The sequence below is a fragment of the Dreissena polymorpha genome, chromosome 16 (assembly GCF_020536995.1).
Source record: "Dreissena polymorpha isolate Duluth1 chromosome 16, UMN_Dpol_1.0, whole genome shotgun sequence".
NCBI lineage: Eukaryota > Metazoa > Mollusca > Bivalvia > Myida > Dreissenidae > Dreissena > Dreissena polymorpha.
The window spans coordinates 44,835,682-44,943,880 of NC_068370.1; the positions used below are offsets into that span (position 1 = coordinate 44,835,682).

General features: G+C 34.3%; 5 protein-coding genes and 3 long non-coding RNA genes across 8 annotated transcripts; 6 read left to right on the plus strand and 2 right to left on the minus strand.

Moving 5' to 3' along the window:
• Positions 1-25,910: 25,910 nt before the first annotated feature.
• On the plus strand, positions 25,911-39,951 carry LOC127861799 (iduronate 2-sulfatase-like). The gene is made up of 4 exons (XM_052400477.1): positions 25,911-26,141; positions 26,326-26,619; positions 27,544-27,826; positions 39,794-39,951. Exons 1-4 carry the CDS (start codon positions 25,911-25,913, stop codon positions 39,949-39,951), a joined length of 966 nt encoding a protein of 321 aa, XP_052256437.1.
• A 10,001-nt stretch (positions 39,952-49,952) lies between these two features.
• On the plus strand, positions 49,953-51,255 carry LOC127861800 (uncharacterized). Its single transcript, XM_052400479.1, has 3 exons — positions 49,953-50,453; positions 50,595-50,775; positions 51,137-51,255. Exons 1-3 carry the CDS (start codon positions 49,953-49,955, stop codon positions 51,253-51,255), a joined length of 801 nt encoding a protein of 266 aa, XP_052256439.1.
• A 1,567-nt stretch (positions 51,256-52,822) lies between these two features.
• LOC127861801 (uncharacterized) lies at positions 52,823-53,579 on the minus strand. The gene is made up of 2 exons (XM_052400480.1): positions 53,457-53,579; positions 52,823-53,164 (listed from the first exon to the last, which is right to left on the minus strand). The coding sequence occupies exons 1-2, from the start codon at positions 53,577-53,579 to the stop codon at positions 52,823-52,825; spliced, it is 465 nt and encodes a 154-aa protein (XP_052256440.1).
• Positions 53,580-66,575: 12,996 nt separating this feature from the next.
• Positions 66,576-67,358, plus strand: LOC127861802 (iduronate 2-sulfatase-like). Its single transcript, XM_052400481.1, has one exon. The coding sequence runs from the start codon at positions 66,576-66,578 to the stop codon at positions 67,356-67,358; it is 783 nt and encodes a 260-aa protein (XP_052256441.1).
• A 6,990-nt stretch (positions 67,359-74,348) lies between these two features.
• LOC127861803 (iduronate 2-sulfatase-like) lies at positions 74,349-77,696 on the plus strand. Its single transcript, XM_052400482.1, has 3 exons — positions 74,349-74,652; positions 76,954-77,103; positions 77,500-77,696. Exons 1-3 carry the CDS (start codon positions 74,349-74,351, stop codon positions 77,694-77,696), a joined length of 651 nt encoding a protein of 216 aa, XP_052256442.1.
• Positions 77,697-77,925: 229 nt separating this feature from the next.
• On the plus strand, positions 77,926-86,257 carry LOC127862503 (uncharacterized). Its single transcript, XR_008040658.1, has 5 exons — positions 77,926-83,874; positions 84,363-84,419; positions 85,110-85,139; positions 85,313-85,382; positions 85,642-86,257. It is a non-coding gene; the product is annotated as an uncharacterized LOC127862503 (long non-coding RNA).
• A 170-nt stretch (positions 86,258-86,427) lies between these two features.
• LOC127862504 (uncharacterized) lies at positions 86,428-88,091 on the minus strand. Its single transcript, XR_008040659.1, has 4 exons — positions 87,835-88,091; positions 87,371-87,448; positions 86,850-87,040; positions 86,428-86,561 (listed from the first exon to the last, which is right to left on the minus strand). It is a non-coding gene; the product is annotated as an uncharacterized LOC127862504 (long non-coding RNA).
• Positions 88,092-88,779: 688 nt separating this feature from the next.
• LOC127862505 (uncharacterized) lies at positions 88,780-91,829 on the plus strand. The gene is made up of 2 exons (XR_008040660.1): positions 88,780-89,925; positions 90,036-91,829. It is a non-coding gene; the product is annotated as an uncharacterized LOC127862505 (long non-coding RNA).
• The last annotated feature ends 16,370 nt before the right edge of the window (positions 91,830-108,199 follow it).

Here is a 108,199-nt window from a genome sequence, read left to right on the forward strand (position 1 = left end):
GGTGTAATGGCGTAAAAAATAACTCATCGTGTCGACTAAAACTATGATAGAAGTCATTTTCACAAGAGCATGACACCAACAATTATGTTGATTTGTCGACTGAGGATAAGACTTCAAGAACCCGCATGTTGGCATAACAGCCTTAATCTCTGAAGCTATATTATCCTTTAACCGTCCTGTAAATTTAACTATGTCTGTGTTGTTTACTGTATGACGACATATATCTTGATGACTTGCAAGTAACGTAATGTTGAATGTCGATATAACTGAAGGAGGGATTGCTTGTTGTGTTATGTTCTGTGTCCCGATGACAACTTTTATATAATATGAAGACGAGTCGATATAAATTAAGTGGGCAAAGGGTGTTGTTTAAAAATGTTTGAATACTATCTGCGTGAATCACTGGATGTCGACATGATTTATAAAAACATGGATATAACATATGAATATGTCGATATATATATGACGATATATATCGTCAACAGTATATTGGTAAGATCACCTAAATTATGTCGACCAAATATTTTTTTGGAAAAAGCCGGAAACATTTACGTCGAGACTTTAACTTAATATTGTTATGGCGAGTAAAATTAAGAATGAAATTACCTACAACACTATGATGACATACCATTTAATTTCACAGTAAGTCTATATAAACTAATCCGGCATGAACATGTTATTGGGGTGTACCATATACGCTTCCATACTTTATGGCTTTTGGGTATTTGTTAAATTGAAATGCATAACTTCTAAATACGAATAATGCATGACATCTGAAACGGAAATAATGTTAAAATAATAAGTTAAACAGTTTGTTTCCGATATACATAATAATAACGGTATTTTTATTAAAGCATTATTAAGATGCCATTAAAGGTTTAGATTACAGCACACCAAGAGCATTACACTAACATGACACCATAAAGTCATTATTGTGATCGTCATAGTCAAACGACCGTGAATCGCACCCCCTGTACGTCTATAATCCAAACTGAGTAGGATAATTCAAACTGAAGACAAAAAATGGCGACAGAAATAAAGACTCCAGTCATTTATTTCTAGGAACACGTTTATTTAAGGTTAGTTGTGACATAATAAAAGTGTCTTTTTGTTAAAATGTTATTTGCCGGATACAATGCGCTAATAAACCCATGACAATTAAAAACAATTACGTCAAAATAAAATGAATATGTTTGAAAATCTGGAAATTGTCGAAAGTTTAAGTCCAAAAACAATTATAATCGAATGTTTTTAATGTTTTAATGCTTGGACTTATGTATTAATCTTTCATATATGTATGTAACAAATTTGATTGGCGTAAATGCTCGAAAACGCAATATATTTGTATTTGTTTTAGACAAGAATATACAAATTGGATAATGATCTAACTAATGTACGGATAATTACAAACTAACATTAAGAAGTCGATAGATAATGACCAAACTGCAAGATGTCTTTATGTAAAGATCTATGTAAAATGAACACTCTTGTAAAATATTTCGAGATTTATTTAATTGCTGACAACAAAAGCAAAATGATTTTGTTTTCTTTTAAGGTGAAACAGTAGATAATAGAAAACTGCAGCTGTTATTATTGTACAGAGTCCTTTTAATGCCTGAAAAAATACCAATCCATAACACAACTAACCATTACGTAGAAAAAATAAAAATTAGAGAACTTACCTTAGATGAAACATCTGGCAAATTAGGTTATCGGACAAAAATATATGCTTATATTACTCCACAAAACATAGATGAACAACATCAGCAACTCACTATTAAAATTGCGTAATCAAAGTGATGGAAAAAGTTAATGAAAGTGCCTGCCCATCGCCAGATGAGTGCCCGTGTGAAAAATTGGAATCGCATAAGAACAGGCCAAAATACCTTTGCGTGTATTGTAGTAACGATAAACAAACATTTGGTGAGATAATGAAACACTGCATAGAGCACCATGGTGACAAGCCCTTGAAATACAGGGAGTTTGCATTTGATCACGTACTAAACAAATACGGTTAGATCTATATATCAAAAAAACATGCAGGTATTATCCCATCAGAAATACAGCTAGCAGGGAAAGATAAACATGTTCATGAAAATGTACAAGACACTAAGTTGTGTTCTTCAAGAACATAACATTCTAAAATACCGTTAAAAGCCGTATATCGTCAGTGAGCATGTGCATAGCGGGGTAGCATTCAATCGTAAATATTTGACTACTACTTCACTTTTACCGCGCAGGCGAAAAGGGTCACGGGGAATTTTTTTTTATTATTATTAAAATACATAATTTACAGAATATTTTAAATATCTATGTCTGTGTATTGAGAAAATCATTTAATGTGTTCTTTTCAATGTGTAAATATAAATCGGAAAGTAAAATGCTATACTAGCCGTCGATATGCCCCTTAAATATGTGTGTACCATTCGATGCAATCTTACTGATATAATGTATAATGAATAAGATCAGTAATGCATCAAATAATATTCGAAACCTCTAATATGGTGACATATACATGAATCAGCGGGGCAAGTGCCACTTTAACCTGCAGCTTCGACTCGAATCCCTTTAAATCAAGTGATTAAATAATAAGAATGGACATTTTAAAATGGCTATGCTTTTCATGCTATCCAAATTGGAACACGTGTTATGGCATCTCTGTGTACGTGGAATGCAAATTTCGCATGCTCATTTAACTTTTAATCACAATTGTATATATATGCAAATTTCGTTGAAATTGATTTTACTAATAACAAAAAAAATGAATTTTGATGTTCGTGGAAAGTATTTTTTATATTCCATTATACACATCGTGTGAGTTTTAGGTTATAAATAGTTGTTTTCAAAGAATAATATCCATCCTGTCTTTGGAAAACATGTTCAATACATCGCAGTTTGTGCATTATCCATTTTGAGTTTGGCTATTATCCACAGAAATTGTCATATCAGTTTGGATTTATCCATAAACTTTTATACCCGTCCTGCAAACACATGATTTATACACAGAAACACACTTGGTGTTAAAAGTAAAATTTTAAAAGACATTCATGATATTATTGGCATATCTGTGTTACAGTTTCGTTCGCTCTTTTGTCAATTAACGTGTAAATAATTCAACACATAGGTCGCATTTCATGAAAATTAGCATTTTCCGCAGACAAATTTATCGTTTTTACTAGAAAACTATTTAATCATTGCAAAACTCAAAACGCATGTGCGTTTCAGACATTCATTATAACATGTGAAGAACAATTACGTTCTTATAGTTACTGAATTAGCAGAAATGATAAAATAATCACCTACCTTTCAGTTTCAGTTTCAGTTTCGGCCGACATTTTTTTCTTCAGTTTGAATTATGCAACTCAATTTGGAATATCGACGTACAGGGGGTGGATTAACAGATTATTTTATTTAAAGGGGCCTTTTCACAGATTTTGGCATGTTTTGAAGATTGTCATTAAATGCTTAATATTGATAAATGTAAACATTGGATCCAAAAAGCTCCAGTAAAACAATCGAGAATAAAATTTAAAAAAAGTAAAAAAGTAGCCCTCAGCAGGGCTCGAACCAGTGACCCCCGGAGTCCTGGAGTAGAAACCAATTAGACCACTCGGCCATCCTGCCATGTATGCATGAAATACGCATTTTATACTTTATATAAGCAATCTTCGTAGTTTCACAAAATTAAACGACAACAACAGAACTCTCCGAATCATTCAATCGTTTCGCGTTGCAACGCTTTATAATTTTCAGGTTTTTAAATCGTCAAAAGATGCATATAATGGCTATATTAGACCATGGTAAATGTTCAGTATTACTGTTTCCTCACAAATATCATAACTAAACCGAAAATTTGCGAATTGAAACAACTTTTTTCAAATTCGTCAATTTACCTAAACGTGAAAAGGCCCCTTTAACATAAAACATGCATAAGTACTTTAAATAAATCTATTTGTAAGCAAGAATCTTGGTTAAGTTTAAAATATGGTATGAAATGATAACGAGTGTGAATATGTTATGAATATGGCCTATTAACAGTTATACTTTTTATTGACAAACTTAATTATTTGTAACACAAAAATGAAAGATACGAATCCAGAAATACAATTTCAGAAATATTGCAAATAATGACTAGATAACTGTTGGTTAAGCACCGATACAGGCTTTACAAAGAGTCGTAAAAGACATTTCATATTAAGCGCAATACACAATGATTTCAACCAGCAATAGCAACGCAGGATTACATAATTTCAATAAAATCCTAACATAACAGTTCATTCTGTATAAACATGCGTTAATGATTAAAAACCCGAAAGAGTTTTGCTTTAATGTTAAAATCAATTTATTGACGTTGTGTCAATTAAAACTATCCATTTCTTCGTACGAGTAGTAGTTCGGTCATTAGTTCTTCAGTACAGTTTTAGTATTCAAAACTTAATATATCATGTAGTTAGTATCTGCTTATAGTATATACATGTATCTAGGAAAACGTCAAATATGGAACAAACGAAGATGATTTATTCGTTGCAAACACGCAATCGTGTGCTATTTTTCTTTTGTAGTTTTGTTTCTCTATCAAATATTGTTAAACAATTTAAATATTATCAAAGACAGCATAAACCTTTTTGATTTAGTTGAAGAAAACACACGACAGTCTCAACTTTTTTTGCGAAAGTTGGCTGCTTATAATACGTACAATATATAACACAAGTTTAAAAACAGATTAGATGAATGGCGTTGAAAGTTAAACACATACAATCAACACGGTATTGAACTTCGGGTATGGAATATATGCACACGTAATAAATACATTTCACTATACCGCTTTCGAGTACTGTTTAAGTTGCACCTTTGATAAAAGAATTGAGTACGAGGCTAAAAGTGTGAAGCAAACTACCAATAGGATCAATATAATTTTCAATTTATAAAATCTGCAATGAAATAATAAATCGTCAGTTTTCTTTGTCGTTCTTTGTGATGCAAAAATAGTGTCTCGATTGCATATTATTTCGAGTCTTTTATATAATGCAAATATGTGCATTTTTAGCGATTTAAACATAGCTAACTTTGATAACTATACTATATCTTTTGGTTTGTATTGAAAACTATACTAGGATATCATTTACTTTTTTTGCTAATAGTTTTCATACACTGTTAAGTAAATGTATTGGAACTTTAACATACCGTATTTCATTTATATAAACAAAAGTATGAAATACAATACGATAAAGTTAATTAGTTTAGATTTCGTTGCAGATTTTAAGTGATTTGGGATACTCATCAATCCGGAAAATTCGACAATGACATATGTGACCATATTTGTTGCATATTGAATTCAAGTTTCATCAGAATTTAAAAATTGAAGGAATTGAATATATCGTGACGAAATTCCATACCATATGTGACAACAAACAGAATCCCGAATTCATCAATGAGCTGCGTGTTATGAAATAAACTTGTATTACATAAACAAAAATAATGTCTTCTTAAGTCATTATTATATTGATTTTCGGAGTGTGTTGTTCAAATAAAAAGGAAGCGGAACAAAAGATTGAATGTTTCTCCGCAGCTTGTTACGTCTGAGAATCTTCAATTACTCATCATTGTTTCTTTTACTCTTTTAATGAATGCAGAATGGTATCACAATACCTTAAACGTCTGTTTCTTAACGCAGACGAATTGTCCTTGGAGTAATTTAAACATATGCATTAAAAGTTTGCCGTTGTGTAATGAATATGGTGTCCGCCTAGTGATCGGGAGGTCATGGGTTCGATCCCCACCGTGGGAGCGTTCTTTAGATCTCCCCCAAAGACACCAAGTACTGGTTCTAGGCCCAGGAAACGGACTCGAAAGCGTTAATATAAGCCTAAGACTTCCGATGCAATCGAGATAAAATAAATAGAGGATATTTGTTGGATCCGGTGGATTATCGAATTTGATTCACGAGTGATCATAGAAAATAATATTTTAACGAGTGGCGCAGCCATGAGTGAAAATATATATTTTCTATGATCACGAGTGAATTAAAATCGATAATCCACCGAATCCAACAAATTTTCTTTTTATTTTATGCATTTTTCAAAGTGTATATACTTTGTTAAAGAGTTAACTAAAGAATTTTGCTGGGATAATTTCGTCAAAAAAATGACGTCATTTCACAGTAAACAATAAAAATTATCGATAATTCTCACTGATAATTTTCACTGTTTGAAACAATGTAATTATCAGTTTTAATTCACTTATATTTCTCTATAAACCAACGGAAAGCATTAAATAAATAGGTTTAAACTAAATATATGCACATATAATAATGCTAGAATATTTTTAATGTCTTGGTCTTGTTAACCTTTAAAATCCATTCAAATCCGACGGTCTTAGATCCCAGATTTGAGCTGAAATCAATTGTAATGTAAACGGGATTGAAATAACACTGATAGACAAGTACGTGTGTATTTTGCAAAAAGTAAAGGGTGTGCATCAAGTATTATTGTAAAAATTGCTACCTTCTCATTTTAGCTAATTTCCCTGTGTGTGCAAAATACAAATGTCAAATACAAAGAAGCGTAATTCATGAGCAAACGTATAAAGACTGCAAGATCATATAATCACAAGCCGATTCCAGCGCACGGTCCATCTCATACAACAATTGTACATAATAATTTAAACGGATCAAAGCGTATGACACACTTTAATTGTGACAGTACAGTGCGTGTTTACAATTTATATCATCTACTCATTTTCATTGCATAGGAAAATCGTGAATATGACGGTTGTTAATGAATCTGGTACTATTTACACGTAAAATATCATAAATGTCTGAAGAGAGTTGAAATGCTGATGTAAACATGTGTTTCGATTGAATATATATAAACAATGATAATGATTCCTTTAATGTTAAGGTCCTTCACAATTCTTTAAAGCATCAAGTTATTTTCCAATATCGCGGTTCTAAATAAAATCGTACTTTATCCGACAGTATTTCTTTGTATGTTATATAAAAGGTTTAGTCTAGTAAAGTACTGCTGAACGAAGCTAGGGAGTATATATAATCCTTGTCCCAGACGATAAAATTTATTGACAGAGACTTGCTCGAAAAAGTACGTAGTTTGGAAAATGTCATAGTAACATTCCTGTAATAACTTCAAGAAATGTCAAGGCAAATCCTTTGACATGCAATCGTAAATCGTACTAATATATTCATTTAACTCAACGTCTATGTGGCCGTGTGCATTTCATTTTTTGTATCAGACCATGTGTAAAAACTATAATACACATCAAAATATATCTTCAAACACAACTGTATACGCTATGTAATAAATACATGTTTTTCTCACTTTTGGATGATCAAAGAAACAAACGCTTACTGGTTTGTTCGATTTCGATGAATGAATATCAATAATGGACCATTTATCGTCTCAGTAAGGATTATATAAAAATGCATTGCACTTCATTTTACTTTTTGTGTAATATGGACCAACGCGATATCGCATTGATGCGTCTAATAGATCCTTCTTCAAAACATAATTTAGATTATAACCAAACACATACAACTTTAAAATGGCGGGTTTAACACTTCAACATTGTCACAGAATTACCTCATCGCAAAATACTAGTGATTTATATTATGTTGAGTACTTCCGACGTTTCTATGAAAACACCATTAAGCTAGACCACTCTACATTTTTGAATAATAATAGTAAAAGTTAGTTACATAAGAAAAATGCGTGTGGTATGATTACCGTAAAATATATTGTATGGTCGTAAATCTTGATATATACTTCATTATTATCAACACCATAAGTAAGACCTGATCAGTACTCAGTATAACACAAGTTATAATAACAAAGAAAATATTTGCTTATCCAATGGAGAAAAATATGTGGGCAATAAAGTCGATGATGACTTTAATCACTTTAACATTGGACACGATTTGTCGCATCTAGTTAAATAATGCAGGGCGTGTTTAGAGATTCCATTCATCAACTGGACTAAATCATTTCCATACTTGTCGCATGTTCCTCATGTTCCGAGTTATTGGAATAGGATGACGTTTGACAAACGCGTAAGCATTACCCTCTGGGAGAGCATTCACAAATTGGCTATAATGCCCATATCGTTTTACAAACCATTTAAGTAATAATAGCTAATAATAGCTATAATATGTATATAAAGTTGTACACATTGAATTTCTATTTCACTAGCTTACTGATTACTTCATTGAAGTATATGATTAAGTTATATGAAACGAATCCCCAGTATGCGTCTCAAATTTCCATGGGCCCCGCATTGTAATTGGTCTGTAATACTTACATGTTTTTATTTCATATAATTGATAAATCAAATGACACGGAGATATCATTTGAGTGATATATTGATCATTGAAATGTCAACATGCCATTCGTTTTAAAATATGGCCTTATATCTATATATTCGTCTTCAGCAAATTACTGTATTGGTAAATTAATAGTCGCTAATGATTAATAATGATGCCATCTTGAAACAGGAGCAAACTAGTAGGCGATAAAAGACACAACATCGCATGTTAAAATGATGGAAAAAGTACACGTCTAACATATTATTAACATGGAAACGGAAATGATCAGCAATTATTAAAAGGCTGTATAGGCGGAAAATGTTACGTAATAAGCATGTTAATTACGTTAATTAAAAGTCGCAACGTATTGTTAAAAAACAACCTTCTCTGCTCTGTAACTTAATGTTTGCTATTGAAAACACCAACAAATATCACGTTTGTTTGTCGGTAAATTCATGCAACAGGGTATTTCTTTAAAACAAGAAATGAACAATGTTAAGGATCTGCAGTGATCAACGTTTATATGTTGTTCCACTGGTTCCACTTGTGTAATGGCATAAGGGCGTTTTTTACAACGATAAACATAACTTCAATATAAGGAATTTATATGAATAACACATGGATTCTGAAACAAAAATTAGTTTGATCCTTTAAAACATACATTTGTAAAACAGTGTTTCCGATATACTTCGTCATTTTAGGATGTGGTTATTAACAACATTATTAAGATAATTTAAAGATTTAAAGATAAGCAGACAAAGCGCATTGACAGTACAACGTCGTAATCGTAAAAGACAAATAACAGTGAACATCTTTAGAAAGTAGTCAGCATTTTTTGTTCGTACAATTTCACGTCGTTTCGTTAAAAATAATGTGATTAAAACGTTCTGATTCGAATTTTCAGATAATTCGATACGTAAATACTCGCGCATGCTATTTGACTTAGGTTTTATTAGTGAGCAAGATTCAAGAATTCAACTGATAAAATATTGTATGAAATGATTAAGAAAGACAGATCATACAATATACAATTTAGATGACTTACTCACGGCTACTTTTAATTTTCATTATTATTATTAGTAGTAGTATACATTATGTGTTGCTATATCGTGTGAAGATAGCAACACGATCACCAATAGAGAAGCTTGAAATACAGCCACGGGATTATTGCTTATAATTTTTGGAAAAGTAAAGATAAATACATGAACAAAATCGCAGAATTTATTTCATATAAAGCGCTATTCACAATATTGTTTACAGACATGTACACAACAACGTTTGCATACTGTTTTAAAAATAATTTCATAAACTACAGATCGTTGAAACATATCATGCGTCGATGAAATGAAATCCGTATTTCTTTCCGTAAAACAACACATTTAGCTGGGTATTAAAAAAGTCCCCAATGTCCTCCTGTGGAATGTAAGTTTAAGTCTGGTTTAAGTCCTTCAGAACACTTGTATTTGTTAAAAGTCAATAAACCTTAACGTGTGATTATGTCTTCATTATCTTCCTTTAATGCAAATTCAGGCAAACGTCGGATATGGACAAAACAACATCGAAGATTGATTCTTAAACAACACGCGACCCTGTGTTGTTATTCTGCTATAATTCGTTCTATTTTGGAGCCAGCTTGGCTAGAAGAAAGTGTTATTTTAAACACACATAATACATGTCTCTCTTAAAGTGCATTAAATATAATATGCTGCGTATTATAGAAACAATAAACAACACAAACATTATAACAACTTAAATTAATGTCGTTTATAGTGCAAAAGATTAAATCCACCATGGCACTAAAATCGGCTCTAAAAATTTATTGAAATATACCCTTTTAACATTCCCTTTTAAAGAACTGTTTAAGCTGCCTTCCCTGATAAAACGATAAAAATGACAGTCGGATTGTTTGATTAAATAATAGTACAATACGTTTCAGGAGAAATAAGGAGCATATTATGAATTAGGATTTGCACCTTGTGAAGTCTGAAAATCCTCAAGTGTTCTTTTTTAAATTTGAAATTGGAACCAACTCTCCAGAGCTATATGAAATGTGGCAAAGAAAGAATAGAAAATAAAAATGTCAGTTCTGAAGTTCTATTAAAGTTCTGAAACATTAAAAGTTTTACTTAACGGAGAATAATTGCATTGCAGCATTTAAATCATGTACATTAATAATGATTCGAGCATATCGTTTATGTCTTAATAACGTCTTGAAACCATTCAAATCCACTTTTCGCTGGGGCCTGCTTTCAAATGAAACTTATTTGCGACTGCTGACAATTAAGTATGCATTTCATTAAGGGTTAGCATGCACTAATTAGGTTTGATAGAATATATGATGTAAAACACACATAAGCGAAGCTTCGTTCGAAATATAGCCAAGTTAAGATAGTGGATCGCGTTCGTCTAAGATAGTGGATCGCATTCGTCTCTTAATAATAGAAAATATCTAAACGGCAGATCAACTAATCATAGGCACCATGCCAGCGCTCAGTTTATCTGACACAATCATAGGCACCATGCCAGCGCTCAGTTTATCTGACACAAATTATAGGCACCATGCCAGCGCTCAGTTTATCTGACACAAAAAATGTCATATATTGGTTTTTACAGAGAGACGCTTCTGGAAATTTTAATTGTGATGACAAAGCTAGAATGTTTTACATAAGTAAGTATAATCATAATGTTTACATTGAAACGTTGATGCAAACATAAGTTACAATTACTTTTTATAAAATTAGTGTACCATTTAATATAAAGGAAATTCACCCATGATCATTACGACAAAACGATATCAATTACTACATATTATTAACGTTCGTTGGAGATCAAAATTACAAGTCGGTTGTGTATTTCAAGAATCACGTTTCATATTTAAGTATTCTTTATTCGATATACTTTATATGTGTTTTATATAGAATAGAAGATTAAATAGTCACTGTGGTAAACACGAATTAACGTATCTCAAAAGTAAACCTCATTCATGTACCAGACTATTTCTTTAATATACAGGAATTTAAACAACTATTTACGTATTTTTGAATATGTCATTGTGACATTTCGGTACATAACATGTTATGTAAATGCAAATATGTTGATATTTATCGGGATTGTCTTACTGATATATACATCTAACCCACTGTCTTAATGGTCGTTTGCTTTTCTTTTTCAGAACATGTTTTTAAATAATTTGATAAAAAGTAAAAATATATTTACGAACACATCTAAAATATTATTAATAGTTTTTAATCAATAATGCAATAACAATGAACAACAAAGTTAAAACATGCACCATCCCTGAGTTTATTTACAAATATAATGACTACGAGATACCATTTCATCACGAATGCTTCTGAATGCGGACGGTATTTTTAATACGTAAACACATATTTAAGCTTTATTGTGAACGAAAAGAGCAACACATGCATTATTATTTTTCCGAGATTGATTGATGAATATCACTTATTGAACATGTCTTTTTCTCAATCAATATTATTAATTTGATTGTTTGCACATGATGCATATCAATGTCGACAGAGACAATGTCTTTGAAAAGTTTCAACTTGATAAACGATGAATATTTTTCTTTTCCTCGAAAAAGCAATCAAATTTTCTTTATTTGACCTATTTATTAAACTATTATCTTAGTGACCAACGCGCTATCCCGTTAATGCGTTTAATGGATCTGTTTTTGATCAATAAATGAATATTAAACAAACAAATTATAACTTGTGCTTTTCAAGTTGCATTTGCTTTTGCATCTGGTAATATTTTACAGGAATTTATTCAAAACAATTATATGACCATGTAATGCGTTCATTCATTGACACATGGCAAAACATTAAAGACTTGAAATTCACTAGACAAATACTTGCTCGTTTAATCGAATGCTTTTTGGGTGCAGGATCACGTGACTTTGTGGGATTTCTTATTTAACTTTAAAGGATGTAAACACATGTGTATATGGTGCTTTAGTTCAAATAAAATTTTTAAACATTTATTTCGTAAGAATTTCAATAACTGCATACACGGCTTGTATGCTGCTTATGAAAGCCCGCAACGTGAAATTTTGGCACCGGTTTCAGGCATGTTCAATGATTATTCTTTAATCTTAAGATATCGACACAAACTACATGAAAAGCTGTCTTTTATGCACTTAAAAAAATTTCCAAAGGTATTTTTATTACCTTGAGATATTTGAAAAAGTTTCCTTGATTGATCCTGCTGCCCGGTAAAAGTAATTTGAAACAAAACTCTCATGAATAGAAGCTTTATTCAATTAAAATGTTTTCCAATAATTGCATTTCAAAGCATGTCCAAGCGAAAAATATTCAACATAAGTCATGTTCCTGATTGATTTATTTTAATTGGATTTATAATGTTTTACCTGATTACATGCATTCCAGCTAAAATTAAAATCAGCGCTAAGAAAGCTCAATTTAAGCTCCATCAATGTAAAATCAGGATTAAATAAACATCAAACAGATTACATGTATAAAGCAAAGCAAGTTCCAGCAATGAATTTGGTTAATAAAACCCTATTTACATAATATGTTTCGAGTTTGATTTCATCATCTTAACACAATAAGGGACTACTTGTATCTTATACATGGTGTTACTTTTGAAATTTTACGAATATTGGGGCAACTCTTTTTATTTACCAGCATAATACTTGCAATGCGTGTTTCAAGCGTCCCGATGCCTAATACAGTTTAATTATATTTATTATTTAACGTACAAATTACAATGTAGTTAGGCGACAGTAACACAGAATTAATTGCGCTTTCAGATAAAACCTATTAACTCTTCAAATTCACGTCACCGAAAAAGTGCTTCATATTTCTTATCCCATTGGAATATGACTACAATTTTGTTTTTTAAGACACATTCAATTAAGACATTACATCTTTGAGATTTAAGTCTTACCATTTGTGCGTGAAGTTTCATTTTATTAATCTTGTATCGATATACTGTATTTGAACCAGAACAGTTGTAATAACACTCAAGTGGAAAAACCAAAAGTATAAAGACCCTGTTGTCACTTGAAATGTATTTCTCCAGAAATATACATGAGATTTTTAGGCAATACATTTGTTGTGTGCTTTTGCTTTTCTCTTTGATCGAAGTGCCAACCGTATATCGAAGTATTCGGATGACCGTTGTGTGAAAAGAATACCATAAAGACACTCGCACATAGTTTTGTAATAATGTTAAGAAAATAGTACCGATTTCAATTGTATTCATTCAGTACTGTGGGTAAGCCTAAAATAAACATTGTGATTTAGTGTAAGATATAAAATACAAGTAATACGGTATGGTGAAGCAGGCAATTCTTCAGTTGTTTCAATGAAAGACAAGCGGTTTGTAACAGAAATTCATCTTAGGCTTATGTCAATAGAGTTTCATATGGTTCATTATTTATTCGTTTCCAGTTTATTCAGGCATAAACCTTAGTGATAAACTCCACAAAGTGCAAAGACATACCATGATTATAGCATGATGATAAAAAGTTTCGGTCTTATAACTTCTGTATCCCTTAAAATCCTTAAGCATTCATTGCATTTATATAAATGAAATTATCAATGCAAAACGGATCGGTTTTGCATTTTAGACAATACATATATAAAAATGTTGTATCACTATTTATTGTGTACGATTCCTTTTTAATCCTAGAATAAAGCTGTTCCAAACTGTGTAAAATACATACACGGAGGTCTTACATAGCTATTAGATTTTCTATGTATGTACATAATATTTTTCCTCTACTCGTAACTTAAGGCGCATCGCCATGAACAAAACACACAGTTTCTTCATTGTAACGCTTTATAATTATTCGGACTATTCGTACACATGAATCACGTTAATAAATATGGAATGAGATTTACTATACACCTTTATGAATTTCAGAAATATACCTAGGACAAATACTGTTTGTAACATCTATACTCATTTTTAAAGCGATTCTATATAATTCAAATACAATATAGTCGATCTTTGCACGGATTATACAAAATATTTATTTCAAACAAATAAGCGTCAAAACTATTCGTACATTATATGTTAACACCTCATCATGTTAATACGAACAAAGGTTTTTTGGTGCACATAACAATATTGTAATGGTTATCCCCCGCGGCCCATCGGTATGTTTTATTTAAAACCCTATAACCGAAACAACTGTAAAGGACAAACATCGGAATCAATTTCTCGTAGATTGATCTTGAACTTTTCCCAGTCTGCAAAATGAGGAATGTTCGATGTATGTAGTTTTTTTTTCACGCCTTTTTTATTCGATTTTACAAAAATCAAACATTGGCTTCAATATTATGTAATGAATTTGTTTTAAACCCAGTATTCGTTTACATGTCATATGTAATCGATTATGAATACTTGTTTTAAATGTTTCAGTGAATTATCAAAAATATAACTAGTATTCGACAATATGTCATGAAATAAAACATGTTAACCAGAGTTTTTCAAACGGGTGCGATATTTAACTTTAGATAATACAAATTGAGAATTTAAATTCTAGGTGTATAGACAATACAAGTTTTCCGCGAGGCGACTTACACGGTAAAGTTCGACGTCTTATACTACCTTACATCAATATAAAGAAGCATTACTTTCATCTATAACGTCTTCCTGAATTTTTTTTTCTAATTTGATAATTATAGAAGTCGGTGAAACGTCAATTATATTTCCGTATAATTTTGACGGAAGATTAAAAAAGGAAATAGCTTTTGGTATGTATTCCTACCAAAATCCACTCTGTCTGTCATATTTGATATATTATAATGGCAAGTTTTAATAAAAAAAAGCCGAGTGTTGCTCAAATGAAAAGGAGAGGGATCTAAATGCGAAAACAAGTCATGTGGTGATTGAAAAAAAACAAAGTGTGTGTCAAAGCACTCTGCACTTGCATCTTGTAACATTTGTTCCTACATGCTGTTTGTTCATCGATTCACAAATGGCGAGTGTGTGTAGACTTGATCCTTATTATAAGGAAAACTGCTTTGAAAAAGCTACGTACGTTTCGCAGCATCTTTCACAATAAGAAACATCGATGTTAAATCCAACGTTGTATGTACAGATGGTCTCTATAGTTAATTCACACGGATAATGAGTGCTAAGTCGTTTGTTCGACTAATGGGCTCACAATTTAAATAAATGTAAATGTTATTAACGATGGCGTCAACAACCGTAGAGCTAAACACCTTTATAACAAAATATAATATACAACTAGGGCTTATATTCGATTCGAACGGCTTTCCAAATGAGCAGCGCTCTTAGAAAACTGTGTTTAATACCTGTGGAGTGTTGTCCAAATTTATCCCGTGCAGTCAGTACTTTTATGAATTTTTTCCGCTTATAGGAAGTCTCTTCTAAACGGCAGTCGTTTAAAAAATACATACATGATCATCGTGATATACATTACCTGCTTCTGTAAGCTGAGACGCATACAGTAAACAATTAAATACAATAGACACAACCTCATTTCCACTTATTGAACTGAAAGTAAAATATCATTTTGAGAAAATGTACAAATGTGTTACATCGTGGGTCAAAAAATTATATGTTATTATCCTTACAGAAACTATGTGTGTTCCGTGATTCAGTTCTTTTGATAAGATGCGAAATTCCTTTAATATAGCTGCAATTGATATTAATTCGACTTATGTTAATAGCATTAATATAAAGACATTCTACCTTTTAAATTGAATTACCCGCAGATGTTGCTGATTGTTGACAGTTTCAGCGTCTGTGTTGATGTACTAATTTATAGTCCAACCATCGATTGCAAACGGCCAAGATAGTCATGAAATTTAAATTACACATTGTTTAGTTGCATACTGCCATCTTTATTTCACTATTTCGACCTAAACGCACGATTGGCGGAGATTACACTGTCTATAATTGTATGCTCAGTTGAATTATCCGAAGGGATATTAAAAAATTATAACTCTCTGATTATACTTCTTTAATTGACGTATGGTTTAAACTTTTGAAAAAAAGTAGATTCTATAGATTGGACGTTTATTTGCAATTGTATAATTATCAATAAATAGTATTTTTAATAACACTTATCAATAACGTTCTATACATATTTGCCGTACGCTAAAACAATATGTAAGATACACGTCAAGGAAGATGTCCTTTTTCAGTTGTATTTTTTATTCGATGGTGCATGTACAAAATAGCGTTGCGCTTTTATTTTCAATTTGATTTTTGCTTGTGCTTTAACGATGCAGGGCGTTTTATTTTAAAGTGATGTTTATTCAACAAGTTATATGAAATTGCATTTAATGTTGCACCATAAAGATTTCAACATTTGACCTATTCATATATATTGTAATCGTAACCGCAGACACCATTAACCATTAAATACAACATACTTGTAGTAAATATATCCGTTTCTCTATTGTTATGATGTTAATAAACCTTATACTCTTTGTATTAATATCTACATATAATGTGACAACCCGCAGTTGGCTACGTTATGTAATCAGCATATATCAAATACAAAGATATTTTGACTAGAATTTTCCAATGCCGTCATTGTGTTCATGTTATTTTGCAACTATTTTACTGTTTTTGTCCACATCTTGTGTCGTTCTCCACAATTTAACTCAACTCAACTCAGTTTATTAAGTAAATGACATTGGCTCAAAATACACAGTATTTGAACCAAAAGATAGCACATGTTTGTTGTTGCGAACATATCATCTTACTTAATATAAAATATATCAAATTTTTACATGTGTTCATGATACATTTAAAATATATCAACTAATTAAATTTGTGTTCAAAAGATGATACACATACAAACATAATTTTAAAAGTGTGTAATTATCTGTTCTGCTCCTCAGATTATAAAAGTCATGTACACTATTTCCACCCATATACCAGTAATATAGAAATTCTCCACGGACAACGTCATATTAACTACATTGAAAAAAAAAGAATGCGTTTCATAATCAATAATAGATATATTATTCTAGTAACAACAAAATTACAAATTTTAAAATTGTATGCAACATGCAACTGCCTACCAACTTCAATATTTAATTTGTGATTGGAGTAGAATGGATACCTTTAGTTCCATTGCTAATGTCATTGTGCCAATTTTGGCGACGCAATCAATAATACGCTGACGAAAATTCCACACAACTAAATTTAAATTGTCAACATCCTGAGAGATCCATACGATTCAGAAACCATTTCTAACATTTTAACATTCGTTGCCCGGCGATTACGCCCGGCGTTAGCTATTGATATTTACATATTATAGCATTGTTTAGGAAATCTGTTATTAGACAGTATTAACAGTTTACACGAATATTTAATGCAATCTATAAAATATGTCACATATAAGGGTAGTCGGCCACATTCACCAAGGGCGATACATGTATTAGTATTTTTCCTGACATGCTTATGCATTTTGGACAGTTTAAATGGCATTTACATATTCATGTCTCACAACTGTGAGCCGTATAACAATATTTGCCTTACCATGCTGTCAAGAAGTAAACGATTTTCTTCAGTAGGGAAGTTCCAACTGTTCTCGTATAACTTTAGATTGAAAATATTGCTTTTGACGCGTGTAAGCTCAGATTATCTTTTGCCGCGTTCCACGATTTTGTGGGAGTGAACAATAATCCCATATATCTATAAACGGAGGTGGTATTTATTTTCGTACAAAGATATGTCCAGCGCTCGATATTTCTTAAGGCCCGCCATTTCTTAAAACAAGTATTTCAGTTGTATCTAAATTAATCTCCATTCCCGTGTAAATGCAAAATTGATCATCAACGTTTTACTGAGCCTTGGTCTGAATAACTGGGCTAAATGCATGTGCGTAAAGTGTCATCCCAGATTAGCATTTGCAGTCTACACAGGCTAATTAGGGAAGACACTTTTCGCTTAAACATGATTTTCGGTAAGGTGGGACTTACTTTAAACTAATAATACCATAAAAGCGGAAAGTCTACTAAATGTCTAATAAACTTATTGTTGTTATTGTTACACATACGTCAGTGATTAGGATGGGTCCTAGTGTACTCGTTGTTCTTGCGGCTTTGTGCTGAAGTCGAACTAAAATCATCGTCTCCATGGAAATCTTTTGGGATAACGTGGTCGTCATGCGGTACTGGTGCCGGTTCTATAAAGCGAGAAATCTATCAGATAGACACACTTTTATTTGTAAATAATTGTTAATAATGGTATACAACGTATATCCATATCTCCCAAATTATGTCCATAAGAAATTTTGTCTAGAAGTCTCGTTTGTACGAAGGTGAAAAATCACTTTAACCTGGGATAAAACTACCAAGTGTGGCTGGTTTTCGCATTGTCTTGTGTGTATGTGTGTGTTTTCCATCAAGAACGCCGCATGCATGCGATAGATTCCATCGGCGTAATCTGCAACTTGCATCGATCCTCCTGCCGAAGTAGGAAACATTATTATCCCCTTACAGATTTCCTTAACAACAAGAGGCAAATTATTTGCTGGTTGTCAAGGTTCCCATTAGCAGAAAGTGATCAATTTCGTAAACATGTATACATTAATATTCGGCTGCAAGTAAAGACACTTAAGTGTACTCTTGAACAATGGTTTTTGCACTAAATACAATTATATCAATCGAACGAGCTTTGAAGAACGTGGGGAGGGAAAGGGAAACGCCTTGGTAACCAAGAACGTAGTGGCACTTTTCTATGATCGCCGCAGAAAGCTAGGCGTCCACACACACAAATTGGAATCGTTTTTCACGGCTTTACTAAAATGCGTTGGTGATGGTTACATATGTATTTTTTCTTGATGATTATATATTTTAAAAAGGTCAGATCAGCTGGTGCAAACGTTTATAACAGTATATATTTTTGTTTACATGTTGTAATAAATACCCCAAGTTAAATGAACTCAAATGTTATGCATACATGATTATGATGGCATTCGTCTTTGGTTTACCTAACTGACCATATCCAAAAATAACATAATGTCTATTAGTGGTGTTAGGCAACGTACCTTAAGATGTGTGCGTATGGTTTCAAATAAATGAAGAAATGCTAACCTAATGTGATATTACTTTACTGAAGCTCTAGTTGTCCGCTAAATGTCTGAAAGCCAACTTTTAGTTTTTTTAAGATGCTTATCAAGGCTTCTAGATCATTCGTATTAACGAATTGGTTATGACCTTGCCTCATAGGATATACCGCGGCACTGCACGCATAGCAGGAATAGAGCTTATGGAAATTTAGTTCATTTTCCATAAAACACATTGGATTTACAAATATTTGGTGTCGATCAACTGGGCATTCATGTCATTTGAAGCGTGACCTATGTAATCACTTACACATGAAGTCCGTCGTTCTACCTGGCATGCTTTATCGGAACAATAATTGCCGTAAGTTATTTGCACAACCTCGTTGGGAGATGCATTAATAGCAGAGTAAGTCATACTTCCGAGTGTCGCGCTAAGGACCAAAAATTTAAAACAAAATAATAAGGAATCTAGGGTTATTAGGTTATATGTTTTTTTCCAACATAACACCTCTTATTTAAAATCGTATAATGTAGTGCGATTTAACGAAGATTTACTCGTCTATAAATGCACTGCAACATAAAATGAAGAATTGTGTGGAAACGTGATGATCTTAATCAATTGCGATATGATATACTTTTTCTAAGCTTACCAAAGATTTTGTCTTGTGTGGAGATGATATTTTTCTAACGAATTGCAAAACTGAAGTTGCAAGGCGCGGTGATTTGTTTACACAGTGGCATATAAAAGATTGCCGAGGTCTTTGACATTTCGATAAGAACAACTTCGTTTGACGGCAAACAATGAGAATAGTGTACTTCTTATAAATCCGATTATATGCTGGGGCATACGAAAGACCGGAGTTTCAAACAGGCACGATTCCGAAAATGCACGCTCCAAATTTGGTAAATCTGGCAAGAAAAAGCCGCCTATGTTAACAATTCGTCGACCGCGTTTTTATCTGTGCTAAACATTTGAGGAATGTTGGTAACAATTTCATCAGCTTCCACGGTATCTCAAACAATAATCGGCATGGGTAAAGTGTTCCATTCATAAATAAGGGAAGTATAGAATTGTTAACGACTATTAAGAGAAACAACAGAGTTTTGGATTAAAACCAAAACAAACTGTAATATAAAATTAGCTGAAGAGACCAAATCTTTCTGATACGTATTCATTTTTCATTACTACAACATATTTAAAATACACCTTCCGTTTATGCTTTAAAAGTCTTTTAAGACACTGCCGGAATGTTAAGTCCGAATTTCAATTTCAAAGGTATATTAAAATTTAAGCTTGCCTTCACTAAGCAATCATTAAAAGTAGGTATGCACGATTATTATATGTGTTACATTGTAATATATTGATAAAAATATGTTACAATAACACAAAATAGGCAAGAAAAATTATACATTGAAGATGAATTTCATAAAATGCTGCAAAGACAAATTAACGCCCCTAGCCGATTGTGACGAAGATATTTCGTACATTATGTTCATACAATAACAGAAGCATTCGTCTTTTTATTAGGATCGGAGTAAGTGTTCGTGTGTCGTATGAATAGATATCGGTGCAGGAAATTATAATGATCCGTAAAACTAAATTTAGATTCACATCGTACATGCATGATATACATGCCTGCGAATTCGAATGTACAGTCATTTTCTATTTCAGAATTTAATATCTTCATAAATTGTTGACAAAATCGTGCAGTCCCGCTTTAAATTAGTATTTTACTTCTAATACAATTTCGTTTTCAAGCATAACTGCTTTTTGTGCATGTACAAATACTGTCAGGTGTTATGCAATTTGTAATTTGCCAACATAAGCATACTGTTCATGAAAGCTTAGGTCTTTAAAGGCACACACCTTGAAATGAAATACATGTTAATCAAAACAAGTCATATAGATGCATTTTGAATATGTGCAAAATTAACATTAAATCTATAGCCTTGTTAGCAAGTAATTTATTATTTTTTAAATTTTAAAACCGAAAGTAGGATTTCTATACGTATATGTCAATTTCAACAAACGCGACTATTTTTAAGTTTTTAAGCGCAAAAAAGACGGATATCTACCTGGTAACCACCAGATATATTCTAATTGGCAAGGATAAAATTAAATTTATAGCCTAGTTATCATGTAATTTATTATTTTTGTCAAACGGTGCCGCTTTTAAAACAGAAAGTAGGATTTTTAGACGTATACGTCCATTTTGACAGACGCGATTATGTTTAAGTTTAAAAGCCTTGTAACCACCAGATATTCAAATTGTCATATGTAAATTATGTTTCTTATTTATACTTAAATTTACTATGCCATGTATTTCATTTCAAGGTGTGTGGCTTTAAGGTAAGTATTGAATAATACCAACTGGGGGGGGGGGGGGGCAGGATCATTTTGATGAATCAAATCTGACCTGCACAATCACGTAGTTAGTAATAGCAGAATCGTTTGTGTATTGATTTCGCTAATCTCATCAAAAGATGTTACGGAATGTCAAATCCACTATTTTCAATATTCATCCTATTATTCCTAATCTTATGTCACATACTTTGTGATATTCAGAATACGTCTATTTGCCAGTGTTATGTAAGCATTAAGCATTTAACGATGTTAGCAAAGTTCGCCGCATTAAACACATTTATGTCTGGATTTAGCCACGAAAATGTCCGTTCACGTGGTTATCAACTTGAAACTATGTTTCGACATAGATGGGTGGCGGCTAAGAGCATATAACTAATGCTCCACTTGATTTATGCTTACAGTACATGCGATCAAGCAAACGTTCTAGCACACCGTATCATGTAATTCCTTATGGCACATCTGTACTCCACAAAGTATACGAGCCGTGCTCTGTGAAAAGGGTGTTGAATGCATTTGCGTAAAGTTTAGTCCTGACACTTTCCGCTTTTATGGTATTTTATGATTAAAAGAAGTCTCTTCTTAGCGGAAATCCAGTTTAGGCGAAAAATGTCGTCCCTTATTATTCTGTGCGGACTGCACAGGCTAATCTGGGACGACATTTTACGCACATGCATAAACCCCCCTTTTCACAAACCACGGCCCATAATTATTCAAGTTAACAAAATACATAAAAGACAGAGTTTGTTTAAAAACATACATCAAAACCGTAGAATACTACCGCCATAACAAAGCCGTTCCAGCCATGTATTTCTGAATTTAACACGTTTAACGTGTTCAACGTACCTTGTTATTCAACACGTAATACGTACTATATACATGCACATTATAATAGGCGAACTCTTGTTTTAAATGATTCATGTATTTTGACGAAATTTTATCGCCATGTAATTTACTAATAAGCTATTATGAAAATAATGTCAATTTAAAAAATCAATATTCAATACACAATATCGAAAATAAAGTGATCTGACAATAGTTTGTTTGCGTTTGTACCTTTGAAGTTGTTGCTAGTATTCCTTTACCTAATGTTCTTATGATTGCGTTGTTAATCGTTAAATTCGTAAATGTTGCTAAATATTAATCTTATTGTTAACCCATTTATGTCTAGTGTCTAGAAAGAAAGGCATTGGCAAACAGCATAGACCAAGATGAGACGACGCATGATGCGGCGTCTCATCAGGGTCTGCGTTTTTTGCTTAAAGGAATTTCTTTAAGAAATATTATCTATATAGAAATAAATATACTAGACTACCCTAATTATGGAAATAAATTGATCCCATCTAGAAGGATGGGAGAGTCCACTAGGCATTAATGGGTTACATACAACTCAGCTGGTATTTAAGCACTGTACATTAAAATAAAATATGGCATTGTTTTTTCTGTTACTTAATGTTCACAGTAAATAATAGTGACAATCTGTTTTGTTGAACCAAGCTTGCCAATCATTATATTGTTGAAATATTTTGGTTCATATAATCGTATCCTAATGCAGCGTTCATGTATGCTTAACCCATTTATTCCTAGTGGACTCTCCCATCCTTTTAAATTGGATCCATTTATTTCCAAAATTAGGGATGTCTTGTATATTTATTTCTATATTTAGAATATTTTTTACAAACATTCCTATAAGCAAACAGCGTAGACGCAGATGAGACGCCGCATCATGCTGCGTCTCATCTGAGTCTACGCTGTTTGCCAAGGCCTGTTTTTATAGACGCTAGACATAATGCGTTAACGTACATACTCGTTAGTACTATTATTTTCAAACTAAACTTGCAATCGTAAATGGTGGCGCCGTAACTCGAATTCGGGCGGTTATTAGTTATTTCCGCAGAAATTTTGAGAGTCTATAGTAATTTATTTTTAGATTCATACTTCCACCATCTGTTCGGTCAGCCCATACATCATTACTGTATTCGCCAAAAAAATGTGAATATACGACCTTAATTCACTTTCTTCAATATGACACGCCAGCTTCATGAGATAAAAAGATGATACGAGAAAAAAAATATTCCCGACGTCTTTACTGCTGATGTAAACTAGGAATCGAAATGGAATAGGAATCTGCATAAGCAATACTGAGCAACTATTGTTTATTTTATTTCATCTTCTGAAAGCGACGATATGTGGATAATTTCAGTTGGACAAAAACGAAGCCGTTTGATATAGCGAACCTATACTATATTGGCATTAATAACCAGTGTATACATTTAGATGCGCAAATTGCATGAATAAAAAAAATTACTTAGTTTACGAAGCGCATTACAATTCTTATAAGCTACATGGTGTTGATTGATTTCTTTAAAAAATCAAACATTGTTTTATTTATATGTCGACTATATTTAGGGAACCACTTCATTATAAGTTCCTATGTATGGTTCCATTTAATGTTAATCAGAATTTGCGCGGTCTACAACAATTCGTTCCTTGTAACTATTTACTACTTTACTTTACTTCATACTATATTCAACAAAATAAAATATACATATTTACGGTTTACAAAACATCTTGGATGAAGTTGTAATTTAGAAATGATCCAATTTTATTTCCAAAGTTGTGTGCTTCTAGTTTACAACGTTTAGCACTTGTACAGATTGGAAATGCGAGGTGAAGATACGCATAGTGTTTCCTTGTTTGAATAATATCCATTAATCGTAAAGTGGCCTCATTAGGAATAAGGTGAACACGTCAAAAAGCTAATGCTATTACTGAGTACGTGACATTAGCAGCATCACGTGTGTGGCAAAACAGTATGAAGAAAACAACATTTGCCATGTAGGCCACTGGATTTGAAAAATTATTTGAAGAAAAATCCCGTGTTGTTGCATTGTTTGCTGTGGTACAACGATTTGGTTAGTTGTTTACATACGCCATCTGAATGAGGTCACTGGTGGTTTCAACAGAAAATATCACCGTTTTAGGAGGATCCATATAACGCTGTGTCAACTGTTATTGTGGGCAAGTGAACACATAACATCGAGCACAACACAAAACGTTATATTGCTTAAGCTAATGAACTAAAAAGGTTTCAAAAATATCCCAATTATGACTTTGTTGTGACAATAGCCTTTGGTACTATCTCATCATATAAGGAACCTCTGGAAAGGAATGTGCTCCCATTTGTATATCACTAATTTTTTAACTTTATTACGACCGTTCATATATATATATATATATATATGCTGTGAATGGTCTTTTTGTTTTTTTAATGCGTTAATGAAATGGAATAGGACATTCACAGTAAACGTCATAAACGCATTTAAGTATTCGTTTTTCCGATACATATGTATGTGACTTTTACATTTGTCATTTGTCGTAATTATTATTTTCTTATTTGTACCAAAAATGCATCAAAAAGCGGATGTCATAAGACACGTCGATGTGATGAGGCGAAATGGCAGCTTGGATACAAATTATATTATGTTGAGATGCTTTGGGAAAATTAAAATTAAATTGGAAGGAGGCCTATCATTGGCGTATGTTGAGGTGAACGAACTGCATATATCTTTCATCTACAACTCACTATTCACTTCTTCGCAACTTATTGGTTTCTGTTTACGCGTATAAACAGACATTAACGATAAATATCCCAAACAATGTTACAACAACTATTTTTTAATTTAGGCAAATGAGCCAACTTTCAAATTTAAACATTTTATCGCTTTATGTTTAGAAACGATCGAAGTCGAACTTGTCATATAACAATGTGTTTTGCAATATTTTGTGAAGCAATATAATCCTTTCTTACTTTGTTTTTTATTCGCCACTGGAGTGTACAATACCGTTTGAATAAGGTTTATCATGTATCATTAACCTTTACATTTATGAGTATATTACCGTTTGATGGATGAATACATTTAATTATTTGTACAGTTGTTGATTTATGAGATTGCACATATATTTCCCAGAATGTACTGAGAGGTGTCAGCTGCACGATGCGGCTTTGTGTCAGCATAGAGACACAATATAGATGACGGAGCAGTTATAGAGTACTGTTTTTATTGGGAAACATAATACCTTGTTTGACGGAAAACAGCAAGAATAATGTTCTACTGTTCATATCCGATGATTTACGAACGCAGCTGGGAGCATATGAAGGTCCGGACTCACCTGGAGGAACTGTTCATAAGATGTACACACCAAATCTTGATGCCCTGGCGACGCAGAGTCTTCTTCTAAAGCGCGCATATATCCAGATTACATCATGTTTACCTAGTAGATCGCCCATGTTGACAAGTCGTCGACCCCATAACACACGCCTTTTTAACAATGGCCCAAATGTCCGGAAAGTTGGTGGAAATTGTACAACTCTTCCGCAGTATTTCAAACAACATGGTTATACCACTGTTGGACTTGGAAAAGTCTTCCTCACTAGAGAAACATGAAACGTGGTCGGAACCTTTCTTTCGCGGAACTAAAACATTTGAGGATAAGAAACACAGTTGGAATGCAATCACAGATCAACTCGTTAAGAAGCAACGACATTTAATTGACCAACAACTCGCTGACTGCACGGTCAAAACATTGAGGACTTTGGCACCACAGGCTGTGGCTGGTACTCAGTCGTTTTTCATTGCCACAGGCTTCTACAAGCCCCATTTTCCTTTTGTGTTCCCGGAGTCCTTTCTGGGGCATTGCCGTGATGTTGAACTACCATCCAATTCATATGCGCCGCGAGAAATGCCTACAATCGTCTGGAGTCCATATATGGAACTGAACTCGTACGCAGATATCAGAAAACTTCGTGTGAGTAGTGCCATGAACGCGCCCTTTCTTGATGAAGTGGCTATAGATTTAAGGCGGGCTTACTACGCTACTGTGTCGTACACCGATTCGCTTGTTGGTCAAGTATTTGCGGAATGACTGACCCTTGGACTATACAACAACACAGTCGTCGCATTCTGTGGTGATCACGGATGGCAACTTGGCGAACATGGTCGATGGGGTAAACATGTAATCGGACTTAAATAACATTTTACTGTATTGCCATACCAACATACGCTTCATTGTTAATTGTCATGTCTTTTTTTATCTTTAAATAAATTTATTTGTTATACACGTTCTTCAATGGATAATCAGAGTCAAGCACACACGTAGGTATTACCCGATTTCTTGATTTCTGGAGTTGATCCTGACATATTTATAAATTGCTTCGTGAAAAGTGTGAGGGTTTGTCTGATTTTTAATGTTATAGCTCAAGAGTTTTTGTCTTTTCGTTCGTTTTAATTTGCATTAACAACATTATTTACGTGTTATTAAAGCGAGATTACACGATTTTTTATATGTGTTAAATTGAAATATATTGATAAAATATGTTTCAATAACACAAAATCGGCTAGAAAAATTAAACATTGAAGACGAATTTCACAAAATGCAGCAAAGACAAATTAGCGCCCCGAGCCGATTCTGACGAAGATATTTCGTACATATTTTCCTACAATAACCGAAGCATTCGTCTTTTTAGTTAGTGTTCGTGTGTCGTATAAATAGATATCGTTGCAGGAATTCAAAATGAACCGTACAATGTAATTTAGATTCACATCGTACATGCATGATTTACATGCTGGCAAATTCGACTGTACAAACATTTTCGATTTCAGAATTAAATATCTGGCTTATTTCGCATTTTGCAACACATGTTCTTCTTAACTTGTATTTTAATTTATATTGAAATATATGTTAAATCAGTTTTTTACACATTATATATAAATTAATAAATATTTGACAAAATCGTATAATCTCGCTTTAATAATATTATTTCAGAATCTGTTCGAAGAATCTGTTCACATCCCATTAATAATTAGAGTACCCGGAATTACGGATACTGGCGTTTCTTCCCGTCAAATTACAGAGTTTGTTGACCTGTTTCCGACACTCGTCGAGGCTGCTGGTCTTCCACGACTTCCGGAATGCCCTGAGGACTCAAGGAACGTCACCACGTGTACAGATGGCAAGAGCCTCCTACCACTTATTAGAAATCCAAATATACCTATCAGGGCGGCAACTTTCTCTCAGTTCCGTCGCTGTAGTGACGTCATGGGATACAGTATGCGCACGGACAGATATAGATGCACTGCATGGGTTTAAGTTCCGTGGAACACCGCAGTGGAATAGTCTCCATGGTTCGAAATTATACGATCATGAGGTAGATATCAGAGAGAACATCAACCAGGCCGATGTCCCGGAGTACGCAGTCGTTCGAGTACTCAACTCCGGTCGGCTATGCCAAAGGATTACATGTTTGATGACATTGTTATCTGTATAACCATTTAGTCGTAATAAACTGGTTGAGTTTCTTTTTCTAGATAGTATGTATACTAAGACGACTTACACCAGATTGCAAACTTTCGACATCAGGTTTCGATTTTGTCGTGTACTGATTGCAACGGGTTAGTCTTAATTACCTGGTTTAGTTAAAATTCACTGTCAAACGTCTCAATGCCTGGCTGTATATTAAGACAACTAACACCAGTTAAAACAAGTATATTACTGTTATAACGATTTGAGAATTATAAATTGTCAAGTGTATGAACACGCTCCCTTATGATGCATTTAGGTAAATCGAGTAAGTTCACCGTACCGAGAGCATAGTAAATAATATATTATATCCGCACAGATAGCTTTTGATTATAAGCATTAAATAATTTATCTCTTTAAAAATTAGCAAAAACAACGCAATTGTATCATATGAACTGATGTAATTAAAGCTTGAATTGTATTATTTTCGGTTGACAGAGACTTTAAACATACGGTTTAGTTATTACATGCATATTCAAAAATGACCTTGAAATTGTAAAGTTTTTGGTCAAGATTATTACCATTAAGTAAATAATGTGGCTTCAACAGCGGTAAGATTTTACCTGCTAAGCTAGTGTTTTTATGTCCGTGACTCATATTTAAATATTGTCGACTATAATTGTCTAAGATTATCCTGTTGACAAAGTTGTTGGACGATTCTAATCAGATTTAAACGTTGCATAGGTATTTTCAAAAACTAAGAAATGTTTGAAACAAGCTTTTTATCAGCACGTCGCAATGGAATTACCCTATAACACGTCATAATCGTCCGCACACCAACTTAGTGGCATGCACTTTTGCAAGGGCTTTTTTGCAATGTTTAACTAATTGGTGAAATTGATAGATGTAAACAATCCTTTCACAGTTGACAGAACGCTGTTGTTATAATAATAACGAGTCTGCATAATTGGTTAGAGATACCTAATAAAGAATCAACACCAACATCCTACTAGATTCTTGTTGACATTTCGTAATTTCTTGATTAAACTTGGGAAAACCGGAAGTCCTGATACATTATACATGCTATTCAGTTTGATCATAAGCCTTCATGGGTTAGTTAAACTTCCGTGTAAGTAATTAGCAAGTTGAAGGTACATGTATATAAGTTATCAATTAAAAAACAACTCCTTTTGTGCACGTTATTGATATACTGGTTTCTAGTCTCAAATTGTTTGGATTTACTGCTCGGCAGCCTCTACGCAATTGTAAACCGTTGTTTATGTTTTAGGTAAATAATTTGAATTGCAACACAGAAATTTGTAAAAATGCTGTTGCGTTTTCTTTTCGACATTATGACATATTTTTCCATCCATGTATATTATTCAGTGGAAAGTAGCTCGGAAAGGTTAAACATGACAACACACATTGAAAACTTCATATAAAACACAAAAAACAACACTTTATTTATTAGAGTTATTATTATGTTTTTTTTTGTCGGAGTGAATAGTAACATCAGCTTTCTCCCGAAACTTGTAAACAACAGTCGTTTGCGCCGAAATATCATAGTAATAACTAAAGAATACACGTGTACACAAACATCTATCCTTAATTAAAATTGTAAATATAATATGAATTTAAAGTAGATAATCAATTAAAGTATGTATACATTTATTGCATTTTGATTAAGATAAAAAAAAATATAGTGACCTCGATTCATTTTTTAGTTTGATATACATACTGTATGACTATGTTTTACACATGGTACACATATCCAGAGCTAGACCCTAACATAAAACATGTTTAATTTCTTATCGGAGTTCTCGGACCCTCCTACAAGTGCGATATGTATGGCCGACAAGTTAATTGTTCTTATTTTTACAAATGGTCGTACGTTTTTCTCCTACCTGGTTATAAGTGTTGAAGGGAATTCGTTCTATACAAAATCTGAACAATGGATTTTCTGACCAGTTCCATACTGATAGGCGTAATGGAATTCTATTAGCTAAATGGTATTGATATATCTAGAATATGAGACCTGTTCCTACTGAAGTTACGCTTTGGTAGTTCCGAACAAAGTTATTAGGCTTTACTAGCTAAGGATATAATGGTATGTCATTTACTCATAAGTAACTAATCAAATGATATATTAAACTGTAGCATGGGACCGAGAACAGACACACCACAAACGGTTTAACCTTGAAAGGCTTGATTTCGATTTTGAAAATGTTCCTATTAGGAATATATTGTTTCTCTTATGTTGAGCTATTTGCATTTTACTTGTTGTTTAGGGTCATGTTTCTTTCGTTTACTTTGTTTGCTGCGTCTACAGCTGTGCCTCTGTATATAGCGTATGATGGCCACCTTCTCTGAATAGACCAATTAGGTAAGTCGCAGATTACACCAACTGCAGTATTTGTATCTGTCATTAAACGACATATTTTTGTTATCATACTATCCAGACATGATGTACGAATATATGTATAGGAAACAGATACATATTTAATACTCGCCGAATAATCGTGTCGATTTCAAGAAACACGATAAGTTATCAATCAGAAATGCACTAATTGGAGAAAGTCGTTTCCTCATTTGGCAGTTTATTAAATCATTTCTGAAATAATACTTTATTTGGAATTAATTGTCATCATCCAGTCAGTACTAAAATGGAAGCTCATGTACAGAGCGATTATTTTCTTACATTGGGCTATTATGTGTGATATTAAAATTGCTTTTTATTCACAATACCAATTCAAACCTCTTGAAGCAATCTTGAGATACACACGAAAACTGCCAAGAACTCTTAATCTTGAATGAGTGGAATAAAATAGATTGGCATTTTTATTAAATAGTGACATATCATTTCCGTACTAGGAGCGCTAAATCAAGGTCGGATATTTATGTTTAAATACGAGCTAGGATGGTGCATATGTGTGATGAAACTTTCTCAGAAAGTAACCTAATGTAATGAACTTTTTTCATTCATATTATCATAACATTTCAAAACATATAGAATTGGTGCATGGGTAATTCTTTTAAATGTTTTGTTATAAACCAAATACGTTTGTGGTATCGAAATTGGGTGAAACATGTTTACTTTCGTTAAATATAGGTTTGTATTTGTTTGTAAAGTATTTAACTGTGAAAACTTTTTGGTTGTGCCCAGTTATACGTCTAAGTGTACATTAAATATATTTTGTTGAAATCGGCTGTTGTTAGAAATAAATTTAAGTTTCAAGCGAATGTTTTATGGAAAAGATTTACATTGGAAACAGGAGTTTTCCTAACATTGACATATTTTGTAATTATGCCCTATTATTTCAAGTGAATTTAAGAGTATTAAAAATAGGGACGATATAGTTTAGAATATTTTTCTTAAAAGCCAAACAAGTGAATGTTGTTGTTTTTTTTTTTAATTTCAATCTGACCGGTTTATCATAAAAAACAATATGATTCATAGCAGTACATGTTACTATGACACGTACTATTGGTACATTGAAACAATCAATATTGAATGAAATAATATGCTTTACCTCTTAATTATCATGACTCTGCCTCTGTGTCCCCCACCCCGGTCACTTCCAGACCAATGTCTCGAGGGTACATATTAAAGCCACAAACAAACAATTGAGATGTGCATCTTTATACAAAATTACTTGACTTGTCAAACCCAGATTGTGCACAGCGTTCAGTTATCCACCATCGTGTTTACTGGAAACCCCTCCGAATAACTTAGGTAAACAGTTCGAGATAAAAAGAGGAGACATCAATGTGTCGCTATAAGTTATTCACTCAAGGACACTTTTCCACCTTACAGTTTCGACAGTTTTACTTTTTAAATAATCTTAATCAATGAATACATTGTGTTAACTAAACAAACGTCTGCATTTTCCAGTGTGTGAGTTGCCTGGTTAATTTTGCCTACCGCGTTAAAAATAATTAAAAATATGCCCATAAACATAGGAATACATATCAAGTTATATGTCTTTGATATGTTTTTCTCTGCACTGGTCCAAAATCGTGACGAGCTTAGTCGTTATGCATATTTGTAAAGCAAGAAGCATTACAACCGATTACGTTCCAGTCAATGTTATATAGAGAATAATAGGTTAGTGTTGATTATAGATCAGGTTTATCATGCGAGGCTTAGAAAACAAAAAGCACGAGCCTTGGCGAGTGCTTTTTCGTTTTCGTGCCGAGCATGATAAACCTGATCTATAATCAACACTAACCTATTATTCTATTTATCCCACTTTTTATTCAGTAAACTATTTTTATTTAAACAAAATAAGTTTTCATGAGTGTTTGTCGTACTTTGATAATGACTGTAGTGTAACCAAGGTCAGTGTATTACTCCGCGTTCCAAAAATAACCGCTGATCAAATAATCATTTTTTTTTTTAATCAGAATATCGTTCTGTAACAAAGTGTCGAGCGTTATTTATTACAATTTTAATCATATTGAATTGCAAATCTTTAAGTTTTATGATATCAATATGGCATTAAGTTGTTATATACAAGGAACTACATTTGTTTACAACGTAGCCTAACACCACACACAATTCACTTTCGATATCAAACTATCGAGTCGATCACGAGGTGCACAATATTTCCTTCTTTGTTATAATATGTGGTTATTTCGTGACAAAATAACAAAGATTACTTGGATTTAAGCTAATTTTATACATTAACATTTTGAATGTTGAAAGTGGCACCAAAGAATTGTGAGGCAAAGCTGTTCGAACTAGAGAAAGACACTTGCAAGTGAAGTGACTGGGTGGGGCGAACATCAAGATCAACTTGTTCGACGGTAGGCATCGGTTGTCTAGGCTGCATTTCGGCCATAGTTTCAGTGCGTGAAGGTGAACAAGAGGAATCTGTTGGATTGTTACATTTACTGGACTGAGCAAGAATGAACACTTTTGCTGCTGTTCAACAGATATGTTGGAATAATTGGTTATGGACTGGACATTTTTGTGCCCTGTTATGGCCATGGTTTCAGTGGGTGGAATGTTTGCATTTCGAAGTTTTTGGACCAGGAATTTGCGAACTGAGTGGTTCGTTATTCTCTTGTGCTTGAGAAAGCCGGCGTCTTTTGCCATGGCCTTCAGCATCTGACCTAACTTGTTGACACCCAATTGTTGACGCAAGAATCACCGGGATGCAGTGTCATTTGTGCGTATTGCCAGGTAGAAAAGATGCTTTAAAGAAAAATCAGATGGACGCATATCCAAGTACATCTTGTAAATGAACACAGGATTTCTTGGTCCAGACGATTGTTTTCTACGGTCAAAGGGGAGCAACTCGAACTGACTTCTTCAAAGGGGAGCAACAACAACAGAACCTATTTGCATAGTGTTAAATTTACCTAATACTAGGTTTTAATGACAATAAATGACAAAAAACTCGTTTTTTGCTACTTTCTTTTGTTTTAAGGTCATTAAGATTGACAAACATTTGAGATTGTTTTTATTATTGATGCACTTGGCAAATACAGGCGACGAGGTGCGTGGGAAAAAGTAGTCCCGGTTCGGCAGTTGATGACGTCATTTCGTGCCATTGATTATAGCCTTGCCGTTGATTATAGATGAAATTTAATCAACGGGGCTTTAATCAACCGATTTCGCTGTAAAAGTGGGATAAATATTTTTATCCACAACCAACATAACGCTTGCATGTTGATTTTATAACCTCCTTACAACCCATCAATGAGAAAAACGTATGGTCATAAAACGTCTAAAATGTAAGTTTTATAAAAAGAATTATCAACAGAAATGAATAAAAATAAAACTAGTTTGATATCCGTTAAATGTCGTGAAATATGATTTCAGCTGCGAAAAAAAGTTATTTTTTCACTTTATTACGAACAACTATTTCTGTGTATTACCCCGAAAGCGAAACAAATATCATCTACATTTCAGAACGTTCCCAAGAATGTTTGCTTAGCCAAAGATAATTGAAGAGTTAATGTAGACATATGAAACTACGAACCGGCCCTGTGCTTTAATGCTATAAACGACGCCAGTATTATTTTCATAAACAAAAACTGCAAGTGTTTTTTCAGTCACCATATGACTTGTGTGACTAGTGAAATTTTATTAAAATTTATAACACATGAATTGATGTAATCTCAAGGCAGTGATCTGTTGTCAATTTATTATTTTACAATGATCCAGTTAGACCATTCGGTAGAATGTGTATTGCTTTTATTAATTTCGAAACTCCGTACACAAACGTAACCGATTGTCATATTGCTCGCGAAGTTTGCAAGTCAAGTATATATATGGGAAAATGATGGCATTATTACAAATTTGGCCATTACATTTATCATCAAAAAGGGGTTTTACCAAACGTTTAACAACATTATCGATGATTTTTCCCATGAGATTGCATTAACATATAATAATGGTGACAGACTGCATACATGATAAAAAATATACAGTGGAGAACACAAAAAGCAGTAAATATATTGATTACGTTCATGATATAATGATATTAGAAATATCAATAACACAAATTATAATAAAATAATAATAAAAAAATATTAATAGTATTTTTATTAGCATTATTATCATCAAATTATTATATGAAGCAATAACATATATGTCCAATATGTTTTGCGATTCGTCTGGTGAATCATTGTTTGAAGAGTTTTAAAACGCTGTATTACAGATAAAACTTATTTTCAGAGTGAGGACAATACTTGTCATTAGTGTAAATCGTTTTCTTTTTGATTGTTCACGTCATATCACAAAACAGTTTTACTGTGTGCTTGCATTCTCATATGCTGTTACGGATTTTCATGTAACATTAAATATCAAGGCGGGCAAACGCCCTTTTTGATTGCGGCTACAAAATACAATTTAAAATAATTGTAAAAAATTACGGTGAAATTGCACTCACTTAAATTGATCTTTAGATATGTAACTGTATTGTTTGAAGTCGATGCACATTTATAATTTTGATAGGATTAAGAAGCCGATCAATCTGCAGCTGTGATTGTATAAATAGCAAAAGCCCAGAGCGAGTTTATGACGTGTGCAGATGGCAAAGTTCAAAAGGATAGCGTTGTAAACATTTCTTTCATGTAATTTCAGTATTTACTTGTCCTACAGCTCGGGTAAATCAGATTAATTGCATGCTAGTAACAAAATTCATTTGTGTATATTATAGAAGAGACAATGTAGAGCTATTAAAAATTTCTAAAGTGAATGAAGCATATATAACTTCTGATCTAAAATTAAAAATTAAAACAAAATCGAAATAGTGTGTATGCTTAAACACAACAAATATTGTTAAATCTACTGTCATAAATATGCCAATATTAGAAGTTTGATTATTGAAAAATTTTTTTTTGTTAATTAACAAAATTACATAAATACATGTCAAATCAGTCTTTATTTTGAATGATATCCGGTACAAATGCCCCACATAAGCTATGTTGTACTTAGGTGCTTCTGTACGAGAAAAGTACCGTGAGGCAAACTACACACGTATTGTGATATTTTTTTATCAGGGTTTGGTGTTTATATGTCATTAAAGAGTTTACGAGCATGACATACAATAGCAAAATATACACTCAAATACTGATACTTATCAAATATAATATCATCGTTTATTTTAAAAATCTGTCAAATCTACAAAGGCCGGACAGGTAATATAACGTGCTTCATTATTTGCTCGATAACATTATGTTACTGGAAAGGCAAATATCAACAGGTAATTGGACAGACAAAAATCTAAAGAAATAAATCAAAATATACAGAACTATACCGGATTCTAGGGAAATCTGCCTAAATATGCAAAAACCTACAAAAACAGTTATTTTATCGTATGTGGGATAAAATGTATCATTTAATAAAATAAACAGCAAAGCCTCATTGTTCAATATTTTGTTGTCTTTCAAATGATCGTTATACCGGTATGTGCCAATAGCGGATCCAAGGGGGGGGGGGGGGAACGCGGCGTACGCCCTCCCCCCTAAAATCGCGAAAGTAAAGTCAATTCATTTGATGTTTCATACTTAACTAGATCTAAATCACCTATTTTAACTCATTTTCTTCTGTTTCGTAAACAAGATTTCCCACTACTCACAGACATTCGCTAAATTTTTCATTTTGAGACTCTCTTTATACATATACGTATCTGTATTACGTATAACTTATTCACTTTTTTGGCATTAAAAGAAGGTACTTTGATGAAAGTACATAAGGCGTGACATGCTCGAGATGAGGTTGTCAAAGCCTTCAAAATCACTAAAATCATGGAGCTTCCGGGGATCTTCGCCCCACTGGACCCCCTAGCAAGTATTTGCCATGCACCCAACTGGGGCCCTAGCGGCCGTCTGGACCCCAAGCAAATCTTTCAATATCCCCCCCCCCCAACCAGAAATCCTGGGTCCGCCCGTGTGTGCTGTGTGTAAAGTCTTATTGCAAATTCAAAATGTGATTTTATAATTATTTTGTTCATAAGGACTAATTTAAAAAACAGTATTGAGACTTGTTAACAGATATGCATGTCTTTGTAATATGTTAGGTAATTATTTGTTAAACAAAACTGTAATATTTATAATAGTTTTAATTAGTTACAATAACGCGATAACAAGCAAATGAACAAATATTCCAGACTTGTTTTAAACCTGGGACATCTAGAAGCAAAAGGTAAAACTTTCCGTTTTTGTTGAGGTTCTTAAATTTTCAAATAATTAAACATTGAATTGCATCTTTTCAAAACATGTTTTTTTTTCAAAACAAACTTGTTTCATGACAGCAACAGCCAGATCGTATATTTCAGCCACGAATACTTGAAGTATAATTACACAGTAACATACAAACAAAAACGACATTTAGCTGTACGGCTAAGAATCTTGAATGTAAGAAAAAATATGGTTTGCGTATGGAAAATCATATATCAACCTTTGTAAAATAAAAACAATCGCTTGTTTTGTTGTAATTAATAACTAAGAAAATTCATGTACAATGTATTACCAACGTATTGTATTTTTCTACCACCCGAATTGCTTATAGTGCTTAACATATTATTTTCAAAGGTTCAGGGTAAAAATCCTTTAAAAGGTGTATTTTGTTATGTTCGCCTTGTGCTATTATATGAATTTAAGACTACTCCATATCATGTATATCGATTTATTAAACACATTTTTGACTTGTGTTTCAATACTTTGAAATTATCAGAACAAGTGCATGTATTTAAGTTTATTTTTCAAATGAAGATCTTATCAATATATCATGAACAAAAAGTAGTGCAATTCGGGAGCTCATTTTGCAAAGTACATTATGAATACCGATGGAATGGCCATTTAAAAAACCAGAACATAACATAAAGGCATTAAAGGGATCAAAATCATACCTGGTTATTATTCTTTACAGAATAGTTTAGTTACAAAACTCATTTTTCCAAATTCTTGCAAATGACTAATATAACTACCATGTCTCGATGGTTAGGCATAACATATACATCAACGTATTTATTGCAACTGTACTTCTCAACATGAGAATTATCATAATACATGGTTGGAAAAATATGGCGAATATATGATTTAAAAAAAGGACTTAATTAAATGCAATGCGTTTTCAATGACTAAATTATTCAGCTAAGAAATAACACTCTAGTGTTAATCTGCATACCGACATACGGGCTTCCATTGTGAACATCAATATAGGACAATGTATGACAATGTATGACAAGAGCTGTGAGGTTAGAATCTGCTATAACAAAGCAGGATTAGAAGGGGGTTTGTTCTCATAAAATTTATTGTGTAAATATAATACTGTTAGTTGACTTTAAAATATATCATTCCAATTATATTTTAACAGTTATATGCAACACGCCCTTAACCACTACTTCATATTATCAAATACAAAGCCCAACATATCAGGACTTCCGGTTTGTGCATATATAAAGTTTAAGGCAAAATAAGTAGTATCCCCAATATAAGTTCATACTTTCGATATTAAAATATCACTTCTCTGTCTTTTTACGGTATTTTGTAATCGAGTGAATGATATTTTCCGCATATGACGATCGCTTATAATTTGGGTATCGGGGAAAGTGTCAGATAAAGGGGACGGCCCTTTGACAGGAAACCATTGATCTTAAATTGTCAGCAGAAAACAAAAATCAAATACCCTTTATCGTTGTCACAATATCAAATGTGAAGTCAACTTTATATATTATAGTTGAGGGTTTTAAGATTACAACATCCATGTACTAGAACCAGTGTATTTCCACTCGATCACAGATCCGCGACAAGGCATGTTTCAACTATTTATATGCAATACTTATTTAGCAACGATCGTGAATAATGAGTGGTATCCCTTACACAGGTTTCATACTGTTTTAGCGTATTTAGCAATAGTGAGTGCTCTCACCTCGACGGATATCCAGAAAACATTTTTCACACTTTCAAGACTAATTATAATACCGACATGACGAAAGATAGTCGGCCCGTCAGACAAACGGGGCGTGAATTCAGAGAGGCTGGTATTGAAATACTTGATCGCCGCATTTACTGTCGGGAATTTTTGCTTATAAAAAAGATTGTACATTCTGGCACTTTTCAACGTTGTGTTTCCTGTGATTTCTAGACGTTATCATGTTCGTGATCATGTGTAACGCCCATAAGTGCATAATAGTGTATGATTTGGGAATTCTGAGAAAACTTTTGAAAAAATAAACGAAGACGAAGTGAAAGTTTATGCAAATGAGCATCATCCCTTGTTGAGATCGGATGAGATGCTATTATATTGTGTGAGTGTGTATGCAAAACAGTTTGAGCAATTCATGTTATTAATGTAAATATTTATCACTTCTGTTGTGTTCTTATGAAGATGGTATTCCAGATTATTTTTATACGAGGAACGTTGCCTACATTTAAATAAATCAGGAGCACCGCATAGCGGGTACCAACGCTCGGCTGTGGGTGCATTTTTGAATAAATGAAAGCTTGTCAGAAGAAAAGAGCCTATGATAAAGTTTTATATTAGAGGTCACAGTGACCTTGACCTTTGACCTAGTGACCCAAAAATGGTTGTGGCATGTAGAACTCTTAAAGGTGCAGCTACATATGAAGTTCCAAAATTGTAGGTGGAAGCACTTTGATTTTAGAGACAATATGTTATGGTTTTAGCAAGACGCGGACGGCGGTCGACGAGCTGGCTATGACAATACCTCGGGGTTTTCTCCGAAAACAGCCGAGCTTAAAGTCATGATAGAATCATTAATTTGAAAGTGAATGTAACACTTAAAAACGTTTTATCTTTGTGTTCAAATTAAACAATCACACTTTGTGATTTTGAGTATATTGTTTTCTTAATGTAGCTTGCTTTTAATTTCTGATCTCCTGTTCAATAAGGCGATTCAATCAGAAAACGTATTACAATTTGTGCTGAACAAAGTAATGCTTAACCAAAACCGTATTAAATCAAGATATACGCACTTATAAAAGGAATTCAATCGTTGCGTTCATGCAATAATTGATGCAGCGCTAGGTTGGAATTGTCGGCTATTTTAACCATTCAGGTTTACAATCGCATTTAAGCGAAACAAATTAAATTGCATGCTTGATACAATTTTTAAACATTGGGCTTTTGTGTATTAGGCTTGATATAGTGAGCTGTTTATTCATTAAATATTCAAACCGTTTTTCCTAAAGCGCAGCAACAATAAAAATAAAAAACAAGTACATATACATAAAAATACAAACAACATGTTTTGTGCACATATTCCAGATATTTTCTAATCAAGTGAAAGGCTATTGCCAGGTGATTCATCGTCATCAGCAGTCTGCCCACAGAGATCCCCCGCCAGTGAGTATGTTGTGGGCTGCTGTGAGTGGCTCATACATGGTGCGGAACGTCAACTCTGTCACAGTTTCCATGCAGTTTTTCTTCTGACAGACTGGACGGACATCTTCCTATAGCATGATCTGAATAACAGTCTTGCACCGTGAGTCGTGCGTAGCAACGTGTCCAAAGCAAGGCGACCTCGGTCAAGATGTTCACGTAAGCAATTGCAATATTGATAATCTGGTGATGATAAATTGTTTCTGATGCTGCACAAATTATGGTGGCGATGGTGATGGCGAACATATCAGGATAATGAATTTGATAATTATCAAAATAATCATGTTGATCATATTGAGCTAAGATAATAATGGTAATGACATAGACTATGATAATAATTATAGAACTGCCGAAATGAGTATTTATTAGGCAAACCCAAAGTGCATTTCGTTTCACTTTGTAAATGCAATACTTCGAAGGACTGTGGTCGCTCTTCGGTGTTGAAGACATAAGTTAGGTTTACATCAAAGTGCAGTTTAACAAAGCCCTGCATTTAAACAATTTGTTAAGTTATGAAAACTTCATGAGTTTGTTACATACTTCCAGAATGTATGAAGTTCACACATATTTTTTTTTATTTCTTCATGTTAGGCTTTTTAATTATACTTATTATTTCTTTATTGAAACAAACATCACCATATTATCAACTGAAGCTCTGCACCATCAACGGAAACATTAATACATCGTGCATCATCACAAATAAAAAAGTCAAGTGCATTTTTAATAATCCATATACAATTATTGTATCACTATTTATTGTGTACGATACCTTTTTAATCGTCGAATAAAGTTCTTCTAAACTGTGTAAAATACAGCAACTTTTTACTGTAAATTAACATGAAATAATTTAAGGGACAATTTCAAAGTTTCAATCCACAGGTCAAATCAAATATCAACGTTTTATTAATACCAGCTTTGTAAGTTTGGTGATTTTACAATTCTTGAACAGTGTATGTACATATGCATTTGCTATTTCACTTATCTGTTAAAGTGAGTACACGCCCAAATAACATGAAGGTCTTACATAGCTAGTAATTTCCATGTTTGTACATAATATTGTTCCTCTACTCGTAACATAAGGCGCATCGCCATGAACAAAACACACTTTTTTTCATTGTAACGCTTTATAATTATTCGGCCTATTCGTACACATGAATCCTCTTAATAAATATGGAATGCGATTAACTATACACCTTAATGAATTTCAGAAATAAACCTAAGAAAAATAATGTAAGAAACATCTTCACTCATTTTTGAAGCGTTTGTATATATTTCAAATACAATATAGTCGAGTTTTGCACGGATTATAAAAAATATTTATTTCAAACAAATAAACATCAAATCTATTCGTCAATGATAGGTTAACACCTTATCATGTAAATAGGAACAGAGGTGTTGATATGTTTTTCGTGCACATAACAATTTTTGAATGGTTATCCAACGCGGCCCATCGGTATATTTTAATAACAACCCTATAACTGAAACAACTATTAAGGACGAACATCGGACTCACTTTCTCTTAGATTGATCTTGAACTTTTCCAAGTCTGCAAAATGAGGGATGTTCGATGAATGTTGTTTTTTTTCAAGATATTCAATTCGATTTTACAAGAATCAAACATTGTCTTCAATACTATGAAATGAATTTGTTTTGTATTCGTTTACATGTGTAATCAAATATGAATACTTTTTTCTAAATGTTTTAGTGAATTATTAAAAATATACCCAGTATTCGACAATATGTAATGAAAAAAACAACATGTAAACCGGACGTATTCAGACGGATGAGGTATTTACTTTTAGAATATACTAAATGAGAATGTAAATTTTAGGTGTATATACAATACAGGTTATCCGCGAGGCGCCTTACACGGTAAAGTTCGATGTCTTATGCTTCCTTATATCAATATAATCAAATATTCATTTCAACTAGTATGTCTTCCTGAAAAATAGCTTATCTAATTTGATAATTATAGAAGTCGGTAAAACGTCTGTCGACTCAATTCTATTTCCGTATAATTTTGACGGAAGATTTAAAAAGGAAATTGCTTTTGATATGTATTCCTACCAAAATCCGCTATGTCTGTCATATTTGATACGTATGGCCAGTACTTATCAACGAAGCCAATGATGGCTCAAATGAAAAGGACAGGGTATCTGTAAATGTAACTTTTATTAACGATGGCGTCAACAACCGTAGAGTTAAACACCTTTTATAGTAAAATATAAGATACAACTTGGGCTTGTTTCGCTTATAGGAAGTCTCTTCTAAACGGCAGTAGTTTAAAAAAATACATACATGATTATCGCGATATACATTACCTGCTTCTGTAAGCTGAGACGCATACAGAAAACAATTAAATACAATTGACACAACCCCATTTCCACTAATTGAACTGAAAGTAAAATATTATTTTGAGAAAAAGTACAAATGTGTTACATCGTGGGTTCCAAAAATTGATATTTTATTATCCTTACAGAAACTATGTGTGTTCCGTGGTTAAGATCTTTTGATAAGATGCGAAATTCCTTTAATAATGCTGCAATTCATATTAATGCGACTTATGTTAATCGCATTAATATAAAGGCATTCTACTTTTTAAATTGAATTAACCGTAGAAACGGCCAAGATATTCATGAATGCATTTAAATTTCACATTGTTTAGTTGCATACTGCCATCTTTATTTCACTATTTCGACTTAAATGCACGATTGGCGGAGATTACACTGTCTATAATTGTATGATTTAAACCTTTGAAAAAGTAGGTTCTATAGATTGGACGTTTATTTGCCATTGTGTAATTATCAATAAATATTATTTGTAATAACACTTAGCAATTACGGTCTATACATATTAGCCGTACGCTAAAAACATATGTAAGATACACGTCAAGGAAGATGTCCTTTTTCATTTTTTTTTGATGGTGCATGTACAAAATAGCGTTGCGCTTTTATTTTCAATATGATTTTCGCTTGTGCTTGTACGACGCAGGGCATTTTATTTAAGTAATGTTTATTGAACAAGTTACACGAAATTGCATTTAATGTTGTACCATAATTTTTTCAACATTTGACCTTTTCATATATATTGTAACCGTAATTATTTATTGATGCAGACCTCATTTAACCATTTAATACAACATACTGGTAGAAATAATACCCGTTTCTATATTGTTGTGATGTTAATAAAGCTCATACCCTCTGTAGTAATATCTACATATAATGTGACGACCCGAAGTTGGCTACGAATGTTATGTAATCAACATATATAAATAACAAAGATATGTTTGACTGGAATTTTCCGATGCCGTCATTGTGTTCATGTCATGTTGCAACTATTTTACCATTTTAGTCTACATCTTTTATCGTTCTTCACAATTTAACTCAACTCAACTCAGTTTGTTAAGTAAAGGACATTGGCCCAAAATACACAGTATTTGACCCCAAAAATAACACATGTTTGTTGTTGCGAACACATCATCTTACTTATAAAATATATCTACGTTTGACATTGTGTTCATGATACATTTAAAATATATCAACACATCAAATTTGTGTTCAAAAGATGATACACATACAAACATAATTTCCAAAGTGGGTCATTATATGTTCTGCTCCTCAGATTATAAAAGTCATGTACAGTATTTCCAACCATATACCAGTAATATAGAAATTCTCCACGGACAACGTCATATTTACTACATTGAAAAAAAAAACGAATGCGTTTCACTATCAATAATAGATATATTTTTCTCGTTGAAACAAAATTACAAATTCTCAAATTATATGCAACATGCAACCGCCTATCAACTTCAAAATTTAATTTGTGATTGGAGCATAATGGTTTTCTTTAGATCCATTGCTATTGTCATTGTGCCAATTCTGGCGACGCAATCAATAATACGCTGACGAAAATTGCACACAACTAAATCTAAACTGTCAACATCCTGAGAGATCCAGACGATACCAAAACCATATCTAACATTTTAACATTCGTTGCCCAGGAATTACGCCCGGCGTTATCTATTAATAGTTACATAGTATAGCATTGTTAAGCAAATCTGTTATTAGGCATTATTAATAGTTTACACCAATATAAAAGCCTCCTCACATATAGGCGAAAGTCTCCCGACGTCAACTTGCGTGTACTGGCGAATAAGACTTCAGCCAAATTCGTTCTCATTAGTATATGTACGTTGCACATCGTTGGGGGTGTTTGTATGGATGCGTTTGTGAGCTTTTGCGTCCGTTGCGATTAGTTCTGTTTGTCGAGAAATTTTAAGCATGTTGAAAAACTGTTGGCGAATAAAAGTTTCGTCTATCGTTCGTTAAAATTCGTTTCAATACGTTAGCCGATCGGAAAGTCTTCGCACAGCGTTCGTCAACTGGCGTTAGAGGTCGCAGCTCTCAGCTAATTTGCATATCACGATTACTTGATTTGCATATCAAGCGAAAGAGGACGATCCGAAAACAAATCTTTGCGACAGCTTGCGAACTTTTGCGAACTATAGCGAGGATTTGCGTATTGTAGCGAATTGAATCCGACGCATTTAAGCGATTTATAACGATAAGTTAACGTTCAGAAAACGAACGGTATACGCTCGTATACGAATCAATCCGAAGGTTAACTACGATACGCGAATTTATGCGAATCCATCCGAATTATAGCGCTCCTGATTGTTTTAGTAGTTTGTGCAGACATATGCCTATATTTCATATATATAATGTTTAAGGTATCATTATTTCTTCGTCAAATGGAAGATATACAACGCCTGAAACTGCAGTATGTTGCTGCTATGGCCAATCAAGAAGTAGTCTAGCAACAACTTAACATACACCGATTTCTCAGAGGCCGACTAAGGTGGAGAAGAGGAGCCAGAGCACGTAATATCTGGAGAAGACCATGGCTGCATCCCGGGAGACGGCGCCAATTTGGCATCTATGATCAGCTCATGGTTGAGCTCAGAAGAGAAGATACTGGAACATTTAAGAAATTCCCCCGCATGCCTACTGAAATGAACGATGACATTTTGGGAAGGTATCGTCATCGCCTCGTGAAGCAACACACTCGGTACAGGGAGCCCTTGGATCCAGGGCTAAAGTTAGCTGCCATAATACGTCACCTGGTTTATGGTGTCAAGTACTCAGACATGCAGTATTCCTGGCGGGTCGCTGAGAATTCCCACTATGTAGTTGTCAGAGACGTGTGTCATGCTATATGTGAAGAATATGTTGATGAGGTTATGGCAGCCCCCTCCACACCTGAAGAATTGAGACAACTGGCTGATGGTTTCCTCAAGAATTGGAACTTTCCAAATTGCGTTGCTGCTATTGATGGCAAGCAAATAGCTATCAGAAAGCCTTCCAGCTCTGGTTGCTTATACATGTATTATAATTATAAAGGATTCGTCAGCATTATCTTACTGGCCAGTGTCGACTCGGACTACAAGTTCGTATGGTGTGATCTGGGTGGTGAGTATAAGTCTACATAAATTTAACTGCATTATTTTGTAATTACATAAATTATATGCATTTAGTGCTGTTTTCAATGTACAGTTGTATACTGACAAGTTCTTATCCTTTTGTATTTTCAGGATACGGTTCAAGTGAAGATTTATAATGAATCAGAATTCCTGGAGATGGTGCAGGATGGTTCCATTGGATTTCCAGACCCACAGCCCTTTCCAAATGACACCGTCGACATGCCATATTTCTCGGTTGGAGATGACGCTTTCAGCCTTAGCGAGAACATTCAGAAACTCTATGGACATCCATGTAGAGTCCTGACAAGAGACGAAAAAATCCTGAACTACCGGTTACCCAGGGCTAGGAGAGTATCAGAAAATGCATTTGGGATTTTGGTCAACTGATTTCAGGTATAGTAAAGTTCCGCTATTAAGACCAGGCAAAATAGTGGTCTCAATAGCGAAGTGGTCTTAATATCGGACCATTTTCCTTCATAAATTAACCATTTGGGACTTGAATATTGTCAAAAACCGCATATATTCTTAAATATTCGAAGTGTTCTTAATAGCGGAACTTTACAATACCCTTTTTCAAACCACAATTTCATTTATAAAAGATATGTTCACGTTAACTTTTAACACATAACAATACTGATCATCTGTAATTTCAGATACTTCTCACAAAGATGAACCACAGCCCATCCACAGTAAGGCTGATTGTAAAGAAATGCTGCATTCTCCAAAACTAGATGAGGATCAGATACCCCACCATGCAGAAAGCACTGGTTGACCATGATGATAGAAGAGGCGATCTGGTTCCATGGGAATGGAGAAGAGGTCGCAACTTGGAGGATACCAGGAATGTCAATATCAGGGGCCACAACACAGCAACCAAAAACGGCAAGATTGTGAGAAACACCCTGAAACACTGGGTCAACTCTCCAGCGGGAAGTGTGCCATGGCAAGACAGGATGGTGCCACATTAGAGATTGAAATAAAGTATAACATATTAGTGGAATAAGTTAATAAGAATATTGTTGTTTTTGTATTGGTCTTATAAAGGGCAGTAATAGTAAAAGTAAGACACGAAATTTACGAAAAAAAGTAAGTCTATATTAAAACGCCCGGATGCAGAAACACCGTTTCGGAAATATTCGGCGGTATGCGCAATTATGCGCGAGGTTGCGCTTACGTCCGTATCTTTACGCTCTTAATAGCTCATAATCGCTAATACATGGTTCACACCAACGGCGCTTTGATGGCGCTTTAAAGCGGCGTGCAAAGCGGCACCAAATCGTAACAAAGCTTGATAAATGCGTCAGTTTCGTAATAGATCGTGGAAAAGCTTGGAGTAAAGCGGGACATCCGGCAAGAACGCCAAAAATGTTTAAACTGTTTAAAAATTATGGGCGCTCTGTCACGAATTGAGTCAAGCGCCGAGAGCTTACCAAAGCTTAAAAAACCGTAACAAAACACACAAAGCTTGACACAAATCGTAGGAAAGATTAACAGAGCTTTGTTCAAAGCGGGGACCCCAGTCTTCACGGTCTGTCACCACTCGACTAGCTTTGTTAAGATGTCTCAAGATTTGCTACGATCTGGCATGACGATATGACACGAGGTCAGACGCTTTCATCAAAATCTGACACGCTTTGTTACACTTTGTTACGTTTTTATGAAGGACTCTCCCGATTTCCCACGAATGGAGGCGCTTTGATCAAGGATGGACACGTTCCTCTAGGCTTTATTACACTCGGCAATTTTCCTCGCGCTCTCTCACGCCCTTTCACGATCTCCTACGATACCTACACTCGTCATCCCTTTAAATTAGCCTCTGACCCATTCCTCTGTTCAACTGCAGCAGGAAGTACAACACCAGCGTTTCTTTGCTGCCAGCCAACAACACCCACTGGAGAGACAAAGTAGTCTCTGAGAGGATCTCTCTAATGTCTGGTATCCACAGTGGCGAGGTTCCCCCTCGCATGTGGCTCTGTAAGCTGAGACGCATACAGAAAACAATTAAATACAATTGACACAACCCCATTTCCACTTATTGAACTGAAAGTAAAATATTATTTTGAGAAAAAGTACAAATGTGTTACATCGTGGGTTCCAAAAATTGATATTTTATTATCCTGACAGAAACTATGTGTGTTCCGTGGTTAAGATCTTTTGATAAGATGCGAAATTCCTTTAATAATGCTGCAATTCATATTAATGCGACTTATGTTAATAGCATTAATATAAAGGCATTCTACTTTTTAAATTGAATTAACCGTAGAAACGGCCAAGATATTCATGAATGCATTTAAATTTCACATTGTTTAGTTGCATACTGCCATCTTTATTTCACTATTTCGACTTAAATGCACGATTGGCGGAGATTACACTGTCTATAATTGTATGATTTAAACCTTTGAAAAAGTAGGTTCTATAGATTGGACGTTTATTTGCCATTGTGTAATTATCAATAAATATTATTTGTAATAACACTTAGCAATTACGGTCTATACATATTAGCCGTACGCTAAAAACATATGTAAGATACACGTCAAGGAAGATGTCCTTTTTCATTTTTTTTTTGATGGTGCATGTACAAAATAGCGTTGCGCTTTTATTTTCAATATGATTTTCGCTTGTGCTTGTACGACGCAGGGCATTTTATTTAAGTAATGTTTATTGAACAAGTTACACGAAATTGCATTTAATGTTGTACCATAATTTTTTCAACATTTGACCTTTTCATATATATTGTAACCGTAATTATTTATTGATGCAGACCTCATTTAACCATTTAATACAACATACTGGTAGAAATAATACCCGTTTCTATATTGTTGTGATGTTAATAAAGCTCATACCCTCTGTAGTAATATCTACATATAATGTGACGACCCGAAGTTGGCTACGAATGTTATGTAATCAACATATATAAATTACAAAGATATGTTTGACTGGAATTTTCCGATGCCGTCATTGTGTTCATGTCATGTTGCAACTATTTTACCATTTTAGTCTACATCTTTTATCGTTCTTCACAATTTAACTCAACTCAACTCAGTTTGTTAAGTAAAGGATATTGGCCCAAAATACACAGTATTTGACCCCAAAAATAACACATGTTTGTTGTTGCGAACACATCATCTTACTTATAAAATATATCTACGTTTGACATTGTGTTCATGATACATTTAAAATATATCAACACATCAAATTTGTGTTCAAAAGATGATACACATACAAACATAATTTCCAAAGTGGGTCATTATATGCTCTGCTCCTCAGATTATAAAAGTCATGTACAGTATTTCCAACCATATACCAGTAATATAGAAATTCTCCACGGACAACGTCATATTTACTACATTGAAAAAAAAACGAATGCGTTTCACTATCAATAATAGATATATTTTTCTCGTTGAAACAAAATTACAAATTCTCAAATTATATGCAACATGCAACCGCCTATCAACTTCAAAATTTAATTTGTGATTGGAGCATAATGGTTTTCTTTAGATCCATTGCTATTGTCATTGTGCCAATTCTGGCGACGCAATCAATAATACGCTGACGAAAATTGCACACAACTAAATCTAAACTGTCAACATCCTGAGAGATCCAGACGATCCCAAAACCATATCTAACATTTTAACATTCGTTGCCCAGGAATTACGCCCGGCGTTATCTATTAATAGTTACATAGTATAGCATTGTTAAGCAAATCTGTTATTAGGCATTATTAATAGTTTACACCAATATAAAAGCCTCCTCACATATAGGCGAAAGTCTCCCGACGTCAACTTGCGTGTACTGGCGAATAAGACTTTAGCCAAATTCGTTCTCATTAGTATATGTACGTTGCACATCGTTGGGGGTGTTTGTATGGATGCGTTTGTGAGCTTTTGCGTCCGTTGCGATTAGTTCTGTTTGTCGGGAAATTTTAAGAATGTTGAAAAACTGTTGGCGAATAAAAGTTTCGTCTATCGTTCGTTAAAATTCGTTTCAATACGTTAGCCGATCGGAAAGTCTTCGCACAGCGTTCGTCAACTGGCGTTAGAGGTCGCAGCTCTCAGCTAATTTGCATATCATGATTACTTGATTTGCATATCAAGCGAAAGAGGACGATCCGAAAACAAATCTTTGCGACAGCTTGCGAACTTTTGCGAACTATAGCGAGGATTTGCGTATTGTAGCGAATTGAATCCGACGCATTTAAGCGATTTATAACGATAAGTTAACGTTCAGAAAACGAACGGTATATGCTCGTATACGAATCAATCCGAAGGTTAACTACGATACGCGAATTTATGCGAATCCATCCGAATTATAGCGCTCCTGATTGTTTTAGTAGTTTGTGCAGACATATGCCTATATTTCATATATATAATGTTTAAGGTATCATTATTTCTTCGTCAAATGGAAGATATACAACGCCTGAAACTGCAGTATGTTGCTGCTATGGCCAATCAAGAAGTAGTCTAGCAACAACTTAACATACACCGATTTCTCAGAGGCCGACTAAGGTGGAGAAGAGGAGCCAGAGCACGTAATATCTGGAGAAGACCATGGCTGCATCCCGGGAGACGGCGCCAATTTGGCATCTATGATCAGCTCATGGTTGAGCTCAGAAGAGAAGATACTGGAACATTTAAGAAATTCCCCCGCATGCCTACTGAAATGAACGATGACATTTTGGGAAGGTATCGTCATCGCCTCGTGAAGCAACACACTCGGTACAGGGAGCCCTTGGATCCAGGGCTAAAGTTAGCTGCCATAATACGTCATCTGGTTTCTGGTGTCAAGTACTCAGACATGCAGTATTCCTGGCGGGTCGCTGAGAATTCCCACTATGTAGTTGTCAGAGACGTGTGTCATGCTATATGTGAAGAATATGTTGATGAGGTTATGGCAGCCCCCTCCACACCTGAAGAATTGAGACAACTGGCTGATGGTTTCCTCAAGAATTGGAACTTTCCAAATTGCGTTGCTGCTATTGATGGCAAGCAAATAGCTATCAGAAAGCCTTCCAGCTCTGGTTGCTTATACATGTATTATAATTATAAAGGATTCGTCAGCATTATCTTACTGGCCAGTGTCGACTCGGACTACAAGTTCGTATGGTGTGATCTGGGTGGTGAGTATAAGTCTACATAAATTTAACTGCATTATTTTGTAATTACATAAATTATATGCATTTAGTGCTGTTTTCAATGTACAGTTGTATACTGACAAGTTCTTATCCTTTTGTATTTTCAGGATACGGTTCAAGTGAAGATTTATAATGAATCAGAATTCCTGGAGATGTTGCAGGATGGTTCCATTGGAATTCCAGACCCACAGCCCTTTCCAAATGACACCGTCGACATGCCATATTTCTCGGTTGGAGATGACGCTTTCAGCCTTAGCGAGAACATTCAGAAACTCTATGGACATACATGTAGAGTCCTGACAAGAGACGAAAAAATCCTGAACTACCGGTTACCCAGGGCTAGGAGAGTATCAGAAAATGCATTTGGGATTTTGGTCAACTGATTTCAGGTATAGTAAAGTTCCGCTATTAAGACCAGGCAAAATAGTGGTCTCAATAGCGAAGTGGTCTTAATATCGGACCATTTTCCTTCATAAATTAACCATTTGGGACTTGAATATTGTCAAAAACCGCATATATTCTTAAATATTCGAAGTGTTCTTAATAGCGGAACTTTACAATACCCTTTTTCAAACCACAATTTCATTTATAAAAGATATGTTCACGTTAAATTTTAACACATAACAATACTGATCATCTGTAATTTCAGATACTTCTCACAAAGATGAACCACAGCCCATCCACAGTAAGGCTGATTGTAAAGAAATGCTGCATTCTCCAAAACTAGATGAGGATCAGGTACCCCACCATGCAGAAAGCACTGGTTGACCATGATGATAGAAGAGGCGATCTGGTTCCATGGGAATGGAGAAGAGGTCGCAACTTGGAGGATACCAGGAATGTCAATATCAGGGGCCACACCACAGCAACCAAAAAAGGCAAGATTGTGAGAAACACCCTGAAACACTGGGTCAACTCTCCAGCGGGAAGTGTGCCATGGCAAGACAGGATGGTGCCACATTAGAGATTGAAATAAAGTATAACATATTAGTGGAATAAGTTAATAAGAATATTGTTGTTTTTGTATTGGTCTTATAAAGGGCAGTAATAGTAAAAGTAAGACACGAAATTTACGAAAAAAAGTAAGTCTATATTAAAACGCCCGGATGCAGAAACACCGTTTCGGAAATATTCGGCGGTATGCGCAATTATGCGCGAGGTTGCGCTTACGTCCGTATCTTTACGCTCTTAATAGCTCCTAATCGCTAATACATGGTTCACACGGCGCTTTGATGGCGCTTTAAAGCGGCGTGCAAAGCGGCACCAAATCGTAACATAGCTTGATAAATGCGTCAGTTTCGTAATAGATCGTGGAAAAGCTTGGAGTAAAGCGGGACATCCGGTAAGAACGCCAAAAATGTTTAAACTGTTTAAAAATTATGGGCGCTCTGTCACGAATTGAGTCAAGCGCCGAGAGCTTACCAAAGCTTAAAAAACCGTAACAAAACACACAAAGCTTGACACAAATCGTAGGAAAGATTAACAGAGCTTTGTTCAAAGCGGGGACCTTAGTCTTCACGGTCTGTCACCACTCGACTAGCTTTGTTAAGATGTCTCAAGATTTGCTACGATCTGGCATGACGATATGACACGAGGTCAGACGCTTTCATCAAAATCTGACACGCTTTGTTACACTTTGTTACGTTTTTATGAAGGACTCTCCCGATTTCCCACGAATGAAGGCGCTTTGATCAAGGATGGACACGTTCTGTTAGACTTTATTACACTCGGCAAGTTTCCTCGCGCTCTCTCACGCTCTTTCACGATCTCCTACGATACCTACACTCGTCATCCCTTTAAATTAGCCTCTGACCCATTCCTCTGTTCAACTGCAGCAGGAAGTACAACACCAGCGTTTCTTTGCTGCCAGCCAACAACACCCACTGGAGAGACAAAGTAGTCTCTGAAAGGATCTCTCTAATGTCTGGTATCCACAGTGGCGAGGTTCCCCCTCGCATGTGGCTCTGGAACATCTTCACAGTGAGGTCCATGTCTCCAGGCCACAGGTACAAAGTTGTGCGCTTCATCCTCGTGGTCCATCTCATTGGCTGCCACCACCACCCTATGCCTCAACAGATGGTGCAGCACCACAGCAGTCTCCACCAAATTTCTGACGTTCTCTACCTTCTGTTCCAGTGTTCCCAGCAGGCAACTGAACCTGTTGGCCAGGATGCCAAAAGCATTCCCAACCACTCTTCTACCCCTTGAGATCCTGTAGTTGCAGATTCTCTGCTCATCTGTTATCCCTATTCTACTGTTTGGCTTCATCATGTTGCTCTTCAGGGCAAAAGCATCATCATTCAGGATGAAGTATGGAAAATCTGGCTCAGTTTCTTTAGAGATGGCATGATAGGGGCAGCCCTATGGACCCATCTTCTAGGCATTCAAAGAGCTCAGAGCCTGTAAATATCTGGGAGTCAGTCATGTGTCCTTTACCTCCCAGCTTAATCCAGGTGAACTTGTATTCTGCATCTACAAGGGCCAGCATCGATATGGAGAAGAACCCCTTGTAGTTGCGGTAGAAACTGCCTGTGTTTGCTGGCTTCTTGATGGCAATGTACTTTCCATCCAAGGCACCAACTGCATGGGGGACATTCCACCTCTGTTCAAACTGCTGGGAAAGGTGTCTCCGTGCTTCAGGGGTTATAGGTTCGTTCAAATCGTCATCTTTAAACACCTGTACAATGGCCGTGCACACTTATGGAATCAGCTCTGATATGATGGAGATACGACATCTGAATCCATATGCTAGTGACCTGTAGGTGTCCCCATTAGCCAGATGACTCAAGGTGATTGCCAGCTTGATGCCAGCTGACACGAGATGTCTGTAGTAAGTCTGCTGCTTCTGGATGACTGGTGCCACTTTTTGCAGGATATAATCGAACACCTCAGGGTTTAATCTGGTGAAGTTGCTGAAGGCAGCAGCCAGCAGGATCTGATTTGTGTGTCCAGGAGGCTAGTGTAATGACCATGTTGCTGTCTTCTTTCTTCAGTGAGCCATGGCCTGGTCCAGCAGCTTTTGATAAATGGTCTTCTCCCTCCTGCTGGTAGGTCAAACTCCCCTTGTCTTTGCTGTTCTTCCTCCCTCTCATCCGCCTGAAGGGCTAGGATATAGTTATACAACAGGGAGACAAACGTCATGTCTTCTTCAGATAGATCATGCTCTGGTACATCTGGAACTTTTCGATCTTGTTGTTCTGTCATCGTGTTCTGGAGTCAAAGATGCAATGACTGTGTGGATCTGCTGCATCTTTAGGATCAAGAGCGGCATAAAAATCGGCGATCTCGACATTTTCCAATACGTAACAGAGCGTGAAAATGCACACTAGAGCTTGATGGTCGTATCAGAGCCTGATTTAACGCGTCATAATGGCCTCAACGCGTAATAAAGCTTATCAAAGCGTGATTTCAAGCGTAACAAAGCCTGATCAATGCGGGATCAAAGCGTGAGGAATCGTAACAAGTAGGGAAATATTTCGTCCCCAAATCGGCAACCTTTTCGTATCAGAGCGTATCAGAGCTTATCAGAGCGTAAGACATCGTGATATTTTTTGAAAAGTAAACAAAAATGACAGCGCTTTGCCAGCTGATTTAAAGCGCGGTATTCGCCGTTGGTGTGAACTAACCATAACCGAAAGAACGAATTTTATTTGCGCGACCTAACGCTTTCTAGCGAATTGCAGTAACTGTTCGTCAAACTTCGTACATCATTCGCATCAAATAGTTCCTCTTCGTTAACTTTTGTTATAATGTTACACAATGTAACAAATTTTCCAATAATTTCGGCAAGAAATCGCTAGAATTCATAAATTTACCTTTTTCGCCAGGCTTCGTCATATGGATTCGTCTATGTCGGGCCACATTCACCAAGGGCGATACAGGTATTAGTTTTTTTCCTGAAATGCAAAAGGCGTTTACAAAATGTATTTTGGACTGTTTTAATGGCATTTACATATTCATTTCCCAACATATGTGAGCCGTATAACAATATTGGCTTTATCATGCTATCAAGAAGTAAACGATTTTCTTCAGTAGGGAAGTTTCCAACTGTCCTCGTTTAACTATAAATCGATAATTGCTTTTGACGCTTGTGAGCTCAGTTTATCTTTCGCAGCGTTCCACGATATTGTGGGTGTGAACAATAATCCCACGTATTTATAAGCGGAAATGGTATTTATTTTCGTACAAAGATATGTCCATCGCTCGTTATTTCTTTGAAGCCCGCCATTTCTTAAAACAATTATTTCAGTTGTATCTAAATTAATCTTCATTCGCGTGTAAATGCAAAATTGATCAACAACGTATAACTGTTGTTGAAGTTTAAATGCCGTTTCTGCACAGCTAGCAATATCGCCCGAAAACATGAGGCATACAATGTTAGGTGTTTCATATGAAACGAAAATTCCAGACCCACATATTTCATGTAGCATTACTGATAATTCATCCATAAATAACGCAAATATGGTAGAACTGGTCTTGTCCCCCTGACGGGTACCAATATCAAATGGATATTGGAAAACATTCTGATATATGTATAGTAATTTGACAATTGTTTCTATACTTCGCAGCATAATAAGTGATGGCTGTATGTTGATTTTTAACACAAGAATAGATCAATCTGTACATATTTTAGTACGTTTATGAATTTAGCTTTTAATTCCCGTTCTGTTAAGTGCTTGAAACATTATATCGTGGTTTATTTTATCAAATGACTTTCTTAAGTCTATATATAAGCAATAGAATCTACCCCCTTTTGACAAAATTTTCCAGCCATCGCTCTTTTAAATGCAAAAAAAACATCTCTATAGCTGAATTGCCGTCCCGAAACCCTGCTTGAGATTCATCCAATTTATTGTGATCTTCCGCCCATTTATATAATCGCTTATTTCATATACTGGTAAATATTGTGTACATTATATTAGTTAAAGATTATCCACGGTAATAATATGTGTAGGTCCAGATTTGTGTGTTCAATGTGCGGGAACAAAAACTGTCACGTGACCACAAATGCGAACGACCACGGCTATTTTGCGGACGAAACGTCAATTGAAGGTATGTTTCTTATGTTTTCTCCGTTTTAGCAGAACACATGTAACAACGCATTAGTGCACCGTACTCAGTGCGAATTCTACTTTTCATTGGTGTATTGCTCATATTGTTAGATATAATACTTTTTGAGAATATTCAAAGATAAATATCGAACTCGACTATGCAGACGACCACACATCTTGTTTCTGTGTGCGTTTCTCTTATAAAAGACCACGTTGTCAATGTTTAACTATACGAAACAGACCAACAGAACAGCTTCAAAATCTAAATAGTTTTAAAATGGTTATTAACATTGTCTATAGTATAATTATAAGGGGAAAAATACATGTGCGAACGACCACACTTGGAATACAAATTTATGCAAACGACCACACTTAATTATTAAACACTCGTTTTGTTGAGTACCTTTGTTTACTTTAGTATAATTTAGTATATAGTCATAGAATATTTATGCATATAACAATATATTTTTTATTATAGACCATAAATATACCGTACGGGACGATCGCATATATATCATCTGCTGGAGAAGTCCAAGGATTTACATCAGAGTGTGACCAGAACTGTGCGGCATGCGTATCTAGATCCAGAGCAGTCGTTACTGATATTACGATGGACTTTTGGCTACGAAAACAAACTTCGTTGTGTTTATCCCGCTTGTGCATATGTGCTCAGTTCCGATCGTTATGACAAAACAAATATGAAATGGAAACCACGTGGATTGTTAAACTTCGAAATATGCTAGCAATGTTTTATTTTTGAAAAATATTTTTAAGTTACTAATACCTAAATACGAACCATATACATTTGTTTCAATATATTCTATCATAATATTTGCGCTTACTGATGTTTAAAATAATAAAGCTAAATATCTTAAAGGGACCATATCTTTGATCAGCGAAAAGGGAGTAAGAAGAAAGCCGGGACCGTTAATACTGGCAGAAACTTTCTACAAAAAAGGCTCCCTTGGTGTGAGTTGGAAAAAGCTAGAAGAAATGAATCCAAAATGCTGGTTACTTCTTAAATGGGATTAACAGACGTCATATAACTTTCATTGTGTTTTGTGTACTATATTGGAACAGCAAAATGTGTAAATAATATAAATTATATACCAGCTAATGACATATTCGTTTAAAGGTAAACACTTATACGAACATTGACCAACTGCATTTTTTCTTCTACATATTGCATACGTATCCCATGCACCAATGGCGTTTGTGTATACACAACTTTTACGTGTTATAAGTGTTAATGTACGCATATTAAATTTTAAAATAAGGTGGACATCTTATGAAATATGCAGTTATTTACAATGATGTTGAATGGTGAAACGGGGGAAAATTGAAATGTGTATCCTTTCTATCACAAAACTGTACATTTATTTTATTTACCACAAACATTTTTCTGATCCACAATTTATTATGAAAATAATCAAAGACAAAGATAACAGTGCGGATATTTGCAATAATAAAACTGTAATGTATAATTATTTTTTCCTGAACAGATTACCAAAGAACATAAACATAAAAGCACTGAGTGTAACTAGTCATAAATCATCACAATTAATGACTTCGCCATATGGAACATCAAGTATACATGTATATAAGACAAAAGCAAACCATCAATCAAATATTGTGTTCAAACTTTAAACTAGAAATGTTTATATTATATCTGTACTAATCAGGTTTTTGTATCATGTAACTCATTTCTTCTTCCAATAAGCATAACAAATTGTATAAACTATTTTAATGAATCTACAACATCGTTATCGTTAACGCATATAAAAACATTAACAAACGAAACATGAACTAAATAACAAGGTTTATAGAAATGATTTATCACATACACGAATTTATAACCAATACTATGGCACTATAAAAAAGCAAACAACTCGTAAATGATTATAAAAAATACCCCCGACATGGCACCTTACGAGCAGGTGAAAAACAATGTTGATGTCAAAATTGTGTTCCGACTACACATAGATCACACACAATAATAAGATGTTAGCCGTAGATATTCGAATTAGTCGCCTAGTTTCATGGAGCATTACTCCCAATAAATGGACATATCGACGGTAACCCCTCTAAAAATACATATATAAAATACAATGATTGTAAGGTATAAAACACAAAAAGCAATACTATGTTGATGGAACCGTTTAGAAATATAACAGCTAAAATATTGTTTAACCAACACGTCCTCTGTTTGATTTAAACTCACGCTTATGGAATCCGATTGCATCACATCAAAGTATACAATGAGCATACAAGTAATGGTATCTACACTGCGCTTGGAGGTATTTCATGTACATTATATTAATATAAGCTACATACAATGTCGCCGCAGTCGCAAAAAAAATATCCCATGGACAACTTTGTATAATGATTGAAATATATCATATGCTACTAAGTGGCCATCAACAAGAGATCTACGTTTAAGCAATAATTAAAAATAAATTAAACTGGATAAACTGCCAATTAGTCCCTATAAAATATTGTTGCATCCTTAAAAATAACGTCTTGCACTTCTACAAATTGTTTACCCATTTTCTCGCCGCATGTGCTTCTGCAGGTCAGCATTTGTAGGAAATGGCTTACTGCACTTGATACACACGAATGCTTTCTCTTCGCCATGGACATGACATCAAATATTATAATTATCAGTACCATTTAATAGCGTTTAATTATATACGAACATTCTCAATTTTCTTATTTTAGTCAAAATGTTTTATAATGGGTCAATTAGTATTAATCATATTGAGTAAACTATCATTACTACAAGCTGCTAATTAAGCCCATGTTGATCCAATTACAAACATAAGAAAGAAAAACTTTTTGCATGTGACATGCATGATAAACTAGTTATTAAAAAGAAGAACTTTACAGCATATTTTTGTATTCATTACACTTTCTGACAAACATAATTCAATATATGATTTACAACGTTATTGCACCTGTGCCTGTTCAGATTCGCCTTGCTGAAGTACACTTAATTGCAGCAGGTATATCCCTTACCAGTCCCTCTGTGACTCATCTCATGCTGGCGCAGAGACGACTTGCTTTTTAGAACGTTGCCACAATAGCGGCATATATGTGGTTTTGAGTGATCTGAATATTCATTTCATTGCACGCATACATGTGTCAAGCATATAGTGTGTGGTCGTTCGCCTATAACTCGAGTGTGATCGTTCGCCAATTTCAAAACACATGTCGTCGGTCGTTCTAAACAATATAATAATAATATTGAGACTTATATTTGGTCGTATTTGAAAAAATACGCATACTGACAGTTATAAAACCATCGGTTTCAATCACTGATACACAGGTATTAATAAAAATGTGCTGGTCGTCTGCATCGTCGAGTTCGATATTTGTCTTTGAATGTTCTCAGAAAGTATTATACCTAAAGATATGAGCAATACATCAATGAAAAGTAGAATTCGCACTGAGTACGGTGCGCCAAGACATTGTAACATGTGTTCTGCTCAAACGGAGAAATATAAGAAAACATACCTTTGATTGACGTTTTGTCCGCAAAATGGCCGTGGTCGTTCGCATTTGTGGTCACGTGACAGTTTTTGTTCCCGCACATTGGTGTTCGACATTTTATACTCTAACCCCAAGTTTTAGGAAAATAACCAGAATCAAAAAATTTATTAAGAAGTAATACTAAAAAAGGTGTAATATTGTTTAATGATTTTGTATTCAACTCAGCTGGTATCCATCTATTCCACTGCTTTTATAATTTATTAAATTACGACTTTGAAATTCGACTTCTGACAGTTTAACAGGCTCAATTAACGATATCACACCATCGTTTATGGCATCTGTGTTACTGTTTGTAACAATGCTCGGCGCTTGATTGCTGCATAATAAAGCTACAAAAGTAGTGGTGGCATTCATCATTTTCCTCGATACTAGTAGTTATGTTTTATTGCGGTTTGGCTTTTTTCCACATGAAATTCGGATTTTTTCGATTCTGGAGTAATTCTTCTCAATTTTGTCTTTGTAACTCAAAAAATATTATTGCAATGACTTTTAAATATATTTATATGACCCTTATACTCATTCAGTCCAGATGCTAAATTAAAAGCTCGATATTTTCGTAAATATGTGCATATTTTTAAAGAATATCAATAACATTGTTCATTCTACCAAATTTTATAAGGTCATCTTTGAACCGACAAAACCCATTTGTAGCGCTTTGAATATTTCTGAGATATCATATGCGGTCATACATCTGAAACATAATATCATTCCTTTGTGTCATGTCAACGAAAAAGTGCCAATTTCAGATTAGTACAATAATACTGCGTCGTGTATGTGTCCACTTTTGTATAGGGTGACTCGCCCTTGAGTCGGACGGGTTTACGGTACAATTATATAAATTTTGTATCAAAGCCGAAACTCTGCTTGTGAAGATTTTTGGAATCAGAAACAAACAGAAATAAATCATTGCTTTGCATAAAGATACTGAATATATTTTCCTTAATATCGATGACTTGTTGGTGCATAGTGAACATCAGCTTTTGGTACGCTTCACCTCGGATTATCCTGTAAACAACTGTGCAAAATTATTGTATTATTAAGAATGTTTGTTCAATAAGTACAAAAATGCAAATAAATCAACAAACACGATATTAACATGTATAAACACATGTATTATATCACAAATATGAAAAGACAGTGGTGGCATATCTTACTTGCATTTTCGGGTTGAAGTGTAATTTTGAATTTTGTTGATGAATCATTTTAGTTTTGATAGGGAAAGCCTTGTATTGTGTCGCTCTAAATGTCTACTAAACTTATTGTTGCTATTGTTACACATATGTCAGTGGTTAGGAAGGGTTCTCGTGTATTCATTATTCTTAAGGTTATGTGCTGAAGTCGAACTAAAATCATCGTCTCCATTGAAATCTTTTGGGATAACGTGGTCGTCATGCGATACTGGTGGCGGTTCTACAAAGTCGAGTATTTTATCAGATAGCCACATTTTATTTGTAAATAATTGTAAATCATGGTATCAGACATATAACACATCCCCCTTAATTATGTCCTGATGCCATTTTGTCTTCACGTCTCGATTAGACCATGGTGAAAAATCACTTTAACCTGGGATAAAGCTCCCAAGTGTGGCTGGTTTTCGCCTTGCCCGTTGTGTATGCGTGGGATTTCCATCAAGTACGTTGCATGCATGCGATAGATTCCATCGGCGAAATCTGCAACTTTCACCCATCATCCTGCCAAAGTGGGACACATTATTATCCCCTTACATATTTCCTTAACAATAAGAGGCAAATTATTTGCTGGTTGCCGTGGTTTTTATTAGCAGAAAGTCATCAATTTCGTAAATATTCATACATAAATATTCGGCTGCAAGTAAAGACATTTAAGTGTACTCTTAAACAATGGTATAGGCACTAAATACAATTATATCAATCGAACGAGCTTATAAGAACGGGGGAGGGGAAGGGAAACGCCATGGTAATCAAGAACGTAATCTAAATATTTTTATGATCGCCGCAGAAAGCTGTTGCAATAAATACCACAAGTTTAATGGACTCAAACATTATGCAAAAAGTATTATGATGGCAGTCGTCTTTGTTTTACCTATCTGACCATATCCAAATCAAATGTGTATTAATGTCATTAGGAAACGTACCTTACGATGGGTGCCTATGGTTCAAACTAAATAAAGATATGCTTACCTAATGTGATATTACTTAACTGAAGCTCTAGTTGTCCGCTATATGTATGAACGCCAACTTTTAGTTCTGTTTAGATGCTTATTACGGCTTCTAGTATACATGATCCGTCAGTACTAACGCAATCGTTAATCATTCGAATTAACGACCTAAGTGCACTTATATTGTTTAAATACTGCACATGCAGATTTGGTTATGACCATGCATCAGTAGATATTCTGGCAGACTGCATGCATAACAGGAATAGAGCTTATTGAAATTTAGTTCTTTTTCCCTAAAATAGATTGATCATCATTTAAGGTATCATGTGAGTGTTATGCTTGCACGGTGGATTTGTAAATGTTTGGTGTCGATCAACTGGGCATACATGCGATTGGAAGCGTGGCCTATGTTAGTATAAAACACACCTATCATAAGCAACAACATTTTGTCAATTAGCAATACTACGTATCAAAATAATCACTTACACATGTCGTCCGTCGCTCTACCTGGCATGCTTCATCGGAACAATAATTGCCGTAAGTTATTGGCGCCACCTCTTTGGAAGATGCATTAATAACAGAGTAAGTCATACTTCCGAGCGTGGCGCTAAGGACCAAAATCAAATAGGTTATATGTATTTTCCAACATTACACCTCTTATTCAAAATCGTATAATGTAGCGCGATTCGACGAAGATTTACTCGTCTATTAATACACAGCAACATAAAATGAAGAATTGTGTGGAAACATGATGATCTTAATCAATTGAGATATGATCTACTTTTTTTAAATTAACCAAAGATGTTGTCTTGTGTGGAGATGGTATTTTTTCTACCCCATTAAATCACTTATGTCATTAAAACGCATTGCAAAACTTGAGTTGCAAGGCGCGGTGATTCGTCTAAACAGTGGCATATAATAGATTGCTGAGGTCTTTGACATTTTGATAAGAACAAATTCGTTTGTTCTTGAGAATAATGTACTTTTTATAAATCCGATTATAGGCTGGGGCATACGAAAGAGCGGAGTTTCCAGCAGACACGATTCTGAAAATGCACACACCAAATTTGGTAAATCTAGCAAGACAAAGCCGCCTATGTTAACAAGTCGTCGACCGCGTTTTTATTTGTGCTTAACATTTAAGGAATGTTGGTAACAAATTCATTGTGCTTCCCCGGTATTAAAAACAATCATTGGCATGGGTAAAGTTATCCATTCATAATAAGGGAAATATATATTTTTTGTCACGACTATTAAGAGAAGCAACAGCGTTTTGGATTCAAGCCCAGACATACCGTAATACAAAATTATCTGAAAAGACCAACTTTTTCTGTTACGTTTTCATTTTTTATTACTACAGAATATTTAAAACGTGTATGCTTTAAAAGTCTTATAAGGAACTACCGGAATGTTATGTCCGTATTTTAATTTTAAACGTATATTTTAATTTAAGCTTGCCATCACTAATCAATCATTTAAACTAAGTCATTTACTTCTAATACAATTTCGTTTTGAAGTATAACTGCTTTTTGTGCATGTACAAATACTGTCACGTGTTATGCAATTGTTATTTTGCCAACATAATCATTATTTTAATGAAAGCTTACGTCTTTAAGGTAAGAATTGCATAATATCTACATGGGGAGCAGGATCATGTTGGTGAATCAAATCTGACCTGCATCATCACGTAGTTAGTAATAGCAGAATCGTTTGTGTATTGATTTCGATAATCCCATAAAAAGATATTACGAAATGTCAAATTCACGATTTTTCAATATTCATCCTATTATTCCTAACATTATGGCACATACTTGGTGATATTCAGAATACGTTTATTTGCCAGTTCTATGTAAGCATTAATTATTTAACGATGTTAGCAAAGTTTGCCGCATTAAACACATTTATGTCTGGATTTAGCCGCGGACATGTCCGTTCATATGTTCATCAACTTGAAACTATGTTTCGACACAGCTGGATGGCGGCTAAGAGCATGTAAATTATACGCAACTTGATTTCTGCTTGCATGAGATCAAGCAAACGTTCTGGCACACAAATTCGTTTTGTATCATGAAATCCTTTATGGCGCATAAGTACTACACATAGTTTAAGAGCCGTGCTCTGTGAAATGGAGTTTAGTGCATGTGCGAAAGTGTCGTCGCAGAAAGGCCTGTGCATATTGCACAGGCTAATTAGAGACGATAATTTCTGATGGATGGCATTTCAGTTTAAACGACGTCTCTTCTTTGCGGGGATTCAATTAAGGCGGAAATGCCGTCCCTGATTATTCTGTGCGGACTGCACATGCTAATCTTGGACGACATTTAATGCCATGCATAAATCACCCTTTTCACAAACCACGGCCCATAATTAGTAAAGTTAACAAAATACATAAAAGGCAGAGTTTGTTTAAAAGCATACATCAAAACCGTAGAATACTACCACCATAACAAAGCCGTTCTAGCCATGTATTTCTGAATTTAACACGTTTAAAAAAAAAATTGAAAGTCTATAGTAATTTATTTTTAGATTCATACTTCCATCATCTGTTCGGTCAGACCTTACATCATTACTGCATTTGCCAAAAAAATTGAATATACGACCTTAATTCACTTTCTTCAACGTCGTTTTCAATATGACAAGCCCGCTTCATGAGATAACAAGATGATACGAGAAAAAAACAACACATTAATTCCGACGTCTTTACTGCAGATGTAAAATAGGACTTGAAATGCAATAGGAATCTGCATAAGCAATACTGAGCAACTAAAATTAATTTTTTTCCATCTTCTGAAAGCGACATTATGTGGATAATTTAAGTTGGACAAAAATGAAGCCTTTTAGTATAGCGCACATATACGTATACTACTCAAAATTTGCTAAGGATCACTTTTTATAGTATGTGTAATTTGAAGTTCATCCATAGCTAGATTCAGCCAGAGTCACGCTTCAATGATAAATCAATACATACAAATAAAATCAAAACAAACATTCTAATATAAAAACCTGCAAAATAACAATTTAAATTAAATTAAATTAAATTGAAGATAATGTGAAAATAAAAATTAATCCTTAGCAAATTTTGAGTAGATATATTGGTATAAATGACAAATGTTTACAGTTGGATGCGTAAATTTCATGAATAAATTGCATATGCATAGTATACGAAGAGAATTGCTATTCTTATAAGCTAAATGGTGTTCATTTATTTCTTTACAAAATCAAACATTGTTGTTATTTATATGTTGACTATATTTAGGGAACCAATTAACTACAAGTTCCTATGTATGGTTTCATTCATAAATGGTAACCGGACAATACAACAATTTGAAGCAGGTTGCATTATATAATAAAAAAGAATTCTCGCGGTCGACAACAATTCGTTCCTTGTAACTATTTACTACATTACTTTAATACAAACACTATATTCAACAAACAATAGACAATTAGAAATACCCCTCGTTCCTCGACATATATTACGGTTTACAAAACATCTAGGATGAGGTTGTTATTTAGAAATGATTCAATTTTGTTACCATAGTTTTGGACGTCACGTTTCCAACGTGTAGCACTTGTAGAGTAACCTAATTAGGAATGAGGTGAACAAGTCAAATAGCGAATGCTATACTGAGTACGTGACAATAGCAGCATAACTTATGTGGTAAAATAGTGTGAAGACAAAAAAACAACAATTTGCCATGGATGTCGCTGGATTTGAAAAAATCTTCAAAGACAAATCCTGTGTTTTTGCATTGTTTGCTGTGGTTCAACGATTCGATTATCATTATTTTTTTAACTTAACTGCGACCGTTCAGATATATTATTTGTTTCTGCTGTAAATGGTCTTGTTTTAATGCGTTAATGGAAAGGAATAGGATATTCACAGTTTACATCATAAACGCATTTAAGTATTCGTTGTTTCGATAAATATATATGATCAATTTTACATTTGTCAAGCAATTATTATTTCCATATTTCAAACTAGTACATGTATGCATTAATAAGACACGTCGAGGCAAAATGACAGCTTGGAGACAAATTATATTATGTTGAGATGCTATGAGAAATTAAATTGGGAGGAGGCCTTTCTTCAGCGTCTGTTGAGGTGAACGAACTGCATACATCTTTCATCTACAACTCACTATCTATAAGATCGTAAGATCTTCTTTTAAGATATTTCCGGTGAAAATCACTAGATTATTCAACTTGCTCTAAATTGACCAAAGTCAAATCAGCGTGAAGTGTACATGTCAACAAAACTTTAACGTCTGTAACTCTGACCCGATGAAATCACGTGACAAAGTCTACTTCACCCGTCAATTACTTTCCCACGCGCTTGTCAATACCCTATAGTTTGTTTCAATATTTGAGGTTACTATACATATAAAATGTATTACGCCTCGGTAAAAGTCCAATAACCAGGTCAAATAATCAACTAGACACCCACCCCCCTCTCCAATTCCCAAAATAATTTGTACCTTGGAAAATGTATGTTAGTTATATTACTCAGTAGATCTTACCTAACCATGTAATGTGAAAATTATGTTTATATGACTATATTGTTCTGTATACTCATGTTGCAATTGTTACTTGAGATAAAAAAGTTCTGTTCTGTTCTATAACATTATGTTAGTGATCATATTAGAAGGAATATTCATTCGAATTTTCACTGATCAAAACAGATGTCGTGAGGAAAAAATGTGTTGCATTGGTACGTTTGTACTTAATTGGAAAGGTTCAGATGTTCTCATCCAAGTATTCTAAACATACATGTCTCAAATTTCAAGGGAATACGCTATACAAAATGAACACTCAAAATGTTACATATGTTTCCACTTAATTAAGGGATTAGTGCTAATGTATTTTAACAATTAAACAATGGCTTAATATTCACAATTATTCGCAACTTATTGGTTTCTTTTTATGCGTATAAACAGACATCAACGACAAATTTCCAAAACAATGTTACTAGCCAAATGAATCGACTTTCAAATTTAAACATTTAATCGGTTTGTTATCAGAAACGATCGCAGTCGAGCTCGTCATATAACAATTTGTTTTTTTTGCAATATTTTTGTGAAGCAATATAATCCTGTCTTACTTTGCTTTTTATTCGCCACTGAAGTGTACAATCCCGTTTGAATGAGGTTTTATTAACCTTAACATGTATGAGTATATTACCGTTTGATGGATCAATACATATGAATACTTGCGCATTTGTTGATTTATTAGATTGCACATATCTTTCCCAGAATGTACTGAGAGGTGTCAGCTGCAAGACGCGGCTATTTGTCAGCATGGTGACAAAATATAGAATACGGAGCAGTTTTGGAGTACTGTTATTATTGAGAAACATGATACCTTGTCGTATGAATAACATCAAGAATAATGTTCTACTGTTCATATCCGATGATTTACGAACGCAGCTGGGAGCATATGAAGGGCCGGACTCTCCAGGAGGAACTGTTCAGAAGATGTACACACCAACGACGCAGAGTCTTCTTCTAAAGCGCGGATATATACAGATAACACCATGTTCACCCAGAAGATCGTCCATGTTGACAAGTCGTCGACCACATAACACACGCGTTTATAACAATGCCCCAAATTTCCGGAAAGTTGGTGGATATTTTACGATTCTTCCGCAGTATTTCAAACAACATTGTTATACCACCGTTGGACTGGGAAAAGTGTTCCATCCTTCCTCCTCACCTGAGGAACATGAAACGTGGTCGAAACCTTTCTTTCGCGGAACTAAAACATTTGAGGATAAGAAACACAGTTGGAATGCCATCCCAGATCACCTTGTCAAGAGGCAACGGCCTTTAAATGACCAACAACTCGCTGACCGCACGGTCAAAACATTGAGGACTTTGGAACCACAGGCTGTTTCTGGTACTCAGCCGTTTTACATTGCCACAGGCTTCTACAAGCCCCATCTTTCTTTAGTTTTCTCTGAGTCCTTTCTGGGGCATGACCGTGATGTTGAACTACCATCCAATTCGTATGCACCGCGAGAAATGCCTACAATCGGCTGGAGTCCATATATGGAACTGAACTCGTACGCAGATATCAAAAAACTCCGTGTGAGTAGTGCGATGAACGCGACCTTTGCTGATAAAGTGGCTTTAGTTTAAAGGCGGGCTTACTACGCTACTGTGTCGTACATCGATTCGCTTGTTGGTCAAGTACTTGAGGAATTACTGGACCTTTGACCATACAACAACACAGTCGTCGCATACTGCGGTGATCACGGATAGCAACTTGGCGAACACGGTCGATGGGGTAATCATGTAATCGGACTTTAATAATAAAATTTTACTGTATTGCCCTACCAAAATACGTTTCATTATTAATTGCCATGTCTTTTTTTTCTCTTTTATCTTTGTACATGTTTGTCAATGGATTATCAGAGTCAAGCATAGCCCGTAGGTATTACCCGATTTTTTTTTATTTCTGGAGTTAATGCTTACATATTTGTAAATTGCGTCGTGAAAAGTTTGAGGGTTTGTCTGATTTTAAAGTCTTACTGCAAAAGATTTTCGTCTTCTCGTACTTGTTAATTTGCTTTAATGTTAACACCATTATTTACATGCTATTAATATTATTTCAGAATCTGTTTGAAGAATCTGTACGCATCCAATTAATAATTAGAGTACCCGGAATTATGGATACTGGCGTTTCCTCCAGGCAAATTACAGAGTTTGTGGACCTGTTTCCGACACTCGTCGAAGCTGCTAGTCTTCCACGACTTCCGGAATGCCCTGATGACTCGCAAAACGTCAGCACGTGTACAGATGGCAAGAGCCTCCTACCACTTATAAGAAATCCAAACAGACCTATCAGTGACGTCAGGGATACAGTATGCGCACAGACAGATATTGATACACTGAATTTGTGAAGTTCCGTGGAACACCGCAGTGGAATGGTTTCCATGGTTCGGAATTATACGATCATGAGATAGATCCCAGAGAAAACATCAACCAGGCCGATGTCCCGGAGTACGCAGTAGTTCGACGACAGATGAGTTTTTAACTCCGGTCTGGCTATACGAAAGGAGTATATGTATAATGGCATTGTAATCCTAATAAACATTTAGTTGTTATAAACTGGTTGCGTTTCTTTTTTTAGATAGTCTGAATACTTAGACGCCTTACACTAGTTTGCAAACTTGCTACTACAGGTTTCGATTTTGTCGTTTAATGATTGCAACGGGTTTGTCTTAATAACCTGTTGTAGTCTAAATTAGCTTTCAAACTTCTCAATGCCTCTCTGTACATTAAGACAACTAACAACAGTTTGAAAAAAAAAGTATATTACTGGTATAACGATTTGAGAAGTAAAAATTGTCAAGTGTATAAACACGCCCACGTATATGATGCATTTTGAGTAAATCGAGTAGGTTTACCGTACCGATGGCATAGTTAATAATATATTATCTTCGCACAGACAGCTTTCGATTATAAGCATTATCTATTTTGATCTATTTAAAAAATAATTTTTAGCAAATCTTACGCAATTTTATCATATTAACTGATGTAATTTAAGCATGCATTCCATTAATTTCGGTTGACAGAGACTTTAAACATGCGGTTTAAATATTACATTCAAATTCAAAAATGACCTTGATATTGTAAAGATTCTGATCACTATTGTTTTCAAACAATGTCATTTTATTTTACAATAACATGAAATAACATTGATGATTCGCTGAAGGTCTTGACAGAAGTTGACGCCACTTCGAATTTATTTGATACATTATCTTCACGGAAACGTGAATTCAAACTGCAATTCCTAAATGTTAACTTTCTACATCCAATGTATCATCCCAATTAGCTCAAATGTTATCATCAAAATTTTAATGTTTAAAATTGCATGGCGTAAAAACTCAACGAAAGATTCCCTTATTAAGAATGTTACTGAAGGCCTTGAAAGAAGTTGACGCCACTTTGAATTTATTTGATACATTATCTTCACGGAAACGTTAGTTCAAACTGCAATTCCTAAATGTTTGCTTTTCACATTCAATGTATCATCCCAATTAGCTAAAATTTTATCATCAATATTTCAATGTTTAATATTGCATGACGTAAAACCTTTCTCTCATTAACAATGTTAGTCTACTTGCTGTCATAGTTTTAAATCCGTGCGATTATTTTTTGTGATTTTGTAAATGTGTACAGTTAACATATTTAAACCCATCTGTCAGTAATGTAGATAGCAGTCTTCTGCCTGGGTACGTTAATAAATACAAATGAAGTTATTGTATTGTTTTGTTCTAGCATCACATTGTGTTACTAGAAACGTTGCATACAAAAAGATAATATGAGGATGATATTGTCATGTGAGATTAACTCACTAAACGTTATCTGGTGAAATCCATTTCCGCTCAATTCTCACGTTTAATTTAACATGCACGTGTCCCAAGAGAAATCCTCATTAACGTTGACGCTTTTAATTCAGAAATAACGATCTAAATTTGAAATAGGGTTTACATGTTTAAAGACAATAACAAATTAAAATGACTGCAAATTAAACAAAACAAAACACATGCCACATAGTTATTCATGGAACAATTGAATGGTACGAACGTCAATTTCATTGTACCACGATGCAAATCAAATAACAATAGCGATACACATACGACCACTTGACAACTCGATCAGTTATGCAACCCAAGGCAACATAATTGTCAAGATGTAATGTTTAAAAGTATCAGTGCATAATGGTTTTACACATGTAGTTCGGCTAGTACCTATTACTTCAATATAAGAATCTTAAATGCAATCCGGTCCTAAATAGAACCGTGTCCAAAAGCATTTTTTTCAGAATTTTTTTGTAAGTTGTTTCGTTTTCATTTAAACTGCAACCGTACCCCGCGTGGCATGGCTTATTAGTGACTCAAGAATGTTAAGTGGAAGAAATACTGCTCGTAAAGTGTATGTATGTAATGTGAATTAGTTAATACAAACTTGAATTATATATTTCAAGTGAACATATCTTAAATGATATTATACAAGTAAATCTAATGTATATATTCGCTTACGGTGTGAAAACAAAATTGTTATGTAAGAATTGTACTTTAATGCAATAGGTTATTTTGTTAACAATACTTTAGTGGGTGCGCAATACGTATTTCATGAACTATTGCTTCTAATAAAATGTATTTTAACATGTAAACATTTTGCAATACAACCACGCCATACATTATAAGTTTCCCTACCCTATCATAAATAATATATATGATAATAATAATATATAATAATATACGAGTCTGCGCAATTGGTAAGAGGAACCTAATAAAGAATCAGCACTAACATCTTACTCGTAATTTCTTGATTAAACTTGGGCAAACCGGAAGTCCTGATACATTCTACATGCTTTTCAGTTTGATTCTATGCCTTCATTGGTAAGTTAAACTTCCATATAAGTAATGCGTTTTGCTATGTTTTTGAAGATTCATAAGTAATCAATAAAAACAACTCCTTTCTGTTCACGTTATTGATACACTAATTTCTAGTCTCACATTCTTTGGATTTACTGCTCGGCAGCCTCTACGCAAGTGTATGCCGTTGCTTATATTTTTAGGTAACTAATTTGGATTGCAACACATAAATTTGTAAAAATGCCGTTGCGTTTTCTTTTCAAGATTATTACTTATTTTGCCAACCATGTATATTGATGTAGGAGAAATTAGCTCGGAAATGGTAAAAATTACATTACACATTGAACACTTCAATTAATAATACTTATGTATGTATTTGAGTAATTATTATGTTTTTGTGTTCATCAACTTGAAACTATGTTTTGACACAGATTGATGGCGGCTAAGACCATGTAACTAATACTCCATTTTATTTCTGCTTACAGTACATGCGATCGAGCAAACGTTCTAGCACACCGTATCATGTAATTCCTTATGGCACATCTGTACTGCACAAAGCATACGAGCCGTGCTCTGTGAAAAGGGGGTTTAATGCATTTGTGTAAAGTGTAATCCTGACTCTTTCCGCTTTTATGGTATTTCATGATTAAAAGAAGTCTCTTCTTAGCGGAAACCCGGTTTAGGCGGAATGTAACGTCCCCGATTATTCTAAGCGGACTGCACAGGCATATTTGTGGCGACATTTTACACACATGCATAAACTCCCCTTTTACCAAAGCACGGCCCATAATTATTCAAGTTAACAAAATACATAAAAGACAGAGTTTGTTTAAAATCATACATCAAAACTGTAGAATACTACCACCATAACAAAGCCGTTCCAGCCATGTATTTCTGAATTCAACACGTTTAACGTGTTCAACGTACCTTGTTATTCAACACGTAACACGTATATACATGCACATTATAATAGGCGAATTCTTGTTTTAAATGATATCTTGAGGAACTTTTTAGCGCTATGAAATTAACTAGTAAGCTATAATTAAAATAATGGTAATTAAAACAGCATTATCAAATATGCAATATCGAAAATAAAGTGACATGACAATAGTTTGTTTGCGTTTGGACCCTTGAAGTTGTAACTATTATTCCTTTTCAAAATGTTCTTATAATTGCGTTGGTAATAGTTTAATTCGTATATGTTGCCAAAGATTAATTTTATATTTAAATACAACTCAGCTGGTATATTAGCATTGTATGTCAAAACAAAATTTGGCGATGTTTTTCTGTTACTTAATGTTTTTACACATAACTAAGTAAGTAAGTAAATATTTTATTAAAGTGACATGTGCAAAAATATATAGAAATAACAACAGACAATTACAAAAAGGCATGCAACCGGCCCAAACGGGCCTATTAGTCACATAATACATGATAAAACATTAAGCATGAAAACAGTAAGCGATTCAATGGTCAGTAACATAGTCAGTATATCAAGAATTATCGATATGGTCATATCACAAATTCAGACGTCAATCAAAAAATATATATTCTTTATTGTAATTAGGCAAAATATATGTGCTAAATTGTCATTAAGGTAAGTAAATGAGTATTTTCCTGCTAAATCACATTCCATAATATTTCATGTAGCGCCACTAATAGCGGCATGTAAGTTCTGACTTCAATGAAGTTACATTTGTACATAATTTGATTTAAATCAAAACTGATACTTTAAAGTGTATGTTTTGATCAAAATATTCATCCTTGTACGAAAATTCAAACTACAAGGATGAAACATGAAAACAATCTAATATTTATTGTAATATTTAATAAAAGTGTATTCTTAATCGAGCCGAAAGATCAAGATTTACACTTCAAGAGAATAAACAATATCAAGGGTTAAAAGTATGCGACTGATGAATTCAGAACATAAAACAGTAACAAAACGCCACATGTATACTATACTAATGTGTTATACATATACTTAACATGAATGAAGTGTAACAGCAACATGCATGTAACGTTTAACGTATCTTATCAATGCTTTAATTAAAATGGTATGACATCGACATTGATTATGATATGATTTTATAAATAGTCATCATTCACAACAAAAATGGCTTATATTAACGGATAAACATTATAATTGCTTCATATATGGAATAAATTGCTCTACGTTTCAAATATGAGGCTACTAAATACTTTGCTAATTTTCTGGATTGATATTTTACAAGGTTAACAAATTTATCACAGTCTCTCATGTTCATAAATTCATGACTTATGAGAATTTCACTAAGATAACATAGTCTGTTATCCTGGTATAAGAGACACTTTAATACAAAGTGCATTTCATCTTCAACTGAAGAAGTGTTACATAGTTTACAGAGTCTCTGTTCTGGCGCTTCACCAACATACCGCCCGGTTTCTATGCATTATTAATAAGGGCAATCTGTTGTGTTGAAACAAGCATGCCAAGCAATTTAATGTTGACATTATTTGGTTCAAGTAATTGTATCCCAATGTAGCGTTGATGTAAGCTTAACGTACATACTGGTTATTACTATTCTTTTTCAAACTAAACTTGCAATCGTATTTGGTGGTGCCGTACTCGAATTTTAGCGGTTTTTAGTTATTTCCGCAGAAATTTTGAGAGTTTTCGGTAAGTTATTTTTAGAATTCAAACTTCCACCATTCGTTCGTTAAGACAATACATCATTACCGTATTCTCCAAATATTATGAATAAACGACCTCAATTCATTTTCTTCAACTTCGTCATCCATATGACCAGCCAGTTTCATGAGATAACAAGATGATACGAGATGAAATATTATTTCCGACCTATTATCTTCGGATGTAGAATAGGACTCAAAATGCGAAAGCAATCTGTCAATGCAATAATTAGGATATATTATTTAATTTATTTCATCTTCCGACCGCGACGATATGCGGATAAATTAATTTGGAAAAATGAAGCCGTTTTATATAACGAACATAAACTATATTGGTATTAATGACCAGGGTATACATATAGATGCGTACATTGCATGAATAAAATTTATATACATAGTTTACGAAGCACATAACAAATTGTATAAGCACATGGTGTTCATTGATTTTTTAATCAAACATTGTTTTTATTTATATGTCGACTATATTTAGGGAACTACTTCATTACAAGTTCCTCTGTATGGTTCCATTAATAAATTTTAATCAGACATAAAAACATATTGCAGCAGGTTGCATAATATAATAAAAAAGGATTTGCGCGGTCAACAACAATTCGTTCCTTGTAACTATTTACTACTTTACGTTACTACAAACACCATATTCAACAAAAATCAAATAGACATATTAATGGTTTACCAAAACATCTTGGATGAAGTTGTAATTTAGAAATGATTCACTTTTATTTCCATAGTTGTTGAAGTCAAATCTAGATGCCCTGGCGACGAAGAGTCGTCTTTTAAAGCGCGCATACATCCAGATTACACCATGTTTACCTAGTAGAACGTCCATGTTGACAAGTCGTCGAACACATAACACACGCGTTTATAACAATGGCCCAAATTTCCGGAAAGTTGGTGGATATTTTACAACTTGTCCGCAGTATTTCAACAACATGGTTATACTACCGTTGGCTTCGGAAAAGAGTTCCATCCATCCCTCTCACCGGAGGAACATGAAACGTGGTCGGAACCTTTTTTTCGCGAAACTAAAACATTTAAGGATAAGAAACACAGTATGAATGCCATCCCAGATCACCTTGGTAAGAGGCAACGGCCTTTAATTGACCAACAACTCGCTGACCGCACGGTCAAAACATTGAGGACTTCGGCACCACAGGCTGTTTCTGGTACTCAGCCGTTTTTCATTGCAACAGGCTTTTACAAGCCCCATCTTCCTTTTGAGTTCCCGGAGTCCTTTCTTGGGCATAACCGTGATGTTGAACTACATTCCAATGTGTATGCACCGCGAGAAATGCCTACAATCGGCTGGAGTCCATATATGGAACTGAGCTCGAACGTAGATATCAGAAAAGCTTCGCGTAAGTAGTGCCATGAACGCGACCTTTGCTGATAAAGTGGCTTTAGATTTAAGGCGGGCTTACTACGCTACTGTGTCGTACATCGATTCGCTTGTTGGTCAAGTACTTGCGGAATTACTGACCCTTGGACTATACAACCACACAGTCGTCGCATTATGTGGTGATCATGGATGGCAACTTGGCGAACATGGTCGATGTGTTAAACATAGACAGATATAGATACACTGAATTTGTGAAGTTCCGTGGAACACCGCAGTGGAATGGTCTCCATGTTACGTAATTATACGATGATGAGATAGATCCCAGAGAGAACATCAACCAGGCCGATGTCCCGGAGTACGCAGTCGTTCGGCGATAGCTGAGTTTTCAACTTCGGTCCAGCTATGCCAAATGATTACATGTTTAATGACATTGTAATCGTTTTAACCATTTAACCATCGACATCGAAATTAACGGGTTGAGTTTCATTTTCAACATAGTATGTATACTTAGACGACTTACACCAGTTTGCAAATTGGCGACTGCAGGTTTCGATTGCAACGGGCTAGTCTTAATAACCTGGTTTAGTTTAAATGCACTGTCAAACGTCTCAATGCCTGGCTGTATATAAAAACAACTAACACCTGTTTGAAAAAAGAATATTACTGATATAAACATTTGAGAATTTTAAAATAATATATTCTAAACGCACTAAAGCTTTCGATTATAAGCATTAAATATTTGTATCATTTATAAAAATATTTTTTAGCAAATTTAACACAATTTTATCTTATAAACTGATGTAATTTGAGAATGCATTCAATTATTTTCGGTTGACAGAAACTTTAAACAAGCGGTTTAATTATTACATGCATATTCAAAAATGACATTGATATTGTAAAGATTCTGATCACGATTAGCACCATTAAATAATTAATGTGGCTTCAACAGAGGTAACAGGTTTGCTTAGATTTTACCTGCTAAGCTAGTGTGTTTTATGTCCGTGACTCATATTTAAATATTGCAAACTATAATAGTCTAAGATTTTCCTGTTGACAAAGTTGTTAGACGGTTCTAATCAGATTCAAACTTTGCCTAGGTATTTTCAAAAACAAAGAAATTTTTGAAACAAGCTTTTAAACAGCACATTGCCCTATATTTACCATATAATACGTCCGAATACCAACTAATGGGTATGCACTTTTGCAAGAACACATTGCAATGTTTAACTTATTGATGAAATTGATAATTGTTAATAATCGTTTTACAGCTGACACAAGTCTACTCCTGTCGGTCAAGCTTTAACAGAAATATACGTTTCAAGAACATGTCCTCACGGCGACAGCACCTTGCAATTATTTCAACAGTATTTATTACATTTTCATACAATGAAAATAAATGTTCTAAGTCGGCAAATATATCTGTTAGTATAACAAACACATAACCGCTAACATAAAATTTATAATTACATAATGTCTTGCGCATGACACGCATTGAAATTAAAAGCACATTATCAAATAGCCCTTGTATTTACAAATATTAAACACAATATTGCACCTTACAATTAGTACAAATTTGTAAAACAAATCAAGCCTAAATTAAATGTATTGGTATATATGTTTGTTAAATCTTGCCTACCTCTTACCAATCATTATACGTTTTTTTGTTCGTGCATTTTTTACATGCACCAATACAAATACAGATACATGTCTTATATATCGCAAAAATTATTATAAAAATATTCTATTGCGCTTCACAAACACTGCACATTGGTTATCCGTGAAAAAGATTGAACAAATGAGTTTTAAGTCTTGATCTAAAACAGCCCTCATTGTCACTGATTTTTAAGTGGCCTGGCAGATTGTTCCACCACTTCGGGCCAAGAACAGCTAAAGATCTATCCGCCATCTTAGTTCGCCTCCTGGGAATAACAAGATTACAGTCACTTTGTGATCGAAGTCTATACCGACTGCTTACTGGGACAAACATGTCTTGCAAGTAACCAGCAGCCTATTGTATAAATATGGATAACTTTAGACAATCCAAAAGATAACCTTTGGTTAACTTTATCCGTTTTTGGATATGTTATCAAACGTGGTTATCCTATTGTATAAAAATGCAAGTCGCATTGGATATCTTTATCCGATTTGGTTAAAGTTAGCCAAACATAAAAAACCCACAATGCATATTTAATCTGGTTCCGGTCAAGACGGTTTCGCGGAAAGTGTCATTTCAGACGACAACAAAATGGCTGAAACGCTTTCGCTTCGTAAAAACGTTCAGTTAACTTTTCCCATGAGGAAACTGCTCTAATCCGTGAAGGTGTTATGAAATTTGACAAAGTTTTGACAAAGAAATTTTCAAGCGGCTCAACACCAGTCACCAAGAAAATTCAAGATGGGGCGTGGGCCGAAATAACGGAAAAAGTGAATTCCGTCGGTCGTGCGTGTCGCACGATTGACGACGTGGAAGGTACGCGAACGCCAACATTGATATTTTTCGGCCATTCGTTAATATGAGATATGTAAATATATGTATTTATTAATACTTAACTGATGTATTTAGGTGTTAGTATTCCACAAGCCGAAGTCGAAGATCAACGTCCGTGCGCATGTAATCATAGCGCCGTTTGAAACGCAATATGAATCCGTATACAATTTCTAGAGACTATTATATAGAGATTATGCATAATTACAAACATTTATAGAGCTTATTGTCATTCCTTCAATTTCAGAAATGAACAATTCGCATTTTCCGTAAATATCTGACAAGTTTTAAATTGCGCGAGTGACTGATTGTAATATGTTGCCGAGATAGAATAAGACAAAATTATGTAATCAGTAATATTATTGTGTGTTATTTATTTAGAAAAATATCGGAAAATGGTCGCGAAGGCCAGAGAGTCGCTTACGATGGAGCGAAAAAACGCCCGGCAGACGGGTGGCGGACATGCGATGAAAGCCGCAGACACGGTAACGATGTCAATCATTGAAACAATGAAGGACACGCCGTCCTTCGGTGGGATTCTGGGTGCTTCTCAATCCGAAACCACCATCGGTATGTGACCACCCGTGTACTTAATTATTAAAAAAAATAACTATATTGATTATGAAAGCTCCACTGCAATTGTACCTAATTTATAAATACAACACAATTAGATTATACCTAAATCATAAACCACTGAAAAGACTTACACTGTCGAGTGCGTAATTTTTCTGTGCCAGCTACGTACATGTATCTAACTATTCTTACCTTTCATTCAATATATTCACATAATTCCATTTTAATCCATACATGTATTTATTATCGTTGTGTGAATGAATAAACTGGTTATACAGGTTTTTGAAGGTGATACATGTCCAATGGTGCGGAAATCAAGATTTCCTCGTGCACAGATTTGTAGGTTTAGTCATTCGACAGGCAAGCAGGGTAGAGCGAAGACTTGATTTAAATCGTTTTATTTATTTTCTCAACCACATTTAATTGTGAAATTTGATTTATTTTTGTGTCGTATTGGAGTTGGCAATTTATTAATATGGACAGTCAGGATGAGAGGAGAGATCGCTTCGCCGGCGGGGACAGGGCTGGCACAGTAAATGGACACACGTAGCGACCACGTGGTAGCGGTCAAGAAGGTAGGCCCTCGGGGATAGAGGAGAATTGATTGACGTGTTTGGTTTACATATAATAATACGCACATTGTAAAGAAAAGTATCATTTCTTACGTTTTTCTCTTGTAAAATGTAGTTTAAAGAGAGGCATGTCCTTTTTTTTTCGGAAAATCATTGGTGCCAATCCTGATAACTGTATTGTCGGCGCTTACACATTACCATTCTTACAATTACCTGAAAAATGTGTATCTGGAAATAACCAATCAGCTTTAAAGCAGATAGATTAGCAGATGTTAACGAGTCGGTGCAGGATATGTAAAATAATGGCTGTATTGAAGAATTAAAAGACATCCCTCATGTTGTTAGTCAATCAAGTGTAGCCGTGAATGAAGCCGGAAGCTGGATTTGTGATCAATGAGGACAAGTCAATACTAGAAATGGCGCGGCAGAGGCCGACGCGTATCCCCACGCCGAATGTTTGACCTAGGTGTGCCCCAGGGTTGGTAATGGGGCCATGCATAGCTGAGATTGACCGTATTGTCATAAGAGAAGTTCATCATCAATTAGAAGTGAATTGGTGTAGAAATGAAGAAGTTATAGTAAAAGGCAATTTTGGGTGGGTGTGACATATGTGGGCAGGGCGCCCCAGGGTTGGTAATTGTGCCATGCATAGTTGAGATTGACCGTATTGTCATAAGAGAAGTTCAGTATCAATTTGAAGTGAATCGGTGTAGAAATGAAGAAATTATAGTAAAAGGCAATTTTGGGCGGGTGTGGTCTATGTGGGCGGGGCCCCAGGGTTGGTAATGGGGCCATGCATAGTTGAGATTGACCGTATTGTCATAAGAGAGGTTCAGTATCAATTTGAAGTGAATCGGTGTAGAAATGAAGAAATTATAGTAAAAGGCAATTTTGGGTGGGTGTGGTCTATGTGGGCGGGGCGCCCTAGGGTTGGTAATGGGGCCATGCATAGTTGAGATTGACTGTATTGTCATAAGAGAAGTTCAATATCAATTTGAAGTGAATCGGTGTAGAAATGAAGAAATTATAGTAAAGGCAATTTTGGGTGGGTGTGGTCTATGTGGGCGGGGCCCCAGGGTTGGTTATGGGGCCATGCATAGTTGAGGTTGACCCTAATGTCATAAGAGAAGTTCAGTATCAATTTGAAGTGAATCCGTGTAGAAATGAAAAAATTATAGTAAATGGAATTTTTTGGTGGGTGTGGCCTATGTGGGCGGGCGCCCCAGGGTTGGGATTGGGGCCATGCATAGTTGAGATTGACCCTAATGCCATAACAAAAGTTCAGTATCAATTTGAAGTGAATCCGTGTAGAAATGAAAAAATTATAGTAAATGGAAATTTTTGGTGGGTGTGGCCTATGTGGGCGGGGCGCCCCAGGGTTGGGAATGGGGCCATGCATGGTTGAGATTGACCGTATTGTCATAAGAGAGGTCCAGTATCAATTTGAAGTGAATCGGTGTAGAAATAAAGAAGTAAATGTAAAATAACCTAAAAAAATGAGTGATAATTTCTGACGCGGCCCCACCCCAACCGCTATAACTTTTGACCCAGGGGTAAGATCAAAATTCCAAATAGTGCAGGGTCGCACATATGCTCATAGCTACCATGTGTGTAAGTTTCAAGGTTCTAGTGCTTTTAGTGTAGGAGGAGATAGTGGCCAGGACGGACGGACAGACAGACAGACAGACAGACAGACAGACGGACGGACGGACGGACGGACGGACGGACGGACGGACGGACGGACGGACGGCGGAGATAACCACAATATCCCCACCTTTTTTCAAAAAGCGTGGGGATAATAAGTACCAGTTCAGAGGCTAGAATGGGTAGGATTAGTCTGGGATAGCCAAATGTTTTCTTTTGAAATTCCCGATAGAAGAATAACTGATTTTAAAAATACTCTTTTAAAGGTATTTTCTTCCATGCCAATGGTTTCGGCAATGGATTTAGCTAGATGTACGGGGAAAATTGTTTCAGTGATGCCTGTTATAGGTAGTCTGGCAAGGTAAATGGCTAGATATCTTTATTCTGAAATCGTTTGTAGACCGTCATTGCATAGAGTTATAGCCCTTGAACCAGATAGCTTATTTATTTCCGAATTTATATTTTGGTTAGGTCGCATAGATGGCATACAAACAAGACATTTTAGTAAAACTACATGTGTCGAAGTTTTAAAAGTTTACAGTGATGCAAGTGGGTTTGCTGGTGGGGCTTATATTGTTGATATGTCAGGTTTCATTTTTCACGATATATGGTCAAATGACGATCGCAATACAAGTTCTACTTATAGAATAATTAATGGAGTAGTTCTAGTTTTACGTGCCTATGGGAATTTTTTAAGGGGGGGGGGGGGGCTGTTAAGAGGTTTTCTGACTCTGAATCACGTGTAAAGTTGGTAAAGGTAGGAAGTTCTAAACTTGAGTAACATGATCTAGCACTAAGCATTTTTAGTATGTGTTTGAAGATGAATATAGGACTAGAAATACAATGGGTTCCAAGATAATTAAACTCCATTGCCGACAGTATAAGTAAAATGAGCAATACAGATGAATGGTAAATCTCACGAGATTTCTTTGAGTATTTAAATGGTAGCTCGGGTCCGTTTTTGATTGATCGCTTGGCTACTTTTAAAAATAGAAATACTTAAAGATATAATTCAAAATTCTTTGATTTTGAAACGGAAGCAGATTGCTTTACACAGTTTTGGGGTGCCGATTTGAATTGGTTGATGCCCCTATTTATCTCGTAGGAAAAACAATTTTGCACTTTCTAGAATGCAACGCATATGGCGTTTTGGTGGTACACAGATGGCCTAGTGCAGCATTTTGGTCATTCTTATTTGAGGCTGGTAATGTACAAATGCACTTTGAGAAGGATATTAATATGTGTTTGACAAAGGGCAAACTATTTGTATGAGTAATAACCACTCTGTTTCAGTTCAAGACCGTTTTCAAGAAATGATCTTGCTATTCGAATTTAACTATACTATATGTCGTTTATATGTGAATCGGTGATATTAATGGTTTGACTGTTTTGCTATACTTATGGTATAGTTGGGATTTTTCACGTGTTTATATGAGTAGACATGATTCAATGGATGTTGTTTTTGTATAGCCATTAAGTATGTATAGAAACCATGTTGGTGTATGTCCGTTTGCACCTGGTGCTTACGAAGTCGTGTACAGTACACGAGGATTGGAATATTTGCAAAAAAGAAAGCAAAAACAGTACTTGCAAAAAAGAAAGCAAGGGTTAAAAATAATAGTTTTAAAAGTATAATACTTGCAAAAAAGATAGCAAGGGTAATATTTATTTCAAATTGGAAAATACTTGCAAAAAAGAAAGCAAGGGAAACAGTTTTGTTGCAGAAAGTCAATTTAAAATGTTGGTGTGTGTGTTTCGTGTCTGTCTGCCTCTGGGGAAGACGCGATTGTGTGTGGCATTTCGTGGGCTCATGGGGTTGTGGGATCGTGTGGTCGTTGTAATTCTGGTCTGGTTGTGTTTTCTGATGATGGATTGAAAAGGGCCAATTCCGGGCCGCTGGTTCGGAGGTGCTTAGTGACTAAAGCGGATGTGTAGAGGCTTTGATTCTTTGATTTGAGATTTGTAACGGTGTGTTTGGTGCGTTTTTTGGGGGGTTTGGCGGTTTGGGGACTTTGAATTGAAAGGATGCGATACAAGATTTTTTGAGGATTGTGCTATAATTATTATTTTCAATAGTAAAATGGTTCAATTGTGCAAGGGCGAACAGGTTTTGACATTTTGTAAAACAAATGCAGTTTTATGCCCTGTCTTCTACTTGAAAAAATGTATCTTGGTAGAAACTATTCTAGATATTGCAATATATGTTTTGTTCAGAAACATAACAAATTGTAAGAAAATGAATAAATACATTTTAGTTGGCTTAAAGCAGATGAGTTACAGTAGACAATTAGATATTTTGCACCACATCTTTCGTGAAATTTAACTTAAACCTAATGTTCACGGGTTGCATTCATTTCGTTCAGGGGAAGCAACTGCTGTTGCAAATAGCGGTGTATCTGATAGTGTTAAAAAAGCATGGGCAGTGGAAGACTGTTGGCGCTTAGGATCGCTGCGTGAGAGATTAGGATGAAACACAAACAATTGTTTCTTCTCGTTTGGATTTGTTAAATATATATGGTACTTGGTGTTGTATGTTGTTAGTTGTGCGTTGTTTTTTTGCCCCGTTCTTTTTCTGTCGATAAAATACCCTGCTTGTCATGACACCTAAACAAATGTGTTTGTTTTTATTCTAAATGGTTAGATGATAAATAATTTATGTTTGTCATAAAATGTAATGGAATATAAAACATAAATGTATTTATTATCGTTGTGTGAATGAATAAACTGGTTATACAGGTTTTTGAAGGTGATACATGTCCAATGGTGCGGAAATCAAGATTTCCTCGTGCACAGATTTGTAGGTTTAGTCATTCGACAGGAAGCAGGGTAGAGCGAAGACTTGATTTAAATCGTTTTATTTATTTATGCTCTGTTTGTGTGCTGATGTTAATATTATGTTTTATGTGTTTCAGTGAGTTTTATGAGAGCAGATGGATGACTGACTTGAGATAGAAAGGGGCATTGGTTCCGAAAATTTTACCATGGGATTTACAAAGTTTTCTAAAAAGAATACTTAACGTTTACGATATAGTAACAGCTGATTATTTGTAGATTTCTCTAAAATTAGAGGTTTCAGGAGGTGATGAAGGCGCCTACACACCGGTCTTGAGCCATGGGTCCTCATACGTCCCCCTGCCATTAAAAGAAAAATGAGCAGTAGGGTTGCGTATCCCGCTCGCGGTTTCACCTGAATCGTTCGTTACCACCGATTATTGTTTGGGGTGTACGTCAAGTCATGTGCACTTCTCTTAATTGATGGTAATGAATAAATCTTGTAATTATCGCAGCTGCTTTTATCAAAACTAATGCTTAACTTTATATACTTTTCGCACAGAGGCGTTGTGGATGGGCATAGGGGGCGTCCTCGGTGCGTTTTGGGCATCGGCGGCGGACGGGCGGTTGTTAGGGCCGTGGCGTCCTTGGTTGGGCTTGTGATTTTGAATTGTGTAGTTAAATTGTGAAATTGTATGCTTTTGAGTTTAGGCTTGACGTCTGATGGGTATTAATAACATTCAATTATTCACATGTAACGCATGAGCATGTTTAATGATACGTATAACGACGTGTTCTACAGAATTGATTTAGTATCGTTTCAGTTCTTAAATATATGAGAAGGATGTCGCAACGTTTACTGACGTCTCGAGACTCTTCAACTGAGCGGTGCCATTGGGGTCGATATCTGTTGCTCATTGAACGAATACGATCGTCAGAAGATATGTTTCTTGCATTTATGTGTAGAAAGCCCTGTCAGATACAAACACCCACTCCATGCGTGTGTTTCAAGAAATAAAATACCCTGCTTGTCATGACACCTAAACAAATGTGTTTGTTTTTATTCTAAATGGTTAGATGATAAATAATTTTTGTTTGTCATAAAATGTAATGGAATATAAAACATAAATATTTCTATTCTCGTTAGGTGCAGTGCGCAGCCCAACAGGATTTGTTGAGCTGCTCCTACTGGATGGTAATTAAATCCAATTTATTTTAATTTCCTTTGCAAGAAACAAAACACATTCCACGTGCCTCCATGTCGCTTAAATATCACACTGTCACTGATAAACATTACACGCTTCTATGCATAGAATTTTCTAGATTGTGTAGTCTTTTGGAAGAGTTCATTTTTTTCGTAGGTTAATGGATACTAAAATAATCAATACTATGTACGCAAATGCCTTTAATGATTAGCGAGAAATTGACATTATAATCGTACTATTAATTTCCTTTCTTGCAAGTATGCTTATAATCTTAGAAATCATGCGTTTTATTTATAAAGTGTTACATGCTCTTGTATGTGACATCTCCACGACTCCGACATTGGCGTAGGTCAGTTTGCCAAGGCAAATGAGGCTACTTAAGGGGAATACATAATATTGTTACTTTTAATAATATTTAAATATATTTATAAATCATTTTTTTATATATTTCAATGATGTTCATGTATTTACATTTGAGACTTCCTCAACTTTGCTGACGATATTCGTCCATTCGACGATGATGAAACAGTAAATGGTAAGTTATATTGTTACTTTTACTTTTTTAAATACATGACTTTGTAATAGCAACATGTCAAGGAAAGTTAGATAGCTTGTCATTAATGTTCACTTGCATCCAACGATGATAAGCAATTAATATGGAGCATTAAGAAAAACACACAAATGACATTACATAACAATTTATCACTCAATAAATCAAGTATTATTTATTTATTGTTGTACATGCATCAAAACATGGCTTTAACATTAGTAATAATTTACTTACACATTTATACAAAACAAAATTTAACATTTTGAAATCAGTGATTTTGTTTGCCCAAAATTACAGCCTCTTACAAAATGTTTCCCAAATGCAAAAAGTTAAAAAAAGGTTGTTTCTTAACAGCAAAATGTAACTTTTTTTCCGATTGTTGATCCACAGTCACAATTTTTTATTGCACTGATTTGTTTCAAGCTTTAAAAAAAAATAAGTTGCACCGCTTGACTACCAACTTTTGAAATTGAGTTGCCCAGGCCAAAATCTACTTGCCCCGGGCTCACAGTCAACCACTAATTTCCATCCCTGATGCAGTTATAAATAATTCAAATTGATATACTGTTGCTCTTAATCATATTGACTATATATGTTTAAAAAAATCACAGGAAATTAAAATAAGTTAATATTGTGTTCTAAATTATTAATAAATGATTTCATTTTTTTTTCCAGAAACATCAAAAGACAGCAGTGCAGATCAAGGTAAATATCATAATTGGCTTATACAATCAAGAAACGCCTATTGACCACACTTATGAAGTTAATAAGATAAGTTAAATGCATTAACTTAAAGTGTTTTATTCCATAGAAAGTATTGAAACTTAACATCGTAAATAAGTATTTAACAAGATGTAAAATAAATATCTGCATTTCAGTTCTTAGTGTGCCTGTTCCTGTGAATAATAAGGAAATTAAACCAAGCAGGAATCCAGCTATTGGTAAAAGGTATATCCTATTTTTTTTCTTATTTGTTACATATTCAAACTTTGTGTAATAATTTCATTTATTTAATAAATTTAATAATACCATTAAGGAAATCAAATTTAAATGGGAAAACTCTTAGACCTTACTTAGATTTAAAAATCAACATAAACACTGCAGATGTATGACATAATAAATAAGATTTTGTTATTAAGTTATAATAACTTATTATTTATAAATGTTTATGGTAAAAAATGCTACAAAGCACTTTCCTATCAATCAGGAAAGAGTAGAACCTGAGGGAACTGCAGATGGCATATTATGCTGGAGCCATTGCAGTTCAACAGGAAAAGTTGCTACTTATGAAATCTCAGAGAAAGTTTTTTGAGGAGGGAAAGCTCATGCTGGCATTTGCCAAAGACAAACTGTAAAAGAATGTCATAAAACAACATTTTTTATCATTTTGAAAAAAAAAAATCTAAAAATGATAATAAATGATACAAATTACATTTGTAGCCGGGGTTTGTGTTAACAACACAAGGGGTTTTAAGTTCCAAGTTTTTAATATATGTGAATGATGGTCAGTGATCAAGACTTAGTGTAGAAAGTGGCAATTGAAAATAGCCAACTACAACATCTACCTCTTGCAAGGTTTTACAAACAAGTGACTTAACATTTAGTTACTATTTAAAATTATTTGGATGAACATAAAATCATCTCACAATAAACACAAAAATGTAAATAAAGTAAGTTATTCTTACTAATTTACACCTTTGCCTATACCAGCAAATTTAAATTACTGCAGTACATTATCCACCAGAGTAGACACTCAGTAGTAGACAGTGTTTACAAGGTGCGTGAGAAAATTCCTGACCTATATTTAAATACATCTGTTCAATCAGCTGATGGCTGACCTAGTTGTCAGTTAAATGTAAACATAATGGATCTCTATAATTATGCGCAGGGAAAATAATCAAAATTATTAAACTATATATTTATGAACACACATTTTTAAGACTTGTTTTGTCTTTATCAGATGTAAATGAACACACATTTTATAGACTTGTTTTGTCTTTATCAGATGTAAATGAACACACATTTTTAAGACTTGTTTTGTCTATGTCCGTACATCAGTCTGAATACTATTACGCCATACATAGATCAAGTCACCCATGGTGCCTTGTAATGTCCGTCCGTCTTCATCTGCAATTAATGTTATTTATTGATGATTAGTTTTATTACTCATTATTATTGTTATTAATATTGTTATAAATATTATTATGTATGTTATAAATGGTTTTTTAATATTCAATATTATTATTAATATTATAATTATTGTGCATTGCTTATTAATGTAATGCTATTGTTCATTGTTAAGCTAGATATAAACAGCCTTTTACTTCTTTAGTTAAATAATTTTAACAAATTTATTGCACATAGTCATAATATTAGTTTAATGTATTCTTAGCATTGAATGAATTATTTTCAAACCTGAAATAGTTTGCAGTTATTGCATCCCTGATAGCCTGCCCGTCAGGGTTACCCTCAAGCTGGACAAGTGGTGGAGGTTGAGGGTCTTCTTCCTCTGGGAACGCCTCCCTCTCACCCCATGCCTTAGCGAGATTGTGCAATACTACACATGCCAGAATTATTTTTGTTACCTTGCCCGGCTTCATTCGTACCTAAATGTTTAAAGAACATTTTTAAATTAAAATAAGTTAATTTGATGCATATTTTTAGATATTTCATGATATTAAACATAAATGTTATAGTGCTTATTAACACATTAAGTACACCGAATGCTCTTTTGATAACATTTCTTGTCTTTGTATGTGCGTCATTGAACATCTGTTGCTGTGGGGATCCTGGTGTAAATATGCTATAGTTACAATATTAATTTCAAACATATAACATCAAACTGAACTTAGACATGTGTTATAAGAAAAGATTCAGTACAATGTATTTTGTAAAGACCGGTAAATGGATAAGATGTTCAACAGAGAAGCACTCACCAGGATGCAGGTAAGGTGTCATGAGAAACTTCCTGCATGGGTAGGCACTGTCCCCCAACACAATTCCATCCTCCAAACCTTTGAACAGAACAATTAAACAACAATTACAGAATGATCTTCTTCTAAATGTATATAATTTATTTTCACATCAATTTTGTTACAATAACCTTAAGTTTAAACCTATTTATTTTAGCTCGATTGCATCGAAAGCTGTAGGCTTATATAAACGCTCTCGAGTCCGTTTCCTGGGACTATAACCAGTACTTGGTGTCTTTGGGGGAGATCAAAAGAACGTTCCCAGTGGGGTCCGAACCCATGACATCCAGTTCGCTAGGCGGACATCCATTACGCCACGGCGAATAACCTTTTATAAGTATACATTTATAAATGAGAAACAGGAACATGCACAACAATAAATGAAATAGCATTAAAAAAAATCACTCCATTTTAGAATATGCGCTTACCATGATGATGGGCTTCCAAATAATCAGACAGTACTGCGGTTCTGAAAACATGAGCATCATGAGTACTTCCAGGCCATGTGGCATTTATGCTGGTGAATACACCTGAAATATGATTACATAGAATATAATGTATGCAATTTAACTATAGACGTTCCGGTGCAGTAAATCATTCAAATAGTATGATACATCTTATTATTAAAATGTAGCAAGAAAATAATTCTTTGTAGCCTCTTTTACTGTATATTCATCCACTTTAGAGTGAAATTGACTTTTTCTACTGAATGAAAAGAATTTCACCACAAGTTAGACATTTAATTAGACATTTTATATCTTTCCAACAAAAGTATGGCAAAATAATTTACAATGCACACCCTAGCAACCACTAATTTGTCTGTATCTTTCCTATCAATCTGTTCAGTCAACATTTTTATAGGAAAACATAAATCTTTTGAAGTAATTTTGATATAATCATTAAAAAATATATCTTATAGACTAATAAACACAAAAACACTGTTTAAAAGAGAATATTTTCAAAATTATTGTTTTTTCTCTAACAAAATCTAAAATTCACATGTTTTTAACAAAAATACAACATCTATGTTGTATGTTTTTTAAATAAGCATTTCTAACTTAAGTTTTATCAGAAAAATGTCATAATTACCAAAATAAGGGGAGTGGATGAATTTATACGGTTGGATGAAGAGAGAGGAAAGAAGGCTATTGGAATTCCCTGTCTTGTGCCTCTATAATACAGAGGATCAGACTATATTTTAACCATGAAACAGACTTTAAATACAGTATCTTTATTTAGAATTGTTACGTCATTTGAACTGAGTAAATGTGAGTTTTGGGGCGCAAAATATGCATTACACTGTGGAAGTTTGGACTTAAAGGACGTGTGCTAAACGAAAAACGGAATTATAATAAATCGTACCAGATCATAAGTAAAAGTTACGGAATCTTTGATCTGGTGTGTAAAACAGCAGGATGCATATAAATATAAATAAATGGATTTATAAAATGAAGGGATACTCAAACTTGAAGGTAAGAACTAAAATTATGTTTTGAATTTTTGTGTACAAATTGATAAATACTTCGATGGTCGCACGTTGCCTGTACATTGACACTGTAATAGTGCTTTCTGTTCACATATTGCTCCTTGTGTTCATGGGGAGCAATGATGCGAACGTGTGTTCCGTCGATCGCCGCAATTACAGACGGAAATCCAGCGATTTATGTCTGTCCGTCGTCGGGAATTTAATTGTTTGGTCTTTCAGGTCACACAGTTCGTCAGTTACTCTGGTCACTACCCTTGAAACCGTGGCAATGTCCACCCCAAAAGTATCCCCTATTAATTGCAAAAAATTTCCGGAAGCAAAAAATCTCAGTGTTATCAATATTTGCTGCCTCGGTGTCAAGGGTTGATTCCGTCCAGTTGGTCTCTCAAGTCTATGTCCGATCAGTCGTTCTATGCGGTCGATGCTGTCAGGTGTAAATCTAAATCGTCATCGTATTTCTTCAGGGTCGTCAGTTTCCGTAAATCTGTCAATTCGTCGAAATTGTCTTGGTCGTCTAGCGTTCGGTTAGTCAATATTAATTGCCGCCTTAGTCTTTTGATGATTTTTGCTTTGGCAGACTCTTGACGTCAATAGTCCACTCTATCTTTTTAATAGCGAGAGTTTTCCTTCTTTGTCTTTATTGATGCGCAAGGAATTTGGTGCGCAACATTCAAGCCCCGATATCAGACAGTTAATATCAACGGATTGCAATAATATTTACATACCTGTGTAGATAATTCATTTCTCAATAATGTTCCGTAAGAATTATGTAATGACTCTTTCAATTTTGCACGCCTGACCAATTTAAATCGACACACTACTCACATTTTCCATTCCAATCGCTGTGCTCGCTGTATACCGCAGGTAGATTTTAATCGATAACGCAGCCTATTACACCGTAATGCCTTCTTCTGATTGGTTGATATTTAAATATTTCATAACATGGCGAGAGGTCAGTGATTGTATTGCGATTTAAGCAGAAGTTTAACTGAAACAAATTATGCCTTTTAACTTCAATTCGACGCGATTTGAGGTAAAAATGGACTTCTTAACTAAAACTTTATGAGTTGGTAATGTTATTTTGCAATTTTAAGCATATTGATATAATAGTATTGTATTTATTTTTCGTTATGGTTTTTACAGACCGGAGTTTCAGCGTTCAGCGTTCGGTATGTCAAAGTCAGCCATTTTGTCAGCGCGTACTTCATTTGGATAAAGATAACCGACGTCAAATATCTTGGCTAAATCTTATCCAAAACTTAACCAGAACTTGAACCGTTTTGGATAACCATTTTTTTATACAATCGCTAACCAAAAAAGATATCCTTAAATTGAAGATAACCAAAAGTTATCCGCTGGATAAGAGTTATCCATATTTATACAATTGGCTGCTGGACGTTACGGGGACCATGCTTTGACCTAGCTTCCTTGAATTTGGGCCATAGCTGCTTCCTGGCGTCGCTTTTTTCTTTTGGATAGTCTCTCAGGACCTGAAGTTGTTTCCGTCAAGTCGACGTGCGCTGTTCATGATGTCGTCAACGTCGCCTGGGTGGCTCATCATGACTCGAATTAGCCGTGGTCGTGTATTGTTTGTGCTGGTGCGTCTGCCGACACGATTGCCGCGCAGGACTGAGATTTCACCTCTGTCAATGTTGAGTGACCTTCGCAGAAATTCATGAACTGTATTAAAACAATTTTCGTTTTCGCATTTATCTACCCCCGCAATAAGTATGAAGCTTTCCCTCTGCCGGGCCTCAAGCTCTAATGTTTTGTATTCAAGCAGAAGTACACGGACAAACATAAATTTGACGTCACGCGATTTGTATGGGTATAACGTAGGTATCCGAAAGAGCCGACATAAAATTCAATAGTCGGCTCTTCCGGATACCTGTTTTTTAGAATGAAACTTGATACAAATGTATGTAAAAACTTGTACTCAGTCACATTAGCAATGGATATTCTATTGACCATGTGTCAATATAAATGGTTTTGAAATAAGGAAATCATGTCAATTTATATCTTCCTGGGAACAAAAAACAACAACACAAAAGTCAAATATTTAGATAATGCTATCAGCCTGGAGTGTTTCCTGTTCCTGTTGCTATGTATTTGGTAAGTTGTTAAGACTGTATTTTACTTCTAGGATGAGTCGTCCACTAATGTATGCCCTGGAAAACGCAGTTGGATCAGTAAAAAGTAAATCTATGGTCTACTTTAAGGCATCTAGGCTCTACAATATACCAAGGTCAACGATATTTGCCAAGGTTAAGGGTCATTCCAGCATCGAATGCACTATGGGGCCACATACAGTTCTCACAGCTGCTGAGGAAAAGAGGATAGTCTAGTGGCTGACACAAATGTCACGTATCGGTTATGGACGGACTAAATATAAATTGATAAGAACTGTTGACAAAATTGTAAAGAAAGATGGACTATAATTACCCGTCTAGATGAGTTAAGTGTGAAAATTGCCAAACACTTTGGCATTATATGTGTGCCAACAGGCCGGAATATAAGTTGTTGGACGAGAAAGAAAGAGCAAAAATGGAGTGTGTTTGTTTGATGTGTGATTGAAGTATCAGACGCAATTATAAGAAAAAGTGATGCTTTTTAAGTATTATCGCGTGATTGACTGATTACTAGTATTTGAATGATGTACTGCTGTTGAGTTAATGTTCCTGTTGATTTCAATTATGTTTGGCATGTTTTATGAGTGTTTTTATTTAAACAATGGTGTGAAAAGGGTAGGCTCTTTGACATAATTAAAGCGTTACGTGACTGAAATGAAAAGTTTTAACATGAAATAATATCATAAAAGATTAAGCCAGTTTGCAATATTTTCATACGAGTTTATATTGTCAGTAAAACTATTTGTATTTTTGTATAATGGACAGTTTTAAGAAAGAAGTGAATACATTTTGATAACGCTATGTTTAACTCAAGAGTTGTCAGTGTTTTGAATCGTTATTTTTTTAACCTCATAGGTATCCGAAAGACCCGATGGTATCCGAACTTACCCGACAAAAGTTACTTGATGGTTCCTGGCATACTTGATATTTTAATACGAGTAACGCTAAGCAATATAGACGAAATGGATGATAAACGGCTGCTTTCGGTAACCAGCTCATAATCCTTCGGCACTTTCGGATATTAAAAAAACAATCGAAAATAATCTTTAATGTATCCGGAGACTGCCGACATCGCTCTATATGTTTACCTTTTTTAAACTACAGACAAATCTGGTTCTCTGTCATGTCTGAATTCAATATTACAAATGCATTCGTCTTACTTCGTGTGAGCTTCTTCCTTGTGTTTTTTTCAATTCACTTTGTATAATCAGTGCCCCAGATAATTATTTGGGAAATAGGGTTTTCACCCATTGATTTTGAAAAATAGGGTGATTTCATTCTTGAAATAGGGTAAAATGAATCATACAAATGCATACCTTAAAATCATTGTTGCTTTACTTCTGTTGAAACTGCACACTTGTAGTGATTCAATAAAACTGTAAACTATCATTAACTTTAATAAACTGATGTTTCATAACATCTTTAATCCTTGAAACTGTCCATGATATAAACGTTAAACTTACAAACAAAATCGATAACACGAATGATTTGCCACTTATTGGCTCTTGCTTTCTTGGTTCGAAAGTTTGCGATCGACTGATATATTGGCGCAACAATAGCGGACGTCTTTGGAATACTCTTAGGCATTTTTATTTTGCATCGTAATAGAATTTGAAAGAACAGACGCTTTAAAAAATACATGCACAATGAGCGACGGAATAAGTCAGATTGAAAACGCATGTATGTCGTGGTATATAATTTTGTCTGACGCTTTTTTAAACTATGAAATCTAGGAGTTCACAAAGCGTTCAATAACTTTGACTGTTTTCTTGCTCCGTCATCCAGGCCCTATCTGAATAAAAGCGTCGCCGCGTTACGATAATAATTTCAAATAAAAATACCGAAAATGAACAAAGCATTTTCGATCGAAGCTATTGTGTCGTACCAGGGTTTTTTCCACTTTTTGGGAAGATAGCCCATGGCTTTGAAATTGGGAATTTTATCGGCATTTTCATGAAATTGGGAAAATTAATTCATAAGCCTTTTTTCCACACGAAAAGTCCACTAATTAGGGAAACACTAAATTTGATATCACACTTAATAATCATTAAAATTAAAAGAACAAAATCATAAAATACTTTGTTAGATGTAATTGAATTAAAATTGAGATAACATACGCATAAGACCATAAGACACTTTTTGGGATTGGGAACATAGCCGAATTTCGGCTATAAAATCGGGCCAAAAAAAAACCCTGCGTACGCATCGAATTTGACATATTTGTGAAAAACTCAAATTTGTTGCGTGTTCAATACGCATGATATTTAATTTCTTTGCGTTTTTAAACATTTAAATAGGGTGAAAGACGCAGATACGCAGCTTATCTGGGGCACTGGTATAATTTACAATCAATATGCCTTTTCAAGCATTACTACGTATTTAAATGATAATTGTTCAGCAACAAAAAGATGATAATGAACATAAATAATTCATGTGTCATTTACTTGCAATAATACATGACTTACATACATCACGTAAAAAATAAAACGAAATGTGAAAGCAATATTTCACTAACTGATAGAAACAAGACAAAAACGCAAGGAATACGCAGTTATGTTGTAACAAATAAAACAAAGCAACATGCAATTGTTGTTTACCAATATGAAATTGTCATTTGGCAACATGAATGGACTTACCTTCCATGCGTTTCACCATGTGTTATAATACAAAGAGAATTGACCACACCGGTATTGTGAGGTTCTGCTTCATGCGACATCATTATTATTTTCCTGTTAAGAAAAAGCACTGGTTTTGTCAGTAAGAATTTGAGACAAGTGCAGTTTTATTTGACTTTGTAACACATTGCTTTATATTAAATCAGGACTGGCGTCATAATATCGGCTTATTAGTTCAGATTTCAAATTCAAATTCATTCGGCTATAGAATGTTTTTATTTGTTTTTTTAAATTTCCCGTATAAAGACGTAACCGAGATTTAATGGTCGAGAGAATGTCATGTATTTTTTATTAACCGTAAACCCTTATATAGCGTTGCATCACATACTTGTCGATATTAAGTGCACGCCTATTGACTATAAGTATGTATTGAAATGAATATTAATGAATTATCAAAGTAACAATGTCTTCCGTTATTTCATTGACCAACTAGAAACCTCCGATTGCTTTACTAGTGAAAGACGCGATAAAGCAGAAAACAAGTCTGCAGCTGTGATTTTATAAATATCAAGAGCCCTGGGCACGCTTATGACATGGATAGATTGCGAAGTTGAAAACGACATCATAATGAGCATTTTTTCGTGTAGTTTCAGGATTCATTTACTTGCTTCGTCACGTCTTCCATAGCCCTTGGCCATTGAGCTAGTAAAATGTATGCTTTGTAAATGTTTGTTGGGTAATTATAGGTCTAGTGAAAACATCTCCTGGAAATAAGCGAATATGAGCACATGAAGCACAACATATGACCAACTTGAAAGTGATTTAAGTATTGTTATTGAATATTTTTGAAAACTCAACCTGAGAAACAAACATGTAAAGGACCGAAACAACACGATATGGTTGGTCGGGGTTATGGAAACCTACATGTTATGCCTCATCCCAAATGCATATTTATTTGAGCTACTTGATTTAACCAATTGTTGTGAAAGCTGTCATTCAATGCGTAGTTTTTTATCGGTCCCGTTCAAAGTTTGCGCAAAATCGCCCTTACAGAAGTGCCATGACCTACAAGATTATATAAACAGTCACAATTTCGATATGTAATGTTTACTCAAAACTGAATAACAAAATAAACATGAATTTTATACAAGCAGATGCGAGCACACGGCTTGCACGCGATGTCATTTGGGAACATTATCTAGTATATAGGCTATAATTGGACACATGTTTTTGTTTCTCAACAACAATAACTCCTTCTTTATTACAAAATTGAAATTTCTCATATGGCAATTCAGAAAAAAAATATATGCATGTGTTACGTAAATTCGCATACCAATAGTTTATAAATATCTGAATTAGGGACCTTTCAATTGTTATTCGTTTGATGATTGTTACTTTGTTTATTAAAAATACATTTATTAGAATTGCGGCATATTTTGGTCTTAAATGGCATTGGTCCTAGATGGCATACTTAGCCGTACATGTTACCACAATATTAGACTACTCGGGATCGATTATTATTATTATTATTATTGTTATTATTATTATTAAATACCACCATTTGAAGAGGGTTCATATGACAGCATGCCGACTGTGTTTTATCCGAGTTTGCAATAGCTTCTTTGTGTAGACAATGTGCTTGTTTGTTGTTTAGTCCAAGCAACATGACACGCAATACAATGCTTATATTAATATTCAAATGTTATGTTTGCTGTTCTTGTTGCGATCTGCGATCCACGGAGAAAACCAAAATAATACTTAATAATCAAATACTTGAATATGAAATTGGTAAGTTAATGACAAGTTAGAGTCATGATAATATAAAGCATTTATTTAACAACGATAGAAAAGCTTAACAAATGATCGTTGACTTTTGAGGTAAACATATATTTAGTAAAATTATGAGACAGCCTTTATTCCCGATTTCACGTTTATTAAAGAAAAAAAACGATATATATTTATATATTATATTGTGCTTTGTACTGATTTACATTCATACAAAATTTTCTTCATGAATGAAAACAAAATTGTTGACTCAACAACACGTTTACTTTAAATGTTCGGGAGCATTATTTTTATTTCATAAGAAATCATCTTGGAGGTAAACCGATCATAATGGCATTATGAAATTTCAAAAGCTTCCTATCTTCAACGTAGCTACACGTTTCTCTAAACATGAAAATGATTACGGCTGGGATAGCCGCATTGCAACAGCAATCCAAAGCATTAAATCTCCTTCTTAATCACACACTGAACACAAATCTTAAACAATCTCTATCAAATATTATGATACTTTCAGAAAATGAAAACATGAACGCCTAAACGTGACGTGTGAATTAAAAATATATATTGCTTACAGCCGCTGCAGTTCAACCCTTCGAGCTATTTAATTTCGACAGTGGAAATTATGCTTATTCTAAATTCAATAAAACACCAAATCGGAGCCACAAATACGTCTTTTAAGCAATATTCTATCAATGTTTTTGAAAACATCACAGATACACCTATATTATATTAAGCTTCACCGAGAACTTTTCAAAATGAGTATGCCGGGATTAATTGGTTGACAGAAGACTCGTTTGGTATGAAACCAGGGGCAATAAAGTCAAAAACCTTTAAATGGTTACAGATGTATTAGTGAGGATTTTTTTCAATTCATTTACCTACAAAGCCTAACAGGGACATCAGTCTAACGTAACCTACATCATGAGGATAAACTATTTTGTAAAATCGAACATCATTTGCTTATATACCTATGAAACCCTACCAGTACTCGGTCTGGTGAAGAATATGTCCAGATCAATGGGACCCTATCTGTACGGTCAGCGAAAGAAGTGATAACATGTTTACTGGACCTAAACTATATTATTAGATTTCTTAAAAGACGTTGATATTTTCATCCGGTTCCTCAGCCATTCATCATCATCTTCTTCATCAGTATCATCATTTTCTTGACAAATCCGGACTTTATGGGAGATATATGAGAATATACGCATTTTACAGTGAGATCGAAAGAATGAATGTAGGATATTTGCTTTATCAAAGGGTGACTAAATTAGTGTGCCACGTAATGTAATGTGTTTATTTGTGAAGTTGTTTAATAATTGTGCAGGAGTCTGATGATGATTGTTGATTTTCACGTACAATTTTAGCAAGATAATAAGTAACTTTTGTCGAACAGGACAAGGTTAATTACCCAATTACGTTCTTGGCGATACATGTGACAAGGTCTAACTAAACTAGTTGCCTTGGCTTACTTGTATGCATGTCTACGGCTTCGGCTTTCTTTCGTATGTTATTCATTATCCATGTAGAATCATCTGCCATTATTTGAACAATTTTGGATGGGATAGTAGTTTCGCAGAATTATCAAGTCGAGATTTATGTCACTTGTGATAACTATTTTGTTCAAAGGTGGTGTACACAGATAGTAAGATCACATCGTGTATGCATTCTAGTAAATCATGACATAAGTAAGGTGGTCTATTAGAAGTCTCAAGATAAGAACATTTACCAACGGAGCTGCAAATGCCATGATTTTAGTTGACGTCGATCGCCTCCTCTAAAAATTATTCAAATTATAAGGAATATACCATAAACGTATCTTCATCCTGCACCAACCTCTATCAGTGAACATTAGTAATTGCCTGTAAAAAGAAAAAGTAAAATTTGGTCAACCCGCAAAAAATAGGAATAGTGAACATACGTATATTGAATTGAGAGCAATGACAAAAATGGGCAAGACGTTTGGTCATCGTTAATGTATTAAACGGATGTTAAAATCTCAGTTGATATAGTGATATATTTGGCTGTCTAAAGATTACAAAAATGTGGAGCTCATAATCGATGATCATCCCGAGAGTAACACGCATAAAATAATGTACGCAGCATGGACAAGCTAAAATATATTGCGAGAAATTTACAAATATGAGTGTAGATGCCAAAAGGAATATGTTAACGAGAATCATACATATAGACCATGCATGCCATTTTATCGCCAGCCAACGTTTAACTTTGGAAAATAACAGTCGATTGGAAGAAGTTTTATGATCGTTGTCGTTGTGTTGTCTTTCTTCTTAAAGTGTATATTCTTTTAAAAGCCAGGATGAAAGAGGTTTAAGTTTTGATATGCTCATATTTAGACCCATTTATTGGTGACTCTTTTCGAAAGATGTGTTCATTCGATATATGTTGCTCCTTTAATTTAAAAGGCGTCTGTGTTGGTAGAATGTGTACACTTTCTTAATACATGATTAGCTGATTATTTAATACATGTGCACTAGGAGTGTGTCGATGGATTGTAGTTTACAATTGTGGAAAAGTTACGGGTGTACGCGTTGTCGTATTAGGCTATTAGGATTTAAATAATGTTGGATGAAATGAATGTTAATAAAGTGCATACAATTGGATACCTGAAAATAAGTGGAGGTTGACTTTTTTAAATGAATACATGAATACATTTGTATTATTTAAGTGAAGATGGTTATTGTTCAAACCTTTGGATTTATGCATTTGCGGACGTATTACCAGTTGGCGTGGGATTAATTGATAACCACAAGTGAACGCAGCATTCGGATATATATGTACAAGAATGGAGTCTTGTAAGATCTTGTTAATCATATGAAAGATTGAATTACACACTATAAGATGTTGGTATACAATAAATGGTTTTGAATTGTACTGTTTCGGGTTTGTGCTTCTTTACATTACATTCTAGTAGCTACATTTCATCTGTCGTTACTTCATAAATGTAAATAACATTTTCTCTTGCGTATAAATGTAAATGTATCAATTTACTAACATTTTTATTCAAGTTCTTATCGCCTAATTGTTCGTACATTACAGAATTATACTAGTAATAACACTTCTAGAAATAACACTAGTTATTACAATATAAATGTATCAAGATGAAAGCAATAAGCACTTTATATATCGCAAGGCATAGTACGGCATTAAGTTAATCAAATGCGATTCGAAAATGTGTCATGTGTGATTCATACCAATCGGATTACCAGATATATCGGTGTTATTAAACTCGTTTTTATGTCTTGACTTTTATACCAATTGGTATTTTTGTTGACAAAGCACTGTCTCTGCGAGTCTGTACACCGCAAGAAGCAGTATAGTTTGTGTGCACAAGCAATCGATGCCTGGTTAGTACGTTTGTATGTCAGTACTTTCGTACGCCCGTATTTGCCTATCAGTCACAAAGCTCATTGAGTATTAACAAAGCTGAGAAATGGGAATGGTCAGTTGATATTTTGTTGACTACGCAGTTAAATGATTACTAAAATGTATGACAAATGCAAATCACGCATTTACTGCAAATGTTACGACGGTTTTCGCACTCACTGTAGAGACATTCCTTAAAGCCGGGTCTAGATATGCATCTTCTGTGCGTTTTGAGAAAGATCTTGACTGATTTTTTTATTGGTCGAGTTATTTATTTATTGATGGATCGATCGATTGATTGATCAACACGTCCATGAATTTTAAGTTCATCCTAAAAATGGTTTGTTAAATATATGGTCCAATACATTCAATCAACCTGCATTTAAAAATGTAATTTGGAAAAAATAGGCGAAAATTCCAATGGGACTTGAATGCGCTCCCGAAAAGGTGTCTGTTTATTTTCAGACGCTTAAATAATACGACAGGAAATATAATTGCCTTTCCCAAATGCCTGCTTAAGGCAGTTTTTATAATACACTTGTGTGGCATACGTTATCAAAAGCTTATATAAAAAACACTACTCTGACCTCAAAGCCATTGTCTTGTGGGCATCAAAATGTATTATTAATATATGTAAACTGATGAACAGTTGAATCAATAGGCAAGACGCCAGATTGAGTGGGTGCAAAGAATGATTCTGCTCGAATAAAATTAAAAATGTGTTTACGAAATTTTCTCTCAAAGAACATCTCAATAGTTAATAGCAATGATATAGGTTGATAATAAGACTCTAAAGCTTAATGAACCTTTTTTGAAAATCGGACACACATTAGCAATTTTCCAATAAGCAGGCATGTTGTGAGTTTTGAGACGAGAGTTTAAAATATCACATAATAGCTTAACTGATGCATTGCTTCTTTGGGGATTCTATTATCAATTCCATCAGGACCGGATGCTTATCTTAACTTGAAGCATTTGATTGAGTCAGTTTCTTCGTACTGTGTTATATGAATATGCCGACACTGCTATTGTTTGAATTGTTTATAAGTTGCAGATCGTTGTTGCTTTCGTCAATTGAAAATTGGCTGGCAAAATACCTGTTTAGCATATCAGCTAAACATGAGTCATTTGCAAATGATACCCATTTAAACATCGAATAGATGTGCAATTGAAGTATAGGAAGAGATAAATAATCAAAGTATTTTCCAATCATGCTATAGCGCAAAGGTCAGATGACTTAAGTTTACCTGCAATATATTCATTTTTTGAATAACGTAAAAGTAGTTTGACCTGAAACGATGTGAATTTGACTAGTGTATATTGCTTTTTAATTGCTGTGCTTTTTTTCTTTATATTATCAAATTAATTTTGGCATATGTTACTTTTTACAGATTTGGTGAAAAGACATCCAATCGGGACGCGGTTAATCCGACTGAACATGCGTAAATCATCTGTGCATGTGTGCGAATCGTGTACTGTAAATATATTATATAAACATAGCCTAACATAATTTACATATATATAGGATAGTTGTTCATGTCAGTGTAAGATCGTTTGTTTTTTCACGAGTGATCATAGAAAATTAGTTTCACGAGTGGCACAGCCACGAATGAAAATGTTATTTTTCTATGATCACGAATGAAACCTTACAGACATGAACAAATTTCATATTTATTGTATGCCTCATCTTCAAGAAAATAATTTACAGCTGTTTCCCTTTCGCTGAAAAGTAACCCATTTTCCTATGGCGTGCCTCAATTCATTTCAATGCACAAAACGACGTCATTATACTAGCGAAATTCTCCGGTTAAACTCTTTTGCAATGTAAATAAACGGTAAAAAAAGCATACACTAAAATTTGTTTGATTCGATGGAATATCGTTTTAAATTCACTCGTGATCATAAAATTTTTATATAAATCTTGAAGTTAATCTTGATATAATAATCTAAAAATAGAAAAAGTAGTTCCGAAATTGTGTTATTTTCACCGGTGAAAATAACATTTTGTTTATTTTCACTGCTGTTATTTCACTGCAGAAATGTTGTATTTTATCATAAGGTATAAAAGAAAACACGTTGCGTCATTTTTAAAAATGATTTACCACGAACAATGCATTTAATGAATTATCTTACCAACATTATATTTTTTGTTTTGTAATCCTACAGGATACAGCAGCTGGAAAATCTTAATATATTCAAGTTTCGCAACACATTTATCTTGAACTGGTATTTATGATTCGTTATATTTTCAGTATTCAAATGTATACTGTACGAAGAACTGCATGTTAACATAATCTATATAATAAAGTAATTGCTTTTAAACATTCAATATATCGATAATTAAATACCATTTGTAATTGGTCTAAAATGGTATGAAATGTAGTAGACAACAAGACAGTACCGGTCTTTAAATGCTCAACATATCATGAAACACTCGAATGTGTACTTACAGAAAACAAGTATAACAATCTAAGTGCCAGAAAAGTGTTTAAAAGGTTTTACTAACATAAGTCAACTTAGCGCGACTGAAAATTGACAATATTAAAGAAGTTTACGGGGAAACGTTTGACTGTATCCACACAGCTCAAGTCAAATTGTTGTAGTATGGAATATATTTTGTCCCCTACCGTTGAAACCGGAGGGGACTTATGGTTTGCGCTCGTCTGTCAGTCTGTCAGTATGTAAGTCTGTCTGTCTGTCAGTCAGTCCGTCACACTTTTCTTGATCCTGCGATAACTTTTAAAGTTCTTCATATTCTATCATGAAACTTGAAACATGGATAGATGGCAATATGGAGATTATGCACGTCATTTAATGTTGTTCTTATGTCAAGAATTATGGTTGCTATGTTTACAAATAAAAAAAAAATATGACAATGGTGAAGTTTCACCGGTAGGGGACAATACTGTTTGGCAATCTCTTGTTTTATATAAATCAATTCTGACACCATTAAGCATAGGATTTGGTATTTGTTACGTAAAATATTGTGACCCTCTGCCATCCAATCAACATGCATGCAGATACAACATAGCATACTAATTTTACTTATACAATTATCAGCATGATGTCTAGTATTAAATTTAACAGCTTTCTTTTGATTTGAACTGTTTTATTAGTTTTTTCTCAGCTCTTTAGTCATACCAATCATGTAACGTAAAGAACATAAAACACATTAATTACACAAACAACACAAAGTCTGAACGACTCGATTAAGATCATACACGTCTCACGTGAGAGATATAAGACATTTGGACACGTTATTTTTTAACATAACGTTACATTCCCATTATTTCGTATTAAAATATTTAAACATTGACCTTTATTGCACAAGCTTCGCAAAAACTAACATTTGTTCACGATAAGAAAGATTTATAAACATACATAAGTATAGACATTATCGTTATCATAAGTCAAACACAGATTTGCACAATACCGTGAAGATTTCCCATAGGTTAGTTTGTCTAGGGCATATACTCGAATAATTGTATCAATGTAATGATACTGTAGTACTTAATTATTTGAATTCATTAATATACGTAATAATTTCATAATAATATCTGTAAACCTGGCTCTATCTTTGAGCTATCAATTTGATTATATTGCTATACCGTAGTTCTTTATAAAATTATACTTTTTATCTAAACTGTGTCATTTCATTTAACACACGAACATTGAAGTGTACACGAACACGATGTGGCTTATTGAGAGCATATTTCTGTGAGATGTTTAACAAATCAATATTTTACATTTAAGTTCGGCGTGGCGTAATGGATCAGGGGAGCGTTCTCTTGATCTTCCCAAAGACACCAAGTTCTGGTGATAAGCCAAGGAAACGGACTCAATAGCGTTTTTTAATCTTGAGACTTTCTGTGCAATCGAGCTCGAATAAATAGGTTTAAACTAATAGTTTATGTTTGGCATGTACACTAATTATGAGTATTCGAAAAGAATTTAGTATTGTTTTAGTATTCGTATAGGCATCCAAACGGAGCAGTTACCATGCATTACGATTTCTTCATGAGCTTATTTCTCAAATCTTGTAAATAAGAAGGAATTAAGTTTATTTAATTTAATCGTTCTTCAGACAGATGTAATTATGTTGTTTTCTGGTGCATAATTAACATTTAAGTAATTGAATTATTATAAAATCAGATTTAACCTATCCGTCAGATTCAAACTACCTGTTATTGGTTTATTAAATTTGAATATATAGGATCTGGCACGAGTTGTCATATCATACCATATTTTATTAAACGAGTTCAGGAATTGTGTTAGTAAGCGAGCCTTTGGCGAGCTTACTAACGAATTTCTTGGACGAGTCTAATAAAATATGGTATGAAATGACAAAAAGTGTCAGATCTTTTTTTATCACATGAGTTTAAATACTTAAATACGGATATTTATTTATTTACGCAACCATAATGATAAATTCCGAAGATGTTTACATTTAAACATGACGTGACGTCATTTGACGTTGAAACGTCATTTAGGCAAAATAACAAAATGCGATTGGTCAATCGAACGAAAACTAAGCCGATGAAAACGCTTTAAAGGTATATTACACATGTGTAAGATACCAATATTCGTAATGGTTATGTTACATGGGAAACAGAGTATAGCATGTGATAAAACATGCTATTATGTATTTTTACACGTGTATGTTTTAATCATTTTTAATGTATTATGTAGTGTTTTATTTATTGTCCTGCACTGTAATAGCATTGTTCACTAATCTAAAAACCTCGTAGAAATTTTTCTTCTGACAATATTTGTGCATTTTAAATTATAACTGTATTTTACGTGTTGTTTTTGAAGAATTACACGGTCGTTTATGCAAATAATCATGTACGAACAAAGTTTAAAAACAATAGTAATTTCCTCATTATACTAATATATTACTCTTATGAAAATGCCAATTAATTTATTACAAAAACGGATATTTCAAGTTTGTTTTATTAGTTTATACACACCTTCGAAGCATTTAACATACGTTTTCTTACACACAAAAAATAAAACAGAAAATATTTTATAGTAATGTATTGTTGTAAAAAAAGTAATTTGTTGTTAATATAGATAAAAAACATCAGTTGAATTCGGTTGTCGTTTATCAATACCAAGTTATAAAACATAGTTTATATATTAGACATGTGGATTAAATAATGATGCCTTTAAACAACATGTGCGCCATATAATGATAGTACGAGTGTAATACAAATACCATTTTATTTTATAAAATCTTCAAATCTAATGATAAAAGCAGTTCACCTTCTCTAACATAATATTGTGAAATATTGTCTCTGGTAGTAAATGGTATATAATATACAAATCATTCAAATAATGTTCTGTTCTAATAGAACAATTTAGAGTTCGATTGAACGATTACAATTGTCATTAATTGCTTTATTTAATGGCCAAAAGTACGATGCCTAGTATAGCTCCACCATACTTAGAACAAAATGCAAGTAGATGTTTTAATCCTGTTTTAATGATTTCACATGCTTTTCTAAGGAATGTAAAATGTTCGATTTCCGTTTGGAATTTGTCCATGACGCTATAAGATACATGCATTCTTGTCTTTATGTTACCTGATGGTATGCAGGACATCGGTACCCTGTCTAGAAATTCAATAAATAATTCCATTTCGTCTCTCATGTTTTTGGTCAATTCATCAAGCGCATACCTCAGCAAGTCGTCATCTCTTTTTGTTAATGAAGCTCTAAATGGCCCCACCAGTTCTACAACATCCTTGCGACTGAGTTCGGTTATGTTTACAACTTTAACGCAAACGTTTTCGGTTGCTGTTTTCTCCTGCTCTTTTTTATCATTGCAGCTGTCTTCGGTTATTGAACGCGTTGAATTCTGTTTTAAAAATGCAAAGCAAAAATTATAGAATACGAAGATGTTTAGCAAGCTGTGTATTGTTGTTAAACGACAAATTTGACTGAATCAATACAGAAATAAAGTAAAGTAAACATAACATTGACATTTCTTTAGTCGTGTAACAACAAACACGGGTGTATCATAAATTCTTAAATAAATACGATCAAATATATAAACATGTACGAACTCTGCTTCCCATCGCGCCTTTTTAGCTATATGTTCAGCAACCGTGTTAGACTGAAAATTAAAGGTAACAAATAAACATGTAAACACTAAAGCTTTACTTGTTCTTAATAAAAGAAAAGTCAAAATATAGCAAAGCAAACACAAGTGTAAATTAAACAATAAACTTAAATGGCTTACCAAATTATTATAGTCATAGTACACGGTATGTGCTATTATTGTTTGTTTGAATTCGCTTTTAATAAGCGCTTTCAAATTGGCTTGACCCCACTTAGCTGATTAAAACAATTGAATGTGCACCTTATATCGTGTCTCCTCCCCTGCTGATTTCAAACAAATAAGGTTTTTTCCTTGTATCATGTCCACAACCATCATGAACTTTAATGGGTTGGCTCATGTTTTCTATTGGTTGGCATATTTAACGGGCTGTACCGTAAAGGGAGTAGTCGTGTAACATGGCTTTGCTCGCTGAATATAGTGAATTGCGACATTCGAATTGATAATATTGTTCGAGAAGTGACAAAGCAATTTATTTGGCACTGTCATGTTTTAAGATAACATCATGGCTATCGAAAAGGATAGCACATGATTGCAATTATCATTCTCAAAAATCGGCTGATTTGTATAACAGCTTGTCAAACGAACGACAGGCAGGTTCAGTTGAACTGATATATTTTCTTTTGGATTTATTTATGTGTAGATACGTAGTTCACCTATCTGAATTCAATGAAAGTATAGTATTATCTAATTTACTGCCAAATCATGTCATTCCATACCAGGGCTTTTCATGAAGTAGTATAAGATATTATATTAAATTGAATTGTATTACTTGACGTAACGTTACGTTAAGTTAACGTCACGTCGAACGACGTCACGTCAATTCATGCCACGCCGCATGACATCACACTATATTTTATGTATTAACACTGTATATATATATATATATGTATATAATATATGTTTTATATTGTGTTACTCAGATCGGTGTACAGCGGAACGTGAAAAGAAAAAAGTTTTGCTTTTGTTTAAAACAAACCGCGGGTTGCAACAGACTGGTAATCAACTATGGAAGAAATTCAGGAAACAGAATTTAAGGTAAATCAAAAAATACGTACAGGCGTATTTATTTAAAGAAACTATTTATAATATTGTTCCATTCAGCTTGTTTCCGTAATGCGAATGTGTTTTATTAATTGATTGATTGATTGATTGATTGATTGATTGATTTCCCTTAATTGTAAATTAGTTAATTAATTAATTATTTTATGTATTTTTTATCTATTGATTTATTTAATTTATTTATTTATGTATTTATTTATTTATTCATTTAATCATGATTTATTTGTAATAAGAAAAAGGTTGCTATTCTGCGGAAAATTTGATCTGCAGTCTAACCTAGATTTCAACTCAAGTTACGATTTTCCAAAGTAGTTGCGTAGGTACAAGTAAGGATTAAATCATTCTCGAATTACTTGTAATTTGTTTGATTCAAGGTCCCTGAAATAAATAAGAAAAACATTGGCATGGTGATTGTAAAGTTCTGTGGAAATGAAGGACAAGGCGACGAAACAGGTCTCCGGCGTTTACTGCAAGCGGTAATTGACCATGTCCCTAAAGAAAAGGATCAATCGGTGTGGAAAAGCGCAGAAATAGAAATGTACGACTGGAACTACAGACGGTTTGTCATAACGTCTGGGAAAGGTGAATGCAAATTCTTTGTTAACTATGATAAAAACGGATCTCCAAATGTGATGCGCGAATCGCGAGGCACTACTTTCTTTCAGCTCGTCAGCACTACTTTCTTTCAGCTCGTCGGCTTTTTCGCAAGAAGAAAGGGTGACGAAAAACTTAAAACGCTCGGTTATGATATAAAAAATATAGACTGATGATAAATAAATACATGTGGGTGTTATTGAATACATACCATTGTTCAATACGTTTTTTGCTGAAGACATTTGCATGCATCATTGAAGAAGCCCTCCGCTGACCAATATAATCACGAATTTAAGGTTCATTTTAGCGAGGCTTCTTGAAAGATTTGTTTGTAATTTTAGTCAGTGTGTTAACTTGTTCTCAGTTGCAAGCATGCTACTTATTATTATAATTGCTGGTTTGCATGGGCCTCAACTTTTATGTTGTTGTTTATTTTTACCTTTTTTTATTCAATATAAAACATACAATGTAAATATGTGCATAAGCAAGAACAAAAGTGGTATTATACAACAGTAATAATGTCAAACACATATTATACATGATATGCTAGGATATACTGTTGTTGTTTTTTGCTTTGGTTGCATGTGGTGTATGCTGTTTATTTTTAAATGTAATAATCAATCCTATAGATTAGTTGCGTAGAGTTAGGTAGAAGACAACTGGACTGGGTTATGAAAGTGTATGCGTTTCCATTTTTGTTGAAAATATGAAGTTTATCGTTGTTGAGGGCTATTTCTTTTTCAATTTGGATCTTTAGTTTTAATTAAATAGTTAATAAAACAGTTGAAAGTAGGTATTTGTTTTTTTGTATTTGAAGCTAAATATAAAATATTTCATTAATATGATAATGTGGTTCACAGTGTTATTAATTTCTGGTATTTTAAAAGTATTCACACCGAAACTGATATTTAAGAGAGACAGTTTTAATTTTAATTGTTGGTTCTCTAGAAATGTTGTTAACTGGTTCCATAGAATTTGAATATGTTTGCACTCCCAGAAAAGGTATTCTATTGTTTCAATGTGTTCGCTGCATATATCACATAAATTTGTGTTGGATAGGTTGCACTTAAAAAGGTATTTATTTGTAGCTATGATTCTATTGACATATTTATATTGAAAATTTCTCAGTGTGCTATCTATAGTTGTTTTATACGGCATGATAAATATTTGTTTCCAATTAAATTCTTGTTCTCGAAGAAGGCTTTGCCATTTATTTTGAAACTTGGAGTTTTCTGCAGGGTGTTTAATTTGTAGTTTGTAAAATATTTTGAAACTTCACACATTTACTCTTTTATTAAATATTTCGGCCAAAGGCATTCTTCAGTAAACGATTATTAAGACAACTTAACATAGCGTTTTCTTCTGTCGATCATAACGGAAGTAAATACAAAAATACAAACAAATGACGTAACGTTACCCGACGTGAACGTGACGTTACGCGCCAATATTACTATAGTTTTACTGAAGAAGGCCTTTGGCCGAAATATTTAATAAAAGAGTAAATGTGTGAAGTTTTAATAATTTCCTCCCTCTGGAGATCCAATACATAGAGTATAAAATATTTTGTTTGTTTGGTTTTGTTTTGCAAGTATGTTTTCCGTGAATGATGATTGAG

Coding starts and splice junctions, on each gene's coding strand:
- LOC127861799 (XM_052400477.1), top strand. CDS start 25,911: ATGTACACACCAAATCTTGATGCCCTGGCGACGCAGAGTCTTCTTCTA. Junction 26,620..27,543: donor TGTCGTACACCGATTCGCTT/GTTGGTCAAGTA, acceptor ATATTATTTCAG/AATCTGTTCGAAGAATCTGT. Junction 27,827..39,793: donor TAGTGACGTCATGGGATACA/GTATGCGCACGG, acceptor GGCTATTGCCAG/GTGATTCATCGTCATCAGCA.
- LOC127861800 (XM_052400479.1), top strand. CDS start 49,953: ATGGTTGAGCTCAGAAGAGAAGATACTGGAACATTTAAGAAATTCCCC. Junction 50,454..50,594: donor TCGACTCGGACTACAAGTTC/GTATGGTGTGAT, acceptor TTGTATTTTCAG/GATACGGTTCAAGTGAAGAT. Junction 50,776..51,136: donor GAAACTCTATGGACATACAT/GTAGAGTCCTGA, acceptor CTGTAATTTCAG/ATACTTCTCACAAAGATGAA.
- LOC127861801 (XM_052400480.1), bottom strand. CDS start 53,579: ATGAGAGGGAGGAAGAACAGCAAAGACAAGGGGAGTTTGACCTACCAG. Junction 53,165..53,456: donor AGAAAGAAGACAGCAACATG/GTCATTACACTA, acceptor GCCATTGTACAG/GTGTTTAAAGATGACGATTT.
- LOC127861802 (XM_052400481.1), top strand. CDS start 66,576: ATGATACCTTGTCGTATGAATAACATCAAGAATAATGTTCTACTGTTC.
- LOC127861803 (XM_052400482.1), top strand. CDS start 74,349: ATGAATGCCATCCCAGATCACCTTGGTAAGAGGCAACGGCCTTTAATT. Junction 74,653..76,953: donor AGATATCAGAAAAGCTTCGC/GTAAGTAGTGCC, acceptor TAATCCGTGAAG/GTGTTATGAAATTTGACAAA. Junction 77,104..77,499: donor CACGATTGACGACGTGGAAG/GTACGCGAACGC, acceptor TTATTTATTTAG/AAAAATATCGGAAAATGGTC.